The sequence below is a fragment of the Pteronotus mesoamericanus genome, unplaced genomic scaffold (assembly GCF_021234165.1).
Source record: "Pteronotus mesoamericanus isolate MK-2021 breed Mesoamerican mustached bat unplaced genomic scaffold, CSHL_Meso_final contig_639, whole genome shotgun sequence".
NCBI lineage: Eukaryota > Metazoa > Chordata > Mammalia > Chiroptera > Mormoopidae > Pteronotus > Pteronotus mesoamericanus.
This window is the reverse complement of record NW_026555223.1, coordinates 1,435,200-1,576,054: the sequence shown is the minus strand read 5'-3', so window position 1 is coordinate 1,576,054 and position 140,855 is coordinate 1,435,200. Positions and strand designations below refer to the sequence as shown.

The window sequence follows — 140,855 nt, the reverse complement described above, 5'->3', positions numbered from 1 at the left end:
GTGTGGGCTGCAGAGCCACACTGAGGATGCATGGGGTCGCAGGCAAGGATTTTTTGTGGAGTCCCTGTCTATAGAAATGATTTGATTTAAAAATGTGTTACAAGATTCATGGACCCAAGTGAGATATAAAGATGATCCAATGAAGATTTAGAATAGTGGTTAGAGAAGAAGTATTACGTATTTGCTTATCATTCAAAGTGTCCAAGAACCATCTCTTTATGTTCTTTATATTGCCAGTTGTGTCATTTCTGGCTAATTGAATAGCACTCATCATGAGAAAGAGGCTGCAGTACTGTTATTCCTCATGTTCTTCTTGCCTCTGCTGATCTTTCATGTCATTTATTTAGCTCTGGTTATGTCATTACTCATGACACCATCTCATCCATCATGCCATTTTGAACAGTGGCTTCCAGTGACTCTCTCAAGGTTGGGCTTCATTGATGGTGGCCACAAATGCAAGTCTTTTATCTTTAATTGTTTATACTATTACAGATGTCCCATTTCCCCCTCTGCTCTGCTTACAAATGCAATTCTTAATCAGAGGATGCAGGAAAAACGTGAGCAAGAATTTTTCTGCTCATGTTAAATGATCGTGTTTGGAATTTCCTAGTGTAAATGAAGAATACATCTTCTGACCAAGAGTTTCTTATCTTACATTTTTTAGACCATGATCCCTGCAGTCCTAGGTCTTTCAACCTTGACCGTGCCCTTGCCACCCCCACATCGCCCCAGTGAGGATAAAAGATGCAAAAGGATTGGTCTCCTGTCCTCTCCCCCTCTAGCAGCTTAAGACTGACATGGGGGAGCATATTGTTGCCCATCACCTGGAGGGGCCCGTGGGGTTGTGGAGTCATGGTCTCGACACCCCTCGGAGGAAAGAGGTCTTACCAATTGCTGAGTATGGAGAAGACACTGGCCAGTCCTTTAAGAGCCTGACATCTTTTCCTGGCAGCAGGAGTTACAGGCCATGAATAATAGTTTCTGTGATAGAAATACAAGGGTTGTCACAGGTAGGCAGCGGAGAAAGAAGTTGGTAAATGCATTCTGAAGGGACATGGTCTTATTGTAAATTCAAATTTACTAAATAATTGCCTCTGCATTGAAAATTGGGGAAAGCATAATTCTCAGATAATAGGCCATTTAGATTAGAAGAACATGCTGAGCATTTATAATCTGTATTTTGATCAGAAAGCATATGGTGAATTTTGATGATGCTCTATTTAGATTTGTAAAAGATAAAAACCAGATTTTTCCTTTCTTCTCAGGGAAAAACCCTGTTTTTTCTTCTGTGTGTTTCTCCTTTGAGTCTCCTTTACCTGTCACACAGAACACTTCACTTTTGATACCTTTGGTCATGAAATGTATGGATGTTTTCCCCACAGCAAGCAATTGTCTGCTGATACTGTCTATCTGGAAATAGTGTCAGATCCCACAGGTTAATGGCTCAGTCCCATGAGACTGTCTTCCCACACCTCCCTCAAGAAACACCCTTTAGACTCACCAGTTACAGGCTCAGTTTGTCTTCTGTGCTTCTGACCACCAGGCTCCACAACCCCTCCTCAGGTTGATTAAATTGCTAGAGTGGCTCACAGAACTCAAGGAAACATGTGTACCAGTTTATTAAAGGATACAGATGAACAACCAGATGAAGGGGTATAGAGGGTGAGGTCTGGGCAGGTCCTGAGAGCAGAGTTTTGTCTCCATCGTCCCAGGGTGTGTCACCCTCCCGGTGTCAATTTGTTTGCCTACCTGTAAACTCTCCAAACCTGGTACTATAGTATGGAGGCTTCTTCAAGTAGGCATGATCAGTATTACTGGTAACTCTATTTCCAGCTACCTCTCCTCTCTGGAGAAGGAAGGAGGGGATGAAAAAATTCCAGGCTTCTAAGTATGGTTTGGTCTTTCTGGTGACCAGCCTCCATCCAGGAGCCCACCTGAGTCACCTCATTAGAACAAAAGGGACTTCCCGTGTTCTTATCACTTAGGAATTTATGAGGGATTAGGAGCCCTGTGTGGGGATGGGGTCAGAGACTACCTATTAGAACAAGAGATGCTCTTAGTGTTCTTATCACATAGGAAGATACAAGGGTTTCAAGAGCTCTATGCCAGGCCCCAGGGGCAGAGACCAATATGTATCTTTTCTACTGTCTCACAGACGATGTTATTATATTTTAAATAATAAAATTTCTTCCTCCTTTATGTGGTTGAAAAAAGAAAAGCTTGTGTGTGCAGGGAGGCTACCTGACCTTTGGCCTGGTACCATGGGAGGGGTAGCGAGACTTGGGCAGAAAAAGACACATGTGTTACCCACACCCTGCCTTGGGTGCTGTGGATTGGAGGCAGCAGGGTGGTGAGAACTGGTGGTCGGACCCACCTCCTTGGCTCTAGCCCAACAGATGGTGGCAGACAGCTGATGTCCCAGAGCCCCGAACTTCTCCTGTATTTCCGACTGAGGCATCTAAAACCAGCATGCCAGCACTGTTTTGGCAGCCAGACAGTGGGAGCCATCAGCTTGCCAGGCTGCTCATCTGGAACTGGGGTCCAGCTGCAGGGTCCTGGGACAACCCCATTAGGACAAAAGTCTTAGAATTCCTCAGGGCTTCTAGAGAACCCCATGTAAAAGTTGGGGTAAAGGGGTGGGGTAGAGCCTTGGAGACCACCTTAAGAGGAAAAACAGGATGGACCCCACACAAGTCTCGGTCTAAATTTGGGGTGACCTGCCCAGGCAGCGTGGCAGCCCTGGCTTGGAGAATGTAGAGGAAAGTGCTACAGAGCGCAGGGTCCCCACTTCCTGGTCTAAGGATGCTCCTGGTCGGGTGTGAGAGACACAGAAAATTCCTGGTCAACTCCAAGGTTTCTGGTCCAAGAATGGAAGAGATTGTGCTGCCATTGACTAAGCCAGGAAGTTTGAGGAAGAAGCAGGTGAGGAAAGGTGGAGAAATTAGGATTCAATTTTGGGGAAACCAAGGCTCAGAAAGGTTAAGCTTAAAGGTGTAGCAGGGGAAGAATGGGAACCCATTGTGTCTCATCACCCCCAGACCACACTACCTGCCCAGCCCCACATGGAGTACCACTTACAGCACTGATGATACACCAGGCCCAGTGCTGTGCATGTTTCATACGTGATCTCAGTTTGTCTTCTCAACAATGGGCATTCTGATCCCTTTTCAGTGGGGAAAAAAAAGGAGGCTCAGAAAAGCTCTTGGGCAAAGCTTCAGACTAAGGATGGGGCAGGGATCGGTGGGCCTTGAATCCAGGCCCACATGTGCCTCACATAACCATTTCTCTCTCCCCTTCTGTCCTGGGCCAGGTTTTCCCGAGGTCCCCTCCGTTCCCTCCAGTGCTCCCTGTGGGAACCAGGAAGCTGAGGACACTCATCTTTGCCTCCCTGGGAGCCACAGGGTCTCATTCCTGTTATTTTATCTGCATTGCTTGGACCCAGCTGGTCCCAATCCCATGTGGCCCAGGTGTCACCAGCCCTGTAAGGGCCCCATGCAAAGGTCATGGGAGAGGCACTCAAAGAAGGGCACCACTCCACCTGGGACACTGGGAAACGGCCACTATGGGCCTGCCCACACTTCCAGGACCAAGGCGCACCCAGAAGCTGGCATGAGGAACCTCACCGTGGACTATGCCCCAGGCCTGCCAGGTGCCCAGGTTAAGCACTCAACTCTTCTCATGCCCGCATCAACCTCTCAGCCAACCCTGCCGGTTCCAACTTCACAAATCCATCCAGAACTTGTCCCTCCTTGTCTCACCATGGGGGCACCCTGGGCCTATTCACCCTCACCTCCTGCCTGGACAGTTGAAATAGCTCCTTTACAGTCTTCCTGCTGCCTCTCCCTTGCCCTCATTCTGTCCCCACACCCAGAGGGTCCCTGGGAACACCTGCATCACATCAGTCTCCTCTTCTCAGAGCCTTCTGGTTGTGCTCTCCCACACCGGGTAAAGGTCAGAGTCCTCACCGTGGCCGTGGAGGCGCCACAGGGTCTGCCCCCATCAACTCTTTGCCCCCATGGCTTCCCACTTGCTCCTTTGACTACTTTGCTCCAGCCATTTGGGCCTCCTTGCTATTCCATGACCACATTAGTCATGTTCCACCTCAGGGCCTTTGCACTGGTTGTTTCCTCCTGGTAGAACATTCTTCCCCAGCTATCTCCATCCCCCACCCTTCTCCTTTGTGTCTTTTGCCACCTTCTCAGCCAGACTGTCCCTGACTATCATGTTAATATTACCAGCCACCTTTTCTCTGTTCTGGGTCCTGTTCTGTTTTGCTCAGAAGCCATCCATAGGTTTTTCTACACAATGCCCTTCATGGTCTCACTCATCCAGCTACTGGGAATGTCCACTTTCCCAGACTTCCCTGTGCAGTGTGACTTGCCCACTGTGCCAGTCCTCCAGAGTGACTGGTCAACTTGGTGACTTAAAACAGAAATTCACTGTCTCACTGTTTTGTTGGCCAGAAGTCCAAAGCAGCTTCACTGGGCTCAAGCCAAGGTAGCATCATGGCTGCATTCTTTCCAGAGGCTCTAAGGAAAGTTCCTTCCTTGACCCAGTTTCTGGGGGCAGCCAGCATTCCTTTGGCTTGTGGCTGCATCACTTTATCTCTTTACCTCCAAAGTCACATTACCTTCTTCTCTTCTGCATGTAACCTCCCTCTGCCTCTCATTTATAAGGACGCTGACACTGGTGCTGGCATTTAGGGCCAATGGGGATTATCCAGGGTAATCTCCCCATCTCAAGATCCTACTTCATCACTTCTGTGGAGACCTTTTTCCATATGTAGGGGAAAAAAGATATCATTTTCTCTTTACCCTTCTGAGTTCTTTCCTGAGACCCCTTGTAATAAAAGGCAGATCAATAGGAGAAAAACAAACAGAAGCTTATTAACATGTATACCTCACTCATATATGAGAGATACCCAGGGGAACTGAGTAACTCCCCAGGTGGCCCAAGCCACCCCCTTAAATGGGGTAAAGCCACCACCTTCAGCTAAAGACAAAAAGAAGGGTGCATAGTGGGGGCAGATCTGGGGCAGTTACCAAGAAAAGAAGGGCAAACAAAGGGTAAGGTTGTAGATTTAAGTAGGTGCCTTTTCCATTGATAAGATTTTATGGTGATTTACAGTCTTCTTTCTCTTCTCAGAACAGAGAGGGACCACCCTTACCAAGGGAGATTTCCTTTAAATATAAATGTCCCTTACAAAAGGGTAATTTCTATTCTGGTTTCAGAGTTTTTCCAGTGTCTGCAATTTCTCAAAATGATCACCTCAAAAGAATCCCCATGCCAAAGAGGTATATTTTTGCAGTGGAGCATTTTGCTACCTTTCACATGTAAGACAACATTCATAGGTCCCATGTTTTGGGACCTGGATATATTTAGACCCTGACTGGTCTAAACATGGAAACAGGGAACCAGATAGTTACCGGTGCTGAAAGTGGTTCTAGGAGAACAGATCTTTAGGGACAGAGATCTGGAATTGATTGATCTGTTGGACTAAAAGCATTACCAATCTTATTGCCATGGCGAAGGGGGCACACATAATTCATAACAGGTAGAGGGGAAAAAGTTACTTAAATTGTCACCTGTGGTCCAGTCCACACTGGTCTCCTTATTGACCAAGGAAAAAGGCCATTGTCAATCAGGACTGCCTGCTTCCTTGCTCTTATTTCTATTTTCTTCCTGAAGCTCCTTTGAAGTGCAAGGGCCTCTTAAGTGCAGAGCAAACTCTCTTGGTCTCTCACAGGCTATATGGTACAGTGGATACTGGGCAGCCCAGCACATGTCCACCTGAGTGGGTACCTGGCATAACAGAGTGGCATGTGGGAAATAACAAGAGAGGACACCTCAAGTTGGATGACTATCACACTCCCATTCCTTGGGAGGTGTAGATTGACAGCCACAAAGGAGAGAAGAAAAAGATACTGCATTTTTTTTAGGACCATAAATCATGGAGCCAGCTGGTCTGTTAAAATCTTACAATGTTGGGAAATAGGATGGGCTGTTGACTTGGCAACCAAGACATAGATTAGCCACCATTTATAGAGCTACCTGCAAAGGTTCTGATGACACCCTCTTGAGGTCCAAGGTGAGGAAACAGGAATCTATTATATGGATTGAGATCTTAGATTTTCTCTAAATGGCAGCCTGCACAACACATGGATCTGTCTACCAAGGTTGCTGATCTCTTCTTTGACATGTCTTTTGAGAGGCACCAGAATATGCCACCCCAAAGTATGTCTCTTTGGCATATAGATTTTTTGGAGCTAAAGGCCATTGAGAACCAGCAGACACAAGAAAGGCTCTAAAAACAGGGCACAGGTTTTCCTTTTGTAAAGTATAAAATGTAATAAAGGAAAGCCTTGTTAAAATGGAGTTGGGAGGCCAGAACAGAGAGCTCTCATGCCCTACCACCCTTGGGCACTTACACCAAACAGGAAAACACTTACCTTGCATATGCAACAGGAAGATGTTTTACACTTTACTACCCAAGCAGGAGGGAGATTTTCTCCTTGCCAGGCAATACCTGACCCAGTGAGAGACTGTCAGAACTCAGCCAAGGAAAAGCCACTACCCTTAAAACTCCCAGTTTCCTCTAATGGACTCAGTTTGAACAGCCCTTTCCATCTCTCTCCTTTCCTCTATAAAATAACATTACTCTCTTTTGTTCTCCAGACTTGCCTATGGTTTTGCCATTGCTTGCATGTCCAAAATTGCAATTCTTTTCTGTCCTTGAATAAACCCATTTTTTTCTGGTAAAGTAACTGTTTTTATAGGCCAACAAAAAGAAATTGACATTTATAAAGGAAGTTTTCATTTGTAGAGTGGTCTCCCTCTCCTTACCAGGAACAGCAGGACTTTTAACAGCTCTCATCAATGGAAAAGGCAGGACCTCAATTTCTGTAACAAATGTTATTAAACAACTTTTTATTTTTTTGCCAGACATTTCCCAGTCAGCTTCCCTTAACTTGCCTTCCCCATTGCCCAAAGCCCCAAACTTCTTTTCCTTTGTTTTAGCATAACATGATATATAAACCTGAGTTGTAACCACTCCTTTGGCTGAGTGCCATCACTGAGTGCGTCCATGTTACGATGCACGTGTACACTTTCGTTCATTTTTCTCTTGTTAATCTGTCTTTGGCCATTGTAATTTACAGGGCCCCAGCTAGAGAACCTCAGATGGATAAAGGAAAATACTTTCTTTTCTTCCCTACACTTCACAAGGTAACACTCATCATGTTACCAAAAAAGGGAGATGTTTTCATTCTTCTTACCGGGAGGGAGAAGCTGAGGAAGAACAGCTCCAGTTTGTTTTTGCCCTTCATAATTCTACCAGGAAGAGGAAGGATGGTTTATTGGAACTCATCCTTGTGCTTCTGTTAGCAGAGGTAGCTAGATACTAATAGAGGAAGGAAGCAAAGGGAAGCAGACATTAAGAAGCCTGGTGGACTGGAGAGTTGGATGGGACGGTAAACCTGCTTCATTAGGAAAAGGATCAGATTAGATAAGGGACACAAAACCCCCAGAAGATCTAGGAAATGGATTGGTTAAGGGAAGGACCCATCAGAGGCCCAGGAAGGACTGGGAAGCTGATTGGCTAGTTTGAAAGAGCTCCTGGTCTTTCCCAAACTGGAGATAATATAACCCAAATCTCTCTCTCTCTCTCTCTCTCTCTTTCTCTCTTTTTCTTTGTCACCTGGTAACACATGCTCACCCTGCCCCATTTATTCATGCGTTCTCTCTCCATAGCAGCTCTAGCAGCTGCGTGGACTCCAAGAGCGGGCTCCAAGCATGAGCCTAGGTACAGTGATATAGCACCAGCCAAAGTGCAGTCTGGAAAAGACTAAGCTTGATGGGACAGAGACTAAACTGGACTAAGCCTTAGCCTGGCACAGCATGTCTGGACATTGATCCTATTTCTGGGCCTGATGAAGACACTTTTTGAACAGTGGGACAGATGGAGATGAGACATTGGGAACCTGGGGGCCACTCTCTATTTCTATCCCAATTAACCACCACCACAACTCAACTTCCCATGCATGAGTCCCTGGTAATGTTTTTCTTGTGACTCCATGAAAGGACCCATTTCCTCTGACAACACTTCCAATCCTCCCAGAGAGAAGTGTACGTTTTGGAGAGTAAGTTTAATTTGAGGGTGTTGGGAAGCCTGCTTGCCCACCCATTTATTTAAACCTTACCAACAAGCATATCTTTGAATCTGTCAGTTTGATTCCTGGATTGACTTCTCAAATGGCTTAATGGGAATCAGGGAGGCAGATGTGAATAGATTGGAACTAGTCCTCTGCAGCCTGGGTTCAAAGTCCACCTCTACCTCTTTCTAGCTGGGACCAGTTCATGCTAGCCAGTCTCTGTGACCTCAGTTTCCCCATGGATAAAATAGGGAAGATGATGCTACCTACCTCATAAGGTTCATTGATCTAAGGGATTGGGATAGGTGTTAAAATAGGTGGTCTGTTGTGGTTTAGCTAGCTGTGTTTTTTCTACGATTCCTCTTATAAGCAAGGTATGTTAGAGCTGATGAAATAGGGTACATGGAACAGCTAAGGACAGTACCAATAGCACAGAAAGTGCCAGATAAGTGTTAATCTGTGATATGACTAATTGCTCCTTCTGAACACCCCAATAGGATCTTTCTCACCCTTGAGGGAGAGTCCCTGAGGAAGACAAGGTTCTCCCTCTACCTCTGTCACTATGTCTGTCTCTCCCCACCCCGGCCACCGCTGAACTCAGGCAAGGAGGGAGGCATGTTGTATTGGTGTTGGCAGCCTTGCTGCAATGTTAGGCTGAAGCTGAAGCCAGAGACCACAGGATAGAGAGATAGGAACCTGGGGTACAAATGACATTGCTGAGCATCTGGACAGTCCATTGAATCTCAGTATGTTTATTTGCAGCCCAAAGCATTCATCCATGGAGGCTGTGTTTGTGTGGGTGTACAAGTGTGTGTGAGTGTATATGTGTATAAACATTCTCCCTGAAACACTGGTAGGTTCTGAGAGTTCTGAACATGAGCTGTTTTTCTCTTGCCCTCTGAATCACTTAAGTGAGTATTCTCTCAGACAGGCCCCTTTCGCCAACCCATGTTACAAAACTCTGGGAAGCCCAGGCCAGCAGTCTGATTGATGGGTAGCAAGGATGCTGTTGTTCAAAGGTGCTCAGAGGCACCTGGTACCCCATCTCCCGAACACCATTAACACAGCAGCAAACTCTTCTGTCTCCAACCCTGAGGGGTTCTAATCTTGTTATGTCCCCTCAGATACCCAGCCAATTATTCCTGTCTTCTCTTCTACAGCTCTGGGCTAGCTTCCCACCTTTGACAAAACAATCTCTCTGGAAATTGTCACCTATTTCCTTCCAGAACAGCATCTCCCAAAAAGTGAAACATGCTAGTGAAATCTTAGGTGGTACAAAAAAATGAATATTTTTTTATGTAAATAGGCCATATTGTCTTTGAAAAAATGTAAGTAGTGATATAAAGTTATCTTTTAAACTAAATTAAGTCTCAAATTGATTTAAAGAAGAAGAATAATACATACAGTGAAATACTATTCAATCTTTAAAAAGTAGGAAATTCTGTAACACTGACAACATGGATAAGCTCTGAGGACATTATGCTCTGTGCAATAAACCAGCCACGGGGGGCAGGGGAACCCTGCATGGTTCCACTTATATGAAGTCATAGAAGTTCAGTAAAATTCATAAAATCAAAGAACAGAATGGCAGTTTCCAGAGCACAAGAGGAAATGGGGAGTTACTAATCAGCAGGCATAAAGTGTCAATCAAACAAGATAAATAAGCTCCAGGCACCTGCCAAACAACATTGTCCCTATAATCAATAATAGGTGTTGTACACATTAAATTTTTCTTAAGCAGACAGATTGCATGTTAACTGTTCTTACTACAATAAAATATCTTAAAAAGGAAGAATAGTAAGTAAATAATAGTTAACATAGTCCTCAAATATGGCTATAAATCTGAAATGGTACATCAACTACTGAGGTATGAGAAACGTGCTTTTAGAGAAACTTTGTGCTATATTTTCCCCAGATGATGGTACCAGTTTGTGTGGCTTGGGTATGGATTCACCCTTTTTCTTTATTGGGTCTTCTCTTCAAATGCATGGGTGCCTAACACCTAGCTGGCCGAAGTGAGGGTTGATGGTGGTCAACAAGCAGCCAGATGTCTCTGTGAGAAGCATCAGAGAGATTACATTTACATGATTCAAAGTCAGCTGAAACTTAGGAAACTTCTGCTAAAATAGCCCTTGCAAGTAATGCTCACATTCATGTTTCTTAATGCCCCTGATAAATGGGGGTGGGGGTAGTGGCTATGGAGTATTGGGTTAAGCTGTAGAATGCAAGAGACCAGAGTTCAAGTTCAGGCTTTACCACTGACTAGTTATGTCATATGGACAAGCTACGTAATCTCTCTGACCTCAGTTTCCTCATCTGTAAAGTGGAAATGACTAATAATGAAACCTACTTCCTGTGCTGTGGGCACTAAATGAGATAAGAGATAGAAAATGCTTTGAGTGCTTGAAATCAATAAGCTAGAACAGATAGAGAGACAGGTTAGGTGACTCCATGAGAAAATAATCAGACAAATCCAGAATGTGGGACACTGTAAAGAGCAACCACCCAGACTGTTACAAAAAGTCACTGTCATAGGAAATAAAAGAATGCGTATGTGGGAAACTGTTTTAAACTCAGAGCTACTAAAGGTGCATAACAACCAAATGTTAGGTATGAATTTTTTTAAAAAGATTTTATTTATTTATTTTTAGAGAGAGGGGAAGAGAGAGAGAAAGAAATGGAGAGAAACATAGATGTGTGAGAAAAAAATCGATCAGTTGCCTCTTGTACACGCCCTGACTGGGGGCCTTACCACCACCCAGGCATGTGCCCTGACTGGGAATTGAACCGGCAAACTTACAGTTTGTGGTACAACACTCAACCCACTGAACCACCTGGTCAGGGCTAAAACACAACATTTGAGACCATTAGAGAAATTTGAGATGGACCAAGTAGAAGTTAATATGGACTTAGGTGGGATAATGGCAGTACAATTGAGCAGGAGAATGACCTGATTCTTAGATGTGTGCTTAAGGATTTAGGGTGAATGGACATCATGAGCACCTTACTTTCAAATGACCAGAAAAAACTAAGAACAATGCAAACAGGGCAAATTTTTAGTAATTATTAGATATGGATGGAGGTAATTTGTGGTGTTTATTATACTATTCTCTCAATTTTTGGCAAAAACCAAAAACACCCATCAGACAAGGGATTCTACTAACCAAAGGCAGGGCTGGAAACTCATAGGGGGTGATCAGAAGAGATAGAGACCCACTTGATGCTCCAAGTTTCTGTAGGTGGTAGACCTCATTGCTGAGCTAATGGATATGTTGCCCACCCCACAGCCCAGCCCCTTCATCCTAGCTTAGGGAACCCCAATTTTGTTCAGTTACAAGTCAGCAATATTCTCAGGGAATTGGTTTCATCTGAGGTGGGGATGTCCAGGCCTGTGGGAAGAATGATGGGAGGTGGGGGCTTTGGGGAGTTTATCCTGCTTGATAAAAACTGTGAGGCATATACACTCCCTTGAGTTGGAGAGGGTCTGTGATTGGGAGGAAGCATGATGAGGGGGACTTTGGGGTGAGACAATGTATTTCTTGGTGGTTACATGGCTGTTTGTGGGATAATAATTCATTTATGCTGTATATTTATGGACTTGTCAATGTGCATGTGATAGAGTACATGTGTGTGTAAAGTGTTTTCTTTCCTTTCTGTGGCAGAGGTTGAGTGAAGGTACAATCGTGTAGGAAGCACTGGAGGTCATCTTGGGACAATGAGGTGACTATGCCCAGGATAGATGCCAACATACTGAGGATAATGGACAAGAAAAATGGACAGAGATGTCCCTTACTGCCTGTCATCACTGAGCTATTGCATTAGCCCAGGTGCAGCTCTGCCTCAACCCGCCTAGTTATGAGGGACATAAGTGTTCTCATCTTCAGAGCCTTTTGGAATTAGATTTCTTTTGCTAGAACCCAAAGTGTCTTGGGCACTGTGTTAGGGCTCTCCAAGACTACCCTTAGGTTCGGTCATTCATTAGGTGCACTCACAGGACTCAAAAGTTGTAATCTTCACAGTTATGGTTTGTTATAGTAAAAAGGTCCAAAGCAAAATCAGCAAGGGAAAAGGTAGATGGGGAGAAATTCAAAGGAAACCAGAAGCAAGCTTCTAAGAGTTCTTTCCCAGTGCAACCACACAGGACATGCCTAAGTCTCCAGCAATGATATGTGACAACACATGCAGAGTCATGTACCTGGGAACCAGAGTTTTACTGTGGGTCAGTGACTTAGGCACACAGTGCTCGAATGATGGGCCACAGCAACCGAAGCTCCACAGATCCACAGAAGGAAAGCAGGTGTTCAACCACTAATGACCTTGTTTGTACAAACCAACTAGACAAACTGGTGATGTGGTTTAAGGCTCCAAGTGAAAAAAAAAAACACTCTTATCAGAAGATTCAAAGAGCCCAATTCCCAGGTGCTGGCCAAAGACCAGTCATGACAACAGGCCTTTCTCGGGAATGTGCAAGGTTTGAGCAACTCAGGCCTGCTGAGTTAACTCTTTTCTGTACAGGTATGATCATCCACATTAAAAAATAATTTATTTATTGACTTTAGAGTGAGAGACAAAGTAGGGAGGAAGGAGAGAGAAACATTGATTTGTTGTTCCACTTATTTATGCATTCATTGGCTGATTCTTGTAAGGGGATTAAACCTACAACTTTGGAGTATGGGGAAGATACTCTAGCCAACTGAACTACCCTGCCAGGGCCATTCTCAATTTTTAAAAAAAATTCTCACCTGATGATATGTTTATTGATTGTAGAGGGGTGGAGGGAGAGAGAAAGAAACATGGATGTGAGAGAGAAGCATTGATTGGTTGCCTCCTGTACATGCCCTGACCAGCGATCAAAACTGCAACCTGGGTATGTGCCCTGATCAGGGACTGACACTCCAACCAACCAAGCCACTAGCCAGGGCCATCATCATTTTTTAACTTGAGGCAGTGGAGGTCCAGGAGGGTTAAGAGATGTGCCCAAAGGCACCCAGCTAATAAGTGGTGGACCACTTAAGACCTTGGCATTTCTGCTTCATATGTCCCCTCTCAAGTTGGCCACACCACTAGGGCCCACTCTCTGGGACAGAGAAAACATGACTGTGGGCTGAACTGGCTCAAAGGCCTGAAGCCTGCATGCTTGAGACATCTGGAGATTTCACTGAAATGCCTGTAAAGGAATAAAAGAGGGCAAATCCCCAGTGGGAAAGGAAAGGAATTGGGAAGACAACCAGGCAAAGAGATAGACATGTCAACAAAATTCGTGAAGCATTCCATATTTTTTACAGACATTTCAAAAATTTATATGGAACCATAAATGACCCCAAATAGCCACAAGAATTTTGAGAAAGAAAAACAAAGTAGGAAGGATCACAATACTGGACATCAAACTATATTACAAAGCCACTATACTCAAAACAATCTGATCCTGGCACAAGAACAGACCCATAGACCAGTGGAACAGAAAAGAAAGCCCAGAAATAAGCCCATGTCTATATGGGCAACTAATATTTGACAAAGGGGGCAGAAGCATAAAGTGGAGTAAAAATAGCCTCTTCAACAAATAGTGTTGGGAGAGCTGGACAGCTACATACAAAAAATTGAAATTTGATCATCATCTGACACCATAGACAAAAATAAACTCAAGATGGATAAAAGACTTAAATATAAGTTGCAACACCATAAAAGTCCTAGAGGAGAACATTGGCAGGAAACTCTCAGATATCCCACACAGCAATATTTTCACCGATGTGTCTCCTAAAGCAAGGGATATAAAGGAAAGAATAAACAAGTGGGACCTCATCAAAATAAGAAGCTTCTGCATGGCCAAAGAAAACATCAGCAAAATGAAAAGGGAGCCAACCATATGGGAAAATATATTTGCCAATGATACATCAGATAGAGGTTTGATCTCCAACATGTATAAAGAACTCACATGACTCCACTCCAAGAAGACAAATGATCCAATCAAAAAATGGACAAAAGACCTGGGCAGACGCTTTTCCAAGGAAGAGCTACAGAGGGCCCAGAGACATTTGAAAGGATGCTCAGCATTACTAGCCATCAGAGAAATGCAGATCAAAACCACAATGAGATACCACATCACACCAGTCAGAAGGGCCATCATAAACAGATCAACAAACAACAGGTGCTGGCGAGGCTGTGGAGAAAAGAGAACCCTAGTACACTGTTGGTGGGAATACAGACTGGTGCAGCCACTGTGGAAAGCAGTCTGGAATTTCCTCAAAAAGCTAAAAATGGAACTGCCTTTTGATCCACTGATTCCCCTGCTGGAACTGTACCCTAAGAATACCAAAACGCCAATTCAAAAGAACCTATGCACCCCAATGTTCATAGCAGCACAATTTACAATAGCCAAGTGTTGGAAGCAGCCTAAATGCCCATCAGTAGATGATTGGATCAAAAAATTATGGTACATTTACACAATGGAATACTACGCAGCAGAAAGAAAAAAAGAACTACTGAACTTCGCGACAGCACAGATGGAACTAGAGAGCATTATGCTAAGCGAAATAAGCCAGGGGGCGAAAGACAAATATCATATGATCTCATCTGTAAGTGGAACCTAACCAACAATACAAAGATGCAAGGAAAATAAGACCAGCAACACTGAAGAAAAAAAAGAAAGAGAAAAGAAACCAACAGAGACAAGAGGGAAGGAGGGAGGGGTGGGCGGGGAAAAGGAAGGGGAGGGGCAAGTTAAGGAACATATAAGCAAGGACTCATAAACAAACCCAAAGTGAGGAAGGATTGAGGGAGGGAGAGGGGTGTGGGGGGTAGGGGAAAGTTGTGGGGGTAGGCAGAGACAAATGTATTTGAAAAAAATAAATTAATTAAAAAAATTTTCCAGAATGCATATACTGGGTAAAACAGAGGAGATTTTCTCATTGTTCATCATTTTGTTCTTTGGCCAATACAGTGTGACTAACTGTTTTCACGTGTGGTAGTTCAGACAGCGTTCTTGAAGATTCTGCCCCTGTTACAGACCCATAAACCCCATCATTATGTCTTGCAGTGTAATCAGACCTGAATCTTTCACAATTGTATTACAAATAACTTACTTCTTATTCTTCCCTTATATTACAGTAAGAACATTATCTTGATTAAAAATTTTTTGTATGTGGGTATGTTATATTATCTATAAATTTTATTTCAAGGTAGTAAAAGGAGCCTATAAAATATTTATTATAACAATAATCTGTGGTGATAAATATCAGAATAGCAGTTATCCCATGGGGTTGGTGGTGAGAGGATTGACTGCAAAGAGGCACAAAGGAACTTTCTGGAGTGATGGAAATGTCCCTTACCTTGACTAGGGTGGTATACTATTGTCAAAACTCATCGAACCACACATATAAAGTGAGTGCATTTCATTGTCACTTGAATGTAAAGTATACCTCACTCAAGCTGAAGAAAACATGAACTTAAAAATATCTGAAAAGAAAAATTAAAGAATACATACAATCAGAGCTCGGTTCTTGAACAATTTGGTTCTCAACCAAGTTGTTCATGAAAAAAATGTCTTGGTTGTCTAACAAAACTTTGGGCGTTGATTCTCTACCCAACGACCCTTTCATGCTGATAAGTATGTGATCAGTCACGCATCTCTCCGTTGACAAATGACAGAAATTCAGTTTTTAAACAAATCGCTTCTGGAACAGCCTTCCAGGACAAACTAAGTTCAAGAACCGAGATTCCACTGTGTATGTTATAGAAACAAGACATTGGACCTCCTAAGATCTCAGCCAGTGCTGCCTGTGGACAGTGCTGCAGTGTGAATCCTACGCAAGGTATACAAAACTTTCAAATAAGTAACAGATGCACAGCTCCTCTGGATTAGGTGTTGTCCTCAAACCAAAGGATTGCTGGTTCAATCCCCAGTCAGGGTACACGCCTGGGTTGTGGATTTGGTCCCCGTTGGGACATGTACGAGAAACAACAGATTGAAATTTCTCTCTCACATTGATGTCTCTCCCTCTCCTTCTTCCCTCCCTTCCCGTCTCCCTCTAAAACAAACAAACAAACAAATAAATAACAGATGCACAGACATGTGAGTGTACTGGGTTGTGATGTGAATACTTCTGGTTCTGAATTATAGGCAAGAAAGTTTGAAAACCACATTCTAAAATAGGAGTCACTGGATGTTCAAAATTATCAACTGTCTTTTGGCATAATATCCACTCAGGACAAAGGTTTCAAATGATGGTGTCTGTCACATAGTTTTCTTGATAACCTCTGATTCTTTTACAGCAATGTTATTGAATGTGATCACGTCACCTGTCTTTACCTGAGAAACCTGCCAGTCAGGAGCTTGTGTTTGCAAGAGGATTAAATGTGGTAGCTTTAGTCCTCATAATGGGAATCACAGGGAAGGGAGAAAAAGGATGGTGGGCTAAGAAATCTAAATCTTCGCTTCTCATATGGAATGTCTATATGTGATCAATCCAGAATTAACACTAACAAAATGAGAAAAATACAATTTGTATCACATATTAAGGGCCAATTTTCTTAATATGTATATAAATTTCCCACAAATCAAGAATAAAAAGGACAATCTCATAGGGAAAAATGCTCACAGAATATGAACAGAGAGTTCTTAGACAAAGAAATAAATGTGGCCCTTCAATATATGAAAAAATAGAAGACATGACTTGAAGTAAAACAAATACAGATTGAAACAACATTGAGATATCCTTGTTTAATAAAGCAAATCAGTAAACACAAAAAGATTGGCAACACCTTGTATTGGCAAGACCCCAGGGGGAAGGACATAGATTGTTGTTGGGAGAATCAATGGGTGCAATCTCTCTGGTGGACAGTCTGTGACATCCGACAGCAGTAGAAATGCACCTACTTTCTGAACCAGAAATTCATGTGTAGGAGAGTGGCACATGCACAATACAAAAAGATGTGTGTATGAGGTTCTTCACTGTGATACTCTGAAATAGCAAAATGTAGGGACCAACCAAAATGTCCCTCAGTAGGGAATTGGGTAAATAGTCATGGTACTCCCAAAACAGCATAATGTGCATCATGAAAAGCAAATCTATCAATAGTTTGTCACTGTCAGCAATGACCTCTGTGTTGCTAAATTCAGAGTTCAATTTTTTTAATAAGCTTGATCCACCAGCAGCATTTGGCATGGTTAAGCAACTCATCCTTCCTTTTTAATTTGGCTTTCAGGATAGTATGCCTGTTGGTTGTTCCTTCTCAGTCTCTCAAGCCTTGGTTCTTAGTCCTGACCTTTTCCCATTGGTGTTCACAGCTAGTCTCATGGCCTTAAATACTGCTAATAAACCATTGGTTCTCAAATCTCTCTCCCTAGCCTGATCTCTCACTTGAACTCCAGACTCTTCATCCAACTGCCTATTTGACATCTCCATTTGAATGACTAATAGGCATCTCCAAATGAATACATTGAAAACTGAATTCTTGATTTCCTTACCCAAGTCTTTCCCTCTGCCTTATCTCAGTGAAAAGTGACCCATCCTTCTGGTTGTTCAAGCCAAAAACATTGGGATTGTCCTATATTCTTCTTTCTCTATCATTCTCTACCTAATTTGACAACAAATTCTGTCAACTCCACCTTAAAAATCTATTCAAAACATGATCACATCTCAGCACCTCCTGTCCCCCCAAGTCCTGTCCACTTGTCTCCTGCTTGGGACCATCTCAGCAGCCTCCTCACTAATCATTCTAGTTTTATCGGTCTTCTCCTTGTATCCACCAGAGTTGATAAAAAATAGACCTTCCCAGGATATGTTACTATAAAACTTCAAAACTCTGGGGAAAAAAGATTTAACAAGCTTTGGGATGGGTGGGTAGTGACAAATTATAATCATTATCATCAACTACAACAACAACAACAGCAAAGGAACAAGAAACAGAAAGGGTTTAGATCTTTCAAGAACAATACAACCAACAAGAAGATAAGGCAGCAATGCCTTCAAAATTCTGAAGGAAATTACTTTCTGTCCCTGAATTTTATAGTCAGCCAAACTATCAGTCAAGGAAGTTGAAGACATTTTCTGATATGCACACTTTCAAAAATTGACCTCCTGAGAAAGCTTTCTTAAGAAACTACAGGATGTGTTGCCCCCAAATAGGAGCCTCACCAAGAAAGAGGAAGAATTGGGGGACCTGACAAAGGAGAGAAGTTTGGGGAATCCCCAGGGTGATGAAAATTCCAGTGTGCCAGCTGAGTATCAAGGTTAGAGGTCAACCAGCCCAGATAGGACCATGTGACTCAAGGGACAGTAATGCTGAGGGCTGTCATCACCTGCAAGCCTATTGCCATTATACTGTTTTGTTTTGTGTTGATTTTTAACCTGAGAAGTTAATGGCTGGGGGAACGTGAGCCACATTCTTGTCTGTGCTTGATTTGTTTTGACCATGATGAAGATCCTGTTCTCCCTTCATGACCAGTTGCTGGATCCGCCGAGTATGCTCACTTCTCCTTCAGTAAATGTGCTGCTTGGCTCCCACTTGGAGGAGCTTTTGGGAGGCTGGGGCATTCTCAGAAGTGGAAAACGCAGAGCTGATCACATTCCTGCTGGCCATGCAGAACATCACCCATATTTCTGCCCTGACAGCTACTCTCATTTGTGGTTAGCCACGTGCTTTCCAGGATTCTCTCATGCCCTCACCCACTCAATTCACCAGAAGGGGTTTGCATAGACTCTCTGATCAGCTTATACCAAATTGTGACCTGGAAACAGTTCTCCTGGGGCTTCTGCTTAAGATAGATGGCTCTGGTTCTCTAATCAGGTTTTAAAGACTCAACCATATAGTGGAAAACAGATAAAATCCAAATAAAATCTGTAGTCTAATTAATAGTATTGTGCCAATGTAAATTTCTTAGTTTTGCCAAATGCACCATGGTTTTGTAAGATGCTAATATGAGGGGAAAACTGGGTAAGGGTTATACTGGAACTTTCTGTACCACATTTGCAGCTTTGCTGTAAATCTAAAATAATTCCAAAATAAAAATATTAGAAAGAAAACTCAATCATTACATATAAAGGTTACAGGAAACTTGGGTGGGACACACAGGCAGGGCTAAGGTACTGGTAATGATTGTGTTCTTCACCTAGGTGATAAATGTACAGGTTTTTAAGTTGTTATTCTTTAAGCTGCACATACGGTTTTATACTCTGCCCTATCTTGTATGAAACATAATACAACATTTGGATAATGTCTTACACAATGCCTAGTTGTAATCTACTACCACTAACGATACTCCCAGCCAGTGTGAACACACACATCACAGGCATTTAGTTCTGTGTTCTCAGGGGAAAATCCTCCGCTCCAAAACAAAACCAGCTCCCTAACGGCTCTCTCATTTCTTGAGCGTGTGTTTCATGTTTTTGCTGTTCCTTCTTATAGTATGAACAAATTTCTCATGGTAACTGCGGTCCTGGATATAATAATATGTATTTTTAAGGATCCTAAATGCAAGCTAACCATATTCAGTGGCTTTCTTTGTTCTCAGATTTTAACCTCAACTTAAGCTCTATCCAAACCACTGTTGAGTGATCAACTCCAAAACTTTAAGAAAAACAAGTCGTTTGTGTGGTGGCTTGCCCAGACACAGAAACTTTATGCTTGACTTTCTTCATCCATGAAATGGGTATAATAAAATCTCTACCTCATAGTCTTGTTACAGACATGCGTAAAGCACTAAGAATGGCACCTGGCACACACTGACTGCACAAGAAGTGTTTTTTATTAAAAAAATGACATTTGAAGAGTTTTTTAAAGGTAATTTTACATAACTCCTGCTTTTAACAAATATTGACTTAAACTCCTCCCCCACTCCTCAACGTGACTTCAACAAAAATGTAACCAAACAACAAATAGCTGGGCAAATACTGATGGCTCGCATTTGTTGAGGGTCTACTCTGTCCCAAGCCTCAGCCCTGGATCTTACAGAGCCTCACTCCCATCCTATGGCTGGATGGTGTTAAAGATGTTGCTGGACTTGAGGCCTGAAATCTAGGATATGATTGTAGATGTCTCTGGGTGGAGGGATGAATTGGAGACAGTGGAGCTTAGTGGTTAAGGCTAGAGGCAGAGGGCCCTTAGGATGAATCCCAGCTCTTCTGCTTGCTAAGTGTGATCTCAGGTACATGACCTTACTTCTCTGAGCCCCAGTTTCCTCTTCTAGAAAGTGAGGAAATGAGGGGGTTTGTATGGAATCCACACAATCACACTCATGCTACTTGACACATAGTGAGCATCCAACTGGTCGTGGCTGTGATTATGAGGATGAGGCCTCAGGTGGGCGGGAGACTGAGTGTTCAGGGGGCTGCCCTGGGTCTGTCATAGGAAGCTTCCATATGCAAGATGGTGAGTCGCCTTTCCTTCCTGCCATAATTTGAGGCAGGGTGGAATCATCCAGGAGGTGAACTGTACCCTGGGCCTGCCCCTCACCTTTGGTGGCTCACAAGTCCCCTGACATGTGACACCATAGTCAGGATGAAATCATGGCACCCAAATGTTGGGATAAGAGGAAATGGATCTCTGCTTGCCTCTTCCTCCCAATCTCAAATTCTTGGATCCAGCACTTAGCCGGGTTCCTTCTGAAGCAACAGGGCCCCTGAGGGTGGGCACTGGCCATGTAACCCTCAGTCATGAAGGTTGTATAGAAGCCGAGAGTGGGTTCATGCTTTCAATAGTCAGTAGGGCCCTGGCTGGTGTGGCTCAGTGGACTGAACACCGGCCTGTGAACTGAAAGGTTGCTGGCTCGATTCCCATCAGGGCACATTCCTGGGTTGTGGGCCAGGTACCTGCTTGGGGGTGTGCAAGAGGCAACCAATCTGAGATCACATCGATGTTTTTCTCACACATCAATGTTTCTCTCCCTCTCTTACTCCCTCCCTCCTCCTTCCTCTAAAAATAAATAAAACAAATCTTGAAAAAAAAGGACTCATTCACGTGTGCAATCATTTAACAAATCTTTATTGTGCACCTACATGTGCCAGACAGGCAAGCTCCCTGCCTCCCTGAAGGTGACAGTCATGTGGGAAGTTAGACAATAAACATAACGCATAAGCAAATACTATGGTCTGTTAGGAGGTGATGAATGCCATGTGAAAATACTGGGCAGGGTAAGCTCAGGGCAGCAGTTGGCAAACTGCCTGCAGGTCAAGTCCAGGCCATTATTCCTTCCTGTATAGCTCCCAAGCAGAGGTTTTTACATTTTTAATATTTGGGAAATCAAGAGAAAAAGATTTTGTGATGCATAAACTTTACACGAAATTCACATTTCAGTGTCCATAAATAAAGTTTTATTGGAACACAGCCAGGCTTACTGGATTACATATTGTCTGTGGCTGCTTTTGTGTTATAACCACAGAGTTCAGTAACTGTGACAGACACCATATATAGCCCACAAAGCCTAAACTATTTAACATCTTGTCCTTCACAGAAAAAGTCTGCAGACCTCTCTCTGGCTTGGGGATTGGGAGTGATATGTGAAGGTGGATTGCAATTTTGTTTATATTAGAAAGTCAAGAACAGCCTCTCTGAGAAAGTGACGTTTGGGTAAAGGCTAAAGGAGAGAGAGAGGGAACCTAGTTGGCATCGGGGGAAGAATATTCCAGGTAGTGGAACAGCCTGTGAAAGGGCCCCTGAGATAAGTATGTGTCTGCTCTGTTCAAAGCCCCTGTTCCTGCAACAGAGTAAGCAAGGGGGTGAGTAGTGGGAGATGAGGGCAGAATGGTGACAGGGACAGATCATGTGGGATGGGCCATGGGCAGGACTTTGTCTTTTACCCTGAGTGAGATGGAGCCACTGAGGTCTCTGGGGAGGACAGGATCTAACTCAGGCATTAACAGAGCCCACTGGGGCATGTAGGGAACAGACTGCAGGGGCAGGACTAGATCAGGCAGACCAGGGACAGGCTGCTGAGATTGTTCAGAGGGAGATGATGGTAGAGGCTGGGGAGAAGTGGGAAGTGGGCACACTCTGGATAGATCTGAAGGTGGAACTGACAGTCTTTCTTTACAGATAACATCCAAACTGGGGAAAAGTCTCTCCTAAAAGTGTTCCTATCACAGGCTTTTAAATTAGACGCATCAGGGTTCTCATCCCAGCTTGGCAACATACCAGCTGTGTGATCTTAGCAAAGTTGCTCAATCTCTGTTAGCCTCAGTTTCCCCATCTATAAAATGGGGTTAATAACTGGGATGTAATATCAGTGAGATTATTCATGCAAAGCACTTAGTACGGGACCTGGCACACGGGGAGTGGTCCCTACAAGGCAGCTGTGAAAATGAGGGTCATTCCCCAGGAAAGACTTTAAGACCTGCATGCCACCCTCCCTCCCCTGCTCCCCTCCTCTGGCTCCCATACCCCTTCTCTGCCCCTTGCAAAGTCAGGGATCTGAAGGCGGCACAATGAGGTCCTAAGTCCTGTTGAGCCTCAGATTCTTCATCTGTAAAATGGGTTTTGCAAAGTTTGCAGTATAGATCATCAGGGCCATTAGATGAACCATTTCACCCCTAGGGTGCCTGGCACACACCAAGTTCTCAGGAATCAGTAGCTGTTCTGTTTTCACCATGACCATCAATAACAATAGCTACGTGGATCTCCTTAAAGATTTCTCCCATTTTATTATGAAAATTTTCAAACACACAGGAAAACTGAAAGAATTTCAAAGACCACACATATATATCTACCACCTGGACCCTACCATTAAATACTTAACTACTTTTGCTTTCTCCACACATTGGTTCATTCTGCTACCCATCCGTCAGTCCATTTTATGTTATGATGAATTTCAAAATCCTGAAATATTTTTGTGAAGATTTTGAGGAATCGGTTTACAGAAAACACCATTTTTAGCACTGTTCTTAGTTCATTACATATACTCACTCATCTAATTCTCATAGTGACTCCTTAAAACACATCAGGTGTGCAGTGTGGTATATTATCTCCCTTTTACAGATGAGGAAACTGAGGCAAAGAGAAGCAAAGGACTTATATCAAAGGACTTTAGCCACTAATGCCATCTCTTTTCTTCTCAGAATGGGTGAAGTATGCCACACAATGGAATATCATGCAGATATTTCAGTGTATGAGAATGTTTAGAAGAATCTAGTAAAAATAGCACTGGGCTATGGTATGATCCTGATACAACCCAGATCCTGTGTCTAAGAAAAAAAAAAATGCTTCAAGGAGGAGCATCCACTGTTACTAAAGGTAGCTTAGGGGTAAATGGACACTGGGTGATTGAATAAAATCCTTTGTTAATAATTGCAGCTACTACTAATTGAGCTCTTTCTCTGCATCTCACCCTGTATTTACAGGCTTTACATGCTGTATCTTCCAAGCACTTGTGAGGTAGGCACTGCCTTACCCATTTTAGAGATTAAGATACTGAGGCTAACAGAAGGGCAAGACTTGCCCAAGGTTCCCCAGCCAAGAGGTGGCAGAACCAGGACCCAAATCCAGGCTTGTCAGTCCCCTGAACCATTAATCTCTATTTCTACCTTCTTATTTTTCAGTAATAAGGCAATATTACTTTCATAGTGGAAAATACTTTTTAAAAAGAATTTTGTTTAAAAAAGCAGACTCATTTATCTTTATTTTACTAGCCATGTGTGTTCCTTTGATGAAATTGAAAACCCTACCTCACACCATACACAAAAACCAGTTCCAGATTGACTGCCAACTTAAACGTAATGCAAAATGATACTTGGAAAAATAAGATGTAAGGAAAAGATTGAGAAATTGGACTACACTAAAGTTAAGACCTTCTGTGCACTAAAAAGTGCCATTAAGAGAGTGAAAAGGCAAGCCTTCGAGGAGAAGATGTGTATAGTACATACAACTAACAAACTGGTGGTGTCCAGAATACATAAGGACAAGTCCATTTAAAAAAAAACACACAACAACAACGCTGCCCTGGCTGATGTAACTCAGTGGATTGAGCACCGGCCTGCGAACTGAAAGGTTGTTGGTTCAATTTTCAGTCAGGGCACATGCCTGAGTTGCGGGTCAGGTTCCCAGTTGGAGGCATGTGAAAGGCAACAGGTTGACATATTTCTCACACATTGATGTTTCTCTCCCACTCTTTCTCTCTCCCTTCCCCTCTCTCTAAAATTAAATAAATAAAATCTTTAAAAAAGGGGCAACTCAATAGAAAATTGGTCAAGACACTTGAACAAGTATGTACTGAAAAAGAATATCCAAAAGGCCAACATGCAAATGAAAAGGTGTTCAATTCTATTATTCATCAAGGAAATGCAAATTGAAACTACAATGAGCTACCACTACACATCCAGTGTGATGGTTAAAATTAAAACACCTGACATGGCCAAGTGTTGGCAAGGATGTGAAGCAATGGAAACGCCCCAACATGGCTGGAGGGAGGAGAAGAAATGATTACAACTGCTTTGGAAAGCTTTTTGGTAATATCTAGTAAACATAAATACACACACACATACTCTATGACCCAACCATTCTACTCCTGCCTTCATATCCAAGAGAAATGTGTATATATGTTCACATTATGTTGTGAATGTACTAGGACAAAATATGTACTAGAACGATAAGTGCAGTATTATTTGCAAGAGACAAAAATTGAAACAATTCAAATTCCCAGTTGGTATATAAATAAATTATAGTGTACTCCTACAGTGTAATACTACTCAGCAATGGGAAGGAATGGACTGCATTTCTACACCCATCCGAGATGAATTTCACAATCATAGTGTTGAGAGAAAGAAGCCAGGCACAAAAGTTCATACTATATAATTCTGTTTACATCATGTGGAAAGTAGGCAAAATGAAACCTCTGTACACAGGGAGGCATACTTAAACCCAAACCAGGTAAAAATCAGTAATGTGGGGACCTTCGCAGGGAGAAAGGAGAGCCTGGCAGGAGGCAGCAGGGGCCTGTGGGAAGTTGGTAAGATTTGTTTCTTCACCTGGGTGGTGGTGACACAAGTGTGTTCCCTTCGTCATAATTCATTAAGTGGAACATATATGTTTCAGGCACTTTTCTGTATGTGTGTCACACTTTACCATAATAAAGATTTGAAAAATGTAAAAATGACTTTGAAAAGTAGATTAACCATAGCCTTATCTCACAAACTAAACAGACCAGATGTCTTAGGTACAATAAATAATTAAGAAACCCTTTTCATGAAGATGGCGCTGAAAGCTAAGAAGGAAGCCACTGCCCCTCCCAAAGCCGAAGCCAAGGCAAAGGCTTTGGAAGCAAAGCAAGCAGTGCTAAAAGGCGTCCACAGCCTCAAAAAAAAGAAGATCCGCACGTCTCCCACCTTCCAGAGGCCTAAGACACTGCAGCTCCGAAGGCAGCCTAAATATCCTCGGAAGACCGCTCCCAGGAGAAACAAGCTTGACCACTATGCCATCATCAAGTTCCCCCTGACTACGGAGTCAGCCATGAAGAAGATAGAAGACAATAATACACTTGTGTTCGTTGTGGATGTCAAGGCCAACAAGCACCAGATCAAACAGGCTGTGAAGAAGCTGTATGACATTGATGTGGCCAAGGTCAACACCCTGATCAGGCCTGATGGGGAGAAGAAGGCCTATGTTCAACTGGCTCCAGATTATGATGCTTTGGATGTTGCCAACAAAATTGGGATCATCTAAACTGAGTCCAGCTGGCTAATTCTAAATATAAAAATTTTATACAAATAAATAAATAAATAAATAATTAATTAAAAGGGGTATGTGTGGTATTTGCTCTGTTTAGACACTGTTCTAAGAGGTTTATAGCTCTTACCTTATTTAATCTCCACAATAACCCTTTGATGTTGTTACTCTTGTTATCTGCATTTAATAATGGGGACACTGAGGCACAGTGAGGTATGCTCATGCTAGATCTAAACACAGGCTATCTAGTCCCAGAGTATATGTTCTGCTCAGCGCAACAGGAGTCTTCGCTCTAAAGAGTGGAATAAAAAATAGGGAAGTGGAAGTCTATCTCTCAAAACACAAAGGTATTTAAAGAGAGAAATTAGGAATAGCTCTATGGCCATTCTGAGAGTAAGGGAGGGGCCATAAGTGAGCAATGAGCTCTCATCCACCATGATTCCAGTTGGGCCTTTGAACCTGAGTGGTGGAATTCAGCGACTGTGTGAACTTAGATGGGAAAAACAATGACCTCTTTGCCTTTACTATTCTTTAATTTAGCAGTCCTCAAAATGTAGTTTGGGAACCATTGTGAGTACTCAAGATCTTTTTCAGGGGGTTAATGAGGTCATAACTATTTCATGACAATACTAGGATGTGTTTGTTTTTTTCACCCTCCAAAACCTATCTAACCTGTGATGACATCATTGCTCTGCTGGCTAATGGAAAATATGCATGTATATTGTTGTGTTTTAAAACTTCTCAGTTTTCTTCATTTATATTTATTTTTAAATTATAGTTGACATACAATAATATATTAATTTCAGGTGTACAACTTAGTTCAGTTGGTCAATGCTAATATTAGAACCCACATATACTGCTTTTTGGGGTCCTCAATGATTTTTAAGAAGGCCAAATTTGGCTGCTCTACCTGTGAATTAGCCTTCTCTTTGTCCCACTGCTTCACAAATAAATTCTCTTTCACTGTGAACTGAAAAAAAAAAAGAAGGTAGAGTTCAAGAACTGCTGATGTAATTGAAATTTAGCATGTCTTCGTGTCATGGGATGGGGAAAGTGCGCGGGGAGGAGGTTGGGGGTGGGACAGGTGGGGAACAGACCATGGAACTATTAGCAGTGCCTGGCTTTGTCATGAGAAGAAAACACAGATGTTTTCAAATCCCATTGCAGTCATTGCTGGACTCTCAAACATCTACACACTCATCAAAACTTCTAAATTACTATAATTTTGTGACCTGCCACTAAATCTTAAAGTTTCTTTGTTTATATTTATTTATTTATTTAAATCCTCACCTGAAGATATGCTTATTGATTTTAGGGAGAGTGGAGGGGAGGGAGAGAGAAAGAAAGAGAAACATCGATGTGAGAGAGAAACACCAATCTTGTGGGTACTGATCCTGCAACCTAGGCCTGTGCCCTGATCAGAATGAAACTGGAGATACGCTCCAACCAATTGAGCCATACTGGCCAGGGCTAGATCTTGAAGTTTAATGCATTAAGAAAGAAACATGTAGTATGCTGTACACATGAAACTAATACAAAATTATATTGAATATAAACTGTAATTGAAAGTAAAATAAAAAAGAAGCATGCAATTCAACTATAGTAGTGTTTTAAAAGCTAATTGAAGGATAAACTCAAATATAAGAGATCAGGTGGGGGTGGGAGGGGCAGGGGAAAGTGGTGGCGGGTAAATGGAGACAAATGTATTTGAACAATAAAAAAAAAAGAAATCAAAAAAGAAAAGAGCACATATACTACTGTATCACATATTTGTTTTAAAAACATTTGTATGTCTGTAAGCAGACTTTTCCTTCTGCTCCAGAAACTCCCAGGCATACTTTGTGGCAAGCCTTCCAACAGATCACAAGAGACACTGAAATTAAGAACAAACTGACAGTAACCAGAGGGGTGGGAGGAGGGGCACAATGGGGGGAAAGAAGGGGAAGGGTCCTGAGGAAACAGGTATAAAGGACCCATGGACAAAGCCAAAGAGGGGTTGGATTGAGGGTGGGATGTGGGGGTGGGTGGGGCAGGGGAAAGTGGTGGCAGGAAGATGTAAACAACTGTATTTGAATAACAACAACAACAAAAAAGCTGCATTAAAAGCAGCATAGTTTCCCTGCGCCCCGCCCCCCCGCCCGCGCTCCCCAACCCCCCAGAAAAGAGGAACAAATTCTCACTTGCTTCTTCCTGGGCCCCAGGGCAATTTCTGGAGTTCGCGTTAATAGTAGAAATAACAGCTGATTCTTATCCATCTTTTACTCTGGGCCAGGCTCATTCTCTGCATGAAATTTCATGCGTCAACTACTTTAATCTTCACGACAGTCCTTAGAATACGTACCATTATCACCTTCATTTTATAGGTTAAGAATCCGAGGCCCTGTGAGGTCGAGTAACCGGCCTAGGGCGCACAGCTCAGAAGCATCGCTGTCATTCCTGGATTTTGATTTTGTGTTTCAGCGTGCTGGGGCAGTCTGGGGAGGAATCGGTGGGTTTAGCTTGCTGACGGAGGAAGGTGGAAGGAACTGAGAGGAAGATGAAGCCGGCACGACGGGATGGGGGAATCCCCCGGGTCGCAGGGGTCGCTACCAGCACACCTGGGTACCGCGGGATCCGGCCGGGCCAGGGCTGGGGGCCGACGTCCGTACACTGGGGGCTTCGCAGCTGCCGGGAGGGACTCCTGGGGGCAAGGGCCGCCTTACCCATCCAGGAACTCACCTGGTGACCGACTTGGAGGTGGCGGCGGCGTACCAAAGTTTTCTGGGTCCTCCTTCTCACGCCCCGCCCTAGGGGAGAGGGGCGGGTGGGCGTGGGGCTCTCAGGACCGGCCGGACCTGTGGGACCCGGGAACCCGGCTGTCTGCGGAGCCTGTCACCTGGAGAAGCCAAGCTCTTCCGGGGCTGGGACGGCTGTGGGCGGCGGGGTGCCTCGGCACTGCAAACTCATAAATACCGCAGCCGCACTGGTGGCCGGAGACGTGTGTGCGGGCAGTTGGCGCTCTCGAGGGTGAGCTGGGCACAGGGAGGGCACCCCCCACCCCCATCTCAACTCCTGGCTTCCGGGCCTGGCAGGTCCTGGGGAGCTGGAGACCTAACTGGAGCTGGCAGGGCAGAGATGCGGAGAAGGGAGGTGGGTATACAGCTGGAGATGGGGTGGGAAGGGGATGCTGGAAGGAGGATAGTAGAGGGGATGGGGCCGCCCCAGGTAGGATGGACTTCCGAGGGATCTGGGGACAGCATGGAGGATTGAGGCCACTAAGACCAAAACAGAAGGCTGGAGGATGGAGCTCAGTGATGAGGTGGAATGCTAAGGATCTAGGGAATCAGGTACAAGACACTGAGGTTACTAAGAGCAGGATGGAATGCTGGGGTGGGGTTGCCAAAGGTAATTTCTTGCAGGACCCCCATCCCACTCCCAAATCTGAGAGCAAGCTGTGGTTAAGAGCCAGGACTCATGGGTTCCAAACTTGGCTCCATCACATCTGAGCTGTGCAACTGAATCACTGGGTTGCCCATTTTCCTAATCTGTGATATGGAGCTGCTTATCACAGTGGCCTCCACACAGAGGGATGCTGTGAGGCTTCCATGAATTAATCTATGCAGTGTGCTCAGCACCCAGTGAGTCTCAGAGAGCGCTGGCCACAGGGTAGTGATCATTATTTTTGTTTGCTCTCCAGCATCCGGATAACCAGTCCCTTGAAGACCTCCCTACCATCCTGCCTCCCTCCCAGGGACATTGCCTGGTCTCCCTCCATTCTCCTTTCTCCCAGCCACTCCTGCTGTCCCTGACCAAATCTGATCTACCCCGGCTCAGCCCCCACCCCTTCTCCTCTCTGCACCCCACCCCCCCTCCACCATGTGCCCCTTTCTTCCCTGCTTGTCCTGTTGCTGTCTGCTCCTGTTTTTCTCCCTGGGAATCCAGGGAGTCCCAAAGGATCCCAAAGCTGCCCCTGAGCAAGTCCACCTGTCCTATCCAGGTAAGTGTCTGTGACCCTCCCAGGGCATTTCCCAGGGAGGCCCGTTGGGTTGTGGTCTCAGGAGTCCCACACTGATTGCTGTGGGGCCCTAGGCTGGTGGCTGACTCTTCCTGAGCCTCAGTTGTCTGCGTCTGTTAAATGGAGATCACAAACAGTAGTGCATCTGGCTGTGCGGGAGTTGATTCTGGTGCCCAGCCTATGGTAAGCACTCTCCAAAGGGAGCTGCTGTCACTCTTGCTCGTTTTGTCCTTGCTCATTGTGTCCCCACCAGGCTGCCTCCTGATCCTTGATCACCAGGTGGTGGTGCACTGAGTAGTAAGAACTTGGACTCTGAATCCTTTGCACCCGGACTCCCTGGGTTTGAATCTCAACTTTGCTGTAGCCTTGGGCAAATGACTTAACTTCTCCGGTCTTAGCCTCCTCCATATATCCAGATGAGGACAATGCGATGATAGTAGCATGACCTCATAGTGAGGAATAAATGATGCATTACCTATGTAACAAGACGTCTCATGTGCATTTGTCTCTGGACCCCTTGGCACAGCTAAAATTATTGAGACCCTCAAAGAGCTTTAGTTTATGAGAGTTCTGTCCATAGTATTTGCCATATTAGAAACCAAAACTGAGGCATTTAGAAATATTTATTGCCATTTTAAAAAAAGAATTTATCTTTATTTTTAGAGAGAGAGGAAGGAGGGGAGAAAGAGAGGGAGAGAAACATCAATGCGTGGTTGCCTCTTGCGCACCCCCAACTGAGGATCTGGAGGGCAACCCAGGCATGTGCCCTGACTGGGAATCGAACTGACAACCTTTTGGTTTGTAGGCCAGCACCCAATCCACTGGGCCACACCAGCCAGGGCAATTGTAATTTAAAATCAACAACAATAAACTCATTCTGTATTAAGGTAAATGATATTTTTCATGAAAAATAACTATACAAAGGAAAAAAGCTGGTCAGAAGAGTGGCATTGAGTTACATCTTTTTAAGTCTCTTTAATGTCTGGAGACAGCCAGATCCCTCCTTACATCTGCTTCTGCTTCAGTCTGTTTCAATATGCTACTTTGGATAATATGTATGAAGAAAATTTGATCTCATGCTGACATGTGGTTGAAATAGAGAGGAAGATTTTAAAAGGAGTTTCAAATAATTGTGGCTATTTCCTTTTCACCAAAAAACAACTCTTTTCCTCCCTCCCTTCCTTCTTTCCCTCATCCTTCCTCCCTCCCTTCTTAATTATTTTAGCTTTTTTATTTTGAAATGATTTTAAACCTACAGAAGAGCCGCAAAGATAATACAGTTCCTGTATCCACTTCACTCAGCTTCCCTTAATGTTAATCTCTCTATTTTTTTAAAGATTTTTAAAATTTATTTTTAGAGAGAGTAGAAGGGAGGGAGAAAGACAGGGAAACATCACTGTGTGGTTGCTTCTCGAGCACCCCCTACCGGAGACCTGGCCTGCAACCCAGGCATGCGCCCTGACTGGGAATTGATCCAGCAGCCCTTTGGTTTGCAGGCCAGCACTCAATCCACTGAGCCACACCAGCCAGGGCTCTTAATGTTAATCTCTTATGTGTCCATGGTACCATTGTCAAAACTAAGAAATTAACATTGGCATCACATTACTAACTAAAACATGGATTTTTTTTTTTTTAATTTCACCAGTTTTTCTACTAATGTCTTAATTCTAATCCAGGATCTGCTGCGGGATCCCATGTCTCTGGTCCCTAGCTGCCATGTCTCTGGTCCCTTCCTATCTGTGACACATTATCAATTTTTCTTTATTGTTTGTGTTCTTGACACTTTTACAGAAGATAATTTCTTAAAGATTAGTTGCAATGTGGGATCTGAAACTGCATGAATAAACTGGCTTTGGCATTTGCTAACCTGCTGACCTTGGACAAGACACTTTGCCTGGAGACCTCTGTAAAAGAAACAACAATAAAATCTATTTCACAGGCCTGCGGTGAAAATCTTGCGAGATCACAGCTGTCCTTTGGCCCACAAAATTATAGTAGCAAATATACTCTTTGACTAGTGCTTCAGTTGGATAACTCAGTGAACCTCATTTTGGGCCTTAAACTGTAGGTACTATTGTTACACCCATTATACAAAAGGGTAAACTGAGGTTCACAGAGATGAAGAGTCTGACCCTAAGTCACAGTCTGGAATTTGAACCTAAGCAATTCAAGAGCCATGGTATTTGTTTTAGAACTTTAAATTTTGTACTAATTTTAGATTTAACAAAAATTTTGCAAAAATATTAGAGTTTCTGTATCCCCTTCACTCAGCCTCTCCTGACGTATCTTACCTAACCACGACACTATTATTAATGCCATTTTTATTGGTGCAATACTATTAACTCAACTACAAAACTTATTAGAATTTCACCAATTTTTTCACTGATTTAGTCACAGTTAGTTGTCTCCTCCAATCTGTCAATTTCTCAGTCTTTCCTTACCTTTCATGATTTTTCCATTTTTGAGTACTGAGTAGTTATTTTGTAGGATATCCCTCATTTTGGGTTTGCCTGATATTTTCTCATTATGGAACTAAGTTATGTGTTTTTCTGGCAAGACGGCAATAGATGCGATGCTGTATCTTTCCTAATTTGTGATATCATGGCTTATTGCTGTTACTGGTGATGTTAACCGTCATTGCTTAGTTCCTAGGTTTCTCCACTGTAACATTTTTATTCTTTCCTTTGTTGTTAATAAATATCTTGGGGAAAATTCCTTGAGAATACAAAAATCATGTTTCTTTTGAAAAATTTACCCGTTAATTTTAGTATCCATCAGTGAATCCTGTATGCAACAATTACTAGTGTGGTGTTTGCCTAGTTGTGGTTTTGTAATCTTCTAATTCTCTCTTTCTGTCTTATTGAAATTTTACTCTAAGGAAAGGCTGTTCTTTCCCCCTCCATTTATTTATTTATTCAGTTATTTATTTATATCAATATGGAGTCATGGATATTTATTTTATTCCATGGGTTAAAATCCTGTATTATCATTATTTATTTTGTGGCTCAAATTGTCCCTGCTTTGGTCTTTGGAATTTCTTCGGATTGGTTTCTGTGTTCTTTTAATAAAACCACATCTTTTTTTTGAGCACTTCCTCACTTTCTGCCACCACAAATTATTCCAGGCTCATCTTGTATATTTCCTCCCCCATCTCTGGAATCAACGACTTCTCCAAAGCTCTCTGACTCCTTCCATTGAGTATTTAGAAACCAAAATCTGAGCAGTAGGTGTGCTCATTGCTAGTGAGGCATCATTGTTTCTAGGCCTTCTCACCAATGGAGCTAGGCCATACATGTGTGTATGTTTATAAGCAAATGCTGCATCTATATTTCTGTATCTATCTGCATATATATTAAATACCAAAGGATCATACTGATACCTTGATTTCAGGCCAACATCAAATGTTTGTTTAATTATTTAATTTATTTTTTCCTCCTTATCCAAGGACATGCTTATTGATTTTAGAGAGAGGGGAAGGAACTGGGAGAGAGAGAGGGAAAGAGAGAGAAACATAGATGCAAGAGAGAAACATCGATTGGGTGCTTCCCATGGGCACCCGAGACTGGGGTTCAGACTTGCAACCTAGGTATGTGCCCTGATCAAAAATTGAATTGGTGACTTTTTGGTATACAGGACCATGCTCCAACCAACTGAACCACACCATTCAGGGCTCAAATGTTAATTTTTTTAAAAAGTTTATTTTTGCCTTCTTTTCTTGTTTATAACTTTTTTCTTTAACGTTGAGAAACCTAGCTTCCACAATCTACAATATACTTACTTGTAGTAGAGGGATAAAGTAGTTTCAGAATTGTTTGCTGTATCCCTGGGAGAACACTTATTGGATGACGGCACTTATGTGCAGCCCCTTTCCTATGCCACCTTACAGTGCCCAGCCAAGATTATTTCCCATGGTTACTTTTCTTCCCCACCCCTTCAGTGTGGTTACTTTATTCATTTTTAAATATAGTTTCAACCATTTGTTAGTGTTTATATTCCATACTAGCCTCTCCTCACATCCTGGGTAGTTTGGTTAGTTTGTTTTTGGGGTGTATGAAGTAAATGTGAAACATGACTATAGTTCTAGGAGTCCGAATTTTTATACAAAAAAGATAGACTCAGAGAGTTGTCCTCCCTCCTCATTTCTACTACACTATTTCTCCTTATTTTATACCCTTTCCTTCCCCATCCACCCTATATAAGTAATCCATCTCTTTAATTTCAGGTATAGCCTCCCTGTATTTCTTTTTTTGTACTAATAAGCATATCCTTGTGTGTTTTTTCTTATATTCTCTTCCATGAAGAGTAGCTGACTACATATACTCACATATACTTTGCTTTTTAAATTTTATGTCTTGGACTTCATTCTGTATCTTAGAGTTCCTAGAGCTTGTCCTCTTTCTTTTTGACAGCTGCATAGTGCTCCACTGTATGCATGTTGTAGTTTATTCAGCCACTCTTCTACATTTGGGCCTTTCAGTTGTTCTGGTATTTTGCGATTACATACAGTGCTGCAATGTGTAATCTTTTGCATGTGCATTTTCATGTTGCTGGAGGAAGAACTCATGCTCTTAACATTACACTATACCTCATGATATTTTTAAAACCTTGATTTGGTTGCTAACTTTTAAGAATTTGGAGTAATCACTTAAAAGTCTGCTTTTGTATATCTATCTATATATGCTCCTGGACATAAAAAAACAATGTATAAAGACTGACTCTAGCAACTGACAGACTGGGTGGCACTGGGCCTGCTTCCTGCATGGCAGGTATCACCAGAGCTGAGCGATGGCTGCCCCTTTCACAGCAGGCAGGGCCTGCAGTTTGCCACACACCCCAGAGCTCTCACTGCCTTACTCCTTACAGCTGGACCTCTCCCCACTTTATATTATCTAGTTGGCCTCTAGACATCTGAGTTTATAACCCCTAAATGATATCATGTATGCAAAATGTTTGGCACAAGGCCTGCACATAGTAAATAATAATATCCATTCACTCATATAACCCTAACTGTGCTAGCCACTGTTTCAAGTGCTTTACTTATTATTTATTAATCTATGCCTCATAACAACCCTATAGAGTAGATACTATTATTATTCCATTTGACAGATAAGGAAACTGAGGCAAAAAGAGGTAGTGACTTGCCAAAGAAAGGCACAGTTTGGAAATGGCAAGCTGGAATTGAACTTGGGAAGTTCTACAACCTGTGTCCTTAACTAATGAGTCTTCAGGAGCTGTCAATCATTGCCTCTCATTCTCTCTGCACATCCCTCCCTGCTCTGCCCAGACGTCACTGCTCAGCCCCACTCTCTTCCTTTCTGTCCAGATGAGCCAGGATCCATGACTGTAACCTGGACCACATGGGTCCCAACCCCCTCTGAAGTGCAGTTTGGGCTACAGTTATCAGGGCCCCTGCCCTTCCGGGCCCATGGCGCCGTCAGCCCCTTTGTGGATGGAGGCTTTCTCCGACGGAAGCTCTACATACACCGTGTCACACTGCGGGGACTGCTGCCGGGAGTCCAGTATGGTGAGAGGGGCCCAGGGCACAGGTGTTGAGGGGTGAATGGAAGAGGAGTGGGATAGGGATTAGAAGCTGCCGCTGGCAGGTGGCTCAGGCTAGGTTCCTGATTCCTCTGCTTATGCAAGCCTATCGTCTGAGACCCTGGGATAAAAATGGAAGGTTCTGGAGACCTGGAATGAGGTGGACAGAAGGCGCTCTGGTCAAACCTATTCAACCCACTACCTCTTTCCCTTACCAACTGAAGATGAGTGTGGGGGGGGGAGGGGACATCTGGGGGCTCCCAGCTGATTGTGACCTTTCCCTTCCCCTCAGTTTACCGCTGTGGCAGTACTCGGGGCTGGAGCCGGCGGTTCCGCTTCAAGGCCCTAAAGAATGGGCCCCACTGGAGCCCCCGTCTGGCTGTGTTTGGGGACCTGGGGGCTGACAACCCGAGGGCCCTACCCCGGCTGCGCAGGGACACTCAGCAGGGCATGTACGATGCTGTTCTCCATGTGGGTGAGGCATTGGGAAGGGTGTGCCTGGAGGTATGGGGGGAGGGAGGCCTGCATGGGAGGCAACACCAGGCTTGTGGAGGGGACTGGGGCCAGGGCTAGTGTGGTTCAGAAGGGACTGGGGATTAGACTGGCCATGGAGATCATGTCCATGGTGGCCGGACTGCCCGGTTTAAACTCCCAAGTCACATCCTTATAGCTATGTATGTTGGTTTTCTCCTCTGTGTTTTTATTATTAGAGGTAAGACAAGTTCAGAATCTGTAGGACTGTTGTGATGACTAAATAAGTTGACATTGTCTGGTATGTTGTAAGTGTTAGTTATTATAATTGCTGTTGTGATTTGAGGGGATAGGGAACCAATGGGAGGTGAAGACTGGGGCTGATATGGTTCAAAACCACAGACTCTGGAACTGGACTCCTAGGGTTTGCTTCCTGGATTTTTACTGACCAGCTCTGTGACCTTGGGCAAGCACTTAATCTCTTTCAGCCTCAGTTTTTCCACATGAAATGGGGATAATAATAACAACACCCACCTCAGAGGGTGTTTTAAAGATTCAAATGATTAAGCATGTAAAGCATTTGGAACTGTGCCTGGTATAAAACCAGTACCAGACTATGCCAGTCTTAATGTTGTTCTCCTGGGAGGGCACGGGATGGCAGGCAGAGATGTGATCAGAGCACAGGAGGCTAGCATGGTCCTATGAGGGTCTCAGGGACCAGAGGCTCAGGAAACACTTCCAAATGCACACATCGGTGGGTGTGAGGTAGGGATCAGAGAACTGGGATGGTTCTGAGGCCAGAGTTGCCCAGCCCACACCTGAGCAACCAGGGCTCTCAATTCTGGCAAAAGCAGAACTAGATCTGGGTCCTCACTGTCTACCACCACCCCTACCATGTCCACCCTCCAGGAGACTTTGCCTACAACATGGATCAGGACAATGCTCGCGTCGGTGATGAGTTCATGCGGCTCATCGAACCCGTGGCTGCCAGCCTACCATACATGACATGCCCTGGGAATCATGAGGAGCGCTAGTGAGAGCCAGGGGCCTCAGGGTGGGCATGGGCCTGGCCAGTGAGAACAGATGTGTCCTTCTTGGTGTCTCACCTTAGTCCCTCATACTGCAGCAGCTCATTTGTGCTAGTGAGAGGAGAGGAGGGAGGAGCTGGCAGCCAGACTTGACTTCACAGTCCCAGGAAATGGGGTGGATAGGGCACCTAGACCCTCCCCTAAAACTTTTACTTCTTTTTATCCAGCAACTTCTCTAACTACAAGGCTCGCTTCAGTATGCCAGGGAACACTGAGGGCCTGTGGTACAGGTAACCTGAGGGAGCGGCTAGGGGGCCGGCCTCCTTCCCATGAAGGATGGGAGATGCAGTGCAGACCCCATCTCTGACCCCTGCCCTTTAACCCCTTAGCTGGGATGTGGGCCCTGCACACATCATCTCCTTCTCCACGGAAGTATATTTCTACCTCCATTATGGTCGCCACCTGGTAGAGAGACAGTTTCATTGGCTGGAGAGAGACCTCCAGGTAACCTGGGTGGAGGTCGCCTGTCATCTATTGGATTTGCCTCCCCTCTTTTCCCCCCAACCCCACCTCTCACTCTGGTCTTTCTCTCTAGAAAGCCAATGAGAACCGGGCAGCCCGGCCATGGATCATCACCATGGGTCACCGGCCCATGTACTGTTCCAACGCTGACTTGGATGACTGTACATGGCATGAAAGCAAGGTGAGGAACCCCTTCCTGGGGGCAGGGTGCTGAGAGCCAGGTGGGAGTTGGCCTGAGTCACCCCTCACTCCTTGCTCCTCCTGCCCAGGTTCGAAAGGGCCTCTTTGGCAAGTTATTTGGACTAGAGGATCTTTTCTACAAATATGGTAAGTGGCTGGGGGGAGGGCTCTGCTGCCCCAGGTCCCAACTTCTACCTCTCCTGGATTCAGGGACCTGACCCCCACTTGCTCTGTCTCAGGGGTTGACCTGCAGCTGTGGGCTCATGAGCACTCATACGAACGGCTGTGGCCTATATACAACTACCAGGTGAGGCTCAGCGAGGGCTGAGGGCTGGTGTCTATGGGCCCCTAGTCAGACTCTCTGGCATGGTGTGGTATGACTCGCCCCTCTCCCTTGTCCCTTCCTCCAGGTATTTAATGGCAGTCAAGAGATGCCCTACACCAACCCTCGAGGCCCAGTCCACATCATCACAGGATCTGCTGTGAGCAGGGCAGGGGAGGGTGCTTCTGGCTTCTCTCTTGTTATTTATTGAGGGTCAAACTTGGAGCAGCTCAGGTGCTGTGTGTTTCATACAGTCACTATCACTAACTCAGCCCTAGAGCTAAGGTACACCTAGAAACATGCTCATCATACAGATGTGAAAACAAAGGCTCAGACAGTAAAATTTGCATTCAAAGTCATAAATTCAAAAGATTTCAGGGGTTGGGGGCTTGCTCAGGTGGGCTGAATGGATCCACTGGCAGAGGGCTTATTATTATTATTGTAACTAAACTCCAGACTTTATTCACACTCCAGCTCCTTTCTCACTAATGACCTTTTTCTGTTCCAGAATTCCACAGTGTATTTAGTTGTTGTGACTTCTTAGGCTCCTCCAATCTGTGACAGTTTCTCAGTCTTTCTTTGTCTTTTGTCCTTCACATATTTGCAGACCCTCACGTTTTGCAGAATGCCCTCAGTCTGGGTTTATTCGACATTTTCTCATGCTGAGATTCTGGTTGTGCATTTTGGGCAAGACAGTCAGAGAAGTGATGTCTTGGCCTCTCAGCGTATCACACAAGAGAGTGCGTGATGTCAATGTGTCTCTGTCCTGGAGGTGTTTCTATGAATCACCAGCTGACGGAGGTGTCTGCTGGGCTCCTTCTCCATGGATTTATTGTATCTCCCCTTTTAATTAATAAATATCCTGGGGGAGATTCTTTCAGATTGTGCAAATGTTCTGTTTCTACTCAAACTTTCACCCACTAATTTTTGACTGTCAGTGGGCTTTGTCTGCCACAATTAATACCGTGGTGTTCTACTGGAATTTTCTATTTCTCTCATTCCTCCTAGACTTATTAGAATCCTCTTGTGAGGAAGAGCTGTCCCACTGCCTCATTTATTTGGTTAGTTATTGATTTATACTAATATGGATTCTTGGGTAATTATTTTATTCTGTGGGCTATGATCCGATACTATTGCCTGTGTTACTGCTTAGGTGGCTCCAGCTCTGGCCATTGGGAACTCTCTAGGTTGGTCCCCTGTCCCTTTGACATGAGCACTTCTTTACTTTTTGGCATTGCAAAGTGCTCCAGGGTCATCTTGTGGTGTCTCCCTGCCCCTACCTTGGAATCAATCACTTCTGCAAAGAGAGAAATCTTCTGTGCTTATTTATTTAAATCCTCACTCAAGGATATGCTTATTGATTTTATAGAGGGAGGGGGGTGGGTGGATGATGGGAGAGGGAGGGGGAAGTGGATGGGGGAAGGAGTGGGAAGGGAGAGAGAGAGAGTGAGATACATCAATCTGTTGCCTTCCCTACATGAGATTGAACCTGAAACCTAGGTATATGCCCTGACCAGGGATTGAACCCACAACCTTTTGATGTAAGGGACAATGCTCCAACCAACCAAGCCACCTGGCCAGGACAGAGAAGGCTTATTTTTTAAGCCAATACTTACAAATAAGTAAGAGCCTCTCATGATAAAAATTCAAGCAGTAGAGAGGGCAGGCGGTGAACACTAGCCATCCACACCCCTTCTTCCTTTCACTCTCAGTTGTTCCCTCTCTTGGTGGCATTTTAGAATGTTCTCTGTGCATGTGCAAATGAGTAATTGTCTACATAGAAATGTGTTTCTGCATCACCCTTTTTTCAAAACAACTTGGATTCTGCTCTATAGCCTTGCAGTTCTCAACCTTGGTGCCTGTTAGAATTACCTGGAATGGTTTTGAAACACAGAAGCCTTGGGCCCTACCTCAGACCAAACACCAGAACCTCTGAGGGTGGCATGCTGGCAGTGCACATGCTGTGTAGTCACATCCAGAGCCCCAAACAGAACACTATCGGCACCAGAGGCTCCTCAGGCCCATAGATGATCGCTGTTCTGACCTATATTAGCACAGATTAGCTTTTTTTCCTTTAATATAAAATTTTGAAATGATTTCAGACTTAAAGGAAAGTTGCAAAAATACTATGAAAACTTCCCATATCCCATATCCTCTTTATGAAGATTTTCCAAAAGTGAACATTTAACCATACCTGTTTTAATCTCTCTTTTTATGTATATGCATATACCTATGTGCATATATACATTTTATTATGATTTTCAGATCCAGTGAAGAATGAGTTGCAGAAATGATGCCCCTTCACCCTTCTGTCTGTATTTCCTAAAAAACAAGGACATTATGTTATCTGTTATCACTACAGTATAATAATCAAATTCAAGTAGTTAACTTTGATAATATACTATTATTATCTAATCTACAAGATAATTTGAGTATTATGTTACTCAAATTTAGCCAATTGTCCCATTTGTGTGCTTTAAATCAAAGCAAAGAGTTTTTCTTTTGACCCAGCATCTAGTCTAAGATCATATGTGCTATTCCGGTGTCTTGTCTCTTTAACATCGTTTAGTTAGAAACATTTCCTCACTTTCCATTCTTCATGACCTTGAAAAATTTGAAGAGTACAGCAAAATCGTTTTGTAGAATATCCCTCAGTTTGGGTCCATTTACTCATGATTAGGTGAGAGTTACACCTTTTTGGTAAGAACACACAAAAGTGACATGTTTTCAGGGCACACTACTAGGAGGCCCATGGTATCTCTGTAAACCCTCTAAGCCTCAGTCTCTAGTCACATAGATGTGGTAGGGATCTGTCTCACTACTGATGATGTTCACTCTGATCGCTTGGTTAAGGTGGTGTCTGCCAGCCACTCCATGGTTACTCTCTCCCCCTTTATAATTAACAAGCGTCTCCTGGAGATACTCTAAGACTGTGCAAGTATCTTGTTATTCTCCAAACTTCCACCACCAGTTTTACCATCTATTGATGATTCTTGCTTCAATCAGTTGTTATCATGATGGCTGCAAAATGGTGATTTTTTTTTGAGGTCCCTCATTCGTCTGGCATTCTACTGTAAGGACAAGTACTTCTTCTGCCCTAGGCATTGGTGATTTTAAATACCTTTCTTGGAGGGTTTACTGTGCAGTGAGGGTTGAGACTCTGATTTCTTCTATTCTGCAATTGTGCTTTCCCTTTAATGACACATCCTGGCCATGTTTCTGTATTAGCCTGCTTTGCGATGGTTAGGCTATAATTTACTTAACTGACCCCACTGATGGGCATTTGGGTGGCTTCCAGCTCAGGGCTTTTACAGAAAATGCTGCAGTGCACAGTCTTGTACGGCTATGCACTTTCTAGACCTGCACACCGGAAGCCTGGCTGGGTCAAAACACTCAATTGTGAGCATTATTGAGGTCAAGTCTTAACTGACTTTGCCTTTGTTGCGGGGGCAGGGCCCTGGCCTGGCAGGTGGTTTCTGCACCTCTGCGGGTCCTCCACCTGCCCCGGACCCAGGTCTGAACGACTGTCTCCCGCAGGGCTGCGAGGAGCGGCTGACTAGCTTCACCCTCTTTCCACGGCCCTGGAGCGCCGTGCGGGTGAAGGAGTATGGGTACACACGGTTACACATCCTCAATGGGACCCACGTCCACATCCAGCAGGTGTCCGATGACCAGGTCAGTGAGGGGTGCCTGAGTCACCAACCCGAGTAGCCAGACTCAGTGTGCTCTGAAGCCAAGGACTCTAGAGCCAGAAATCCTGGGTTCAAATCCAGCCTGTGCTACACCCCAGCTAGAAGACCTGAAGCAACTTACTTAACTTTGAGCCATAGTTTTCCCATCTGCAAATTGGAGATATTTAATAGTTTCTACCTCCCAGGATTATATGGGAGTTAAGTGTCTTATAAAATGCTTAGAACAGCTTCTAAAATATGGTAAATTCTATAGCTATTTATCAACTTGAAGCAGGGGGAAGAGAAAGATAGGTGGTGGGAGGTGGGTAAAGGAAGCCATGTGTATGGTCCTGATGGTATAAGGTTAGATGGACCCAAATAATCATGGCTCGCATTCTTTATTGCTGTCATTGTAATTTTAAAATACTGGTAATCACTATGATTTGTTGAGCACCTATTGTGTACCAGATGCTGAGCTAGATGCTTTATATTTAGTAGCACTTGAATTACAAAAGTCCCATAGAGGGGACTGTTTTTTCATTTTAGAGATGATAGAACTGAGGCTCAGAGGGAGGAAGCAATTTTCCCAGGGTCACACAGCCAGAGGGGGCAAAACCGGGATCTGACCCCAAAGAACATGCTCTTTTCATTATAAATAACTCCCGTTTATTGAGTGGCACATGCACCGGGGCAGGCTTTTGTGTGTGTTATCTTTTTCAGTTCTCCCCAGTTTACAGAAGATGAAAGTTAGGCTCAGAGTCAGGTCATGTGCTTAAGGCCACACAGAGAGTGGCTGAGCTGGGATTAAAGCAAGGTTGTTTTTTTTGTCTGACTCCAGAGTTTGTGCTCTAATAACAATAACCTACACTTACACATTTCTTTCAAGTACCCTTTCCCAATTTCTCATTTAATCCCCACAACATCTATGAGGTAGGTACTATTACTATTGTCTCCACCTTGCAGATAAGGAAAGTTGAGGCTCAAAGATATCAAGCAACTCGTCCAAGATCACACAGCCCATCCGCGGCAAAGCTGGGATTTGAACTCATGATATCTGGCCCCCGAGTCTGGGCTTGCAGCCCTTATATTGTTTCTGTGTTTGTTCCTCACAGGATGGGAAGATTGTGGATGATGTATGGGTGGTGAGACCCCTGCTCCACCGGATGATGTACCTCTAGGGATGGAGCAGCTCTCTTCAGCAACCACGGGCCTTGCTGCCTTGGCTGGTGTAACAGGACACTACCCAGGGCCGGCTGGGGAGTCAGGGCGGGCCTTGACTCCTCTGCCTTCCTGAGGCCCCATGTGGGTGAATGCAGCATGAGAGGGCTGGGCAGCTCTCCCCTCCTGGAGAGGTGAGGGTCCTGGCAGCTGTGCTGGAGGACAGGTGTGGACACAAACACAGACAGATACAGGTGGGCGGCACAGCCTTGCCCTGTTGCATAGCACTGACTGGGCGAGGTACCCACAGGCCTGGGGAATAAAGAGGCTTATGGCTGTGGCTCCGTGGACTCTGCACTTCTGCTGGGGATGCCCACTGGTGCCCCTTTCCTGCCTGCAGGGGCGAGAGGCATCACCAGCCCCAAGTCACAAGGTGAGCATGGCCATCATGACACCACTGTCCAGCAGTTGGTGATGGTGACTTTCTCCCCCTTAGCTGGCCCTCAGTGGGCCAATGGCCAGAAAGTGCTAAGGAATGTCCCTTTGTGCCACAGTTTCCCAGCCCGGCACTGACTTACCCTAGAAGCCAAGAGGTGTTAACATTGCCTCCAAGCTGGGGTGGCTGACAAGTCTTAGGCTTTCACAGATTTGCTGTTTTTCTCCCTTTTTCCTCCTTCTCCCTCTTCCCCTTCTTCCTTTCACTTATTCAACCGTTATTTATTGAGCACCCATAATGTACCAGACTCTGTCTTCAGTACTGGGAGACAGCCATGAACAGGACAGATCTCTGGCCTAGGGGCCCTGACATTCTATCCAGGTGACAGACAGCGAACCCAATAAATAAGTAAAATACATTACAGCGTCGCTATTTAGTGATAAATGCTCAGAAAAAGCAGGGAAGGGGAGGGAGATTATGGGAGGGAGTCTGAGGGAGGAGCCATGTGGGCTGTGTTCCAGGCAGAGAAAAAGCCAGTGCAAAGGCCCTGAGAGAGAAACATGCCTGACCTGTAAGGGGATCAGTGGGGAGGCCAGTGTGTCTGGAGCAGAGAGAATGAGGGGGAGGGAGATGGAGGCAGGGAGGTGATGGGGCAGATTGTCTGGAGCCATGTAGACCACAGGGAGGACTTTGTCCTTTATCCTGAGTGAGATGGGGCCACAGGAGGGCTCTGAGCTGGTTGACAAACATGATTTGACTCCAGTAGTTCTAGGCAAAGGCTGAGAGCTCCCTTGAGGGAAGCTGTGAGTTCCAGCCCTGCAGGCTGACGTCACGTCTGTTCTTCCACTGTGCTGCCGCTGACAGCCTCCTTACATCTTATTCCCACCCACAACCACTTGGCCCAAGGCAGCATGGCTGCTGGCAGTTTCTGGGACACACCAAGCTCTTTCTCACCATAGGGCCTGTGCACTGGCTCTTCCTCCTCTGAGTGCCCTCTCCCCAGCTCACCCCAGGCTGGTACCTTCTCAGCCTCAGGCCTCAGCCTTCCCCACAGCCGCAGCTAAAATAACCACAGTCGCTCCCTGTCCCAGCCTGTTTACTTTGTTTCTAGCTCCTAGCACTCTGCAATTCTCTCATTGATTTGTTAACTGTTCATTGTCAATGGACCCTGCTAGGCTGGGTAGAGAGGGTAGAGACCAAGGCCATCTTGTTCATTCCAGGGTCTGTCTCCTCCACCAGCCCCTCCCAGCCCCTTCTCAGACTGGGTTAGGCCCCTGGGCCCCCCCATTTCAGTCTCACCCTTTCTGGGTCGTCACTGTCTGGGGGTGGGTCTGTCTCCATCACTGGACTGTCAACCCAAGAGGGCGGTGTTCAGGGCTTGATCCAGCCCAGCCCAGCCCAGGACAAGACAGATGCTTAATAAATATTTGTTACCTTAATGAAGGCTGCCACATGCCGGGCTCCAGGCAACACCAGGGACAGCAATGAATCAGAGCTGGCAGGCCCTGTGGGAGGTCACAGGCAGGCAAGGAAACACGGTTACCCAACATGGGTGATAAGCAATGAGAACATGCCATGGAGGGGTGCACCAAGCCCGTGAAGCTGGGGAGTCATCATTGCGCAGTACGGCCAGACTGAGCAGGTGTCCATGTGGGCCTGGCACATTCTGTGAGGCTGTGAGCATGCCCAGGCAATAGGGACCGGAGAGCAAAGGCCAGGCACGGAGCCAGACACAAACTGGGTTCACATCTCAGCTCTGCCTCTTCCTATGGGGTGTGGAGTCACCAGCCTCTCTGAACCTCTGTTTCTTCATCTGTAACAAAAGAACGGTCATACTTTGTGGGGTTGCCTTGGGCATAAATGAGTTTGGAAGCTTTGGTGTTGTCCTTAAATCCCCTCTTTTCATGTCCCATATTCAATTACCTAGAAAATTCTGTTAGCTTTGTCTTTCAAAATCTATCTAGAATTTGTCACCTTCCCCCACTTGCAAGGCCCCCACCCTGGTCCTGTCCATCTTATCTCTTACCTCCTGCCTGGTCTCCCTGGCCCTGCTCCCGCCCACATAGTCTGTTACTCACATGCAGCACAGGGACCTGTGGACACCTGTGTCAGGTCTTGTCCTTCCCTGGCCTCAGCCTTCTTGTGGCTCCATCTCACTCACGGTAAAAGCCAGAGTTCTCATTGTGGTCCATCCCACTTGACCTGCCCCGAACACCTTCCTGACCTCATCTCCCACTAGTTGCCCTTGCCCCCTCTGCTCCAGCCGCAGAGGCCTCAAATCTATCAGGTCGCCCTCCTTGGTTTGCACTGGCTGTTCCCTGGGCCTGGGACTCTGTCCCCACATATTCGCATGGCTCCCTCCCATCCTTCAGGCCTCTGATCAAATCTCACCTCTTCAATGAAGCCTTCCCTGACTACCTGTTTAAAATAGCGTTCCATCCCCCACCTTCCATTCATCCCCCACTCCCCATCCCCTTTTCCCTCTTTATTTTCCTTCAGGCCATTTAGACTTTGTGTACTCTTTATTTCCTTCATCAGAAAGTGAGCCAGGGGGCAGGGGTTTCTGCAGCCCTGTACCCAACACATAGTAGTTGCTCATTGCAGTTGTTTGAATGCATAGTAGTTGGTCGGATGAAGGAAGGAAGGAGAAATACAGGTAAAATGCTTAATGCAGCACCTGGCGCTGAGGGAGCACATAACAAATAGTAGGAATGACAATGATTTAGGTGAATCAGATAAAGGCCCAACCCTTGGAGCTCCCACTGCTGGGTGCGCAGGAGACAAGCACGTATGGCTGATTGCAACACTTGTGACATGTGACACACATTGGAAGTGACAGGTGGCAGGGCTGGAGACCCTGAGGCTTCTGGGAGACAAAGCTGAGCAAGGCTTTTGGAGGCTACACAGAGACCTCCTTAGTGGGATTGGGATAAGTGCTCCCAGATGCAGCAGCAGGGCCCAGGGGAGAGCTCGTGAGGTGCCCAGGGGTCTCTGCAGAGACAAGGAGAGAGATGCTGCAGGTCTCTGGATTCATTCATGAACAAATTTTATTTACTAAAGCACTTCATTTCTCAGATCAGTCAGAAATGGTTTCTGTTGATTATAACTAAGAACCATGAGCCCTGGCCAGTGTGGTTGAGGTGCCATTCCATAACTGAAATGTTGCGAGTTCGATTCCTGGTCAGGGCACAGAACTAGGTTGCTGGTTTGGTCCCCAGTCCTGGTGTGTGTGATCCCTGGCCTGGGCGCTCATGGGAGACAACCAACCAACCAACCAACTGACGTTTTTCTCTTGCATCATTGTTTCTCTCTCCCATCCTCTTTTTCTATAAAGCAATGAAAAAAAGTCCTTGGGTGAGAATTTTAAAAAAAGAAGTCAAGTTGCTTTAGATACGGTATCCAGGGAAGTCCTCCCAAGGAGGTGACATTTGAACCTAAAGATAGGGAGTTGGTCAAAGCAAAGACCTAGAAGAGTGATCAAGCAGAGAGACCAGCAGGTGTGAAGGCCCTGAGGCAGGACTGAGCCTGTGTGTTTGAGAAACAGCCATGAGGCCAGGGTGGCTGGTGTGGACAGAGTAGAATTGCCAGGTAAAATACTGGCAAATTTAACTGGATGCCCAATTAAATGTGAATTTCAGATAAACAATGAATACGTTTTTAGTATATCACAAATATTGCATGAGATATACTTATCCTAAAAAATGACTTGGAGTGTGTCTGAAATTCAATTTTAATTGAACATCCTGTATTTTTACTGACTCTATTTTTACTGCAATCCTACATGTGAGCAAGAGAGAAAGCGGAGGGAGCTGCGGACAGCGGACAGAGAGGGCAAACTCTTCTCCCCGGGCAGCGGCCCCACCTCCCACCCCTCTTCCCTTCCAAGACCTCCTTCCAGATCTTTGCTGCTGCATTTCAACAAATTTTAAAAAATGATACTATCTTTATTTTTCTTCAGGAGAGAAAATAACACTCTCATTGTTGAAACAAGCAAGTTCAAACCATGCAAACATAAATAAATAAAATAGAACCAGAAATTTCCCAACTGTCCCATTACTTACGGCTTCTTTCAACATTTTAATATTTTTCCTTATAACCCTTGATTTTTAAAAAATGTAGGTACTCTCATGCTCATGTCGGCAGCACATGTACTAAAATTGGAATGGTATACAGAAGAGAGTAGCATGGCCCCACATGAGGATGACATGCAAACTCACGAAGTGGTCCATATGGCAATATATACAAATATTGACTGAATATGTTGTACACCTGACAGTGACATAATGTCATATATCAATTATATCTCAATAAAAAAAGAAAATGCTATCATATGATATGGGTGAGTTTGTAACCTGTTTTTCTTTCCAACATAAATTAACATGGGCATAATATCATTTCCATTCTGGTTTTTCTTTTTTTCATTTTTAAGCATGAATGTTATTTTTCAAACAGTTTTAGATTCACAGAAAAATTTCAAAGATAGTGCAGAGTTCTCATACCCAGTTTCCCCTATTATTAAAATCTTTACCTTAGTAGAATACGTTTGTTACAATTAAGGAACCACTATTGATACATTATTATTAACTGGAGTCCATACTTCACTGCATTTTAAAAATGTTTCAATATAACTTCATGAAGATGTAATTTAGTACAATTAAAGTTACCCTTTGAAAGAATACAACTTGAGTTTTGACGGATGTACATTCCTATGAAAGAACCACTCCAATCAAGATTCAGAATATTTTCATCACCCCATTTTCCCTCCTGTCCCTTTCCTGTTAATCCTTCCCTTGGTCCCCCAGCCTCAGGCAATAACCAATCTGTTCTCTGTCACTAGAGATTTACCTTTTCCAGAATGATAACAGTGGAATCAGATAAATAGAACCTTTGAAGCCCTTTGAGATTGGCTGCTTTCACCCAGCCTAATACATTTGTACTCCATCCTTTGTCCTGGTTATCAATAGTTCCTTTTTACTGCTGAGTAGTGTCCCATAGCATGAATTTACTGCAATGCATTTATATGTTAACCAGGTGAAGGACATTTGGGGTTGTATCCAATTTGGACTGACCATGAAAACAACTGCTATCAATGTTCCTGTACAGTGATGTGTGTGTGTGTGTGTGTGTGTATTTTTTCATTTCTCTTGGGTAAATACTTTGGAGTGGGATTGGTGGGTCCTGTGTCTTCCGCATTCTGTGGCTGCATGGATATATTCCATGACTTGAGCTCTGCCATCACCTTATTTTATGGTATATTATTTATTTGTTCATGTGTTTATTATCTATTTCTCAAGCATTTGTTCTCTGAAAAAGAAATATTCAAGAGTTGGGAGCCTAGATCCTGAAGACAGGCTGCCTGTGGTTGTTTGCACATTTGTTGAATGAAGATAACATTAGTGCATTGGGTTGTTGCTTAGATTAAATGAAGTAGTAAAGGGCCTGCTATATACAAAATGCTCAGTAAATGTTTGTAGTTGTCATTATGCAACATGTTTGGCACACAGATTGTGTTCAATGAACATATTTATTGAATGAATTTGAGCAGTCTTTAAGAGTGTTAGACTTCCTGGTTAAAATTCCAGCAAAGCTGCTTAGAGGTGGTGGGACTTTGCTCCACTTCCTACCGTACTCCCATGTCTGTTTCCTCACCTGTTAAATGAGGTTAGGGATCCCATCTTACAGATAATTGATGAGAATTAGATAAGATCACATAGTGTTTAGAGAGGGTCTGGCATAGAGACCAGTGAAAAAAAATGGAAACAACTTAAATGTGCAAGGTTAGGGGAAATGTTAAGTACAATATAATACTCCAAAAAATGGTGATTTAAACAATTTTTAAAATTATAATTTATTGATTATGCTATTACAGTTGCTTTGATTTTTCCCTCTTTGCCCTCCTCCACCCAGCATCCTCACTCCCCCTCGGGCAATACTCCCACCATTGTTCATGGCCGTGGGTCATGGGTATAAGTATCTTGGCTACTCCATTTCCCATACTGTACTTTACATCCCCATGGTTATTCTGTAACTATCTATTTGTACTTCCTAATCCCCTTACCTCTTCACCCATTCTTCCCCACTCTCCTCCCACCTGATATCCTCCATCAAAACATTTTCCCTATCCATGATTCTGTCTCTGTCCTTGTTTGCTTAGTTTGTTTTTTAGATTTAGTTGTTGATGGATATGTATTTATTGGCATTTTCTTGTTCATAGTTTTGATCTTCATCTTTTTTTAAAATAAGTCCCTTTAACATTTCATACAGTAATGATTTGGTGATGATGAACTTTAGCTTTTCTTGTCTGGGAAGCTCTTTATCTGCTCTTCAATTAGAAAGGATAGCTTTGCTGGGTAGAGAAATTTTGGCTGTAGGTCCTTGCTTTTCATGACTTTGAATATTTCTTGCCAATCCCTTCTAGCCTGCAAAGTTTCTTTTGAGAAATCAGCTGACGGTCTTATGGGAACTCCCCTATAGGCAACTTTTTTTCTTTTGCTGCTTTTAAGATTCTCTCTTTATCTTTAACCTTTGGCCTTTTAGTTATGATGTGTCTTGGAGTGGGCCTCTTTGCATTCATCTTGTTTGGGACTGTCTGTGCTTGCTGGACTTGCATGTCTATTACCTTCAGCAAATTAGGGAATTTTTCTTTCACTATTTTTTCAAATAGATTTCCAATTTTTGCTTTTTCCCTTCATTCTGGCACTCTTATGATGCGAATGTTGGACCTCTTGAGAATGTTCTAGAGGTGGTTTATGCTATCTTCATTTTTTTCTTCTTCTTCTTGTTTTGATTGGTTGGTTTTTGCTTCCTTATGTTCCAAATCACTGATTTGATTCTCGGCTTCATCCACTCCACTTTTGATCTTCTGCAAATTGTTCTTTATCTCAATTAGTGTATCCTTCATTTCTCACTGTATCTTTTTTATGCTGTTGAGGTCCTCGATCAGCTCCTTGAGCATCCTTATAACCAGTGTTTTGAACTCTGCATCTGATGGATTGCTTCTCTTCATTTCATTTAGCTCTTTTTCTAGAGCTTTGACCTGTTCTTTCATTAGGGCAATGTTTCTTTGTCTCCTCATTTTGGCAGCCTCCCTGTATTTGTTTCCATGTATTAGGTAGACCTGTTTTGACTCTGTGTCTTGGTAGTGTGGCCTAATGTAGTAGATGTCCTATAGGGTCCAGTGGTACAGCCTCCCCTATCACCCAAGCTGGGTACTCAAGGCATGCCCTTTGTGTGAGTTGAGTACACCCTCCTCTTGTAGTTGAGCCTTGGTTGCTGTTGGCAGATCAAGGGGAGGGATTTATCCAGGCCAATCAGCTGCAAGGGTTGGCTGTGACCACTGACCATCAACTTCAGCCTTCTGTGTAGGATCAGCTGTGCTGGGGCAGGATGGTTGTGCTCTGACATGGTCTGTAACTGTCCACTTAGGTGCACTGGCCTGGGGTTTCCTGGGTGGTGCAGGCCAAGGTCAGCTGCCACCTTTGTTTTGCTTGGGGCACCCTGCTTGAGCTGTAAAGTAATCTGAGGTGGCTGCTACTTGTGTCGGGCTTGGAGATTCCCAGGCAAAGCCAAGCTGTGAATTTAATCGGACTGCTACTAGTGCCAGGCCTGGGGCTCACTGAGGCCAGCTGTTGCTTATTTGATAGGATTTAAGAAGTTGTGAAGCATGAGCCAAGACCAGCAATTCATATAGAAAAGCAGCTTGGATAGGTACATAAATTGGATAGGGTAGAGTCTCTGGGGGTCTTCAGGGTGGGTCAAACAATGTTAACCAGGTTGATGGAGTCTCAGATATGGCACCAGCTTACTGGCTCTGTGGGGGGAGGGTTTAGAAAGGGGACAATGGCCTCTGCTCACCTTGATGCCAGACACTTCAGTTTCTCCTATATACCACTGGTGGCTTTCAAGCTGTTCCCCAGTGCTGGAGCTCAGAGGGAGTGAGTCTGGGTAGGAGAGTCCATGTGTGGGTTCTTTAAAAGGAACTGTTTGGGGCTCCAGCTGTTTCTTCCACCAACTCAATCCCCTCTGGATTTTTCAGCCAGAAGTTGTAGGGGCTTATCTTCCTGACACTGGAACTCTGGGCTGGGGGACCTGGTGTGGGTGTGGGACTTGATCCTGAGCTATCCCTCCTGAATTTTTATTCATGACACGTGGGTGTGAGACCAGCCTGTTCCACATCTGTGCCCCGCCTACCAGTGTGGATGATTGTAGTTTCTTTAATTTGGTAGTTGTCAGAATTCCATTCAATTCAATTTCTGACAGTTCTGAGTGATGGTTGTTCTATATTTTAGTTGTAATTTGATCTCGTTGTGCAAAGAGGTGAGCCATGTCTGCCTATGCCACCAGCTTGACTGGAAGTACCCCCAAAATTTTTTATAAGTATTTTATTTATTTACTTTTAGAGAGAGGGAAAGGGGTATAGAGAAACATCCTTGTGCAAGTGATCAGCTGCCTCACACAGGTCCCCAGCTAGGGACCTGGCCTGCAACCCAGGCATGTAACCTGACTGGGAATCGAACAGGTAGCCTTTCAGTGCACTCAATCCACTGAGCCATACCAACCAGGGCAAAAAATGGTGATTTTAAAAATTCTTACTAAAAAAAAACTAATGATAAAAAGCTGCACGTTTACATCTTTGTCTGTATCTCTCTTTTCCTTTAAGAACAATTCCTAGAAGTAAGAAGGATGGACAGCATTGTTGAGTCTTTTGATGGATATTGCCAAAAGCCTGCCCTAGATCAGTGATACAAGTGGAGTATGGGAGTGGCTGGTATCTAGTATTTCATTAGCACTGATTATAATATTTAAAAATATTTTTCTAAGAGATGAAAAGAGGGGATCTGTTTAATAACATTAAAGAACAAAATTCAACCAAATAAATTTGAGGAACTAATTGGCTTTATTAAGCGACTCATAAATCAGGCAGCATTTTATCTGGCAACTAGAAGGGAGCTCCAAGGAGTTGTATAAAGTGGCGAGTTTTAATAGACAGAAAAAGGGTGGAAATAAGAAAAGAGTGATTTTTTTCAGGCAAGGTCACCTTCCTGTAGGGGAAGGCAGGGGGATTCTTAGCAAGCAGATTACCTACCAGTGTTCATCAAGAAATTCCTGACTGATAGGTTTAAAACTCCACTCATGGGAGAGGCTGGAACTGCAATTAGGTTAGTTATTAAGTTTTGGTTTGGTGACTGGTTTAGCAAAAGTGACTCCATTTTGGCTCTTTCTTTTTTTCTTTTAAACAATAGCCATTTTATTAACTTCCTGTTCACCTACTCCATTTGTTCTTTTTTATTGTTTGTATTTTAAATTTTTGTTCTTGTCCTTTGCTTATTTTTCTATTGTATGTTCACCTTTCATATTGATTTCTAAATATTTTTTACATATGATGGACAGAACACTTTTTTTGCCATTCATAGATTGCCATTTATCTCTTTCCTTGATGTACTGAAATGTGTCATTTTTATTCAGCCAATCCATTTCACTCTCCTTTCCTGTTTCCATCCTTTGGGGGTCATCTCCTCACCACCACCTCCAAGAAGCCTTCTCGGTAGAAGGTTGATTGGGGCTGATTTCTCTCTCCCAGGACCCCAAAGTAAGAGGGCCTGATCACTCATCCTTAGGAAGCCCTTGGACCAAATGTGTAGCTAGGCTTGTTCCAAGCGTCTGATCTCTGACTGAGATCCCCAGCTAAGTTACAAGGGTGCTTTCTTAAACATGGATTCTAGAGCCTAATGCCTTGCAATTTGCAGGGAAATGCTGCCCCTGGCCCTCCTCCCATCACTGTGACCTGAACAAAGTGCTGTCATCTGAGTTCCTAGCCTTGCTTTTTTTTTTTTAATGGAAACTCTGTAAGGCATAAAGACTTCAAAAGTGTACAAAACCAAGAATGTTTACTGCTGGCGAGGAAGGGTAAATTCCCTCTTAATGCTGGTGGGAGTGCGAATTGGAGTCCTGTAACACAATTTAGCAATGTGCGTCTCAGGCCGTGGGGAGGCGGCAGAGTGCAGTTAGTGAACGCCTGGGAGTCAAAGCTGAGCCAGAGCTCATCCCCATTAGCTTGTGTGACTTTGAGCAAATGAAATTACTTCTGTAAGCCTCAGATAGTCGTAGCCTCTGTTGATAAAATACATGGCTTAGTACCATGCATAGAAACGCTGAAAACATGGAAACTGCTACTATTATTAAATCTTAAAGATGTATATTTCTTTGGACCCAGACATTCCATTTGTGGTAATCTATTCAAAGGAAATCATTATTGATGTTCAGAAATATTTGGCTCCTTGGGTTTTGTTTTGTTTTTTCCTGTGGGGAGAGATTGTTTAATGGTAAAATATTTATTACAGGTTAGATGTTCAACAAGAAAAAGTGGTTAAATAAATTAGAGTTCATAGATAGGATGGCATCTTATGCAGCCATTAAAACTAATGGTCTTGAAAAATACTTAATAGCATGAGGAGACACTGGTGATACTTATAATCTTGTTTTAAAAAGATACAAAACTCATTTCTTTTAAAATATATTTAATTTTTAAATTATAGTTGACATTCATTATTATATTAATTTCAGGATATAGTTTCAGGTTACAGTATAGTGGTTAGACATTTATATAACTCACCAAGTGATCCCTTTAATAAGTTTAGCACCCACCTGGCACCATACATAGTTATTATAATATTATTGACTATATTCCATATGCTGCAATTTACATCCCCGTAACTATTTTCTGATTACCAATATGTGCTTTTTAATCCCTCCACATTTTCCACCTAGTCCCTCAACCCCATCCCTATCTGGCAACTATCAGTTGTTCTTTGTAAAAACATACAAAGTTATTTTGGTTTTTTCTTTTTATTTTTTATTGTAGTATTTTCCCATTACCATTTACTTCCCTATACCCTTTCCACTTCCCTCACTCCCTCCCCCAAAATTCTATATGAATGTGTTTTTCCGGTTCCGTTTAAAACTATAGGTAAAAGTACATAAAAGTGACTCACCATGCAATTATTTATTAATTCGTTGCTTCTGCAGACATTAATTAAATGCCTATTATGGGCTGGACACTGCTCTGGGGCAGGGGAACTGTACTAAACATTTAAGAGTATTTCTAAGGAGATGGAATTACGATTCATCGAACCATACACTCAACATGCCAATAATGCCAGGGCACTGGGCATGCACAGAGAACGAAAAAATCTATGCTTTCATGGATCTGACATTCCAGTAAGGGAGACAACCAAAAAACAGTAACTACAAATAGCTAATTAAGTAGTATGTTAAAAGGTGATTTGAGCAACAGAAAATGAGAAAAAGCAGACAAAGTAAGGGATTTACTAGCGTGTTAGAGGGATGTTTGCTGCTGTAGTTAGGGTGGAGAGGAACTGTCCTGCTAATAAGGTGACATTGAAGAGGGGAGGGAAGGAGCCATAAGGATACCTAAGAGAAGGGTGTATTCCAGAAAAAAGGAAGAGTCAACGCAAAGACCTTGAAGTGGGACAGCACCAGATACTTTTCTGGAAGAGCAAAGTGGCTGGAGCTCAGTGAGTGAAATCTTAGAAGAGGTTGTCCGAGTTTAGTTTCTGATTTCTGGTGTGAGGGGTTTTATTTATATATATCTATAGATATGCACACACATATACACACATACACATACATATATATGTATATACACCTATATACAAACTAATTACTTCTTAAAATTTATTTAAAAGATTAAGATCAAATAGTGTCTTGGTTCCAGGTGGAGTTTCCGGACTCTGACAGACAGATGTCCGTAACTCCTGTGATCCTAAACCATCTAGCCAGCCCCTCTGAGCCTTAGTTTCTTTATCTGCAAAAAAGGTTATCAATAATACAGTCGGGTTGTACTGAGTACTCAGTGAAACAACGCAAGTTAAGCACCTGGCTGAGTGTCTGGCAGATAGTAAACGCGTAAGAACTGTTTCTGGTCATTATTGCCCAATACTGCCCTCCACCTCCTAACTCCCTTCGGAGGAAGCTGGGAATGACTGTTAGCAGAGAATAATCATTTCCCCTTTAAGAACTCGAGTAGGCTGGGAGCCAGCCTTCCCTCACCCTTTCCAAATTTTCCAATCCCGGCCTGGTATTTTCCTCTCGTAGGTCTCCTATTGGACAATCTTCACCAATCAGAGGCTGGAGCGGGCGCTGCCAGGAGCCCAGCTCCTCCCCCGAGTGGGCCCTGCCCCCAACCCGGTCAGCCCCGTTGCTATGGGGACTGGTGGGCGGTGATGGGGGGGAAAAAGCCCCGGATGTTCGTTGGGGATTCAACATGGCGGTGGCAGTGGCCGCCGTGGCGGCGGCGCAGGATAGCTGAGGGCGAATCTAGGACGCGGGATTCCGGTCCGAGCAGTTAAGCCGCGAGCGACTGCAGCACCGAGCCGGTAGGATGAGCAGTGTAGCTAGGGGATTGAGGTGGGCTGGGTGATTGCTGTGAGAGAAGGTTAACGCATGTAGGGGGCGGGGCCACTGGGGTCAAAGTTCACTCGTGGTGGGAAGGGTCGCGTCGAGAGGGCGTCCTGGGTCGACGCTGACGTGGGGTGAAAAGGTGTGGTGGAAGTCAAAGGTCAAACTAAGAAAGGGGGCGTGGCCAATGGGAGCGCAGTGTTCGAAAATTTGAAGTGGGGACGCGTTAGGGGAGGTTGGGGCGAATGTCAAAAAAGGGGGGGGTCAAAGTTAATAATTTGAGGTGCTACTCAGGTGGTCAGAGGTCACAACCATGGGGACGGTGGGTCGGAAGATTAAGGCAGCAGCCAGCGGAGCAGATGAATGAGATACAGATTGGGGGGCATCTTTTATGGGATCAAAGGTGAGGAGTGGCCAAAGGGGACAGAGGTCAGAATCTGATGGCGGGACAGATAATGTTCCTACGGGCCAAAAGTTAAAACCCAAGTGAGTCATATCGCTGGGGAAGAGGGACCAGACATCCAAGAGAGAGCTCATAGGTGCTTTCTGGTGGGGGAGAGGGGAGCCCCCTTCTACAAATATTGAAAATAATAACACTCAAGAAGCACTGTGTGTCAGGCCTCGTTCTAAAAGCTTTACATATTGAATCCTGACTACAACCTTATGGGGTTGGTGCGATTACTTAGAGGCTAAGTGACTTGCCCAGGATTACCTGATGAGGAAGTTGTGCACTGGGATTTGAACTCTGGAGTTCTGGGCCCCAAGTTCTCTTAAATAATCATAGTATTGGTTAATATTTAATGAGGCCTAACACTGTCCTCAGAGCTATGAATGCCTGGACTTACTATACCCGAATCTTGTGAAGTGAGTACTAGGTACACTTTACAGACAGAAAAAGTGAGGTTCAGAGAGCTTCTACTAAGTGACAGGGACAGATTCCAGGCTGAGTCTGAATTCCAGAGCTCCTTTTCCTGGTCACTGCATTGCAGACTACCGAAGGTCTGTTTCTGGAAGCAGGGTACTGGGCAGGGCTAGGGCTGGGCCGCTCCTGAGCAGGAAAGGGTTGTCTGTTTGGCCTCCATGGAAGGGTGTGATCTGGGAGGAGAGGTTCCTCAGGGCCTGTGGGATGGAGTGTTTGTGGGTGGCCCAGAGTTCAAGTGTGTCTCATGGGCTTCTGGTTGGAGATGTTCTTGGGTGGTACCCTGTTCAAAGTTGGGTGTTCTCTGTACTTAAAACCACAAGCTCTCATCATGGTCCTCAGTCCCTCCCACCTCATTTCCTACTGCTCTCCCCTTGCCTTGGTCCAGCTAACCCTGGCCTCTTTGCTGTTCTTCAACTCTGTAGGCTTACGCCTCCCTCTAGGTCTTTGACCTTCCTGTTCTCTTCCCCCGCCCTCCCCCCCGCCCCCCGCCCCCCCCCCCCCCGCGATTCCTTCCCCTACCCTGTCCCCTCTCACTCATTTGTCACTTACAGTCCTACCAGGACCACCCAGCTCTCCCTCCCATCAGATACTCTTTCTTTCATAGTTGTTTTCTTCCCAGCCTTTACTCTGTCCTTACCTTGTTGGTTGTCATCCTCTCCCACTAGAATGTGAGCCCCTCATTGGGCAGGAATTGCTCCATGTTGCTCCTTCCCTGAATCCCCACCTGAAGCGCTGCCAGGCAGAGGAGGCTCAGTTGGTGGTGGTTGAATGTTGGGCACTGTGCTGGGTGCTGGGACTACAGCAGTGGATAAGTCACAAGGAGTCCCTGTCCTCCAAGGGCTCTCAAGTGTCCCTGGGTGGGAGCAGACCCCCAGCTGGTGATACATGGCTACATATCTACCAATGGTGACATAATCTGTGAGGATGTGTTCAGGGAGCCAGAAGAGTACCCAGATCCTGGGTCCCCATCTGGGCTGGAGACTGTGTCCCTGGGCAAATCCTCTGGATGAGTTCTGAAGGATGAGTAGGAGGGGTGGGAATCAGCAAACCAGGCAGAAGGAAAAGTCCTGTTTGTGAGGGGAAGACAGGGGATGGGTACAGGGTTGGGGGCTTGTAGGTCACATGTAGCCTGTGTGAGACCACTAAGATGCCTGGCCTTGGAGAGGGATGGAGCAGGGGCAGATGAGTAGCTTCGTGTGTCTACGGAGCTGTGAAGCAGTACTGGGGAGTGGTTCTGATCCATCACTCACAGGTTGTGTAACCATGGGCAGGTTGCTTAACTTTTCTGGGCCACACTTTCCTCCTCTATGAAGTGGGCATAAGGATAGTGGCCACCTCACAGAATTGCTATGAGGATGCACAATGTACAGGGCTTGGCCCAAGGCCTGGCATACAGTAGGTGCTATGTATGTATTAGTCTTGATGCTGCTGCTCCTGCCGCTGCCTAGGGAGGGCCTCAGAGATGGTGAAGGGGCCTCGCATTACCTGCCTCCCGGCTTTCTCTTGCAGCTACCCCACCCCTGGCTCTGGCAGGGTCATTGAGTGGGTGGCAGACCCTGTCTTGGGCCTTTGCGGTGCAGTCTCACTCAGCATCTCAGGGCTCAGCACAGGGAAGGAGTGGTGGGGTTCCTGCCCTGCCACTTACCAGCTGTGGGACCTTGGGCAAGAGATTTCTTTTTTTAAATTTGTATTATTTTTTAATCTATACCTGAGTATATGTTTTTATTGATTTTTTTATTGATTTTGGAGAGAGAGAGGTAGAGAGAGAGAAAGAGAGAGAGAAACATTGATATGGGAGAAATATTGATTGGTTGCACTTCCCTTGTTCCCTGTGCCCCCAACAGTCTGGGTACGTGTCCTGACTGGGGATCAGGCCCGCAACTTTCTGGTGTATGGGATGACACTCCAACCAACTGAACCACCTGGCCAGGGTGGGCAAGAAATTTCTTACGTGCCAGTGTTGTTTCTTATGATATATTTTAGACTATCAAAGAAAGTAGTAGAGCTTTCAGTATACCCAAATACCTCTGTCTTCAGCATCCGGCCTGGGACGGAACACATAGTGGATACAGTTAAAGGCTCCACCGCTCTGCCCACCCCTCCTGGCCATCTCTGTCCGTGGCTGCTTCTGTACTGGAATTTGGTGTACAGTGTTTCTCTGCAGGCTTTCACACTTCTGCTGTCCTTGACTGTGTTCAAAAATGCTAGAGCTTCAACCCCTGCTGCACATTGCTACATATTGCAGTTACCTAGACAGTGTTCAAAACTGTTGTTGCCCAGGCCTGCCATAGATGAGATTCTGAAGTGGGTTCTTGGTCTGGGGTGGAGCCAGCCAGGGTTGACCACCACTGTTTTAGTTTATAGATTATGTAAATGGGATCACGGTAAACACACCTCTTCTGCTGCTCAACATTAGGGTTAGGGTATGTCTCTGTTTGGATGTGTAGGCCTAGGGCAGGCCATTCGTTTTCCTTGCTGTCAAGTGTTTTTTTGGTGATTTTGCCGCATAGGAGTTCCGTTCATCTTTTGGTGGCCATTTAGGTGGTTTCCCATTGGGACTGTAACAAATAGTGCTGCAGTGAACCTTCTGGAACGTGTTTCCTTGTGCACTATGGCCAGAGTCTCTCTTGGGCAGATGTCTCACCGGACCTCCCAAATTGCTTTCCTAAGTGCTTGTACCAATGTGCTTCCCAACTGGACTTGAGGGGTCCCTTCACTCTGCATCCTGCTTTGGGCAAGTTTGTGGTCCTTGCTGAAATGATTTACTCAGCCATGAGATGGTAGGTTTTATGACCTCCCAGGCTGGTGGGGAACATTTGGGGAGACGGTTCATGTGACCAACTTAGCCAGGGTGCGATATACACCATTGAGTCCCAGAGGGCTTTGACCTTTGCCTTCTAGGGCATCCAGGACAGTGACTGTAACTTAGACCGAAGTCTCCTTGGGGGGCTTCTCCCAGGGCTGACAGTTGGGGAGAGAAACTATACTGACTTGAACCTCCTCGGGAAGGAGGCAGGGAGGCTGGCAGTGAAGCTTGGAAAGGGAAGGGCAAAGCCTTCTTACACTCTTGTGGGTCTCACCGTTGGTCTCAGTGGTGACCAACATAGCCACTGGCCCTGCCCCCGCTTCCCTGACCCATTGTACTATACAGTACAATGAGCGTGACAGACTTGTCCTCAGACGGTGACAGCCCAAGACTGGTCAGGGCTGGGATAGGGGAGGCACAGGGACTGTAGGAATCCAGAGAAGGTGCCTGACCCAGCCAACCTGGGGAGTCACTGAGGACTTTCTGGAGGAGAGTGAGAGTGAGCCAGGCCTAGAAAGAAGATGGAGAGAAAAGGACAGGTAGTGCAAAAGTACAAAGTACAAAGTACAAAGGCCCGGAGGTCCAAATTAGTTTGGGATGGTCAGGTACCATGAAGGAGGCCAGTATGATGAGTTGGCAATGAGACTGGGAGGTGGGGAGAATGTGGCAGGTAGAACAGGGGCTTTCAAGCTGAGGAGAGGAGTGGATTTCACTTTGTGCGTGATGGGGGAGTCATTGGAGGGCTTTAAGCAATGTCTGGTTTCCTATTATAAAGACTGCCCAGGCTGCCGTGTGGGGAACAGATCATGAGGGGCAGCGTCAGGGAGACCTGAGGGAAGGCCACTGTGATAGTCCAACTGAAGAGGGTGGCAGTGACGGAGGAGGGTCCTATGTGCTGGCCAAGATTACGAGTACTTTACCCACATTAACTCCTTTGATTTTCATAACCTACAGGGTAGGTACTATTATCATCCCCATTTTAGAGATGAGGAAACAGAGATCCAGAGAGGTAAGTGACTTGTTTAAGGTCACTCAGCAGCCAAGTGGCAGAGGCAGGACTTGAACTTCACACCTTAAGACTCCAGAGTCACTGCATATTACAGTTACCGCCAGTGATTTGGAAGTGGTTTTGATAAGACAGGGTCACTTCCTGTTCAGTAGATTCTTACACAGGCTGCTTTTTAGGTGGAAGCTCCTTAGGGGCCTGTTCAACCAAAGTAGTTTCTGAACACTGGGTCCCTACCTCCCTCAGGGCCCCCCACTACCCCTTCCCTTTTTTGTCTATTGCCTCACCCCCCCTTGTCCTGCTGGCTCACAGTGAACCAGACTTCCTGGCCAGACGCTGCTCAGGGTGTCCCCAGCAGCTGTTTCTCCCATCAGCCGAGCCGGGTGGCCACAGATGCAGCCAGCAGGAAGCAGTCTCCTTCCGAGGCACAGTTAGGGAAATGGGACCCTTCCCGCTCCAGCCACCCATCCGGGGGCTGGGACTTATTGTCTGCCAGCTGCCTTGGCCCACAGGAAGGGTAGTGGGGGGTGGTTAAGAGGGTCAGAAAGGGAGGTTTCCTAAGTCCCTGGGGAGCCAACAGTGGCAGATGTGACAGAAGCCACCACTCACTGCAGCCTGTCTCATGGGGCCCTCTGGCCCTGCCCTGCCCTTCACTAGGGTGCAAGGTGCTCTGCTGCCATCCTCAGGGGCAATGGCAACTTCCCCTGCCAGGGCCACACAGGCCACACACATCCCTCAGCCTGACCCCCCTTTCCCCACCTGGGGACCCCCGAGGAAGGGACGTTCATAACTTGCTGGGAGGATTGAAGATCAGGCTGTGAAGTGCTTAGCACATTGCCTGGCACGCAGGCAGTAAGCTGGTGAAAAGTGTCCTCCTCTGGGTTGCAGCCTCCTCCTCACCTGCTCCCAGCCTCTAGTGACACTGAACTAACCCAGCTTCCTGCTCTCCAGGCGCTGGATGTGTGCTTTATAGCCATCATCGCGGGGATACCACCCACAGACCCTGAGGAGGAAGTGTTATTAACCTCATTTCTCTTTTCCTGCATTTTAATTTTAAGGCACATATTTGCTCCATATGCATGTATTACCTATTCTGAATAATCAGTGAAACACTGAGTATAGCACAGTAGAGTATACAGTGACAAGGACATATCTTGCCTACTGTGGCTGGCGGTCCCGTTCCCAGAGGCAGCCCTTGTTCTCTTTCTTGTAATATCTGTTCCTGCACATGTTCTCCCCGCTTTGTTTTTACTTTAATGGAGCTGACTTCCCATGTTTGTATTCTGTCCTGCCCCTTGCATTTTTCACTCTTTAGTTCTGTGTCAGGGCAGAGTGCTTCCTTATGCTGCTGTGGTTGTGTCACGTTCTGTGGCATGCACATGCCCCCACAGATGGCCATTCAGGCCCTTCGGGGCTTTCCCTCCACCGAACTGGGCTGCGTGTGCCTGTGAGCACAGCTGAGGACTCACCCCGGGAGTTGGGCTGGGGGTCTGAGATGTGTGCTCCCAGAGCTCACTGGTGGTGTTCCGGCCTGCCCGAGTGTGCGTGCCCGTTTATATCCTCCCCACCCCCAAGGGCTGATGGCGCCATGGTTTCCTCACGTGCTGGCCATGTGGACAGGGTATTATCTGATGCTTTAGACTTTGCCTGTCAGATAGGTTCCAAATGGCCCTCGTTGAGGCTCTGATTTTAATATGAGTAAAGTGGAGCATCTTTGTGTTTGTTGAAAGCCATCTGGGCATCCTTTTCAGGGAGCTGTCTATTCATGACAATTTTGTTTTTCCTAAGAAGTGGAAACTGAGGCATAGACTGGAAACCCCACAGCAAGTAACTGGCAGATCCAGGACTCAAACCCGGGCTTACCTGGATCCAATTTGGAATTCTTAACCTGTCTCATAACAGCAGAGTACATGGACTCTGGAGCCAGCTCTGCCACTACTGGCTGTGTGGTTCCAGACAAGTCACTTCACCTCTCTGTGCCTTGGTGTCCTCATCTGTAAAATGGGATGTTAACGGTCCCTCTTCATAGGGTTGTCTTGATGTTATAAATGCATAATCATCAGGCAGAATGCATAGCAAGTGCTCAAAGCCTGTTACCTGCTAGCATTAGTATCAGTATTACTCTATAGTGTTAGTATTCACAGAAAGCATTCAGTAAACTAAGTTGTTGGATCTTCCCAGCACCCCCAAGCTGTATGTGTTACCATTCCCCTTTTATAGGGGAGGAAATTGAGAACGTGGGCAATTTGCCTGGGGTCACAGAGCCAGCGGGGCTGGGATTTGGCCGTGGGCTGCTGGTTGACCACTCTCGCTCCAGCCACTATGGCACACCCCCTCTGCCCCGCTTAGCCAAGCCTGAGGGATTAGGAAGCTCATCCTCCCCAAACCCTCCGTCGTGTCTTCAATCCAGGCAGGCTACAGCAGAGCTTTGAGGGAGGACACCTTGACAGGTGGGGTGACCTGGTAGAATCCCCACATGCCTTTCTCTTCTTGGGCCCTCCCTGCTTCCTCCCCAGGTGCCCCAGCTTGGAAACTCCTGATAAAGGGTTTGGAAACTCCTGATAAAGCGGCATTGTGCTGTGGTTTCGGCTGGCTTCCCCAGTCTGGTTTCAGCCACTCCCACACCAGGGAAGTGGCCTGCTGTCCTGGGTCTCCTCCCCTCCCTCCTCTCCCTCTGCCTTTCCCTCCTCAGTCAGTGCTGGGAATGGGGGGAAAGTAGGACAGTGCAGGAGGGCAGGGCTCTTCTGTATATCAGCCCCCCGGTGAGGATCCCCCCAGGGAGTTCTGCCCCTTCTCTTCCTTGGGCCCCTCTGCTGCCAGTAGGGGCTCCACAGCCCCGTTCCTCCATCCCCCACGCTTCCACAGCCCCAGGTGGTTTGACTCTTTAATGCCGTGTATATATGTACACACACACAGAAAAGTGTCTTAAGTGCATGTGTCAGTTTGAAAGGTAGTAAAGTGAACAAACACTTCCCCATACCAGGGTGAAGACAGAGAGCTCAGTATCCTAGAAGCCCCCATCACCCTCTTGATCACAACCAGCAGTGCTCACTTTTCTGATTTTGGGGGTCACCATGCCTCTGCTTTTCCTGGTAGCTTTTACCAGGAATTTTAGAGTGCCACCTTGGCTGCTTTTGAAGTTCACATTAATGGGGCCCTTTGCACGTCCTTGTTTGTGTCTGCCTTCTTTCACCCTCTGTCCCCATGGTCGCACATCTTGGCAGTTTGTTCACCCTCATTATTGTGTAGTATTATATGGTGTGAACGAACCATAAGTTAGTTCTCTATCTCCTGCTGTGCACGTGTGAATATCCTCTTTGAATGTGCACACTGGTGCGTGTGTGCACGCATTTCTCCAGGGAATATGTGCAGGGCACATTGCTTGGGTTAGAGGGTAGGGTATACTCACCTTTACTGAACACTGCCCGCATCTTTCCAGGATGCTTGTACCTGTGTACATGTCCAGCCGATGCTCCACATCTTCACCAACACTTGGTTTGGGAGGTTTTTTAAAATTGACTTTGAAACATTTTATGTTCTGTTCTTCTGCAAAAGTAACATGTGCTTGTTATCATTGAGATGAGTCCCTTGTGTTACTTTTTCCTGCCTACTCTTACCCATCCTACCAATAGGAGTCAAGTGCTTATTCCTTGATAAGCCCTGTGCTGGGGCCATGGGACCCAGAATTGAACAAACACAACAGGCTCTCTTATTGAGCTCAGTCCTGGCACAGGACACAGACTTTGACAAAAGAGCAACACAGAGACAGGTAAAAAAAAACAAACAAAAAAAACAACAACCCTTCCCTCAGTGACCCTGTCTGGGAAACAGGCACCCCATCCATTCTTTTGATTGGGCCAAGAAACTGGTATTATCCTGACTCTTGTCCTGTTCCCCCACATTCACTAGATCAGGAAAGCCTGTCACTCTACCGTCAGACTAAAACTTGGTACCTTTCACTGTTTTTCATTGCCACCCCCAATACAAGCCATCCTCGTCTCCAGCCAGTCTCTTCACTCCTCCCTTCTCCACTGCTCCCATAGTCTGTCCCCACAGAAGCCAGAGGGAGCCGGAGTCAGATGATGACCCTTTCCTGCTGGGGACCCTCCATGGCTTCATCTGTCTTGGGAAAAGCCTCTTAAGGCCCCACCAGACTCTGGCCGAGCTTTTCTGCTCACCACTGCTGCACCATTCCTAGGATATCCCAGGCTGGGTCCTACCTCCAGACCTTTGTTCTCGCTGCTCTCTCTGTGACCTGTCCCTCTCCCCTGCCTCTCTACCACCTTCCCCTGCTTGATTTTCTTTGTAGCACTTCTTATAGCCACTTTTATTACATTATGATTTGTGGTTCTGTTGCTTTATTATCCCCACTGCCCATAACTTAGCTTACTGTGTCTCTTTGCTGTATCCTCAGAGCATGACGTGTAGTAGTCACTCAGTAGACGCTGGTGGACTGAATGTGAATGAATGAGTGAATGAATGAATGAATGAGTAAGCTGTAATAAGCAGTGAGTGTCATTGCCAGAACGTAGGATTGGGGACTGTCCCTAGATGAGGAGTACAGGGCAGGCTTCCTGAGGAGGAAATGGCACTTGCAGTTAGCTTAAAGAGGAGGAGGGTACGGGCACCTGAGACTGAGGGAGCTGCCTTTGCCAGCGTCCAGGCAGGAGGGTGCAAGGGCACTTGAGGAACTGGAGGAAGACTAGCATCAGTGTCAAGTCTCCAGAGGGTCTGAATTTGAATCAGCCTCTCCATGTCTGTTTCTTTCTTTCTTTTTTAATTTTTTTTTTTTTTTTTTGAGGGTGCATTTGTTAAAGCTGGAGATAGCAAATCAAGGAAAGGCTTAGCATTGAAGGAGCAACAGGAGAGTCCAGGCTGGGCTGCTGTCAGCTCCCTGGAGAGTCAGAGACAAGGGGGCCTTGGGGAGGGGTTCAGGGGGTTGGCCTGGGACGAGCTGCCGCTGCCTATTGCTCCCCTGGTTGCAAGCCTCCTGGGGGTACTTAGGGTTTAGGAGATGCAGGCCTGGGAATGGCATGGGTGTGCTCCAAATTTGGCAGCAACTTCAGACATGCCAGGTCCACCATTCTTTCTCCTTCTTGGGGCTTCACTTGGGAGTCCAACTGGGATGGCCAGAGTGAAAACACATGCAGTCACACCTCTGGACACTCATCCCAGAAAAATGAACCAGTAGCGTAACATTTTCTAGCCTTTTCTTTTCTCAGTTTCTTTCTCTCTGGAAGTCTGGGTGTCCTGAGGCATCCCTGAAGTTCTGCTCCTAACATACTTCCCCAGGGCCTGGCATGTTGTTGTGAATGGGATTGTTTTCTTTTTCTTCCCACAGATACTCTCGAGTGCCTGGCCCATCGTGGCCTCCAGGGACACAGTGGTGGGTAAACAGACCCAGCTGCCACCCATTTTGGTGCCTGTCTCTGGGACTGTTAGCCTTCTGAGGCACCCCTGCCTAGAGGCAGGAAAAGACCTGAAATAATCTTGGGCTTGGGGAGACCTTATTCCTTAGGCTGATTGATTAATAGGGAGAACTAATTGAGGGTTTGTGTGCGTGCCAGGCATAGTGACCCACACAGTGCTCCCACACTTCCACGCAGTGCTCAGTCCTTCCTGGAATCCCAGAAGTGGCTATGACCATTGGACCTGTTTTGCAGATGAGGAGAGTGAGGAGGGTGGGGTGACACCCTCAGGCGTGCTTGGTCCATCCTACAAGCCACTCCTGAGCAGATGTGGTGGCATCTCCTCCTGGTGCTAACTTCCATTTCCCTGGTGGTTGGTCAGGTGGAACAGCAGTCCACATGTTCCTCGAACATCTGGAGTGCCTCTGCTGTAAAGTGCCTCTTCACACGGTGCGCCTGTTTTTCCCTTGGGCAGACTGCGTGTTTATTTTTTATCCCTTTGAGTTAAATCCTAAACTCTGGGGAAGAGCCTTTGTTTCTAAAGTGTTACACTATCTTCTCCCAGTCTGAGGCTTACCTTTTCACTTTTTAAAAATTGTCTTTTGATGAGCAGAAATGCTTAATTTTAGTGGAGTTAAATTTGTCACTCATTTCCTTTATAGTTTTATGGTTCTGCTTTTCACATTTAGTTGATCTGTTCCGGAATTGGGGTGTATGAGCATGTAATGAGGTGGGCATCCAGTGTCATAGTTTCCACCTGGATCCCTGTGTATTAAAAATGGACTACTTTTCTCCATTGCGGTCCTGATGGTAAATCATGTCTCTGTGTAAGTGGGCCTGTTTCTAGGAGTTCTCTTCCTTTCTCTTGCTCTGTTTTGTATTCCCGCAGCAATAGCACACTGTTGTAATTTCTGTTGTTATAGTAAGTCTTGATCATTGGAGAGCAAGCCCTCCCACTTGTCTTGGCCATGCTTGGCTTTTTGTAATTTTGCTTAAATTTGACACAAGCATATATCACCTACAGAGACATGACATTGAATGTGGTCGCTCTCTCTCCATTTATTTATGTCTTTTCTGATGTCTCTCAGAAAACTGTCATAGTTTTCCATCACAGTCCGTGCCCACCTCTGGTTGGATTTATTCCCAGCTACTTCATGACGTGGCAGGGGGAGCCTGTGCCCTCCTCTCCCACGAGGCACCTTGCCCCCTCAGTTGGGCCTTGCTGGGTGAGGCTCACGGCAACGCAGGGCCCACCTCCCCCATCCCCTGCTTCCTCCCTGGCACCACCCTGGGCCCTGGCAGAAGGCAGGCATGGCGCCCGCAGAGGAGGTTGTAATTTTCCTGAATAATTTCAAGGGCTAATTAAAGGTTTTTCTTGACTAATGAGCTTACAGTTTAATTACCTGGGAACAGACTCAGGGATGCGGGAAGCAGCTGTGGTGGGGTCTTACAGTGTGGCCAGAAGAAGCCAGGCAGGACTGGGAATAGCCTGGCACCCTGACGTGGACTAGCCGGGCTTCACCATGCCTGTGAGAGAAGGGGAGGTGCCGTGGAGGTTAGAGTGTGTCCCTTCCTGCTTAGAATGAATCCTTCCATAGCTCCTGCTGCCCAGGGAGGAGGCCAGGGCCCAGGCCCTCCTCTGGTGCACAAGGCTCGGCCCGCTTCTGCTTGCTGGCTGCACTGCGCCTGGCTGGCCTCTGTTTAGGGCACTCACTTTAATTATCCTCTAGGTCTTGGCAGGGAGGTCACTAGCTCTGGGACGCCATCTCAGGCTGCCCCACTGGCCAGAGCAGGTCCAGAGCAGGTAATAAGCTCTGCCCTCCCCTTGCCTGCTGTCCAGGTTCCTCATTCCACCACTGAGAAGTGCTTTGTGAAGGGGGTGCCTCGGCTGAGCCCTGTGGTCCGGCATTTGTGTTGCGGGGGACCCAAGAGTAGAAGCATTTCAGGACTGGTGCTCCCGCGCGAGAGCTGGGAGTGAGTGAGTGTGCAGGCTGGGAGGACTGGCTTTCTCAGGGGCGGCAGCCGTCTGGACTGGACTGGACTGAGGATGGGCTCCTGGGAGTTTGTTGAAGGGGGAGGGGACCCGGAGATGGCTGTGCCAGGCCTGGCTTCATTCCTTGCATTCCTTAGCAGGCCCCAGACTCCTGGTGGCCCAAGGTGGGGGAGGGTGAGCAGGCAGAGAGGGGCCTCCTGGGCACTGACCCTGTCCCTCCCCTCCCCTCCCCTCCCCCTGCCTACCTCATCAGTCTGTCTCACTTTACATCCACCCCCTCCAGGGGCTCAGGGCTGGGACTGCTTGTCCAGCGCCCCCACTCCCCCAATCCCAGGCTCACCCTCGGCTACACATTAGAGTCACCTGGTGGGGCCTCTGTATAAGGGCTTAAGCCCAGACCATTTGAATCCAGATCTCTGGCTGTGGGGCCCGAGTGATGGTTTTTTTTCCTTAAAACTCTCTGGGCCACTCGAGTGTGACTCTGAGCTGGGATGAGAGCCACTTGGATGAGAACCACTGGCCTACAGAAATGACAGCAAACATATACTTGCTTTTGTCATGTTTGGGACACTTTTCTAGGTTTCTGATGGGCGTGATTCAGTCATGTCACCCCACAACCATACTGTAGAAAGACATGACTATTATTCCCACGTTATGGACTGAGGCTTTTTTTCCCTGGCAATGCAGCTTCTGTCACTGTCCTACCCACCCCGCAACCTGGGCTGCATCTCTGTTTCACTACCCCCCTTCTCTGTTTCTCGCTGTCTCTCTCCCTCTTTTGCGCCCTCAATTTCCATTTCCTTCACTTCCCCTCCTCGCCCCCCACCCAGAAGCTTTTTCAGGCCTCCCTGTTTTCAGCCAAGTTCCCACTGAAGCCACAGAAAGGGAGATGGTGTCTGCAGGCCCAGGACAAGGATGGGAAGGATGCTGATGTCATTTTGTGCCAGCCTCCCTCACTGCACCTGGGGTGGGGGGAGTCGGGGAAGAGCACCCCTCCCACTAAGGTTGGGGGTGCTGGGGCTGGTTCTGCAACCTTTCTGGGAGGACTGTCCAGGCCAATGAACCCTGACAGATTACCCCTCCGTGGGCCCAAAATCTGGTGTCATCTGTTGCCATTAGCATTTCAAGCTTCTGTGGAGTGGCTGATGGTTTAACTTCAGCAAAAGTTTATGCTAAGATATGATAATTGCATTGCAGGAGCCTTTATTATTTGATGGGAAAGAGAGCCCAGCGCCCCCATGCTTGGGCAAGGGCCCCTGGCTTCGCTTCCCGCCTCGCCCAGCTCCCGGAGGACTTCCTCTGTGTCCTCAGGTCAGGCCCTGAGCCCCAGAAGTCTCTGCGTCGGTTCCCACATCTGGAGCAGGAGAAGGCTTCTTGCTGCCTCCCAGGGTAGCTGGGTCAGTTGAGTCAGCGAGCCTGTGTGTGACGCTCAGCAGAGGGCCGCCCTCATTATGTCATTATGGTCACTGTCGCCTCGATCGCTGTTACAGTTGTTAGAGGCAGGGTACATGTTTGGATTTAATAGGATTCACAGGGTGAGTGATTCATAATTCTTTGCTGTTACGACTTGGTCACATTTCCTTTTGTAAAATGTTTAAAACCTTTGTGTCATGGAAATGTTAGCATATACTCAGAAGGGTGGTCTGATGTTTTTCCCACATCCCATCACCACCCTCAGCAGTTACCAGTCATGACCAGGGTTGTTCGTCTGCACCTCACCCCCACCTCCCTCATCATTTCGAAGCAATTTGCAAATATCATTTACTTTAGCTATTTATGTTTCAGATTTTCCTCCTATAAGAGGTAAGGAATCTTAAAAAAAAAAAAAAAAGCCACAGTGCCATTGTCACAGGAATAAACAAACAAAATAATTCCTTTATATTCTGATAGTTCCCCAATTGTCTAGCATCCGTTTTTCAATTTGTCTCTTTGAGTTGGAGTGCAAACAAGGGCTATGGTTTTGAATTTGGTTGGTAGCCCCCTATGTCTTCTGTAATCCATAAGATTTCCTCTTTTGTGTGCTTGCTGTTTGGATAGTTTATCGACCAAAGACCCTGTCCTTTCGTCTAGATGTGGTTGAAGCTTCTTTGTGGTGTCATCTGACATGTTCTTCTGTCCCATGTGCTTCCTGTAAACTGGGGCTTAGGTCTAGAAGCTTGGTTCTGTTCAGGTTGTGTTTCTTTCCTAAGTGGTGGTATATATGAACAGTAGTGCCTGAGTGATTTTTAAAATAAATTTAATTAAGTTTTATAAAACATGAGTAGATTGAAAAAAAATCTTCAGTTGCTCCTCCTAGGGGTAGTACCCAGATACAGCAGAGTGGGAGGTGGGACCTGAAGGACTGAGGTGTGGGAACTTCTGGGAACAGAGGGTTCAGCGTTAGCGCCCACTTCCCATGAACTGCTGTCGTAAACGCACAGCTTTGGGCTCCTGCTTTGCTAGGACCATAGGCTCCCAGCTGAGAATTGTCCCCAACTCATACTCCCTTCAGCCTGGCCTATGGTTAAGGCTTAGGGACAGAGCTAGACTCCTGCCCCGGCTCTGCCCTTGGCCAGCTGGGCCACCCTGGAACCTTTCCCATCCCTCGCCTGCTTCTTCCTCCATAACATCATGGGGACTATACCTTCTTGGAGGTCTGTGGTCGGGACTCGGTGACCATGCAGAAAAGGGCATGGCGCATGGCATGTGCTCTGGAACTGCTGTTCTGCATTTAGTGTGGATCTCTTTGACTTCAACGGCACTGCTGTCCCCTCCCACTCTCTCACCCTGCCATGTGGCCTCCTGACACATCTGGAATGTACCAGGCAGGCTCCAGTGCTCAGGCCTTTGTAGTGACCATTCCCTCGACCGTCAGTGCTCTCCCCCAGGTCCCCAAATGGCTCCCTCACTTCCTCTGGTCTTGCTCACATGCCACCCGCCAGACCTCCTTGACTGTACTCTCTGGACCCTCTTCTACTTGTTACATACATTTTTGTTTACCTGTGTATTGTTTATCTCTTACACTGGATTATTAGTTCCAAGAAAGAGACTGTTTCACTCACTGCAGTATCTCCAGTGTCTAAAACAGTGCCTGGCAACTAAGTGTGTAATAAAGAACTGCTTAGTGCGTGAATGAATGAGAGAATGAACATGGTTAAGTGAGTGGACTTTGGCCTGGGTCACACCTGCCATGGAATCCTGACTCTAATATATACCACATGACCTTGGGCCAGCCCCCTCTCCTCTCTGAGCCTCACTTCCTTCCTCTGCAACACGGGCATTAGCAGCGCCCCGCTCACCGCCTTGTTTTGCACTGGCATGCGGCCCACATGTGATGCTTTGTAGCTGTCCTCACTGTTGTCCTGTCTCCAGCACAGGGCTCAGATGAGCCAGCCAGGGCTGTCCCTGCCATGGGGACACTTTATCAAATCTTAAATAACACCTTCTAGTCTGTGTGACCAGCTGTGGTGCCCCAGGGCAGGCCAGGGACTCGTTCAGTGGCCAGAAAGAGCTCCCTGGGGAATGTGACTAACAGGACATGAGAGTGCCGGGATGCGGAGAGGACCTGTGTGCTGTGGCCGAGCCTGAGAGCCCTGGGGCTGGCTGCTTCCAGGCCTTTGTCTTCCTTGCAGGAAGCAGACAAAGAGCTGCAAGGGGCCAAGGAGAACTGCCGCTGTGATTACAGTAGCAGTTAAAATCCTGGGTGTGTGTGAGAGAGACACAGACAGAGACAGACTGAGAAAGAGAAAGAGCCAGTGTACACATGCATGTGTAGATGAAGCTTCCAGCTTCAGAATTGCTATCACTGGTGTTTCCTGTGTGGGTGTGTAAAATATGACATGCACTGTGTAAAAGTGTATAAAACTTCCTTGTTCAGTTTAATGAATAATTATAAAGCAAACACCCATCTATCAACAACCAAATCAAGACAAGCATCACCAGTGCTCTAAAAGCCTCCTCCTTCATGTGCTCTTTCTAGCATTATCAAATAAATTAAACAGTCTTTCTTTTTTTAATTATTACCTCTTTTTGTGAATTATGAAAGATTTCAGATGTTCCAAGAGAATAGAGAATCACCTGATGAACCCTCTTGGGCCCAATGTACAGCCAAGAGAGAAGACACCCTTGCCATGATTAAAGCCCCCCAGATGCCCTCCCCCAGGTACCCAGAGCCTTGCTGTGGTCCCTCCTGGGCTTCCCTAAATAGTGCACTGGATGGTTCTGCAGGTTTTAGAACTGTGTGTAAATGGTCCCAGGCCGCCAGCACTTGACTGCAGCTTGCTCTTAATGTTTTGCTCTTGAGGTTTCTATGGGAGGGTAAATGAAGTCCCGTGCCAATAGGGACGCTCCCATGGGCGTGGGTCAGAGTCCCCCCACACCGGCCAGATGAAAGCAGCCTGCCCTGCTGGAGCCTAAGGGGGGTGCTCTGAGGCTCTGCCCCAGCCTGGTCTGAAACCATTGCCTTCAGATTCTTGGTATGTGAGGGGCTTTCCCTGAGCCACCACCTGTAAGATAGGAATGGGACTCTGATAGCATCCCAGGACTGTCTGGAGAAAGACGAGAGCCTCCCTTCCTCCATTTGGGAATGGACTGGGGGCGGGAGTGAGAGGGTCTCTTCTCTTCTCCTGTCTCCTGTGCCCCTCTGCTTCCCCTGAGGGCCCTGTTTAGTGATTGTATCTAGCCTTTCATGGAGAGGCCCTTTGGGTTGGAGATTATCAAAGGCTCTGGATCTGGAGGCTGGGTTTGCCACCTGGCTCTGCCACTTACTAGCTAGGTGACCTTGGGTATGGGGCACCTTCCACCCTTCAGCCTGTTTCCCCATTTATAAGATGGGGCTGTGTAAAGGTTCTTTCATCAATCTAAGGCTCTCAAAAGAGGCACATAGAAACCTCTTAATGAGTCCTACCTATCAGTATTATTGTCATTATTGCCATTCACTCATTCATTTTGTAGATATTCACTGTGTACCTCTTCTGAGCCTAGTTCTGTGCTGGCTGATGCCTGGGACAGGCTGGTAACCTGATAGCCCAAGGTCCTACTCTATTGGAGCTGGAGGCAGTGCTTGGGGAAAGCACAGTCCAAAGTGCCCTGGCTGGGGTGGCAGAACTCCAGAGGACCGTGGGAGGCACTGGCTCCAGCCTAGGAAATCAGGAAAGACTTCGTGGAGGAGGAGACATCTGAGCCAATGGCTGGAAAAGGAACAGAAGTTAGCGTGTGGAAGGGTGTTTTAAGGAGTGTGAACAGCATGTTCTAAAGCTAAAAGGTGGGAAAGGGTCCAGCATTTTAAATAAATAATTATTTTAATTAAAAATTTTGAAATAATTGTAGAGCACATGCAGTTGTAAGAAGTAATTCAGAGTAATTTACCCAGTTTCCCCAGTGGTAACATCTTGCAAATCTATAGTTAGTACAAGACCACAACCTGCATATTGACACAGATATGGTCAAGATACAGAATAATTTTTCACAAGGATCCTTCCTGATGCCTTTTTATAGCCATGTGACCTCCCTGGCCCATCCCTCACTCCTGGCAACCACTTATCTATTTTCCATTTTTATAATTCTGTCATTTCAAGAAAGTTATATAAATGGAGTCATACTGTATGTAACCTTTTGGGGTTGACTTATTTTCACTTGGCATATTCCCTGGAGATTCATCCAATTTGTTGCCTGTCTCAATATTCATTCCTTTTTGTCTCTGAGTTGTAGTCCATGGTATAGATGTACCAGTTTGTGTAACCATTCACCCATTGAAGGACATCTGCGTTATTTCCAGTTTGGGGCTATTACAAATAAAGCTGCCATAAAAACCCACATAAAGGGTTTTGTGTGAATGTAAATTTCAGTTCCTCCGGGACAGATACTCAGGCGTGCAGTTGCTGGGCAGTATGGTAGCTGCATGTGTAAAGAAACTGCCACACTTTTTTCCAGAGGGGCTGCTCCATCTTACACCACCACCGGCATGGGTGACCCAGTTTCTCTGCATCCTCACCAGCATTTGTTGTTGTAACTATTTTTTACTTTAGCTGGTCTAATAAGTGTGTAATGATAACTAATTGTGGCTTTAATTTACATTCCTCTAATGGCTAATGATGTTGAACACCCTTTCAGGTGATTATCTGCCATCTGTGCATCCTCTTTAAACTAAGTTTTGAGAGTTCTTTGTCTCTTCTAGATACTGCTCCTTTGCCAGATGTGGAGTTTGTAAATATATTTTCTCCCAGTCTGTAGCTTTTTTAATTGTCTTCACATGGGCTTTTGGAGAACAAACGTTTTTAATTTTGATGAGGTGTACTTTATTAAATTTTCCTTTTATGGATTGTGCTTTTGGTGTCATGTTTAAGGACTCTGTGCCTAGCCCTAGATCCTAAAAATTTGCTTGTTTGTTGTCTAAAAGTTTTACAGTTTTAATGTTTACATTTAGGTCTATGATCCATAATGAGTTAATATTTGTACAAAGTGTGAGATTTGGATCGTGGTTCTTTCTTTTTTTTTTTTTGCTTATAGATGTCCAGTTGTTCTAGCACCATTTGTTGAAAATACTGTCTTTCCTCCATTGAATTGCAATGCTTCTTTGTCAGAAATAAGTTACCACAGTAAGATATCACTTCACACCAACCAGGATGGCTATTATTTAAAAAAAGAAAAAAGGAAAATAACAAGTATTGATGAGGATGTAGGAAAATTGGAATTCCTACTCATGCATTGCTGGTAGGAATATAAAATGGTACAGCCACTATGGAAAACAGTTCAGTAGTTTCTCAAAAGGTTAAATATAGAACTACCATATGACCCAGTATTTCCAAGCCTATGTATACATATGTGCAAAAGAATTGAAGGTAGAAACTTGGGAAGATATTTATACAACAGTGTTCATAGTTGCATTATTCATAGCAGCTAAAATATAGAAACATAGTAGCTCAAATGTTTATTAATACATAAATGGATAAATAAAATGTGATATATATAGATATACACACAATGGAATATTATTCAGTCATTAAGAAGGAAGGAGATTTTGATATATGCTACCATATAATTGGACCTTGAAAACATTATAGTAACTGAAATTAGCCAAACATAGGAGAAATATTGTAAGATTCCACTTATATGAACTCACTAGAATAGGTAAATTCATAGAGACAGAAAATGGAATAGAAGTTACCAGGGGCTGGGGGGAAGGAGGGAGTGGGGACCTGTTGTTTAATATGTACAGGATTTGTGTCAGGGATGATGAAAAAGTTTTGGGTATAGACAGTGAGGATGGTTATACAACATTATGAAGGTATTTAATGCCACTGTATTATATGCTTTACAAATGGCTAGAATGATAAGCATTATGTATGTTTTACCACAATGAAAAAAATCAGTGTTTTAAAAATGTTAGGTATATTTGTGTAGCTTGGTTTCTGGGTTCTCTCTCTGGTCACTGGTCTATGTGTTTATCCTGATTACTGTAGCTATCGATTAGGCTTTTATATTGGGGACAGTGAGTCCTCCCACTTTATTCATTTCTTTTCAGAATTGAGCTATTCTAAGACCTGGGGCCTGGCACTTTCAGAGCTCCTCTTGATCTCCCTTGTGTGGAAGATGGCACTGTGGTTTACTCAACCTCAAAGTCACCCTTGGCACCTGCCTTGTCCTCAGCCTGCTCATCAATAAGCATTGCTGTTTCTGGGTGGACATGGCTCCAGCCTGTCCCCCGCTCTTCATGTCCAGCTGTCCTGGCTACCTTCATCAGTTGCCTGGAGCAGTTGTGTGTTCTTGTCACTTGTCCCCATACCTCCTCAGGCCCCCTTGGTCCCACCTTCCACAGATAAGGCAGCCAGAGTTACATCTTCCAGATGCAGGACCCCTGGCTCACCTGTGGCCTGGCTCCACCACACCCTCATCCATCCATCTGGCAAGTCTTGGCTGAATTTCACATTTCATTTGTGTAATCCTTGACTCTAAGGCCCACAGGGAAAGGACCATGCTGTACCGCTGCGCCAAGCTGGGCAGTGCATGGTAGGCATGCGTTGGACTTCTGTTGGTAGAATCTATGGATATGGGAAGGAAGTTGCATGGCACTGGAGCCCATGACTAGGGGAGGAGAGCGTGGAGAAATGAGGCTGAGAGGTGGCAAGAGCCTGGTGAACCTGGGGAAGAAGTAGGTTTAGCTGTGCTGGTCTCAGTTGGCTTTCAGCAGCTGAGGGACATTGGGGTTACAAAGGTCTCCCTGACCTCACAGAAAAATAGGCAATGACTTTGAAGAGATACTTAGCAGAAAAGGAATTCTGATTGCTTTTATAACTGAAAGGATGTGCATCCTGCTAAATGGAAAAATGCAGATGACAACTAGACTGAGAGGGGCCAAACCTCACCTATCTGACTGGCAAGGATCAGAGTTTGACAACACCCTGGGCTGTGAAGCCCTCACATGGGACAGATTTGCCCCGCAGTTCCAGTTCTAGGCCCACAGGCACACCTATGTCTGGCACACCTATGAAATGACATGTGAACTCAGTCACCATTGCTGCACTGTTTGTAAGAGCACAAGGCTGCAAACCACCAATGTGGCCTCAAGGGGACGGGCCCAAGGCACCTCAGTCCTTCCACACAGAGCACACTTTGCGGAGATCAGGGCATGAAAGATCACTAAGACATACGAAGTCTGTCCAGAAGGTATCCAGCCATGTACTATGAAAAATAGAGGCATTTACTGAAGAAGATACAGGACATAAGAAACATTGTAGATAGGGCAATGATGCCTCATCCCCTTCCAAGTAGGCACCTTGGGACCTCACACAGTTCTCCCAATCGCCATCAGCTGCCCCATCGTATTTTCCTGAATCTCATCTGAAATCTCTTCCCTTTCAAAGGTGATTTTAGTTTTGGGAAAAGCCAGAAGTCATAGGGCACCAAATCTGGGCTGTAGGAGGACTGAGTCACCTGGGTGATTTGATGTTTTGCCAAAAAACTCTGCATGAGATGTGATGCATGAGCAGGCGTGTTGTCGTGATGAAGCTGCCAATCACCAGTTGCCCGTAGCTGCGACCTTCTGAACATTCAGTGGAGGAATGTTCACACTTAATGCAAAATTTGATGTAGATTTGTTGCTCTGTTCACTCCATCTTTTTTTTTTTTTTTTTTTGAAGATTTTCATTTATTTATTTTTAGAGAGAGAGGGAGGGAGAAAAAGAGGGAAACATCAATGGGTTGTTGCCTCTCATGTGCCCCCTATAGGGACCTGGCCTGCAACCCAGGCATGTACCCTGACTGGAAAATGAACTGGTGACCCTTTGGTTTGCAAGCTGGCATTCAGTCCACTGGGCCACACCAGCTAGGGCTCGCTCAGTCATTTTGAATGTGACAGCCACACAATACACATGTTCACTCAACAACATTGACTGCCCTCACTATTACAGTGAAGTTGTCATTGTTCATGCATGTGCAGTCCAGTCCACTCTCCTTGGCTGCCAGGTTCCATTCATGTCACACAAACCATTCTCCTTATATTAACAGTAGCTGAACTTTTTCCAGATAGACATCGTATACTGTGCATATTTTTTCCTTAAAATTATAATAAGGTTCTATTAATAAGTAAACATAAAATAAGTAAAACTAAAACAATAAACCATAAGTAGATATACAAATAAATATAATAACACTTTAAAATAATGCAAATTGTTAGTATATGTGCTGGAAAGTACATAAAGCATAAATGTATAGCATAACCAGTTATTATAAAGGGAAGACCCACGTAGTCCCCCACCCCCAGTGAAGAAACAGATGGTGCCAGCCACCAGAAGCCCCTCCAGGCCCTCCCCTCCCCCGCGGAAGCCCCTTCCCTGATTTTGCAGGCAGTCCTGCCTTGCTTTCTTTTTGGTTTCACCACTTCTGCATGCTTTCCTAAACAGTGTTTTCCATTTTGTCTGGTTTTGAACTTTTTCTGAACAAAATCTTAGGATGTGTTTTATGTTCCACTTCTTTTGTTTATCATTGTTTTGGTATTCGTGCACATGTAGCTGTAGTCATTCATTGTCACTGCTGTGTATTATTCCACGGAGCCAGTAGATCACAATTATCCATTTCCCGTGGATGAGCATTTGCATTGTTTCCAGTCTTCTGGCAGATTCAGACTGTGCTTCGCGAACCTTTCCACATGTGTCCCTGGCGCATTTGCTTGGTAGGTACCCAGGAGAGCACTTCCAGATCCCAAGTGTGTGTCTTCGCCTTTGCTGGGTGCTGCCAAGCTCCCCCTGGTGCCAGCAGCACAGGAGAGCCAAGGAATATTCTTGAGAAATAGAAGGTGCAGATTAGTCTGCGTGGTGTGTTGCCATTTATGTTTTTTTAATGAGTGTGTAAGCATGTGTGTGCACCTGCACATACACATGCATTTGTAGGCTCTCTCAGAAAGGAGAAAAAGACTAGCAGAGGTTGCTTCCAGGGCTGAGCTGGGACAGGGCAGAAGGGGCCATCTTATGAGTGTTTACCCTCTGGTGCCACATGCCTGTATTATAAAGAGACAGACACTGAGACGGAGGGAAGGACTGGAAAGAAAGGGGGGAGAAGAAGCCCAAATGGGCAGAATGGTAATAGTTAGGAATCTGAGTAGTGGGTTTTATGGGGGTTCACTGGTGTAGTCTCTATTGTGGGGTATTTTTTAAAAGTTTTATAATAAGGATCTGTTTTGGTGTGAGAGGATCTTGGGCTGCCTCTTCTGGCCCCTGAGACCTTGGGGCCAGATCACCAGGGGAAGCCGTTGTTTCCAGTGAGACTTCTGGGGGCAGGGTGGTGCCTCCTTCCTCCCTTCCCCTTGTCTCCCCTGTCCTTCTGCTTGGGACCTGGTTCCCCTTGGCTGGCCAGAACTGCCCCATCCCTGACTACCTCCCCCACCAGAGCCCAAACCAGCCTGTCTGGTTTGGGGAGGTTAGGGGAGCCGCCCCACTTGGCTCCTATCTGGGTAGCTGCTTGACAGGTGCTCCACCCTGGTGGGGGAAGGGGTGGCCTGGGAACTGGGACTTCTGGGGTCCTTTTCCTGCCCTGCTGTGGCCCCAGGCCCTGCAGGGAGCCTCTGGATTTCTGAGCAGATGATGGACAGGATGGGGGTTGAGCGATTTCCAGGCCCTCCTGGTCTGAGGGATGAAGTCCTGTGGGAGTTGGCAACTGGGGGGGAATGGGAAGGACACAGGTGTCTGTTCCCCTGCCTGCCTGGGTCACTCACTGTTCACACTGAGCTCACCAGCAACTGGGCACCTGTCCTGTGCCCAACTACCGGCTTGAACCCAGTCCCTGTCACTCATAGGACCCCTCAGTGGGAGAGCAGTCCTACTCGATGTCAGCCCCCAGGGCAGCGAGTTTTGTCTAGTTTGTTCGTTGCTGAGTTCTCAGGGCCTCCAACAGGCCTGCCTGATATGTACTAGGAGCTGGGAAGATATGTGAACCAATGGGGCAACAGACAGTGTTGTCAGAGACAGTGACAGCCTGGAGGGGCAGCACTGGGGGAGGCACGTGGCCCTGGCATGTCAGGGAGGGCTGGGGAGCAGCCTGACCTCTGCCCCCGCCCCCCAAGTCCTCCATGGTGTGTGAGACTGACAGGAGGAAACGAACTTCACACCAGGAGCTCTGGCCTGAACCAGCGAAGCTTCTGCAGAGGAAGGGAGATCTGACGGGCGCAGGGTGTGAGGCAGGGCCAGCATGGCCCCTTCCTAATTCCCCCTCTCTGAGTGTCCTTTTCTCCTGTTCTGGAATGAGGGTTCTGAACAAGTTATCCTGCTGCTCAGAAAAGCTGGTTTAGGACACAGGCACTGGGACATATGGCAGGCACCTAACTTCCCTGCCATGCCCCTTGAGCATGTCACTCAACCTCTCCAGGCCTCAGTTTCCTCCGTTGTAAATGGGCCAGATAAAGTACCTGTCCACTGAGGGCAGTGGCGAGGTAAGATGACTGACTTAATGTGTGTCAATGCTGAGAGTAGGGCCTGGCCCAAAGTAAGTTCTCCATAAAGGTGGGCCACTTATTTTCGGAAGGGTCAGAGCCAGCATGGCACGGCCCTCCCTGCATCTTTCTCTCCCCGTTCCTGCCATCCATATCTCCCAGCCCCATTCTCACACCTCCAGATAGTGGTGTTGGGGCTTCACCATGAACTTGATCTTTCTCTCCTGGTTAGGCCACAAGTCTCAGGGTCATCCTTGTGAGTGCATGGGTGCGTGAGTGCATGGGGCAGAGCTGAAGAGGCCACCTTCATTTTGCCTTCTGAGTTCTTGCTGGATTGACAGTCTGGAAGCGGGGTGGGGGGGCAGGGAATACAGCAAGTCCCAGATCTCTAACCACCCCTCCATATCAGATTCCACTCAGCCCCCATCCCTCTGACCTGCGTCCCAGCCCAGAACATTGTTTCAAACCGAGCTGGGCCAGCTGCTCTCAGGCGCTGCGCAGCCACTGCTTCCCTGGCCCCTGGCCCCTGGCCTGCCTTGAGGAGTGAAGCGGGTGTGGGCGTGCTAGGGGGAGACTGGCCCCACTGAAGGAAGGGCTGTGCTTGGAGTCCCCTCTTCCTGTGTCCCGGCCTAGCCCCTCCCTCTGCCGGGACAGTTGTGGGTGATGTGGCCCAGGCTCTCCAGGCTCACCCCGCCTCCCTCCGTCCCTCCCTCCCACTCTTCCTCCTCCCCTCTCTCACGGGCTGGAGCCACACTGAGCTCAACTGCCAGGGCAGGGCCAGGGCCAGGGCACCGCCTGCTGCCGGGGAAGCTGGGGCGCGGAAGCCCCGCCAGCCCTCCTTGTGGGTGCCCCTTGATACCTGCTGCCTGCTCTCCCAACTGGAAGCCTCTGTCTGCTGGCTAACCCCACTGAGGGTGGTCCAGGACCAAAGGAAGAGGATGGTGAAGGTGAGCTGCCCTGGCCTCAGGCAGGAGGGGAGGAGTGGGGAGGGCTGCCCTGTGTGTGAGGAGGGCAGTCCTGCTGCCTGGTCACCTGAGCCAGCGTGAGCATGTGATCAAGGGGCCACGCCTTTACTGGGACCAGGGGCAGGGTCATGGTGTTTCCGTGTGTTGGTGGTGGCAGGTGTCTTTGCTGGGCCTTACCACAGGTCTCAGCGGAGGTCCTTGGGCACGTCAGTGGGAGCGTGTTCCTAGGGGCTGGTTTGCATGGGGGTGGTTCTGAGGCTGTGCCCACCCAGGTCACTCCGGGTGACTGACCCTGGAGTCAGCCGTGGGTGTGCCTGGGTCTGCTGTGGGGGCCCATTACCTACGGGGTATGGATCTAGGCTTGTGTGGGTCTTGTGATCTAACTGTGACTTCAGTGTTCCTCGGTATGTGTATGGGTCCTTCTTTCTAGGGAAGTCCAGCATTTATGAAGCATCTGTGGAACTGTGTGTGTGCATGCATGTGCCTGTGTTTCTGGGTGGTGGCCCAGGTCAGTATCATACATGTTGTTGGTATGTGTCTGTGGGTTTCTTTCAGGAGGGCCTGCATCTCTGGGATGGGTGTGGGACCTAACAGTGTTTTTGGAAGGGGCCCTGCCTCCATGGGGACTTCAGGGACCTAGCTGTGGCTGCCCTAGTGTCCTAACCCCTCCATGCTGAGATCTCCCTCTGCGCCAGGCCCCTCTTTAAGGCCACATCCCCACCTTCTCCCTCTGATGTCTCACATTTCCCTTGAGCTTGCTCTGCAGGGGCCCACATCTGAGAGGCAGGAGCCTAGGCTCAGGGTGCGATGTCCCTTCCCACACCCAGGGTCCTGTACAGCCACTGCCTGTGTGAAGTTGGGATGGCTGCTGCTGTCTCTGGCTGCTCAGGGAGTTTTCTGTGTGACCACTGTGTGTGTTCCTGTGTGTCTGTGCTTGTGTGGCTGGATGTTTATGCTGCATCCGTGTCATGGTCTGTGTGGATGGCCTGTGCACTGTGGAGCATCTTCATGTGCTTCTGTGTCGAGGTGGGGGGGGGGCAGAGAGAGAGAGAGTGAGGGAGCAGAACTGCAGGGGAGGGCTTGGGTTCTGGGGGCCTGGGAGGGCTCCAGAGCCTCTTTTCTACCTGTGCCCTCTCCCTCCTTCCTGGCCTGCCTTAGGGAAGAATGAATGAGGTCTAATCTGATTCCCCCCTCCCTGTGGGCTCACCCACACTCAGGTTTGTGGCATTTATACCCACCCTGGGTGCCTCTGGAGGATGAGGGATGCTAACAGGGCCCTTTGTGTCTATGCCCTGTTGTGCCTGGCCAGAAGGGAAGGGGGTATTCAAGCCTGGGGCTGTCAGAGGAGCCGACTGGCCTCCCTCGGGGCTCTTAGCACTGGCCTGGGCCCAGCTGGGTAAAGGAAGTAGCATCTTTTCATTCAGCCGCACTCTGAGCTGTGGCCCCTCTTTGCTGGGCAGGGCTGGGAATACAGGGTGGCTGAGATGGCTCCAGGCCCTGTCCTCTTGGAGACTCCCAGTCCAACCGAAGAGACAGACAGTGGCAGCCCACTGCACTCCCACCTCCCAGCCCTGGAGAAAGTAAGACTTAACAGAGATAGTAAGACTGGCACATTAGCTCTGGCCAGGAGAGGACCTTGTCCAGCATCCTCGTTTATTTATTTGTTCTTTTATTCATTCATTCAGCAACAGCAAGAACAACAGTGCAATAATAATATAGCAGCTAACATATAGTAAGGACCCACCAGGCACCTTTTATAAATGCTTTGCACATGTTGTCTCATTTGATCATCCATATATTCCCAGGACATAGGGACTATTCCTAGGAGATAGGAGAGAGGCCCTGTCTCTCCCCTGCTTAGAACCTTCCTGTGGCTCCATCTCACTCAGGCAAAAGCCAGCGTCCTCCCTGTGGCCCACAAGGCCCTGTTCAGTCTGCCCTCACTGCCTGTCTGCCTCCTGTTTCATCACTTGCCCCCTCGCTCCCCAGGCCCCAGCCACTCGGCCTCCCTTCTGCTCTTTGACTGCATTGAGCATGTTCCCACCTGAGGACATTTGCCCTGGCTTTTCTTGCTGCCCTGTGCTCTTCCAGCAGGTACCCACATGGCTCCCTTTCCCCTCAGTTTGCAGATGAGGACACTAAGGCCCAGAGAGGCGAGTCCCTTGCTCAGAGGCACATAGCGTGGCAGTAGTGGAGCTGGTACCTGAGCCTGGGCATTCTGCTCTTAGCCACCAACTGCCTGCTGAGCCCTTGTACAGCACAGTGTGTCTGAAGGCCTGGCAGTCAGCATGGTACTGCATCTGACCAGAATTCAGACAGCAGAGCTGCTCCTCACTCCCTGAACTGCTGGCTCCAGGCCAGGGTGAACCTAGATCTGTGTTTTTATGGGAGTTTACCCACTGGGGAGACTCATTGATTTTCTGCAGCACCCCCCCCCCCACTATACATACAGACCACATGGCTAGGGTGGGCCTTCCTGTGGTGGGGAGGGCCTGGAATGGACTCCCAATGGGGTACTTCTTGTGTGTGGGACACACACCTGGTTATTTACTAAATAGCCAGGTTCACCCTCTAAAGACTTTGGCCCCAGTTCCTTCTCAGGCATTAAGGTCAAACTTCCAGGCAGTGTGGAATGGGCCTTGGGGATTTCTATCTGCCTCTCCTCTGGGTCCCAGCTCATCACACTGTCAAGGGCATCACTCCTTTCTTCTACCGATATTTACTGAGTGCCTACTGTATGCCCAGGCCCTGCTCTAGGTGCCAGGGATACAGTAAGAATAAAACAAAGGCCCTTGTTCTCCAGGAGCTAACATTCTACTGCAGGGAGAGGTGGGAGAGGGGACAACAGTCAACAGATATATGATGCCAGGTAGTAATAAATGCCGTGGAGAAATATAAAGCAAGGGTGCAAATTGTGTCAGGGAAGGCCTCCCTGAGACGGGTTTATTTGCACTAAGACCTGAATATCAAGAAAGGGTAAGCCATGCAGCTCTGGGCAGAGGAAATAGTGGGTGCAAAGGCTCTGAGCCTGGAACAAGGGTCCTGTGTCCAAAACTAAAGAAGAGGCCACCAGTATGATGGGTATGAAGTGAGGGGAGGAGACAAGGCCTTGAGGTTAGCAGGGCCCACTGGGCAGTGCCATATTAAGTCACAGTTTGAGCCAAGGGGTTCTTCCTTAGAGAGTTTTGTTTGTTTAACATTTTTTCAGATTTCCTCCTAACCAAAGCAGCTTTTTTGATCCTGATTCTGGTCATCGCTAGAGGAGTTGTCTCTGTCCTGATTCTTGTCCCATAAACCTCTGGAGTTTGTCGTCTGGAGTGGAGGCCTTGGCTGGGGCCAGGGCCTCTGGGAAGCGGGAGCCTGAGGGGGTGTCAACAAGGCCTCTCTGGGTCAGAGTGGGCGCTTCTGTGACTTGGTGCTGGGCAGCCCTGGGCAGCGACTTCTCTTCTCTCGGCCTGTTTCCTGGTTTGGAAAACAGGAAGGAAGAGGACTCCATACCCACCCACCCACTCATCAAGAACTGTTTGAAGGGTTCAACGTGGCCCGATCTGTCTGTCTGCCACCGGCCCAGGCCAGAGTCAGCACTGAAGCATGTGTGTGTCCCCTCCATCCACTCAGCTGCCTTGAAGGGGGCGGCCTATTCTAGGTGCTGGGATCCGGCCATAGCCAACAGAAATGTGGTTCCTCCCTGCGTCGAGCCACCAACCTAGTTAGGACATATCAATAGACATGCTTGTAACCATATAACATTATTAGATGTTGCTAAGGGCTGAGAGAGTGGACTGGTGCCAGAATGTGTCGGACGCTGGAGGATGCAGTGATGGGCAAGACCAGACCATACCCCTGCCCCTGGGGAGCTCCCACTCCAGGCTATGACTAAAGTGGTGTCGGTACTTAGCGAGTCCTATCAACTTGACCTTTGTAGTCATCCCTCCTTCCCTGCCCACTTCTTCCCCTTCCACCACCCCCACATGGTCCACCCTTGTCTCCTGCTGGACCATCACATCTTACCTTTCCCTGGTCCCCCTGCTTCTGTCCCAACCCCAGAGTCTGTGGTCTCCCTGCAGCCAGAGGGGACCCGTGCACATCTGCATCAGGCCCTGTCTCTCCCCTGCTTAGAACCTTCCTGTGGCTCCATCTCACTCAGGTAAAAGCCAGCGTCCTCCCTGTGGCCCACAAGGCCCTGTTCAGTCTGCCCTCACTGCCTGTCTGCCTCCTGTCTCATCACTTGCCCCCTCGCTCCCCAGGCCCCAGCCACTCGGCCTCCCTTCTGCTCTTTGACCGCATTGAGCATGTTCCCACCTGAGGACATTTGCCCTGGCTTTTCTTGCTGCCCTGTGCTCTTCCTCCAGGCTCCCTTTCCCCACCCCCCTCAGGTCCTTGCTCAAGTGTCACCTTCTCAGCGAGCCCCTCCCAGACCTCCTCATTGAAAATTCTGGCCTCCCCTTATCCTCCTGATCCCTGCTTCATTTTTCTTCCCATCATTTATCAGCTGACTCATTAGCTGTTTTTCTGATTTATCTCATCTATTGACAGTCTCCTTCCCCCTGGAACGTGAGCTCTGTAAAGGCAGGGGTGTTTTTGACTGTTCAGGCCACTGCCGTCAGCCTAGCCCGAGCCTGGTAGATATCAGTCCTTGGTAGACAGTGATGTTTAGATGGTGGTGCATGAGTATCATCGGGTCATTTTGGGTAGAGTAGGTGTTTGCCAAGGAGGGGGACATGTGTCAGTCCCACAGTTTGAGGCCAGGTGTGTGAGGGTTCCTTGGTTCACGGCGGGGAGGCTGAAGATTTGGATGGGGGTGGTGCAGGTGGGCAGCAAGAGCTGAGGAAGGGTGGCAGGTGGGAATGGCATGGGATGTCAGTAGGGGAGCAGCGAGGAGCCTGCTGTCGGCCAGAAGCGGGACTGGATTTCCCCATCCATTGTCAGAGCACGGTCCAGAGAGTTAGGAGGTAAACAGAGGCAGGCAGCCAGCTGGCTTCCCGGAGCTGTTAGGTAAAGATCATGGCAGAAGAGTGAGCAGGAGCCAGTGGTGGAAGCCCCGGGTGCAGGCTGGGGACGGTGAGCGTTTCTTGGTCCCCTTCTCGGTTTAGGGGTGTCAGTTTAGTGAAGATGAAAGGATGGCTGTGACCTGAGTCATATCCCCTGCTCTACCCCTGGGCCCTGGGCTGCAGCTGGGTCAGCTCCCTTCACTGCCTGGGGGAGGCAGGAGGTAAGAGTTTTACGCACATGCACACGTGTGCGCACACCCGCACCCAGACAGCTTTGTCACACAGTGGCTCTTGCTCTTCCGCCTGGGCTGACTTTCTTGGTGGGGGTGTTGGATTGGGCGGGGACCATTTTCTTCTATGAAAGGTCAGAGGGTAGGACAACCCAGTGCAAGGTGACTGGAAAATCTGAAGCTTTTGTTAGGGCAGGTTGAAATCTGCTGTTCTGCATGATAAATAATTAGAAATTTTTTTAGAATTGAAACAAACATTTTAGAGTAGGATGCAAAATGCGCCTGCATTCCTGGGATCAAACACCGGACTTCAGAGGTGTCTGTGTCCCAGCTGGTGGCTGCAGGCTTCACGCTGTCCTTCTCCATTCATGCTCCACCTCTGAGTTCCAGGGCTTTCTCTGCCAGTTTCACAAGACTGCCTGGGCAGAGACTGAGGCATAGTGTACTGGGTACAGACGGAGCAGTGCCAACTGTGAGCCCAGCCACGTTGCAGGCATTGGGGTACAGTGGGGAGCAATCTGGATGTCCCTGCTCTCGTGGAGCTGGCAGTCTAGTGGGTGAGGCAGACACCAAAGAATTACACACACATACCGTGCATGGTAAGTGCAATGAGGAAGACTGAAGCAGAGAGAGGCAGCAGTATAGAGAATGATAGGACAGGAATAGGGAAGTTTGAGCACAGGTGTGGGTGGGCAGAGAGCCATGTGCAAATCAGTGAGAAGAAAGTTCCAGGGGGTACCAGACCCCAGTGCAAAGGCCCTGAGGTTGGGCACTTCTGGGGTTTGGAGAATACTGAGGAAGCCCATGTAGCTGGGACAGAGTGAGCGAGGGGGAGTAAGGAAAGACAGGAGGGCAGAGGTGGTGAGCCCAGTGGGCCACGGGGCAGAGTCTAGGGGGTCAGCACAGGGTTTAAGGATGTTGACTCTGGAGTGGATCAGACTGTTTTCCAGGCCCAGCTCTGCTCGGTGACCTTAGTGAAGAATTTTACTTTGTGAGCCTCAGTTTCCACATCTGCAAAATGAGGATGAAAAGAACCACTTCACTGAGGTCGCAGGGAGTCAGTGAGCTCAGTATGAGCATCTGCGCATGGTTGTAGGGTCCCCTTGAGGTGATGGCAGTGTAAATACTGGGGCTGAGCCTCAGTGAGCCACATTTGGTGGCAGGGACTGGCTTTCCGACATGTTTTCTGCTGAAGACTGTCATGCCAAAGGCCTGTGGAAAAGGTGGATAAGGAACCATGGGGGAGGGGGTCAAGAACCCTACTTTGTGCTGCCTCTTGCTACACCTGGGGGCCTGGGACAGTCAGGTAGGAAGTAGGGACCCTCGCCCACAGTAGGGTTCAGGGCAGGAGAGGAAGGGCAAGGTCTGGGCATGGGCGTAGGGGGAGGCCAGGACCAGCCTTGGAGATGATAACGATGATGATGACAGTAGCGTCTCGCTGCAGCTCTCAGGGGCAGGGCAGGCAGACAAGAGCCTGGACTTCAGTGTCCAGCTCCCCAGGCTCAAATCCCAGGTGCCTTGGACAAGGGCCTCTGCTCTCTGGGCCTCGGGGGCCCCTGTCTGTGAATTGGAGATGATGAGAGTGCCTAGCTCACAGGTTATTGTGAGGATGGAATGGGATTAGGCACAGAGAGTACCAAGCAGGGCCCGGTGCATGTAATCTCCCAAGAGGCACATGCTGCTAATTCCAAGAACTTTGGGGCCCCAGGCTCTGGGCTGGACAGGCCTGGAATCTCACAGCCACACTGCTACCAAGCTGTGTGAATGGGCAAGTGGTGTGTCTTCTGTGCCTTGTGGCTTTTGTCTGACTTTTTTTTTTTTTTTTTTTTTTTTGGTCTTTAACAAGGGGCTTGTAAGTGGCCCCTTCCTACTGGGTTAGGTGCGCAGAGTAAATGAGGGACTCTGGGTTGAGTACTCAGAAGAGGGGCCAGAGCCCAGTAGGTGCTCAGTCAGTGTTGGTTCTTGCTCTAAAGGTGACGCACTTCCTCACTGTGTGCAGTTGCCTAGCAGCCCAGCCACCGGTGCCTGTGTCCTCAGTGTCTCCCTATAACTCTGGGAAGCTCATACTGTCATAGCTCTCTTTTAACAGAGAGGGAAACTAAGGCACAGAGTGGCTGAGCTGCAGGCCCAGGGCCGCACAGTGAGGTCCAAGGTAGGTTGGCTCATGCCACTTCACGGACACAGAAAATGAGGTGGCACAATGTGTAGCAGTAGAGCTCAAGTTTGGACCCTGGGCTCTCCAACTCCTAAGTTACAAGCTTGCCTTGGGAACTTCAGCACCCGCTCTTTGCCCAACACCCACCCCCATTCCTGGTGCAGGCCCCTGTAAGTAGCAGCTCCTCTCCCTTTTCTTCTGAAGCCCCCATAAATAAGGTTAGAAGCTTGGAGACTTGGTAGGAAGGTGGTGCCTGGTGTAAGAGCTGGCTGTGCTGGGAGCTGCCCCGGGGTGCGGCTCCTGCCTGATCGTTATAAACATGGTCAGTTCCTCTGTTTGTCCTGCCTTCCATGCGGTGCCCAGAGGGAAGGGGTGGCCCCCGGCAAATATCCGGAGGTGTGCCCTTTCACCCCCTTCCCCTGTGGGGTCACATTTGGCTGGGGCTGGGACTGGCTGCAGTATGCAGAGATGGCTTCTGTGTTGTCTGCCCTGCATTCCAAGCTACCTCCTGCCTACCCCACCTGAATCTTGGGCTTTTCCTTCTCCAGGGTTTAATAAGGGGTCACCCCATCCTGCAGAGGCCTCAGGCTGAGGAATGGAGGATGGGCAGGGCAAAGCATGAGAAAGTCCAAGGGGAGGAGTGAGGCTATGCCTGGGGCCAAAGGAGGTTAGTTACTTGTGGACAGGAGGTGATAGGACACAGGGTGAAGATCTGGCGTGACAGAGCAGGGAAAATGGCAGAGGGTCAGGTATAGGGACAAAGCAAGGAACTAGAACTAGAATGACAGAGCTGAGGACAGAGAAGCTGAGAGAGAGAGAGAACAAGAGAGGCCACCAATGGAAATCTGGGAGGGAGGGCTGGGCAGTGTTCAAAGGGTTGGAACAGGGTTGCGGGGGACACTGAAAGGGCTCCTGGCTTGGTGGGGATTTAGGAGTTGAGGCAGAGGCAAAGGGGCTCCTTCTTCCTGACCAGGGTTGTCCCACCCCACATGTAGGCAGCTGGGGTCCCTGGAGCATGCAAGAAACTGGGCTGGCTGGGGGAGCCTTGGCCAGACCTAGTTCTGGCCACCTGCTGGCCAACAGGCCCGGACCAGTTGAGACAGGTTGACTGGTAGGTCCCTACCCACCTCCCTCCCACTACCAAACCGGTTCTCCCGGAGGCTGCCCATTGATGGTCCTTCCTCTGAACAAGGGGTGGCAGCCTATTTGGCCTCACCTCATAGAGCTGCTCCCACAGGAAAGGAGCAGCTTTGCCATGGGAGGAGAGCTTGGGGCTGACCCTGTGCCGGGCACTCTGCCAGGTGCTGGGAAGCCAGCCATGAACCAGACAAAATCCCCACCCAGGGTGTCTTCCCTCATCCTTTGGGTCTGTGCTCACGTGGCACCTCTCCTGGGAATCCTCCCCTCATTTCCACCATGCCATCCCTCCAGGCTGGGTCTGGTGCTCCCTGACCCCAGCCTCAGCCACTCTGGGCTGTCAGAAGCGGTCTCCATTACACTATGTCCCTAACATTGACTAGCACAGGCTGGGCACAAAGGAATGAGTTATTACTGAATGAGTGACTGAATAAATTAGTGAATGTATAGGTGAGTGATGTTTTCTTCCCATTTTACAGATGAATAACCCGAAGCCCCAAGAGGAGACATCACCTGCCCAAGGGCACTTCTAGCACAGCCAGTGACAAACCAGGTCTGTGGATTCCAGGGCCTGTGTGCCTGTGTGTGGGACAGGGGATCCGGACCTGAGCCCCCTCCTCCCTTAGACACTGTGAAGAATAATCCTCGCCATCAGGATAGCAAACGAGGACAGGGCCCACTCTCTGCGCCTAGCTCTGCGCCCAGCTCTGCTTGTTTAATTCTTACAGCAGCTCTATGGAGGTTGATCCAAAGCACAGAGAAGTTAAGTCACTTGTTCAAGGTCACGCAGACTAAGTGGCAGAGACTTACTCTGTTCATCTCGCTCCCCTTCCCATTGTTTCTCTGGTCTCCCGGTGGGACGCCACCATCAGCGTGTCTTCCCTTTGGCCCCTTTGGTTTTTAAGCCAGCTTTCATTAAGCATTTACATTGTACCTGGTATTATTCTGAGGGCCTGACCGGAGACCCCAGACCCTAAAAACAGACTGTTTTGTCTGTTAGTATCTGTTATGAAGTAGGTCTCCCCACTGTGTGATCTTGGTGAGGAACTTCCCTCTTGTGAGCCTGAGGCTCCTGCGAGGCGCACATATTGCAATGAGGCTGCCTGGGCATCACACAGAGAACGGAGCCTCGGTAGCCATTTGTTGAACAAGTGACCAAAGGGGTGTGGTATTCCTGGCCCGGAATCCAGGCTGGGAAAGCAGGATGGTGATGGCCAGGCTGTTTGGAACCTGTCACTGAGCACACTGTGTGCTAGACACTGCTAGGCATGGGGTGGCACACGGGGAACTGAGCAGATGAGACCTAGACTGTGGCATTGATATTCTAGTGTTGGGGCTGTAGGAACTAAATTAGTAAACACAAGAATGAACAGCAGAATTTCTAGAAGTTAAATTTGCTATGAAGTGATATGGGGGAAGGATAGTGGGGCATGGGGACTCTTTTATTTGGAATAGTCAGGAAAGGATTCACCAAGGAGCCTGAGACCTGAAGGGACAGAGCCATGTGTGGATACGGGGGGGAGAGTATTTCATAAAGGGAACAGCCAGGGCAAAGGCCCGGAGGTTTGAAAGCCAGTGTGAGTGAGGGGGAGATGCAAGTAGAGAGGAGATGGGAACAGGTCATGTGGGGTGGGCCACAGGGAGGACTTGGCTTTTCCCCTGAGTGAGATGGAGCCACAGGATGACACTCAGCAGAGGAGAGATGTGACTTGACGCAGGTGCTCATGGAGTCCCTCAGGTTATATATGAAGGACAGACTGTGGAGGTGGAGGGAAGAGTGGGAGACCAGGAAGGGGACAAGAATGGGCAGGGCCAGGACAGGGCTAGAGGAGCAGGGAGAAATGGGTGGTTTCTAGTGAGTGGCCCCTCCTGCAGGCCTGCTGTGGAGCCCAAGTCTGCGCCACCCTGGTACTAAGAGCTTTGGTGCCATGTTTGGGAAGAAGAAGAAGCGGGTAGAGATCTCAGCGCCATCCAACTTCGAGCACCGTGTGCACACGGGCTTTGACCAGCATGAGCAGAAGTTCACGGGGCTGCCTCGCCAGTGGCAGAGCCTGATCGAGGAGTCGGCTCGCCGGCCCAAGCCCCTTATCGACCCTGCCTGCATCACCTCCATTCAGCATGAGGCCCCCAAGGTATGCCAGCACCCACCGCCGCCTCTCCTGACCCACACCAGCCCCTACAGAGGGACCCCGGCCCCTAACCCTGCACTTGACCCTATGGCCAACATCTCCTCACTAACCCCCATTTCTTGTGACCTCCAACACACACCTCAGTCCTTCACCCTCACCCCCAACAGTGGCCTTTCACCCACCTCTCCACCCCCTGACCCCTTACCTTGCCTCTCAACACTGACCCCACCCCTGGGAACTTCACACCTTGTCCCTCCAACAGTCCCTCCACCAGCTTCTAAGTTGTGCCCTCCTGGAGCCTCACACCTAGAGCTCTGTGTTCCTGACCCCAGTGCCACAAACTTGTCCTTGGGCCCTTACAGAGTGCCCATGGCAGTGGTATGGCACAGGCCTGTTCCCAGATGCTGACTACCCCAAGTGCTCAGGGCTGGGCTGGGGAAACCCAGAGGAGGCGTCTGGGGTTGAGACCCACTTCTTGGAGTAGGGGCACCTTAACTGAGCCCTGAAGCAGAAGGTGGGGCGACAGGGCTCTTAGTGGAAGAAGAGGCCCACATGGGCATTGGGGGCTTTTTGTTTTTGGGGGGATTATTTTTTTCCGTACCATCCTGAACAAAAGGACAGAGCTGGGATTTGAACCAAGGTCTGTTTAAAAGGCTCATGCTCTTAAACGCTTTTCCTGTCTTCAGGGTTCAGGGGCCCAGGCATGGCCTGCAGTTAGCCCAGCCTGTCGGGGGTAAGGCCACACCTGCCTGGGATCATGGACTTTATCTCAAAGGCAGTGGGAATGGGAATGGCCTCAGCCCAGGGAATGAAGCCAGGTTTGTTCCAGGGGTGGAGGCGGGTGTAGCAGACTCTGTGCCTGAGGCCAGGCCTGCGGCTGACTCATCCTCTCCAGCTGGGTTAGGGTTAGGGTTAGGGTTGCTCAGCCCAGCCTGGGCGGGGCGGGGTGGGGAGGGAAGCCCTGGGGTCGGGGAGGTGGGCATAGACACAAGTGGGGGCACTCTCCCACCAGGGTCTCAGTCTGGTGGCCCACTGGGATGTTCCTGTGTCCCATGCAGGGTGCTTTTGAATGTTTTGAAGTGTTTGTCATTGCTTAAAAAGGCGAGAGATTTCATGTCCAAACCTCTATTTCTGGCTTCTGATGGATCAGCTGGAGCTGAGAGGCAGCTGCCTCCACCGTCAGGGCACGGACTCCTCTGAGCCACAGGCCCCACCTGGGCCACCTCAGTTCTGTCCCCTGCCCAGCCCTGTAACTGCTTGGGTGCTGTTTATGCCCTCACTAGGACACCACCTAAATCTGGGCTCTGCTTGACCTGCCAGCCGCAGGTCTTGCTTGGGGCTGTGTCCACCAGGAGGAAGGGGCACCTTGTCTTAATTCACACAAAGGTGTCACATAGGCTAGCACTGTCCTGGGTCCCCTGTGGCACTTGTGTTTGCTGCCCAGTCCTCCTGGGCCCTCCCCCAACCCCCAGGCACTTTTAATACTAAAGCCTGACCAGCTCTCTGTTTTGATTCACAGGGTCCCTGGGCAAAGGCAGGCTTCCAGGCTGGTAGCCAAGGCCCAGGAGAGGCAGGGGCAGGCCCCATAGGGGCACTGTGGCCAGTAGGTGGGTTTTGTGGGATTAGTGTCTTCTGCACAGTAGAGGCGATCCTGACTTCAGGGTGTCTGACAGCTCTGGGCCCATGTTCCTTTGTATCAGTGATTGACAGCACAGGGCTGGGGGGCCACATTCTCTGCTTCTCACAGCCTCCACCCAGCTCCCCTCACTCACTGGTTCAGCAGATGTTTACCGAGCACCTTCTGCCTACCAGACACTGTTCTAGGTACTCAGATTTAGCAAGAGCAGAAGCAGGAGGACCCAGTCGCTGCCCTCACACACATTGCACCAGGGGAACTGTGGGTGTGCTGATGTCCACTGGTTTTAAGTGCTCTAAAGAAAAAGCAGGGAGGGGGATAAGAAGTGTTAGGGTCTAGCATTTTAGATGGCTGGTCAACAAAAACCTCGCTCTGAGAAGCTGAGTTTCCAGCAGAGACCTGAAGGAAGGGAGGGAGGGAGCCATGGCATACTAGGGGCAAGATGCTACAGTACAGGCTGAGTGAACTGGCAGCACAAAGGCCCTGAGGTAGGAGCTGCCTGTGTGTTTGAGGAGCAATGAGGTCCATGTGCCTGGAGCTAAGTGGGGGCGGGGAACCCTGGAGGCCATGACGTGGAGAGGTGGCCATGACCTGGATCAGGGTGGTGGGCGTGGAGGGCAAGCACTGGGTGGATTTGGGATACACTTTCCACTATGTCCGGCCCCCGTAGGCATTCCCATTGCCACCCCCTCTTCTGGGCACTCTTGCCCACTACACCGGGCCCAGTCCTTTCTGACTCTCCCTGTACCCCACCCTTGGCATCCAGGGTGAACAACACTGGCAGACTGTAGGGGAGGAAGTACCAGGCTGTATCCGGGCCCCAGAATCCTGTCATTTGTAGCTCTCCAGGGCTGATGATGCAGTGGCATGGCCTCTGCCCTCCTTCCCCATCACCCCCCACGGCAGGAACCTCCCCCGGGCCAGGAGAGCAGGAGAAAGACAGGAGGGTGCCTCTCAGGGCATCCGGTCTCCAGGTGGGGGGTGGGGAGGTGACAGCCTGACTGAGGGTAGGTTACTCCTTCAGCTCCCTTCCTGCTGCTGACTTCTCTGTGCTGGGGGAGGGGCTGCGGGGCCTCTGGTGCTGCACCCCCGCCCCCCGCCCAGCCCCATCATCACCCCATGGCATTTCTTCATTTGTCTCTGTCTTGTCTCTGTGTGTGTTGTGTTGTCCTGTCTTTGTGTGTTGGTTACATGTCCCTTGTCCCCCGCCTCCTTCCCCGGCCCCTACCCCACCATTGCCCTGGACCCCGGACCCCAGACCATCGTGCGGGGCAGCAAAGGTGCCAAGGATGGGGCCCTCACCCTGCTACTGGACGAGTTTGAGAACATGTCGGTGACACGCTCCAATTCCCTGAGGAGAGACAGCCCACCGCCGCCACCCACCCGTGCCCGCCAGGAAAATGGGATGCCCTCGGAGCAGGCCGCCATGGCCAGAGGGGGCCCAGAGAAGGCAGGCGGCCAAGGCCGGGTTGCTGGTCGCAGCGAGGGGAGTGGCAACAGTGGTGACCGGCGGCGGGTGGGGCCAGAGAAGAAGCCCAAGTCTTCCAGGGAGGGCTCAGGGGGCCCCCAGGAGTCCTCCCGGGACAAGCGCCCCCTCTCGGGCCCTGATGTCAGCACCCCCCAGCCTACTGGTGTGGCCAGTGGGGCGAAAGTGGCAGCTGGCCGGCCCTTTAACACGTACCCGCGGGCTGATACGGATCACCCATCCCGGGGCACCCAGGTAACTGATCCCCCTGCCCCAAGACCCCCATTGTCCCCTTGCCCAAAGCTTTCCCTGTCCGCACCCACCAACTCCAGCCTGTGCCCAGCCCACTGTCCATCTCCATCCTGACCGCCATGTGTCTGTGCCACAGCCGGGCCCCTGTCCTGTTAGGAGAGCAGAGCTGGCCCCTGGCCCCTCCACTGACAGCCTCCTCTCTTTTCTGTTTCAGGGGGAGCCTCACGGCATGGCCCCCAACGGGCCATCAGTGGGGGGCCTGGCTGTCCCCCAGTCTTCCTCTTCCCGGCCTCCCACACGAGCCCGTGTTCCCCCCAGCCCTGGAGTGCTGGGCCCCCATGCCTCTGAGCCCCAGCTGGCCCTTCCAGCCCGAACCCTTGCTGTCCCCGCCGGCGTCCCCGCCCCTGGGCCTCCTGGACCCCGTTCTCCACAGCGGGAACCCCAGCGTGTGTCTCATGAGCAGTTCCGGGCTGCTCTGCAGTTGGTGGTGGACCCTGGTGACCCCCGCTCCTACCTGGACAACTTCATCAAGATCGGTGAGGGCTCCACAGGGGTTGTGTGTATCGCCACCGTGCGCAGCTCGGGTCGTCTGGTGGCCGTCAAGAAGATGGACCTGCGCAAGCAGCAGAGGCGCGAGCTGCTCTTCAATGAGGTGGGCCGCCTGGTCTCCGTGTGCTGCCCTCTTCCTCTTCCTGGTGCCCCTCCCTCAATGGGGTGGTGGCCCTAAGGCCATGAGGATGGAAGAAGGCGCTTCAAGGCTGGGCTTCCCAGAGTTGGGCCCTCTTCCTCACTCCTCACTCCTCCTCCTCTGTCCCCACAATACCCACAACCATGCCTCTGTCCCTCTCCTGGTCCTTGCCCGAGCCCCAGCTCTGGGACCCTTAGGCCCACGGAACTCAGCCCTCTAAGTGTCTTTCAGGCCCCTCATACCCAATGAGTCCCAAGTTGACCCCAAAGTATCTCCCCAAACCTTTGTCTGTTCTCTGGTCGCCAGTCTCAGAGAAGCCCCACCAACCCTGTTCTCAGGCCAGAGCGCTGGACCTCGCTGGCTCCAGTACCCACCCCCTGCCCCAGGCCCCAGGCCCCATAGCCCCCTCTTTACTCACTGGGCCCTGCCTTGGCCTCCTTCAGTTCCCCCTTGGCATTTCCCACACAGCAGCCAAAGGGCTCTTTATGATGGCAGGCCCACCATGCCACCACCTCCCCCCCAGGCCTTACTAACCCTTGCAAGGTCCCCAGTGCTCTCAGGATAAAGGCCTAGCCCTTTGCTTAGTGTTCAAAACCCACCCCCATCTAGGTCCTTGGCTCTGTCTAGCCTTGAACTTCAGCTCTTTTTTGGTGACCTCTCTGCCAGGAAGCTAGTTACAAAGGCAGACATCGGACTTTTTCCAGAGAGGGCTCTGTGTGGGGGCAGCCCCTGGACCCCGATGCAGGATCACTCAGCATTCAACTGTGCCCATAATCCCCTCAGCTCCCTCCCCGCCCCCCCCCCAAGTATTACAGTGTTCCAGTTGCACCATGGGCTTTTGTTGAATGTGGTCCTATAAACGTCTGTTCCCCACCTCCCCCAGGTTTTGCCTGGCTAGGCCTTCTTGCCATGAAATCCTCCACCCAATGCCTTTTCTCACCTGGGCTACTACCTGCTTGTCCTGATCTCAACCCTGTGCTTAGACACTCTCTTCCCACCTTCCTCTCCCACCACCAACCTGGCCTTCAGGGCCACTCAGAGACCACCAGCTCAGGACTAGTCACAGGTAGGGATCAGAAAGGTGTGGGCATGGGTTAGGGAGGACCCTCAGAATGGAGGCTTCTGGCCTTAAGCTGCCTTTGTGGTCTGTTGACCTTGGAAGTGGCGGAGGAGGGGCAGTTCCAGGGTAATCCTGATGAGCAAGGGTGAGAGAGAGGTAGGATCAGGCCTGCAATGTGGCAGCGCCCAAGCCTTGGCCCAAGAGGGAGGCAGGAGGGCGCCTGATGGCTGGGTCCGAAGGTAGGGGGTAGCGGCCCTCCCCTGCCACGCTGACCCGGTCTCCCGCACCAGGTGGTGATCATGCGGGACTACCAGCACGAGAACGTGGTGGAGATGTACAACAGCTACCTGGTGGGGGATGAGCTCTGGGTGGTGATGGAGTTCCTGGAGGGAGGCGCCCTCACCGACATCGTCACCCACACCAGGTACTGCCAGGCAGTTGGACCCTGGCTGACACCTGGCCTGCTATCTCCTCAGGCCCCCCCAAAGTGGAGCCGGGTCCCCTCAGACCTCTCCCATGACAGGACAAAGTCCCCTTCAGACCCCTTGGGGTAGCAGAGCTAGCAGGGCTGTGTCCCCCTCAGGCTCCCAGGGCAAGGCTGGGTTCCCCTCAGGTCCCCAGAGCAGAGATCCCCCTCAGGCCCCTGGGGCGGTGCCGTTTGTCCCACTGCTTACTCCTCCCCACGCAGAATGAACGAGGAGCAGATTGCCTCAGTGTGCCTAGCTGTGCTGCAGGCCTTGTCTGTGCTCCATGCCCAGGGCGTCATCCACCGGGACATCAAGAGCGACTCCATCCTGCTGACCCACGATGGCAGGGTGAGGATTTGGGTGACTTGGGCTTCCGCCGCCCTCCCTAGCTCCCCTTCTGTCATCACAGTAGGCTGTGGCCCCAGTTCAGTCGCGTGAGGATCAGTTTGTTCCTCGTGCACCACTCCAGGGTCAGGGCAGTGAGGGCTCTGTTAATGAAGTCATTGGGAGCCCAGGCTGGCAGGGGCTCTGCCATCAGCTCAGGATGCTGGCAACTGCAGTCTTTCCCTAGGCTCAGAGAGGGGAGAACGTGTTTGGGTGGCCACCACAGTTCGGCCACATGCTTCTCCCACCACTGAGACCAAGGACCTGGGGTGGGCAGTGGACCCAGGTCCTGTCTCCTGTCTTCTAGACTGAAGTTCTGAATCTCAGATCTGTGGATAAGCCTCAAAGTACCCAGAATCTGCATTCATGCTCCATAAATGGACTTTCTGAGGGAGCGTCCCTGGACTTTCACCCAGTTCTTGGTGATTCGCCCACCCTCCTTCAGGAAAGTTAATTCAGGCAACGGAGGTGGCAGCATGGAGCTCATTTTCATGGAGAGTTTCAGTGTAGGGTCTGTGAACACCTAAAGATGTCTACAGATGTGTTTTAGGGACATTTGGGAGCCACTTGAACTTGTACATACTCTGGGCATGCTTTCTCGGGGTGAGAAGATCCATAGATACCTTCAAGTGTCTGAAAGGGGCCTATGGTTCCACAAAGGATGTAGATCCTTGTTTCTATGGACCAGATTGTTGCAGAGGAAGGCCGGGTGTCCTCATACTCCAGGGAAGCAGAGGTTCAGGGCGTGAGCTTTGGGAGCCAGCCCTGGTCTCAGCCCTTGCACCAGCCTTGGTACCTGTAGGACTCAGACTACTTCCCCCAACAGCCCCAGGGCAGACCTTGCCTAGAGGCAGATGGTGTGATCTTGGGGCAGTGACACCCGAGGGCCCCCTCCCAGAGTGTCGGAGCTACCCATGGTCTGGCTCTAACTTCTGGGCTACACAGTAGCGACCCAGCATGTCGGAGGCCAAGGAATTAAATAGGTGGATGCTTCTGCTCATCCTCCCCCTGCCAGCCCCTCTGACCCGCTGCCTGCGCCCTGTCCCAGGTAAAGCTGTCAGACTTCGGATTCTGTGCCCAGGTGAGCAAGGAGGTGCCACGGAGGAAGTCATTGGTTGGCACGCCTTATTGGATGGCCCCGGAGCTCATCTCCCGCCTTCCCTACGGGCCAGAGGTGAGCCAGAGGCAGCTGGTTGTTCCACTGTCAGCACCAGTTCATGCTGTGACAGTTCAGAGCAGCCAGAGTGTTGGGGTGAAGTGGGTCTCAGTCTGGGGAATGGGTCTCCGGGGACAACTCTGTGGGAGAAAATGTAGGCATCTGTGTTCATTCATTCATTCCTTCCCGATTGAGTAGGAGTTCTGAGCCAGGCCTAGTGCCTGGCAATGAGAACAGAATGCTGAGCAGAAGTGGTCATGGCCCTGCCTTGATTGACAGCTGGTGCAGAGGCCAAAAGATGGCCAGTTCCTTGCTGGTTGGCCAGAAGATGCTTTTGCAAGCATTTTAATAACAGAAGTCTCATAAAAATCCAAATTTCCATTCTCTGTCGGAAAACCAAGGTGTTTGGCCGCACATTGGCCAAATTCTCATACAGCAATGATGGGCAGCACAGATGGGCTGCTGTGCTGTAGAAAGCACAGCACCTTCATCTCGGCTGTAATCCCCACCCATTCCTGTTGCCTGCGCTGACCTGCTCCCCTCACTGCCATCACCTACCTGTTCCAGAGGCCTTTGAGCTGGTGCTTGTGGCCTTGAGGACCCTTCCACAGTCAGTCAGCAGGATCCAACTAACCCAGTGCCTGGCCATGAGACAAGCACCCTGGGAAGCACATCAATGGGGGTCCTCAGGCTGGAGTGGGGTCACAATGGGAGGGGAGACTAGTTTGAGATTCTGAGGGGACATCCCAGTCAGGATAGCCTATGAGTGACAAACCCAGCTTAAATGGATTTAGCAAAACCTGAAAGCTGTGGGTCCCCAAAACTGTGATAATAGTGGGTAGCAGGTTTCAGGCCTGGCTGTCCACATGCTCTCTACCTTCGGGCCCTGGCTGTCCGTGGTATTTACTCAGGCAGGCACTCCCCTTGTGGCCGCAGAGATGAGCCCGGCAGCCGGGAGATGTCTTCCCGCCTCTGGCACCATAGGATAGTCTCAGGGTTGGCTCTGATTGGTTCAGCTTATATCATATGCCCGTCCCTGGCCCAGTTACTGTGTCCAAGCCAACCTGGTCATGCCCCCTGTCTGCCACCCGTCCTTGGCTGAGAGCAAAGCAGGGGATCCACCAGAGGAAACCAGGGGTGCCTGGCAAAGAGAAGGGGGGCAAAGACTGGATGGGCAGAACCCTTCAGAGAGCTCCCTGGGTGAGGAGTGCTGGGCATCAGAGCGGGTGTTCGGGTCCAGGGGCTCAGGCTGCAGAGAGGGAAAAGCAGAGCTGGGGGCTGTCCCTCCCCAAGGCTTCCCCCAAGCCCTGTCCCGCCCAGCACAGCTCCACCTGTTGTCCATTCCTCCGCTGCAGGTGGACATCTGGTCACTGGGGGTGATGGTGATCGAGATGGTGGATGGAGAGCCGCCCTACTTCAATGAGCCACCCCTCAAAGCCATGAAGATGATTCGGGACAACCTGCCACCCCGACTGAAAAATCTGCACAAGGTGGGCCCTGCCAGCAGACAGGCGGTATGAGGAAGGTGGCACACAGCACTGCAGGGTGGCTGGGGGCCTCCTGGCCTCACACCCAAGCTGAGCACTGGGCGTGGACAGGATTCGGCGTCGATGTCTCCTGGGACGGCATTTTACTGGGTGCTGGGCTCCTCCTCCCCCTCCCAGGTCTCGAGTGTCCATTTAAATATAGGTCCCCTGTGCCCTCCTCATCCCACAGAGGTGCGCAGGCTGGCCTGGCTGAAGGCGCACAACATAGCCAGGTCCAGGAGCAGGGACCTTCCCGGTGGAGGGATTACCTGGTGAGAAGAGGGTGCCTCCAGGTCCCTGCTGCTGCCAGCTTCTCACCCAACCTTGAAAATGGGGAGGAGATGAGCCCCTGGGGCCAAGCTCTAGACACCTGGCATCTCCTTCTTCCTGGCCTGAGCAGTAGATGTCTGCCCATGTGACAGAGGAGGAGACCGAGGCCCTCACGGCAAGTGAGCAGTGGAGCTGGCACTCAGACCACAGCAGGGACCCTCTCCCCTGCCTCCCTCACAGGTGTCGCCGTCCCTGAAGGGCTTCCTGGACCGCCTGTTGGTGCGAGACCCAGCTCAGCGGGCCACGGCGGCTGAGTTGCTGAAGCACCCGTTCCTGGCCAAAGCGGGCCCGCCTTCCAGCATCGTGCCCCTCATGCGGCAGAACCGCACCAGATGAGGCTTGCCACCCTGTCCCTGAACCAAAGATCCCCTTGGGTCACTACTGCCCTGCCGGAGGCTTGTAGGGGGCCGGCCCCTGCTCCTCCTGGCCTGGGAGACACTCCATGTGCCACCGCCTTCCTTACTAGGGGTGGTGTGTGGGACCCTACTACTGAACCCTGGTTTTGATTTTGTGACTTAAAAACATGGGGACTTGTGGGAACATGTGAGACTCCCAGGACCACCCCCTACCCCCACCCTCTGGGACAGGCCCTCGCTGTGTTTTCCTGTCTCCGGGAAGGACAGGCGGCCCTCCCGTCACTGGAAATCTGCAGTGGGGGGTGCTGAGGGTGGAGAGAACACTACAAAAGAGGTGTGTGCCTGCACGCGCGTACGTGTGGGTGTACATGAAGCGGAAGGTCCAGCTCCTCTGTCCTCCAGCCTGTGAGTGGGTGTCTCTGAGACCTTGCCTAACATACAGCCCCCTCTCCCACTGAGCCATGGCGGGGGTTGATCATGAATGTCTGAAGAGTGGCCTTTTCCCTTCGCCCTGCACCCCCGTTCTGTGGCCGGATGGGGAGACAGGTCAGGGCTTCCCTCCCACCCCCAACCTCTGCAGAAAATGACTACTGCACCTGGACAGTCTCTTTTCTAGAAGTCTATTTATATTGTCATTTTATAACACTCTAGCCTCTGCCCCCAGCTGGGGACAGATGGTCCCTGTCCTGCACGGTGGCACCAGGGGCAGAACCACTACTTGAAGAATCAGGTTCCTGCTCCCTCAGCGCAGCCCCGTCCTCCGTTTCCTCAAGTTAGTTTTACAATTAAAACATTTTCTTGATTTGTGTGTGTTGTGTGTATGGAGGCCCCTCCCTGCCCAGGCCATGCTAGGGGAGGGGCTCGGGTCAGGAGGGGGCGTCCTGCGTAACCCCCGTCCAGCCCAGCTTAGGGCAAGGGCCATGTCTGTGGGAGGGTGGGGAGTTCCAGGTCAAAGGGCAGCCACTAAAGCTCCTGCTCAGGGGAGCGGCATTGACACCCGCACATCCTTCCCATGCCTGGAAACGGTTGAGTAGTCCATTTGCCATGATGGCCAATTTACTAAATCTGTGATTTCTGGCAACTGGTTTTAAAAGGTGGTCTTGAGTCTGTTCAGTGGGGAGGAACTGATACATGGTGAGCTGATGTTAGGTAATAGATCAAGGGGCAGATGGACTTTGGGGTTTGGCTAAGACGGGTGGACCTGGGCCTGCCAGCTTCAGAGAGCCTCCTGGGGGCTGGGCCTGGGTCCCAGCAAGGGGAGGAGGAACCCAGCCGGCACTGAGGTGACAGTGCAGCTTCCGCGCTGTGGGCACTGAGCACTCCTCCAGGCTAGCGCTGGACTGTATGTGTCCTCCCCAGCAGGCTGAGAGGTGTCGGGCAGGAGCAGGGGGACAGCTGGGGACAGCTGGGAACGCAAGAGGGAGCCCCTCTCCAGAGCCTTCCAGGCATCACTGGCCCCAGCCACCTCTGCCTGGTTTGTGAGCCGAAGCAGGCGATGAGGACAGAGAGATTCCGGCTTGGTCCACACCTCCCACTGTCCTCCACTGTCATATGACTGTCCCCACAGCCCCCCTCCCTGAGCTCCCCGACCCTGAGCTCCCCCAAGAATTGGGGCGCTTTTTCTGTGACAGCCTGCCTAAGTCCATACATGGTCTAGGTAATCACTGATTTAAACATATCAGCTCGAGCAACAACTGCTGTATGCGAATGTGTCTAGAAAAGGTATGCCAAAATTGGCATAAGGAGAAATAGAAAACAAAAACAAAAGAGAACACAAAATAACCCCACACATGCATATTTTTGAAAAAATACTTTGAGCTTGAATGCTTCCACAAATGAGTTTTAGCACACTTTGAAGGATCCGGTAATTCCCACATTGTACAAATTGTTCCGGAAAACAAAAAGAGGACCGTTGCCGGACTCATTCAGGAGGCTGGAGTGCCCAAGATCCCCAAACCAGATAAGGGCAGTGCAGAACAGAATGTCACGGGCAGTTGCACTGCCCGGGTACACTGATCTCACTGGGCGCCCGGAGGCAGAGCCCCAGACAACTCAGCTGTTACTGTGTATTCAGTCACTTCCCTGCGGTTTTAAGAAATGGCTTTGGGAGCTCCCCCTCCAGGCCCCTGCCTCCTGCTGCTGGTGCTCATGCTGGCGGGGTTCCCACAGCATTAGTCAGAAACCCCCCTAGGTTCAAACAGGATTTAATACAGGAGGTCAATTACCAAGGCACTGGGGATGCTGAAGGAGCCACAGGGGGCCAGTGGCATGTGGGGCTGGAGGGACAAAATGGGTCAGTGCATGACCAGAATCCACTGGTGTCTGCTGTGCTGAGCAGAACGACTGTCCAGCTTCCCACCCTCTACTCCCACAGGAAGCGTCCTCTTGGCGGTACCTTACCAATCCCAGCTGGCAAGGGAGTCATACAAGGGAGCTTTACAGGCTTCCAGCCAACAAGGCTTCTGGTGAACGAGGAAGCTCTCAGAAGGACAGGTGCGGTTGGAGCAACAGACGTCATCTCCCTCAACCGGGATGTGGCACAGGGGTCTCGCTTTGTCCAGGTGTTAGTGTCCAGACATAGTGCTTCACAAGGAGTAAATGTTCTCTCAGCCACAGCAAAGGTCCACAAGAGGGAGTCAGGGATGTGTGAAGGTCAGATTTAAACTAGTCAGACCAGTGGTTGTCAAAGTGTGGTTCCTGGACTGGCAGCATCCCTGGGAACTTAATGGGAATGCAAGTTCCTGGACCTCACTCGCTCCAGGCTAAATCACACTCTGGGAGGGGCCTGGCAATCTGTATTGTAACAAGGCCACCAGGGAGTCTGAGGCCCAATCAAGTTTGAGCCACAGAGACCTACGATTGGCCAAGGAGTGTGGGATTCAGCCCTGCTTAGTCAGTAGGGTCCCAGCCTCCTTCCATCTCACGCTCCTCCACCCTGGGACTGTGGCCTCTCCCACATGGTCCAAGGGCACTTGGCTCCACCAGAAGGAAGGACTGGTAGAGGGCATTCCTCTTCTAAGGGCAGGACCCCTGTGGTTGCACCGTGGCCTCATTGCTCGGAGCTTAGTCATGTGATTACATTCAGAACAATGGAGGCTGGGAAATGTAGTCTATTATGTCTTGCTAAAAATTGTGCTCCTTTCTTCCTGCTAGTAAAGTACAAAGTTGACAGAAGAAAACATTCGATCACCTAGAGGCAGAGAAGGACTTCTTAAAACTTCAAAGGAACAAATTATTAAGAAAAAATACATTTGATTATATCAGAAATTTGTTCAAGGAGGGACGTGAGCAAATGTAACAGGTTCACAATAGGAGAAAATATTTGCAGTCTAACACCAATAAGGTTTTTTAACAAGAAAAGGAATAACCTTAATAGAAAAATGGGCACAAGAGTGTACATAGGTGCTCAGACTCATCAGTAATCAGAGAAATCAAATTTCATCACTAAGCTGGCCCTTGAACAACACAGGTTCAAACTGAATGTGTTCTCTTACTTATACACAGACTTTTTTCCTGTACTGGTTTTGTGTGTGTGTGTGTGTGTGTGTGTGTGTGTGTGTGTGTGTGTGTTTATTTCTTTTTAATTTATTTTTTCAAATACATTGGTCTCCGCCTCCCCCCCACAACTTCCCCTGACCCCCTCCCCCCTCTCCTTCCCTCAATCCTTCCCCACTTTGGATTTGTCCATGAGTCCTTGCTATATGTTCCTTGACTTGCGCCTTCCCTTCCTTTTCCCCACCCACCCCTCCCTCCTTCCCTCTTGTCTCTGTTGGTTTCTTTTTCTTATTTTTCTTTTTTTTCAGTGTGGCTGGTCTTATTTTCCTTGCATCTTTGTATTGTTGGTTAGGTTCTGCTTACAGGTGAGATCATATGGTATTTGTCTTTCGCCCCCTGGCTTATTTCGCTTAGCATAATGCTCTCCAGTTCCATCCATGCTGTCACGAAGTGTAGTAGTTCTCTTTTTCTTTCTGCTGCGTAGTATTCCATCGTGTAAATGTACCATAATTTTTTGATCCAATCATCTACTGATGGGCATTTAGGCTGCTTCCAACACTTGGCTATTGTAAATCGGGCTGCTATGAACGTTGGGGTGCATAGGTTCTTTTGAATTGGCATTTCGGGATTCTTAGGGTATAGTCTCAGCAGGGGAATCACTGGATCAAAAGGCAGTTCCATTTTCAGCTTTTTGAGGAAATTCCACACTGCTTTCCACAGTGGCTGCACCAGTCTGCATTCCCACCAACAGCGTACTAGTGCTCTCTTTTCTCCACAGCTTCACCAGCACCTGTTGTTTGTTGATCTGTTTATGATGGCCACTCTGACTGATGTGAAGTCGTATCTCATTGTGGTTTTTGATCCCTGGTTGCGAGTCCGAGAATGCAGAGGGCCAAATGTATGCGTGAACCTAAGTCATTTTATGTAAGGAACTTGAGTACCTCTGGATTTTGGTGTTTTCCAGGGGTCCTGGAACCAGTTCCCTGTGGATACCAAGGGACAAGTTAAGTTTTGGGAAAGTCACGGATTGTCAACTGCAGGAATGAGGAGGTTGACACTCCTGACCCCACATTGTTCAAGGGTCAACTGTATTGCCCTTGAACAATGGTAGTATTTTCCAGGAATTCAGCTCCTGAATGACTTACTAAAGGAAATCTCCCTCAGGACCATGTGAGAGGGTGCCTGAGGGTGTTCCCTGCAGCAGGGTTTATGGGATGGGAGCTGGAGGCAGCCTGGGTGTCCACGCCAAGGGAGCAGGTGATGCATCAAAGGGGCACACGCTGAGGAAGGGCCCCTGGGCAGCCGGTAGGAGCCAGGGACCAAGGATGCCCATGGGAAGTGGGAGCTAAACCAGTGATGGAAAAGTAAAATTGAGAGCTGTAATACCAGGCTGGGTGAATAAAATACAAATTGTGGACATCAAATAGTCATTTTGCAAGACCAACAAAAAGAGACCTATTTACATATTAGAATGGCTCCCAGTGGGAAGAGATGGAGAAGGCTAAAGGGAGAGAATGAATAAACAAGGGATGGGCCTTGGGAGGAGTAAAGGCCTCAAAGGCCATGTTGCAGGTCTGTTCTATAAGCAAAGGACAACCCCCTTCAGTGTGGACTGGGGCCTAGGCACAGGTATTTAATATGAAAATTATCCAGGAGATTGTAACAGGCTGCTAAGCCTGAGAACGAGAGAATGGCAGCTTGTCATCATCGACCTCAAAACTCATGCCTGCCTCCTGCCAACACCCTATAACTTCTCAAGAAGGGCCCAGGTAATCATCTCACACTTTCCTCCGTTTCATTCTGGAGACTGAGGTCGACGCAGGGTAAGGGCCTGACCTGGGTGACAGGGCCTAGGAGCGCCAGGCCTGAAGTCATCTGTCCCTTGGAGGCTTCCTGTGCCAGGCCTTGAGCTGGGTGGCGGGCTGCAGCAGTGAGCAGGATGGACAGTCCAGGAGGCTCAAACTCTGATGCTCCCAGGGCCAGGCAGGAGACAAGGAGTGGAGAAGTGGCCGCACAAGTGCCTTTTTGAAGGGCAGTCGCTTCTCAGGCCACTGTGGCCTTGTGGGAATTTGGCCCCACAATCCTAAATGTTCTGATTTTTCTCCAGAAATCATCATTTTCATGGGAAAGCTCTTGAGTCTTAAAGATAGGCAATTCACTCAAAACATTTAACAATATCATGTAGGCCAAGCAAAATCAAGCTCATAGTTAGCATTCATCAAGACCTTACTGTGTCCCAGGCCAGGTAGCTCAGTTTGGTTAGAGCATCATCTGGATACTCCAAGGTTGTGGGTTTGAAACCAGGTCAGGGCACATACAACAATCAACCAATGAATGCATAAATAAGTGGAACAAAAAAATTGATGCTTCTCCCTGCCCCCCAGCTTTCTAATAAAGCAATAAATAAGAATTTTTTAAAAAAAGATCTTACCATGTGCAGACCTTTGCTGAGCTCCTAGTTTAACCTCACTTAACCTGTAGTGAATTGAATGGTGCCTCCCACCACCAAAAGATATCCCCCTGCAGATTCTGTAAATGGACTTTATGTGGAAAAGGGGTCTTTGCAGATGTGACTAAGTTAAAGATCTTGAGATGAGATCATTCTGGTTTATCTGGGTGGGACCTAAAAATATCTTTTATAAGAGAAAAGCAGAGGGAAATCTGAGACACACAGAGGAGACAGCATGTGAAGATGAGGCAAAGACTGGAGTGAGGAGACATGAGCCACGAGCCACACACCCCAGCACCACCAGAAGCTGAGCGACACAAAGAAGCTTCTCCCCCAGGCTTCAGGGTGAGCGCAGCCCTGCTGACACTTTGATCTCAGACTTTGGCTTCCAGAACTGTGATAAAATACATTCTTGCTCTTCTAACCATCCAAGTTTGTGGCGACTTCTTACCCAGCCACAGGAAATGAGTACAACCCCCACCCACAACAGCCCTTTGAGAAGACACCTCCATCATCCCTTTTTATAGCTGGAAGACTGAGGAACAGAGGTACACACTCCCAACCAGGTCACACAACAAGAGAGGGGTAGACGCTGAGTTTGAACCTGGGCACTTGGCCTGGGAGTTCTGCATATGAGCACCATGCCACAGCCTCCTGAAGAATGAGGTAGGTGAATGAGCCTCCACTTCTGTGCCTCAGGGACCACACGTCTGAACTGAACAGAAGTCAACCTCTGTCTTCCTGAGTGGTCAGTCAACTTGACCAGGTTCATGCCCCTAAAAGGGAATTCTGGAAGAGAGATGGTTGCTTGAGGAGAAAACGGGGCTGAGAGGTGACGAGGCTGGAGCATGAGATTAGGCAGCAAATAGGGTCCTGACCTCTGGCTTAGGGAGGTGGGGACAGCTCAGAAAAGAGGCATCAGAAGTTTGGAGCCTCCTGGATTAAACTCTCCCTTTCTTCCTCCCTCTCTTCCTTATTCCTTGTTTTTTTTTTTACTTTCTCTGTATCTCTCTTTTATTCTATAGTTTAATCTTATTTAGCATTTGAATCCAAGCACATGGCACAAAATGTACAAAATTCCAAGGGGGAAATTGCCAAGTTCACCTCCTACCCTCCCTCCCTATTCTGGCCTCTTCACTCCCTCCCTAGAGGCAGACACCAAGACAAGCTTCTGTATTTCCTTCCAGAAATGCATGCATATACCAGGCAACACCCACAGGCATATACAGATATATGCCCTACTTTGCACAACTCTTAGCACAATATACCTCCTTCTGTGCCTTGCTTTATTTTACTTAACCTTGCGTCTTGGTAGTTGGTCCTGGCTGTTGCATAAAAAGCAACCTGTTCATGACTGGGTACTATTCCATGCAACATATGAAACATGATCTATTATTACTGTGATTTACTGAATGTCCCAGCTGATGACCGTTCAGGAAGCTGGCAGTGGTCCGCTATTCCAATCAGTGCCACTCAGAGATCTGCACAAACTTTGTATTTGGTACATGGGCACATTTCTCTGGTATGCGTATGCTTTGTTTCCTTCCCTGACTGTTATAGGACTCCCACCCGCCCTCTGCCCCAGGTAATACTTTCTGGGTATCTCTGACCCTCTGGATCCTTCCCTGGCTCTTGTCTGTAAGTTTTTCTCTCTTTCTGTCTCTATGCTTCAGCCTCTCTAGACCTCCACCTCTCCTCTCTTTTTATCTTTGTCTCTCTGTTGGTCTCTTAGACTCCCTCTCTTCCACCCTCTTCCTCCTCTCCCTCTGTCCCTTCTCATTTCCTTCCTTCTACCCTACTCATTTCTGCCTCTTTGTTGTCCCCTGCAGGGCGAAGCTGGCTCACTACACTCCCACTCCCCACCCCTGTGGTTTATATTGTGAGAGACCGTTCTTGACACAGCCCATCTTTCTCCCACCCTCAGCCCCCTCCTGACCTGGCTGGGTTTTCCCTTCACCCCCAGTCCTGGCTTCTCTAAGCTCCTGCGCCTGCCCTCCAGGACTCCCCCTCCCCCCACTTTTTCCTCTATCAGTGGGCTTAGGCTTTGGGATGCACTGATATTCCTGGGCACGATACTGGCTTTGCAATGAGAACTGTGAGATCTAGACTCAGGTGCACTGGACGTCGTTTCCTGCCTGGGGCCGGGCCTTCTTGCCATCACTGTCAGCAAAGACATCAATCAGTCTGTGTCAGCTGTGACCTGGGAACAAATAATAAACAAACCTGCCCAAGGCCCTGCCCTGGTGAGGCTGACGTTCTCATGGGGTGACACAGTTCATGACCAAGAGAACATAATCATATACTCATAGATATTTACAAATCATACCAAGTTCAAGAAAGAAAGAACAGGGTGTGGCAATAGGGGATAGCAAGGGAAGGCCCAGATTGCTGTTGATGTACCAATAGGGAACAATAACCAAGGTATATTGTTAGGTAGAAAAAAGGCAGATGGGTATGTGTGTTATGAAGAGCTGACATATCAATAGAGATGAAAGGAGCCATGGAAGGATGGAGTGTAAAGCCTTGCAGGCAGATGGTGCAGCATGTGCAAAGGCCCTGAGGTGAAAGGAATTTGTAGGTCAAGGACCAGCAAAACTCTGGGGGCACCATGAGAATGGTGGAGAGTGGAAAGGGAAGCCCTTTGCCCAAGGACACACAAGGTCAGGGTGGGAACTGTTGCTGAGGCAGCCTATGCTCTTAACCATGAGGACAGTGGTTCTAGTGAGGGATCCCAGACCAGCAGCATCAGCATCACCTCCCGGACCCCACCCCAGAGCTACCGAGTCATAAACTAGGGATGGGAGCTGGGGCAAAGAGCCTGGCTGTCTGCGTTTAACAAGGCTTTCAGAAGATTCTGACTTGTGGTCAAATATGAGAACCAATCAGCCAGGCTCTCTGGCATCCCCAAGCTTTGCTCCTGCCCTCTGAAGAGAATCCCTGTTCACTGTGGGTTGAACGGTGCTCCTCAAAAAGGCAAGTCCGCATCCTAATTCTCAGAACCTGTGAATGGTACCTCATATAGAAAAAGGGTCTCTATAGATATAATTAGTTGGGGACATTGAGGTGAAGAGGTCATCCTGGATTACCTGAGTGGGCCCTAAATTCAATGACAAGTGTCCTTATAAGAGTGAGGCAGAGGTAAATTTGAGAGCAAAGAGGAGGCAATGTGATCACAGAAGCAGAGATTGGTGTGATGTGGCCTCAAGCCAAGGAGTGCTGGCAGCCTCCAGAAGCTGGGGCTGGAGAGGAAGGATTCCCCCCTAGGGCCTTTGGAGAGAATGTGTCCCTGCCAACACCTTGATTTCAGACTTCTGGCCTCCAGAACTGTGAGAGAATAAACTGTTATTTTATGCCACCAAGTCTGTGCTAATTTATTGTGGCAGCCACAGGAAACGAATACACTGTCTGATGCAGCAGACAAAGCAACAGACCCCAGCATGACTTCCCACCTGCAACAGGAGATGGAGCCTACCATCTTCCCTGTCACAGAGCCTGGCAGGAGCTCTGAATCTTCTCATGAGTGGAATTTGGAGCTGATGGGATGTAAAGATAGGGGCAGGGAAATGTTGAGGGGTATTGGGACCAACTCAATGACTTAGAAAGTGAACTGCAAACTAGAATATGATCTGAGGCCACTGAGGAGCCAGGAGGGGTTTAAGGAGAAGATGCCTGGTGGGAAGTCTTATCCTGAAAGTCAGATTCTAGCAAAAGGAGCTTGGATTTTAACCTTGGCCACCCTCCCTGCTGATGCACACTCTGGGGCCAAACTGTCAGGGTTAAGATCCCAGCTCTGTCACTTCCTGGCTGTGTGGCCTTGAGCAAGTCATTTCACTTCTCTGTGCCTCAGTTTCCTCATCGGTAAAGTGAGTTTAATAATACCTCCCTTAGAAGGTACATTTGGTTCACATACACAGAGCATATAGAACAGTCCCTGGCACACACTAAGCATTCCATAATTGTTGTTACAAGCATACCATGTTTTATTGTACTCCGCTTTTTAGTGCCTTACAGATGTTGTGTTTTTTATAAACTGAAGGCAAGACACTCCATTGGCAAAAAAAATTGAGACTCACTGTATTGTGATACTTGCTTTGTTGTGATGGATTGAAATGGAACCTGCAGATTCTCTGAGGTATGCCTGTATTGTTGATTTTATTACCTTCCTCAGCTATGTGGGGATGCCTCCATATTTATTTCTCAGCCCTGACCCCGCCTGCCCCCTCCTCCAGCATCGCCCCTTTGGATGTCCAGGACTTAACACATCTGCGATGGAATGCTTGATTTCCTGCCCCTCCCTACTTGTCCTGGCCTCCTTCTTCCCTCTGGCAAATGGTGCCACCTTCAGTCTATTGCTCAAACCCTCAAGCCTTTCCTGTCTGTCTTCAGAAGAGATCCTGAATCTGTCCTCTGCCAGCCACTCCATGGCCCCTCCACGGTCCTGTCCACCCCATATCTCCCTTCTTGCTATCTCCCTGCTCCCTTCCTGCCCTCGCTCAGCCAGAGATCAGTTGTGTCTCCTCATTTCCCAGCTGAAACCTTCCCCATAATTCACTTAGAAATTACTACCCTTAGAAAAATGCTGCAGAGTTACTCCAATCCTCTCTTTGACGTCAGCTCCCCTTCCTTCCTTCCTTCCCAGACACACTGGCCTCCCTAAAGTTCCCCCAACACACCAAGCCTAGTCCCACCTCAGGGCCTTTGCACATGCTGTTCCTCTGCTTGGACATGTTCCTCCCCTAGCCCTTTGCACAGCTAGCTCCTTTTGGCCTTCTTCAGGTCTCTGTTCAAATGTCATCTCCTCCAAGAAGCCCTCCATGACCACCCCACTTAAAAGCTGATTCCCACCAGTTCCTCTTCTCTGCCTTCACAGCCTGGTCTTCACCTCAGAAGCACTTAGTCCCGCTTGTAAATTAAGTAGTTATTTGTTGACTTGTGGGGCCCATACTTACCCCCATTGATACTTAATAAGTATTGGTTGGAAGAACAGGAGGTTATTGATTGAAAAAACCTGCCTATAAGTGGACCCACACAGTTCAAACCCATGCTGTTCAAGGATCAACTGGATTTTGAAAAAAACATTGTGTGTGGGTCTTTCTGGGGACATATCCTTTCATTTCTTGAGGCTAAATCCTAGGAGTGGGATCACGTAGTTGTAGGGTGGATAGTCAGTTTTACAAGAAACTGTCAACTTGTGTCCCAAAGTGGTTGCAGCATCACTATGTTCTTTAATGTTCCATGGCACATGAAGGGTGGTTTATGGGGAAGGGTGCCATGTTGGTAAACCAGACCTTGGCCTGTTTGGAGAAGGGTCATTTGAGATTTAATGTTGAGAGCCACTGGGCTTTGCTGGGCCCTGGTTGTGCTCCTGGATCCCCCAGATTTAGGTATAAATATTTCTTATAGTAGAAATGCGGGAGTACAGTGCTTCTTAAATTTTAGATTGTAGGGGTAGAGGGACTGAATCAGACTCCCGGGAAGAGGGCTTGGAAATGCACATTTTAAATAAGGCCCCTGGGTGAACGTGATATGCCTTAATGTTTGGGAACATCTGAGCATGAGGATGTGGAAGAGAGGGCAGGGCATGCCAGGTGGAAAGAACTTCATGGGAGAGAACAGGTCACAGAGGTAGGGAGCAGGAATCCGGGGCCTCAAATGCCGGACAGAGATCTGGGACTTGCTGAGAGCACTGGGGAGCCACGGTGGTTTTAAGTGGGGGGAGTGAGTGGTTGGGTTTGGGCTTTCGTAGGACCCCCGTGGCTGCCACCGTGTGTGTGTGTGTGTGTGTGTGTGTGTGTGTGTGTAAAACCACTCTCAGGGAGGGGATGATGTGGAAACCATGGTAGGTGGGGGACAGGCAGAGGAGGGGTGTTGATTTCCTCTGTAGACTCTCCCCTGCCTCTATTTTCAGGTGCCTGGCTCCTGGCCACACCTTGCTCTGGATTCTGACCTGGGACATCTCTGACTCCACTCGCCACACTCTTCTTCTGGCTCTGCCCCTTCCTCCTTCTCCTCCAATGAAAACAGGTGGGCAGGCTGCCCAATACGGGTGTGGGTTTGTGTGCTTCTGGTGGTGAGGAGTGTTTCTGGTTGTTCGGGTTGTCTTGAGCTCTTCGAGTGTTGGTCTGGGACTCTCGTGGGAACCCCCAGGTGCAGTGGGACTAGGCTCTGGTATGCATTAGTTGGTTTGCCTCCTCCCATGAGTCCTCCCCACCCACCAGGTCCCTGGCTAATTCCCAACTTTCCCAGGACAGGTCACGTCACCTCTCTGCCTGTGATCTGTGAATGGAGGTACTATTATCAGTTTCCGCCTCCTGGGGTTGTTGAGAGGTTCAGTGAGTTAAAGACAGACAGTAAATATGACCATTATCTCCTGTCTGCTTCTGTGTGAGCTGTGTTTTTCCCTGGGTGTGATCTGATATGTGTCCCTGTGTATCTTACCTGAGGCTCTGTATATCCAACTCGACACAGACCAGCTGTGCAAATCTTGCGTGAGTTACTAGTGCCTCACTACTGTGCCTCGGTTTCCTCATCTGCAAAATGGGTTTAACAATAGAATCTATTTCCCAGGGAGAATGTGGAGATTGAATTCATTACCCAACCTAAAGAGCTTAGAACAATGCCTGACACACAGCCGCCCCTCAGCGGCACGAGCATCATCATTAGGGTGTGGGCTCAACTCCTAAAGTCTGCACCATGGGTCTCTCCTCAAATCTGGAGCAGGAAGCACCCATGGAAGCATGTGGTTACCCGGGGCAATAAGGGACCAAGCCTATGAGGGTGACCTCTGTTTCCCTGACTGAAACAGGGTATGGGGATAACAACAGTACCCCACATAGGGTCAGTGCACAGGCGAGGTGGGGGCTGAAACGCATCCGCGGCATATAGTGACACACACAGACACACACACACGGTTGCCGTTATCTTTCCTTTATAATAGCAGTGCCTCCCTCCTGTGGTGTTAGAGGATGAAATGAACTTGCAAGCACTTAGACCAGTGCCTAGCAAGCGGCAAGCACTTGCTGGTGGCCGTTCCTGGTAATCTGTGTGGACCTCTGCGTCTGTGCTCACCCAGTGTGGGATGTGGCCCGGGCAGGACTTGGCCATGGGCATCTGGCCCTACAGGTTTCTCCGCCACCCTGTTTCCTCCACCCCCCAACCTCCTGCCCCCACCATTGCCCCATTCCTCACCCCAAACTTCCGGTGAACTCTGAGGGAGGAGGCTTTGGCAGTCTGTGTTCCCTGCCCCAGCCCCAGGAAGGGGTGCAGGTACCCCGAAAACCCAGGTGGGGTTCCTGCTTCCTTCTCTGCTGCTCAGTGTCTCCTCGGGGTCCCCCATTCTGGTGACTCCCTATCACTGGCTCCAGGTCTCTTTCTGCCCTCCAAGCCCCCTTGGTTTCCAGAACAGGAAATGTCAGGGTCCCAAGAGTGTGTCCCAGGTGAGGATAGAAGAGGAAGTGGCAGAAGCAGGCTATCCCCACTCTCCCTCCCCTTTTCTGAGAGGAGGGCAGAAAGGGGGTCTTTATTAAATAACCTCCTGCCATGTCAGATCTTAATGAGGGCAACGGGCCTCATTAGAGAGCGCAGAGCCCTGGTAGTAGCTCATTTGTCACACCCCAGTCGCAGGGCCAGTGCCTGGGTCTCCAGCTAGCCCCAGGGAAACTGGAGCAGGAGGCTTGAGAAACTGAGGAGGGCCTGGGATCTGGCCTGCTGCCTTCTGAGACTAGGAGGGGCTGGAAGCCTGGATACTGGGTTTGAGGGAAGAGGCGACTGGGGGCCTGGACTCCTGGGTCTGATGGGGGTGGGCCTGGGAGCCCGAGCCTTCCCCCAACACACCCCTCTCTTAAATACCAGCTGGAGAGCCCCACCCCCTCCTGCCCCAGTTAACCCCAGCCCTGCAGAGGAGCCAGGACAGTCGCCCAGACCCGACGACGGATGGAGAAGGTGCAGGGCAGACGTGAGCTCGGCGGCGGGATGGAGGCCGAGGAGCCCGCAAGCCCCCACGAGCCGCTGTCGCCACCGTCGCCACAGTCGCCGCCTCCACCGCCGAAGCTGCTGTCACCTGCGGCTCCCCAGAGTCCCGAGCTGTCCCCACCGGAGGAGCCGTCAGAGGCCCACGCGCGGCAGCTGCTGCTTGAGGAGTGGAAGCCGCCGGGCGGGAGCCTGGAGCTGCCGCCGGGCCTTACCTGGAAGCTGCTCTTTCTGCGGCGGCCGCTCTACCGCAACCTGCTGCGCTCACCCAACCCCGAAGGTGCGCACACAGCGCGCCCCGGACGGAGCTGGGAGAGACCGGATGCTACCGGCTGTAGCTTCTTCCCCCGAGCGGCTTACTCAGACCGCCTGTCTCTTCTTTCCGTCTGTTTTCCTGACTCTCTGTTTCTGTCTCTATTTCTGTCATCTGTGCCTCTCTCTCTCTCCCTGAGGCTCTCTGTCCCCACCTTGCATCTGTCTCTCTCTCCCTGAGTCTCTTTTTCACCCTCAGTCAGTCCTCCCCTCCTGCTCTTTCTCTCCTTCCCTCCCTCTGCCTATATTCTAAGTCTTTTTTCTTGGTGCCTCTCTGTCCCTCTGTCTGTCTCACCGCAAGGCACATCGTCCCTCTCCCTCAGCACATCCTCAGCGCTCTCCCTGGGCCCTGACTCACTCCTCCCTGCCAGGCTGGTCTGGCCTGGTGGGTGGGGCACAACTTCCTGCCCTTCCAGAGCAGCCCTGGGGCAGGGGGCCCTGGAGGAGAGTGGGGAGGGACAGCCTCAGCAGGCCTGAGGCTCTCTCACTACTCATTTCAGGCATCAACATTTATGAGCCAGCACCCCCTACTGGGCCCACACAGCAGCCCCTGGAGACTCTGGGTGAGTGCCTGGTGGCTGGGCCCCGGGGGGAGGGCCCGGTCTGCAGACCAGGCACGTTCTAACCCTTCGCTCCTCCACGTGGCAGGCAACTTCCGCGGGTGGCACATTAGGACTGAGAAGGTCCAGCGTAACTGCAGGTGAGTGGCCAGGAGCCGGTGGCCTGCGCTTCACTGCCTCCTCCAGCCTTCCTTGCTGTGGGGCCTGGAGAAAATGATTTTGCCTCTCTGGGCCTCAGTTTCTTGCTCTGTGAACACAGGCAGTCACCAGAGAAAACTCTCGTAAAACTCACAACACAGGCTCTGGCCAGGTCTGCCTTACGCGTAGTAGGTGTTCAATAAGTAGCAGCTATTATTGCTCCTCTGCTGAGCCTCTTTTGCTGGGAGGGGGAGAGCCCCCCAGGCCTCCATCTCTCCACGTGAAACCGAGCCCTGCTTCTGGACGTTGGGCGAGAAGGTGTAACTGAGGGGCTCACAGATGCCCAGGGTTGGGATCCCGGCTCTGCACTTCTTTGCTGCTTGACCCTGGGCAAGTCATGTCCCTTCTTGAGCCTCGGTTTCCCCGTCTCTAACATAGAGTTCAGAGCGCATCACCCACTGAGGAAATGATGGGAAGTGAGGCTGTAAGGGGCCGAGTGAGCACTCAGCGCCCACACACGAGCACCCTCAATATGAGGGTGCGATGATCAGGGTTTCCTGCTCCCTGGGGTCAGGCCCAGCTGGGCCCAAGAGTGCCAGCGGGCCCCAGAGCCGGCCTCCCTGTGCCCCCTCTCACAGCTGGACGGTGAAGCAGCAGTGTGTGGATCTGCTGGCCGAGGGGCTGTGGGAGGAGCTGCTCGACGACGAGCAGCCGGACATCACGGTCATGGACTGGTACGTGCCCCTGCGCTGCCGGGTTGCACCCGGGGGCTCCCGCAGTGCAAGCCTCGCCCCCTCGCGCCCTCTGGCCGAGCCCCCCCACCAGAACCCTTCTGCCCCTTCAGGATCCAGCCCTGCCCACGGCCCCTTCTCTCTGACACTTTCAGTTCTTGAAATGTGCCAGGCCCAAGGCTGTGCCTTCCTCCGTAGACGCTTATCTTTCTCAAGGCAAATTCCTCCTTATCCTTGAGGAGTCAGTTTAACACGGCGCCACCAGGAAGCCTCCCTGGCCGGCCCGTCCTGGCCCTGGTCATTCTTGCTTGTCGCTGCCTGGTGACGGGTCTGGTCGGCCGCCCCCACTGAGCTGTGAATCCCACGGGGGCAGGGGCGTGGGGCTGCCTTGGTCACTGCTGCGCTGCCAGCACCACCCAGCCTCGGTGCGCACAGCGGGTGCCAGTGAGTGTGTGTTAAATGACGACTGGGGCCAGAGGTGGGGGTCAGGGTGTCGGGGCTGCGGTGGCAGCTGAAGGCCTGGACCCCACCCCCAGGTATGAGGACAGCCGGCTGGACGTGTGTGTCTACGAGCTGCACGTCTGGCTGCTGGCAGCTGACCGCCACACCACCATTGCGCAGCACCACGTGGCCCCCCGGACCTCTGGGAGGGGCCCTCCTGGCTGCTGGGTCCAGGTGAGACGCCCTGCCCCAGGTGCCACCCACTCGTGTCCCAAGGCCTCACGGAGGGAGGCGGGAGGAGAGCAGGGCTTGTGGGTCGCTAATGAGGACTTCTTTCCGACCCCGGTGCTGCCACAGGTGTCGCACGTGTTCCGCCAGTACGGCCCTGGTGTGCGCTTTGTCCATTTCCTGCACAAGACAAAGAACCGGCTGGAGCCTGGTGGGCTGCGGCGGACAAGGGTGACTGACTCCTCCGTGTCTGTGCAGTTCAGGGAGTGACCGGCTGGTTCTGGGCCCGCTCTGCCCCCTTGTCTCATCCATCTACCCCATGACACCTCCCTGCCGCTGTAGCATCGCCCTGTTCTCTTAGCACCGCCCTGATGCTGATCCCTTAACACCTTCGGGACTCTGCGCTTCCCCCTGACCACTTACCGCTCCCTAGGCTCCTGGCTACTGCCGGGTCTTTGGCTTCTCATCCCTCCTCTCCCCGCATCCCTGAATGTCTGGCTCTTTGGCATTTCCCCTGCACTCTCTGGGCTCCATGAGGGCAGGGCCCCTTCTTCCTGAGTCGGTGCTTGACAGACAGCAGGTGCCCAATAAGTCCTTGGTGACTAAATGAATAAATACACGTGCCCAAGGGTGCTGAGTATGTCCCCAATCTTTGCTCCTTAGAACTTCACGGAGTTCCTTTCCCACTCCCACATCCTCCAATCCGTGATCCTCCAGCACCTCACAACTCCTCTCCCTTCTGCACCTGCCTTCACCTCTGATCTTGTCACATATCCCCAATTTATGGGCTCTTAGCCTCTCCACCTACCGCTTTCCCCGTATTTCTTAACTCTCAGAATCTCCCTGTATTTCCCTTCTCCGTCCAAACCCAAGTTGTCATCCCCCAGAGCTGTCCCCATACCTTTCCTTACCCCAAGATTTCAGTTCTTTCCTTTAGTTTCTCTTAAGGGCCCCCAGACCCAGGTACTCATCAAGCACCCTTATCCCTGGGGGTGGAGGTGGGAATAGGTTGCAAACTCAAATTTGCAGAAAATACGGAAATTTGAACTAAAGTGTCCTCCGTGTGTTAGGGAGAGGAGGGTTGAACATATTTAACAACCCGTAAGTCCTAGGCTCTGGCCAGACCCCACAACAGACCCTGGCCCTCGCCTGGGGCAGGCCCTTGAAGGCTGCCTGCTGCCTTCCTTCTCACACATGAATGCTGAGTCTGGAGGTCCCTGACAGGCCAGACAGCTGGGGGGGCACTCAGGGAAGGGGTGTCTACCAATAGAGTGGGAAGCATATCAGTGTTTAACCCTCGGCCGGCGGTACTGCTGCGTGCGTACATGTGTCCTGTGGCTGTGTCTTCGTGCGCACCTAAATCCATGTGGGACTCTCTGGGTGCACCCCCACCCACAGCATTGTTGCAGGTATGGGCTGATCCTGGCATGACCACCCTGCTGCCTCCCATCCCACCCCCGTCCTGTGTGGGCTCGGGTCCCAAGCACAAGCAGATGGCAGACAGGGACAACTTCATAAGGGCTGTATTGCAGGGAAGGCAGGGTCCGGGAGCAGGCAGGAAGCTCTGTCCGTTTGGGGCTTGGGACCTTCAGCGGGCCCCAGCAACAAGGCCAGGTGAAGGGCTCAGCGCTCTGTGGGGGCTGGAGATGAGGAACTTCTAAGGCTTCAGTAACACCTGCAACAGAATACAAAAAATATCTTCAGGGAGTGCCAGGGCCTCCGAGATCCAGGGCGTGGGGAGTTCTGGAGGCCTGACAAGAGGTGGGCAGCTGGGGCTGGGCTCCGACTCCAAGAGCTCGGTGTCCTGGCCTGGGAAGCAGGGGCTGGGAGCTCCTGGAGCTCTTGGGGTGGTGGGGCAGGCGGGTGGTTCTGGAGGGTGCTATGGCTAGAATAAGGGTCCCAGAGCCTGGGAGTTTGGATATACGAGTGCGGGGTGGGCTTGGGGGGGCCTCCAAACTGGGTCTGGGTTCCAGAGCCTTATCAGGCGCTCTGGCACTGGCGCCTGTGGTTGAAGCTGTCCTAGAGGGTCTAGATGGGTGGGGAGCATAAGGGCTAGGTAAGGTGCTCCTAGCATTGGGTCTGGGGTCCTGAGGTCTGGGTCAGACACTGAGTCTGGGAGACCCCAGGAAGCTCTGGGACCTGATGATTCGGGGAGAGGACTGGATTTGGTCGGGGGTGGGGGGGGGGGGAGAGGGGGCCAAGGTGAGGGGGTTGGCAACTCCCCATTCCCAAGCTAGGTTTGGCCGCCCCAGAGTGAGTGGCCTTCCCTGGAGAGTGCAGGTGTGGTGGGAATGCAGGTGGGGGTTCAGGAAGATCAGAGGGGGCGTTGGGTCAGCTTCTGAGCCTGGGAACTCCAGGACAGGGTCTGAGAGATCCAAAAGGCATGGGCTTCGGGGAGGGCGTGCGAGCGAGAAGGGGGCCGTGCACGACTGGGTCTAGGGACTCCCAGTTTGGGTCAGGGCCTCAGGCGTCTGGACAAGGCCGCGAGCCGAGCCGAGCCGCGGTGGTGGGGCATGGCCTGGGTGCTGGGTCCGGAGCTGCGGGCGCGGAGGTGCGCACCGGGCGCGGGCAGGGCCGCACCTGCAGTAGATGGAGGAGATGGCGTTGGACCAGTGGCCGAAGATGCCCCGGCGGTACTCTTCAAGGCGCGGGTAGGCGCCGGCGGTGAACCTGTGAGACTTGCCGCCCTTGCCGCGGCGGGACCACACGGTGAGCTCGCAGCGCGGGGCCACCACGAGTGAGGAGACGACGTTCCTCCAGTCCGAAGGCAGGAAGGGCAGGTCGGTGCCCGGCTCTATGGCCAGCTCGGCGCCTCCGCAGCAGTTCTCGTAGTAAGGGTCGCTCTTGTCGTAGAGCTTGGCGCACGTCCGCGTCCCATCGGGGTTCTTGAGGTCGGCAGCCACTGGGCAGGCGCCTCGGACGCCGGGGACGGCCACCAGGGCGAGGACCAGCAGCAGTGGGCCCAGCGGGGACATGGTGACACTGCGGGGCGCGTCCCCTGCTGGCTTTTATGCTCCGACCCGACCCGTGGGAAGGGAGAAGCTGCGAGATTAGGACTCCGGGAGGGGAGGGAAGCGGGGGGCGGGGTCGGGGGGCGCCGCTCGCCCCAGGAGCCGGAGGCCTCCCTAACCCAGGTCGCAAACCCACATCCGAGAAATCCAAGATGGTCGTGTTTGTATGAAAGAAGCAGCTTTAGATTTTCTGTGGCGAACGGCATCGTAAAGGGAGTCAATAAACAGGACTTGAGGACCGGTGACTTACAACAGAGAGGGTCACGGGGTTAGTAAGTATAGGCCGGAAGAACTCTTAAAACTCGGCAAAGAACGGAGCGCCCCTCTCCGGGCGCCCCCCTTCCACAGGGGGAGAGGCTGGGGGAGGGGAAGAGGAGGCGCCTGGGCCGTCCGGCTGGGCAGGTCCCGAGATCTTGGGAAAGTGGAAGCTGCAGATAAGGAGGCCGAGGCCCCGGAGGGGGCAAGGGGGGGTGGGCAGCGGGCCCGGAGGGGAGAGAGGAGGAGCTCCTTCTGCCCAGGAGCGGGAGGTCTCCCCACTCACGATCCAAACCAGAACCTGTGAAATTTGAGATGGACCATTGGCGACCCACTTAAAAACCATTGCATGGCAATGGGCAAAGGCTGCGGGAAAGAGCTGTAAAAACAGAGGGCGGACAACCTGACAAGAAGGTATCACAAGCCCCCAACCCCTAGAAGGCTAAGCAGAGGAGGGGGAGAGGGAGGGAGGAGGCAGCTGCGGCCCGTGCTGCCCCTCCTAGGAGCCAGATTTTCCCTGAGGTTGGAGATCTTGATCTAAAAAATAAACAGGATCAATTGAAATGCGTAAAACTTTAAAACTTTTGTATAGCAAAACGCAATCTAATAACAACCCAAGCCAAAACCCAATCTGGGGCACATGGGACAATTCTTGTGACACACGAGGAGTGACAGCAGGCAGAACTGACAGAAACCGAAGGAAACTTGGGGAGCAGGATGGGCAGGGGAGGAGCCTGAAATCCTGAAAGCCAGGGTGGGACAGGGCCCTGGGCATCTGGGAGCCTGGCCAAGGGCCCCCGCACAGCCTCTTTGGCGTTCCTGGTCTCCTGGGGGTCATGAACAGGGTCAAGAGGGGGTGAGCTGCTCAGACAGACAGTATAGTTGAAGTCTGTGGTCCTGTGGTGAGTCCAAGCCTGGGCCTCAGCTTCCTCATCTGTCAAATGGGTGCTATTTCTTCCTACGCTATAGGATTGCTGTGAAGATGATAAGGGATAATAGAGAGTTTGAGGGTGCGAGGGACACCAGATGCCAGCTCCTCCGTGAGCTTTCCAACGCGCTTCCACCTCCAGGCCTCATGCAGACAGAGGCGGCACCCGCCTCAGAGCGCTGGGGTGAGGGGTAAAAGGGTCAGTCCACGCATGACCGCTCGCAGCAGGACCCTCGCCAAGTGTCCCAGGACCATGCGCCATCGTTATTGTTATGAGAGCCCTTAGCTTTGTGCCTGGCACACAGCAGGGCTCCACAAATGTCCACCAGCACAGCTGTTACCTAGTCACTCAGCTCGCCCGCTCCCTACTTGTCCCCTCAGACGCTCTCTGCCGCTTTGGCCGGGGTAATGCGGTGATGAGGAGCCAAAGGCTGGAAACACGGAAGTGGGTTCAAATTTTGACTCTGTCACCTTGCCCAGTGACCTTGCTTGCTGTGTGACCTTGGGCAAGTGGACTCACCTCTCCGAGCTTCAGTTTCCTCCTACGTTCAATGGGATAACAGAACACAATGATAGAAATAGAATATCATATAAAATCACTTCATATTAGAAAGTATTTTCTAACTAATATAATGAAATATTCATAAACATGAATACTCCACGTACTTGTTATTTACAAATGTAACATAAGTACTTTGTATGTAATATTGAATAAGACAACGGCATAAGTATAAGCATATAAAGCATGAAGTATAGTGCCCGGCACATGGTAGGTGCTCAAAAAATAGGAACCAGGGTTCAGGTCTCACCTATAAGTAGAACCTAATGAACAAAACAAACAAGCAAGAAAATATAAGACATTGACCAGAGACATTGAAATAAAGAGAAAACTGACAGTAACCAGAAAGGAGGGGTTGGGGGAGAGGGATAACGGGGTGGGGGAAGAAGGGGAAGGGTCGTCAAGGAACATGTATGAGGGATGATTGGACAAACCAAAGAGGGGGTAGGATTGAGGGTGGGAGGTGGCGGTCGGTGGGGTGGGCCAGAGCGGTGGAGGGATAATGGAGACAACTGTACTTGAAAAACAATGAAAAAAAAATAGGAACTATTGCGACTATCCCTGTAATGATCCTGAGACGCCGGGCCTCAGCCTGGCGCTGCTCCAGACCAGACCGGGATCCTTCTCCCCGCTTTCCTTCCATGACCACCTGAAATCTAATCTCCAGCCGCTGACTTCCCAGGGGGGCCTCTGTGACCTCGAGGGAATGGAACCTCCCCCGCACCCACAGCTGGGCAAGGGCCCGGACTCAGGAATGGAGACGCGGTAAGGGTAGCAGGCCTGGATGCAGTCACCTGGAGCTCCGCCTGCCCAGTTGGGCCATGAGCTTCACGCACACATGGCGACATGAGAGAGCAAGGAGACCCGGAGAGGGAGGCAGATCCCAGGGACAGGAACACAGGATCTGTTGTGCCGTAGCGCGCAGTCAGCATCACAGAGACCCCACAGAGATCACAGCATCCCTAATCCAAGACACACACATGGGCACCGGGCGAAGGACAATCCTTCACTCAGTCTGCCACAGGTGGTCACTGAATCTCACTGCTGTCTATACACACTGGGTGTAGACATATGCTTGACACACAGCCCCAGCAAAACACAGCTGCCGGCAATGTCCCTCCAGCAGAAGCACACACCCGCCATCACCGACAAGCCCTCCACCCAACCCCTCACACACTGTACCCCACAAAATCTCAAACTCGAGAACACCCTGACATGCCCATGTGAGGACATACATAGCATCTTCATCCAGGAACCATTTCCTTGCTGTTTATTAACACAAACTAGACAATAGTAGAAAATAAACACTTCCTTATCACACATTTTTTTCTTCAAACAGAAGAATGCCTGCCTTTGAGGAACCCATGAGCCCTTGAGAAAGTCAGGTGGTAGATCAATTTGAACATAGTACAAGAAGAGTTATAGGTAGGGGGTAGGCAGAGACAAATGTATTTGAAAAATAAATTATATTTAAAAAGAAGAGTTATAAAAGAGGTATTGCAAAGGACTCTGGGAATGCAGTGGGAAGAATAGCAGAGGTTTTCTTTTAAAGTATATTTCATTGATTATGCTATTACGGTTGTCCCATTTTTTCCCCCTTTATTTCCCTCTGTCCTGCATCCCCCCTTCCACCAATATTCCCCTCCCGCTTCTTAGTTCCTGTCCATGGGTTGTACATATAAGTTCTTTGGCTTCTCCATTTCCTATGCTATTCTTAACCTCTCCCTGCCTATTTTGTGCCTACCAATTATGCTTCGTATTCCCTATATTTTTTGCCTATTTCCCTAGGAATGCAGTGGGAAGAATAGCAGGGTTTCAGGTTTGTTTTTTTTTTTTCAATCCACTGATATATTTTGATTTGTATAATAAGAAAAAAAATCCTCTTTTCAGATCTCACAACCTTGATTTGACACTTTTCAACAGACCATAAAAGAGGGAATTGGTATATATATGCAATTACCTCTAGAAGAAAAAAAAGTATTAATCTCAATCAGAGTAGTACCTCAACATAAACAACATTATAGGTGGCACAGGATTTAAAAGAAAGTGTTGTCAGTTGCATAAGTACAGAAAATATTCAGATCAGTACTTAAGTTCACACTGGTTCTTCAAACCTCACTAGATATAAATACTTCTGTAATGATGTCACTGAATGGGATTATTTCTTAAGTGCTCTCATCACTCTCCAAAGCAGCCATAACTATGTGGTTTGGAAACAGCGTTCCTCAAAATGAGGCCACTGAACCAGCAGCATCAGCCTCCCCTGGGGTCTCCTTAGAAATGCAGATTTCCCACCCCACTCCAGTCCTGCTGAATCAGAAATTTTGGGGGTAAAAACCCACAACACCCAGGGTAAAAAGGGGACCCCGGTCATCATCAAAAATGTCCTCTGAAAGTATTTCATCTATTTATTAAAAAATATCTACTGAATCCCTACTCAGTGCCAGGCCCTGAACTGGGTGGCAGTGGGACACAGTGTGACCAAGAGAGCTCAGTTCCTGCGGAGCTCTCAGTCCAGTTGCTCTTAAATGTGAACACTTGCTATTTTCAATCTTTGTTCTTCTTTCTTCTTCTTTCTTCTTCTCATCCCTTTTGCACCTCAAGGATTTTCTAAGAACAGCTCAAATAAAGGCATGGTCTGCCACTTAAAGCAAGGAGGCCTGCAATTCTGAAAGTCACCCAAGTTCACCCAATGAGAAGCAGAGAGCCAGCAGCTACAATGGGCCCTTGCTTATACCCAACTCCGGTTCTGGGTCCACAGGGTGATCTGGGGTGGGCTTCTTGGGAATCCTGCCAACTATGCCAACTAAACGACAGTGTAAGAAACATCCAACCTGGGGAGAATCAAGATGGCGGAGGAGTGAGTGGAAGTCACACTGACTTCCTCCCAGGACCAACTTGGAATTACAACTAAATTGGGGAGAAATCACCTGGAACAAACAACTAAACAATAGTGAGAGAGGAGCCTTGTAACCTCGGACACAGAAGAATTGGCTTTAGCGCAATCTAACTGGTAAGGAGTGCAGTACAGACCTGAGAAGGCGGGTGGGGCGCCTACAGGCGGCAGCACCAGAAGGATATTGAAACAGCCAGTTGGATCCCCCTGAGAAGAATGGGGTCTAAACCAAATGCAGGGATCTCTAGCCCACAGCACCAGAGCCCAAAAAGTACACAGAGAACAGCCAGCTGCGAAAAGAGGCAGGGTTGCTCTCTGCCAGAAACAGGCGGCTGGAGACACAAAGAGCCTCCTAAAGGGCCAATGCAAAATTTTTATTTGCAGGCACTTACCCTGGTCTCCAGCAAAGGCAGGGGCAGAGCAGGCTAGAGACACCTGAGGAGAGACTGGGGAAGGAAGCTTTGGGGAGAGAACTGAAAGAGTAGTTGGTAGGATCTCGGTGCTGACTCATCCCCCACGTGGCAGCACCCATCTTGCTGAGGTAGAGACCACTCCCCCTGAGGGCACCAGCGTCAATGGACCCAACAACCCCACCCCTAGGTGAGATTCCACCCCACCCAGTGCTGTCTAAGCTGCGGGCTGAGTACAGAGTGGCAGCCACAGACAGTAGAACCCTGGCTAAAGAGGGCACAGAGAGGTCTGGAGACATTTGAGGAGAGCCTGGTGACGGAGGCTTTGGAGAGAGAACGGAGAGAGTAGCTGGCAGGATCCCAGTGCGGACTCCTCCCCCATATGGCAGCAGCATGAGAGGAACCAATAATCCCCCCCCAGGAGGGACTCGGCCCCTCCCTGAGCTGTCTAAGGCACCCTGCTGAGTGCAGAGTGAATAGATTAACAGCTGAAGGACACAGCCACAAAGAGTAGATTACTGGACCTCTCGAACAGACTGCCTAAGGTCAGACAGGGTCAACATCTGACATCATCAGAGGCAGATCCAGAAAGTAAAAGCAGCAGTCTCCAACCATAGAAGTTCACACCACAAAGTCAGGAAATCAAGACACATCAACTTAAGAAGCAAAAGCAAAAGAGAAGAGTCTCACAAATAATAGGAAGACAACAAAACACCCCCCAGTCAAAGGAAAAGGAGGAATCCCCAGAGAGAGAACTAAATGAAATAGAGGCAAGTAAACTGTCAGATATTGAGTTCCAAACAACGGTTCTAAGGAAACTCAATGAGCTCAGTGAGCTCAGAGAAAATTACAAAAAACTACGGGGAAACTACGAGGAACTTACTCAAACTATATCAGCATGAACAAGGACATAGAAACTATCAATAAGAGACAAGAGGAAATGAAGCATACAATTTCTGAATTGAAGAACACAGTAGAAGGAATCAAAAGCAGGCAAGATGAAGCCGAGGACCGAATCGGCGAGCTGGAGGGCAAGGTAGAAAAAGCTCCCAAAAAGGGCAAAAAAATAAAAAAGACTCAAAGAGAATGAAGAGGCATTTAGGGACATGCAGGACAACCTGAAACATAATAATATCCATATAATAAGGGTACCAGAAGGAGAAGAGGATGAGGAAGGGATAGAGAACCTGTTTTAAAAAGTCATGATGGAAAACTTCCCTAATTGGAGGAGAGAAAGTCACACAAGTCCAGGAGGCACAGAGGGTCCCATTCAAGAGGAACCCAATGAGGCCCACTCCAAGACACATCATCATTAAAATGGCAAATATCAAAGACAAACAGAGAATCCTAAAGGCAGCAAGGGAGAAAGAGGTAGTAACATATAAGGGAGCCCCAGTACGGCTAGCAGCTGACTTCTCAGCAGAAACACTGCAAGCCAGAAGGGAGTGGCGAGAAATATTCCAAGTCGTGAAAAGCAAAGGCCTGCAACCAAGACTGCTCTACCCAGCAAGGCTCTCAATTAAAATGGAAGGTGAAATGAGGAGTTTCCCCGACAAAAAAAGGCTAAAAGAATACACCTCCCCCAAAACAGCACTGCATGATATGCTAAAGGGACTGCTTTAAGATGAAGAAAAAGTTTCTATGAATACCCAGTTCCTTTCAGAGTTGCCAATACTTGATATTACCAATATTTTTCATACTCATTAATCCGATTGTGACAATGATGTTATTTTAATTGTTCCTTTACTATTTGGTGAAACTAAACCTGTTTTTATGTATTTCTTGCCTATTTCTATTATTTTTTAAAAACAGCTTTAAATGACTTTTTGGTATTCTTTATCCATTTATTGATTAAAGGTTTGTAGAACTTTTTTTACCCCCCAAAAAATAAAAACAGAACCTATTAACAATGTTTTAGATGTGTTGCAAATACTTTTCTATTCTATTCCTTGTCCTTTAACTTTTTTATATGTATATTACTATATAGTTAAATGTTTAGTATAGTCATATTGTCAATATTTTACTTTATAGTGTCTGGGTTTGAATATTTTACTTCAGGTCATGAAAAATATTAGTTTATTTTCTTGTAAAACTCCTTTGATTCTACATATTGATTTTTAACTCACCTGAATATTTCTTGTATAATGTGTGAAATAGGGCTCTATATTTGTTTTATATCAAGTAATAGTGGCCAATGCACCTTATTTGTTGCATAAGCCTTATTTTATCCATTGATTTGAAATATCAACTTAATCATATATCGTTAGATATATACATTTGCCTCTAGAATGCTCATTATATTTCATTGATCTACTTGATTATTTCTGTGCTGGTGTCATGTTGGTTTATTGCTGAGACTTTATAATGGTTTTAAATTTTTTAATATTTTATAATTAACTTTAACATTTAAATAAATAAAATCAATCTGCATTTAAGAAAGAAAGAAAGAGAGAGAACTCCTACCTTTTGTGACAACATGAATGGAAGTGGAGAATATTATGCTAAGTGAAATAAGCCAGTTGATGAAAGACAATTACCATATGATCTCACCTATAAGTGGATTCTATTCAACAAAATAAACTAATGAACAGAATAAACCACAGGCACGGAAACATGGAGCAGACTGAAAGTGACCAGAGGGGTTGGGGAAAGAGGACAATGGTGGAAAGAAGGGGAAGGGACTAGACAGAGAACATGTATGAATGACCCATGGACATGGACAACAGAGTGGGAATTGACTGTGGGAGTGGGGGTGGGGGTGGGATGGGTGGTGGGGAGTAAAGGGGGAAAAATTGAGACAACTGTAATAGGATAAACATGACTTATAAATTTAAAAAATAAATAAAAACACATATGCCAAAAAAAAACCCCCATCCAAACCTGTAGAAAAATTTTATGAGTTTCTTTGACCCAAACTGGTGACATACGCCAGGGCACAAGATCTCAAATGCTCCCTCAATCTTACCAATGATAGCCATTCACCACAAGTATACAGGTCTTACAACAACAGGGACACATAAGTAACAGGATCCCAAAATGATCACAATACAGTCATGAGTGGCATGACGATCTTTCAGTTAACAGCAGACCACATATGCAATGGTGGTCCCATCAGGTGATAATGGAGCTGGAAAATTTCTACCGCCTAGTGACACTGTAGCTGTTGTGACCTCCTAACTCAATACATTGCTCACATGTTTGTGGTAATACTATTGTAAACAACCGAATGGGTTCCCAGTCATATAAAAGTATACCACATACAGTAGTGTATAGTATATAATACTTGATAATAAACGACTACATTACTGTTTTATATATTTACCATACATTTCATCATTATTTTAGAGTGCATTCTTTCCATTTCTATAAAAAAGTTTGCTGTGAGACAGTATGTGTATTAACGCCAGCAGCAGCCTCATACATCTTGTGTTTACTGTGTCTCTTGATTGTGCTATTTCCTCTTGTGTTTGATGTAATATTGTGTTGTTTTATAAATTTAGTGTAGCCTAAATATACAGAGTTTATAAAGTCCATAGTAGTGAACAATAATATCTTGGGCCTTCACATTCACTTACCATTCACTTGCTGACTCACCCAGAGCAGCTTCCAGTTCAGCAAGTTCCATTCATGGTAAGTGCCCTATACAGGGGTATCATCTTTTATCTTTTTAAAAAATATTTTATTTATTTATTTATTTTTAGAGAGAGGGGAAGGCAGGGAGAGAGGGAGGGAAGCATCAATGCGTGGTTGCCTCTCACATGCCCTCAACTGAGATCTGGCCCACAAACCAGGCAGGTACCATGACTGGGAATCACCAGCAACACTTCGGTTTGCAGGCTGGCACTCAAGCCACTGAGCCACATCAGCCAGAGCCATTTTTAACCTTTTATACCACATTTTTACCACATCTTTTCTATGTTTAGATACACAAATACTTATCATTGTGTTATAATTGCCTATGGTATTTAATATAGTTAAACCTGCTATATAGCTTTGTAGTTGAGGAGCAATAGGCTATACCATATAGCCTATGTGTGTAGTGAGCTGTACCATCTAGGTTAGTGTAAGTGCACTTTATGATGTTCACACAAACACAAATTCACCCAATGATTCATTTCTCAGAACATATCCCACTGGTTTAGTGGCAAGGGACTGTAAGTGAGAACTTTAACATTGGTGTTCCTCAAATCTCTGAGAAATTGGACCTTCTTAGGTGGGGAGATCAAAAACTCACAGATTAACAGAATGTTGAAGGAGGCATTCAGGGAAAATAAGGATGGTCGATGGTCTACGGGGTCAGCACCAGAGTGGAGGCAAGATTCAGATCTCTTCCAAACCAACCCTAGAAAATCAAATCCACACAAAACACACACATCCCACAGCACAAGCACCATCGTTTCCTCAAAGTGTTTTTGCACAGTGTTTAGAAAAAGTAGAAAAATAAACAATTTATTGGCCGTGAGTTTGACAATTCACACAGATAAATACATAAATAGAGGGTGGCTGGCAATATATCCAAAAAAAGGGGCACGTGCATAAATAAAATCTAATGATCGGGCAGGTTGCGGGTGGGCGTCGGGCTCAGACACACAGGTCTCCCCTGGAGACACATCGCAGGTCACGGGTGAGGAGGCGGAAGAGGTTGAATGTGACAGAGGCTTCGAGGCAGCCAGCGGACTCCTGGGGGGAAGGCGGGACAGGTCGGTGGCTGCCCGCCATGCGGGCTCCCAGCTGACCCCAGACGCTGGTCACTCCCTGGTCACTCACCTTCTCCGGAGCCTCCTGGAGGCGGCGCAGCCAGTGGCGGAGGAGGCCCCGGGGCCGGGGGCCTGCTGGGGCCTGAGCTGGGGCCTGCGGGCAGAGGAGGGCGGTGTGTGAGGCAGGGCCTGGGACAGAGGGGGACACACAGGGGGTCCGCGCCCGCAGACACGGCCTGGGAGCCCAGAGCACTCACGCAGGCCTGAAGCTTGGCGTGGATGTGGCGCAGCGTGTGAAGGGGCTGGTCCAGGATGTCCCCCAGCGTCGAGTTAGCCATGGGCCCCAGGGCCTTCAGGGTCAGGGCCAGCTCAGCCTCCAAGGCCACGGGGCGCTCCCACACCTGAGGACGGGAGACAGACAGGTGCGGGCTGCACGTGAGGGAGGAACAGGTGAGGAGGACGGAGGAAGCAACAGTACAGGTAAAAGGTCAGGGCAGGGGAGGTGAGAAAGCCAATGTGGGTATGTGAGAAGAAGAGGTTGGGGGGCGGCTGGGCAGGAGGGCAAGGAGATGGGGACACGTGGGAGGAAGAGGTGAAGACCCAAGGAGCCAGAGGAGCAGAGCCCTCTGGGGAGGGCGGGGCTCGGCCTGACTCTCCCAACTCACCTGCAGCTGCCTCAGGTCCCGGGTCCTGGGGAATGGGCGGGAGCGGCAGCTGCGGTTCTTCAGCAAGAGCGACTCCTCCTGGAGAGCAAAGACACAGGTCAGCCCACGGCTGCAGGGCTGAGGTTAGACCCCTGCCGTGGGACAGGCAGACTGACGACGGGACGGAGGGCGGTTAACTTCCAGAAGGATGGTGGAGGCATCTCCACCGCGGAAGAACACGAGTCAGCCCAGCGCAGCAAGAGCAGGAGTCTGCCCACTCTGCAAAAGTGGAGGCTCGCCCAGGGAAGGGGCGGCACCGGCCCGCCCCGAGCCAAATGGAGCGTGGTAGCCCACAGAGGCAGGGCGGCGGTGAGCCCACAGCAGGTGGGGCAGTGGGGAGGCTCACCAACGCGTCCTTGGCCCTCCTGAAGGCCTTCATGTCTTGCGGGGACAGCGACGTGAACGGGGCCATGGCGCAGCCCCTCGCACCCGGGAGGGCACTGAGGGGCGTGGGGGCAGGAGCCGCTCCCGTCCTGGTCAGCGCCGTGGTCATCAGCATCAGCACCAGCATGCAACCCACAGCCGAGTCTGTGTTCCGGAAGGAGAGACCGAGAGGGCCCCGACAGCGTCAGGGGCTGCGGAGGGGGGGGCTGCCGGGCGGCGGGGGGCGTGGGCACTGATGTGGGGGCTCACCCAGCTTCATCCTCGTCTCTGGCCTCTGGTCTCTGTCTGAAGGGGGATCCAAATGTCCGCTGAGAGGCTGTCGCCAGGGTCTCTCCCTCAGCCTTGCTGTGTGTCGGTGACCTCAGCCTCCTCTTCTGGGCCTCAGCCCGCTGCTCTGTCTGTGCCTCTGAACTTCCAGCTCTGCTGCGGTGGAGCGCCTGCCTGAGCTCCATCCATGGTACAGCTTTTAGCCTGGACACACGGGCAACCCCAGCTGATGTAGGAAAAGTGAAAACGCACCTGCCACTAGGGGAGGCCCCAGGCTGGGGAAGCCCGCGCAGGGCGGGGCCTTGAGCCAGGTGAGTAGCAGGAGCGAAAGAGAAACTGACACAGGTTCGGGTTCACCTACAGGAAGGTGGTGAGTTCCTAAGATGAGTCTCACAGGGGCGGCCCCAGCCCCACAAAGGGTGCTCACGGTGCTCTGACGGGGAAGGGAACAGAGGGATTTGTCTTTCTGCAGGGTACCCCAGTCCAAAGAGAGGAGGGGAAAGGCACCTTTAAGGGTGTTGCCACCAAGAACCTTGATCTTCCAAGAGAGGTTACTCCGGGAATGGGAGAAGAGGGAGAAGAGGAAGGGAGAAGGCTGCGGGGGATGGGTTAGGGGTGTGGGAGGGCCCGAGGGTGTCAGAAAGGGGAAGCAGCCAAAAGTAAAGCAAGGAGACCAGCTCCTCCTTCCCTTTCACAGCTGGTGTGGTAGGGAGAGAAAAAGAACGGGGAGGGGAGGAGGGGTGCCTCGCTAACATCTTTAACTGTCCAGCTGCTGAAGGGCTTAGGAATAGGAGGGTCTCTAGTGAGCTGGGGTGTGGCCAAAGACTTCAGGGAACCAGCTCAGTTTGTGACAAACACCTTCATATATTTGTCAAGTATTGTTCAGCCCCCACTTTGTGTCAGGTGTGGCTCAAAGTATCTGATGTAGGGCACTGAAAAAGAAAAAAACTACAAAGCAACCCTCTGAGGAACATTTTACTAGAGGGGAGTGACAGAAAGTAGAGGGTGGGATGAAGCACATGGTGTACATCACATCAAGGAACAGAAAATGAAAGAACTAAAGCAGGGTGAAGGCAGAGTGTAAGAACAGTTGCAGTAAATGAGGTGGCCCGAGAAATCACATTTGAGGAAAAACTGAAAGCAGTGAAGGAGGGAGCTGTGTGGAAATTAAGGGAGGAGCAGTCAGTGCAAAGGAAAAACAAAGATGTCCCTGTTTTGTTGAGTACTTTCTGTCTCACTCCATCACAAAGGCTCTGCCACCTGCAGTATTAAATCCATGATAACATCAAGGGCACACTGGACTTCCCCTACATTTTAAATATGGAGTAGCATTGGCAGAAGGGACAGAATTTTAGTGTTGTGACCTGTTCTAAATATAAAGCATCTTGAAATAATTAAAATAAAAATAAATAAATAAATAAATACTGAATAAAATGTAAGGGACTCAGAGATGTTAAGAGATCTGCCCGATGTCACAAAAGAATTAAGTGGTGAGGGCAGGATTTTAAACAAGTTTTTCCTGACCCCCCAGATAGTAACTACTACACTTGTCCAGCAACTGTGTAGCTAGATCTCCTTAATGTAGAGACAATGAATTTCAGGACTGGAGGTGCCAAGTGCTTTTTGACAATTGACTACCCCCAGAAATTCTTTTTCCATTATTCATAATTCCAGAGAGAGAGTGGACAGAATCCTCATTTGGGACTATTGAGCTCTGATACATAAAAATGTTTATGCCAAGAACAGAAATGTGTCCCAGTCACCTTCCAGTGCATTGGTCAGCTTGCGTCCATTGCAGGGGCCTTCACCCAGGGGAGGAGACATTGCATCAACAAAACTCTGAAAGACGACAAAGGGTCTCAAAACCCCTAGACTTCCTACTTTGTTTTTCGTAGAGCGAAGGTCACTGAGGTGATTAAGGGCACAGGCTATGGAGCCAAAGGGCCTGCGGTGCCAACCGGGCCCTGACCCTCACAGCTGTGTGACCTTGGCAAAGAGGCCTGCAGTTAGCAGCAAAGATCGCCAGCCCGCAGGCTTGGGCACAGAACAAGTGCAATTGCCTGTGCATTTCCGCGCCTGCTTATTTGGCAGAGACCGTTTATTAAGACCACCCCGTGGCCTCAGCTGGAAGCTTGAGAAACGCTGTTTCAATGTACGCCCCTCATTTGCAAGAAAGGGATAAGAACGCCTTGTATGGAGGAGGAAACTGAGGCTCAGAGAGAAGTAGTTGGCCCCGTGAGAGCGCAGTTGAGTGGCAGGGTCAGAATTGAAACTCATGTCACCTGATTTCCCTGGCTCAGCAGTTTTGACTGAAGAGTGCCCCTCAGAATGATCACAGGGGAACAACCAATGAAAATACAAGAATATTTAATAATAGCAGTAAATTGCTACCGCAAGACGGAATAGCAAATTGCATGGGGATTGCACAAATACACAAGTCACGTGGGTAACAGAATCCGAGATGCAGCAGTAACCTAAGGACTTCGGGCCCTTTCACCGCCAAGTCCCTTATTGGATGAGGCCTCCCCAGTGGGGAGATCCGAGTCACAGATTCATAGAATCTCAAAGCGGATACCGAAGGCTCAGATCTGGGCGCGGGACCCGTCATGGGAGACGGGGCTCTGGGCTTCCGGTAGGCAGAGCAGTAGAAACTGGCCCGCGGCTCCGGGCGCCGGAGACCCATAGGCATCGCGGACTCAAGTCTCTTGGTGACAGACGCGACCCCTGGAAGATCTTAGGGGAAGGCTTCTGATCGAAACGTTCTTGCTTCCAGGCGAGACACGTTCTGGTCCTTGGAAAAGCACCTGCGCCTGCTGGAGCACCCATCGCAGACCACCCAGGCCAGGCCAGCAGCGCCCCCGGCGGGAGGCCGGCCTCCAGGAAAGGGCAGCACAGCGGAGCTTGCAGCCATCCGCCTGCAGACCCGCGGGTCCCCGCGGAGGCTTTGCAGGTTCAGAGACAAAGTCCCGTGTGCGCCACCAGCCTCAGGTCCCACGTGAACAGGTGCAGGAGGTTGATGATGACACTGGCTTCGTGGCATCAAGGCGAGTCCTAGCACCGAGAAGAAGGAAGGCGAGGCTGAGGCAGGAATTTCCTCCCGAGAAACCCCTCGCCATCCATCAGCAATCCATCCTGTTCTCCAGGCGGGTCTCCACCTCACCTTCCCCCTGCTCCCCTACCCATGCCCCCGCCCCCCCGCCCTCCCGGACGTGCAGTCCAGCTGCTTAACCACCGGCTCCACTCTTAGCTCTTCGAGTTTTGGGACGCCTCCTGGGTGGCCAGAGGGACTTCTCGAGGCACACCAGCTTGAGCTGAAAGGGGACAGGAGGTAAACAAAGGAGGCGAAGTACGGCGTTTCCCTCTGTGAGCCCCCCAGCTGCGGACCAAAGCGCAGATCTGGAGGCGCAGGGAGCGCTCGAATCGTGTGTGGACGGGTTTGGGGCTCAGACGGACAGATCGCAAATCCAGATCCTAGCGGCTGGGCCATAGAGCGCAGAGAAAGGTGGTGGGGCGCGGAGGGACGGGGCGGGAGATATTCCTGCAGGCCGCCACGTCCACGTCCCTCGTCCCTCGTCCCTCCCCTCGGCGAGTCTGGCAGTAGCTCCAAGGTCTGGGCGACTCCAGACAACTGGGGACTGGGCAGAAATAGAAATTCTAAGATCTCTCTGACGTCAGAGCTTACGTTTTTAACCACCACAAACATACTGCCTCCTTATGGTTCCTAAGATATTTCCGCATGTCAGGTGAGATGTTAATTGCTTTGCATATATTGTATCTATTCCATAAAAGATATAATTAATATCACTCTCGTCCCTGCCTCACTGAGGTCGAACTCACCATCATCTCACACCTAGACTCCCTCACCGACTCTTGGGCAGACCAGTCCACGCTCTTCTAGGGCCTGAATTTCTAGAGTTGCACATCGCAGCAGTTGCTCCCTTGCTTAAAACCCTGCAAGGACTCCCTGTGTCTCCTCCAGGAAGATCCAGCAATGCTTTAAAGATCTTACAGACACCATTCAACCTGGCTGCTGTCCACCTGTCTAGCCTCACTCCCAGGCACCTCTTTGGGCGCTCTGGATCCAGCACATTGCCCCCTTTCTGTGCTTCAGACTTCAATGTCTGCTTCCCTCTCCATTCTGAGGCTCCCAGATGACAGGGGCTGTGGCTCAGTATTCTCAACACCTGGCCAGTAATAGGCAACTAGCCACTACCACCCATGGAAAATAAATGAATGATTGAATGGGTTCATGGATGAATAAACAAACTTTTCAAAGCCTCTCTGCTGGCCTCTGTGTGTATTCTTGTCTTGAGTGGGGAGAGACCCTACGTGACAGCATAATGACTGAGTCTGAAGGAAGGATGGCAAACTGGGACCACGGATACTTGGAGACAATTTCTTACCCTCTGAGAGACTTAGAGGTGGGAAATAATAATAAAATGATAATAGCTAACATTTAGTGAGTGCTTACTATGTGCCAAGGGCTTAAGTCATTTAATCCTCACAACAACCCTAGAACATATTACAGTTATCCCGCTTTACAGATGAGGAAATTGATACCGAGAAACGTGAAGTAACATGCCCAAGGTCGCATAATCAGAAGGTGTCAAAAGTGGGATTTGAAAAGGCAGGCAGCCTGACCTCTGAATCTGTCCTCTTAACCACAGAACTCTGCCACTGAGCAGTCAGTGAATGCTCACTCCACACACCGGCGTTGTGCGAAGCCCAGCTCATCTCTCTGAGGTCGGGCAACTGTCCACGGTAGGTATCTTTGGTTCCATTTTACAGGCAGAAATCTGAACCAGGGAAAAGCGAATGAAGTCACTTGCCCGAAGATCCCCAGTGAAGAAACCGTGGAGCTGGCAGTTTGATCTCAGTGTCTATCTGTTCCTTACCACTATACTATGTTGCATCTGGAGGTTGGGGAATGGCCCCGAAGACCTCAGGCTGATCATGAGTACCCAAAGCCAGCCTGGGGAGGGAGGAGATGAGGGAACGAGCTCACTGGTTTCTCTGTCTGGAATAGGAGGGATCATAAGTGGAGGAGGGATTTGCTGGGGCACAGAGGATGGTGTGGGGAGCGGAGTTTCAGGTAAGGTAGTGACGGGAGAAGGAAAATTGACTGAGGGGTACCCCAACCCTTGTTGGGGGGCCCTGCAGTGAAAATGTCCTGATCCTGGAGAAGAAGGAAGAGGCTTCATGCCAGCCAGAGGCCCCCTAAGGCCTGGGGAGGAGGAGAGAAGGACAGAAATAGAAACAGAGCAGGAAGGAGGCGGATGATCTGGGCAAACAGGGTGGGAGGCAGCAAGGACAGAGGCACCAGAGAATCACAGGCCAAGAGGCTCCCTCACCCAGTGACCCAGCGGCACTTATCTGTCTCAGTCATCACGACTCCTGGGCACGGAGGGCTTCCCACACGCCAGGCACTGTGCTCGCAAACCCTCCCTGATGCATGAAAAGATGACATGCAACCCAGCACTGGGCACATAACGCTCACAAAATGAAGTTACTCAGCGTGAACGCATTTATACTCTGCAGCTGACACGTAGTGTGTGCACCCACCTTTTCTAGGTGAGGAAACAGTTCAGAGGTTAAGGAGCGTGCCCAAGATCATACAGCCGGTAAACGGCAGAGCCGTGGCTAGAAAGTTTATTGCCTCCAAATTCTGCACACCTAATCGTCTAACTATATTGTCTCTTGAGTCGCCTGATAGAGCTTTATTGAGCATGTTCTACGTAGTCCTGTGCAGGGGATACAGCCCTGAACAAAATAGACAAAACAGGGAACCCCTGCCTCTTGCGGGGAGACAGTAAACAAGCCAGTAAACGTGTAATGAATGTCTGGTGGTAAGTAAGTGTCATGAAATGAATGAAGGAATGAAAACAGGTTGATGGGACAGAATGACTGAGAGGCCTACTTTAGATTAGTGGTGGGGGTGGGTCAGAAAAGGTGATGTTGAAGCTGAAGAAATCCACTGGGGGAAGAACCCGGGAAAGGCATTCCTGGTAGTGGAAACAGCATGGGCAAAGGCCCTGAGACAGGACTGTGCTTGGTGCGTTGGAGGTAAGTGTGTCTGGACTGGAGTGAGGGGAGATTGGGAGGAGAGCAGGTGGGAGAGGCAAGCAAGGAGCAGATTCTGCAGAACCTCGTGGTCTGTGACCAAGGGTCAAGATTTTCTTCTCAGGCCTGTGGAAAGCCAATGAAGGGTTGTCAGCAGAGATTGCATATGGTCTGATTTCTGTGGAGACCCCAGCTTTGGAGTGGGGTGCACCTGCCTTCAAAACAAGATCGGGAACTGCCATCTCAGAACGTGACGCCCATCCATCGACATGTTTGGGGCACACATGGTCCCTGGCTTAGCCCTTTAGAGGACACCCACCACCTTCCTTCTCTTGTAACCCCAGGCCCTTCATTTAATAGAGAACCAATGCCAATGATATGCTCGTTCTTTCAAAATTAAAGCTCTAAACCCAAGGAACAGGTACACCAGTGAGAGAGGGCTGGTGTCTTCCAGGAGGAGTGTTTGAGCATCGGGTCTGTGCCTGGCACTGTAGATGCAGCACTGACCAAGAGGGACCCAGTCCCAGCCCTCCTGGGCAGACAGATGACAATTCAGCGGTGATGGGAGCAGAAAAGGAGGCTGCGTGAGCCCAGAGGAGCTGCCCGACCCTGCCTGCAGGTTCCGGGATGTGCATTAGTCAGAGTCTTTTGGTAGCAAGTGACAGAACATAACTTAATGGGAGAGGCATAAAAAGCAGGCGTTCGTTGCCTCATGTAGGTAGGAAGGAGACAATTTAGGGTAAAGCTACAAGGAACTTGGCCTTAGACACCGGACCTCAGACTCAGCCCCACCAAGACACTCTCCTACTCATTTGTGTTCGTCTCAGCTCATATTATCCGTTCAACTGCATGTGCTGGGGAGAATGGACATTTATTCGCAGATACAGATGCAATCCTTCCAGCACCATAGCCCAGTGGGAAAATGGCAAAATCTCCAGTCTAAATGAAGAAAAAAAAAAATCCCAGGGAAAAGCTCAGATTGGACTGATTGGGGTCACAGGTCCCCCTTGCACTGGTTGTAGCATCCAAGGGAAGGGAATGCTTTGATTGGCCAGGAAGGGGTTGGCTTAGCCCTTAGTATTCAGGTGTCTGGGTCGGGTGGCCTGGGAGAAGGGGTGGTTAAAAAAAGTTGTTTGAACCATATGAAATTGCCAGTTTTGTAGGTCAGAAAGAACAGAATATTGGCGATTTCGTATGGTCGATCCTAAAAACTCACCAATGAAGTCACATGGGAAAGCTTATTAGGCTTGTAAATTTCATAGAAATCCCAGTAGACCACTCTGAAGGGTGTTTGGAAGAGGGGGTGATATTAGCTGAGACATAGGGGATGAGTGGAAATCACCAGGTAAAGACATGGTAATGGTGGGGGAGTAGCAGGGCATGTTTCAAGCAGAGGAAAGATCTTATGCAAAGGCCGTCACGAGGAAGGACCGGGGCAGGCTTGCCACCGTGACCTGGCCATGGAGTGTTCTGACTGCGCAAACCGGAGCCTGTGTCCAACCAAACGAAGGATTGGGAGAGCAGGAGAAATGGATGCTGGGCGGGAAAACCCAAAATATATGCAGTTCAGAATTTCTTTGTTAGGCCTTTACTTCTCCACTTGGAGGTCTGCAATCTCATTTCTATTACAGCACTTATGTTGAAGAGGGTCATTTGCCCAAACTCAGACATGTCCTATATGGGTCAAATTTTTGGGGGGTCACGTATTAACTGACCACCTTCCCTGGATTCTGTGCTGGGCATATGAAGATGGATTTGTGAGGATTCACCTGGCTGCAAATAGAAAATGCATGACTGAAGACATTTGGTTATCTTATTAAGAATTCTGGAGTTAGGGGTTTGGAGGTTTGGTGTAATGGCTTATTGACATCACCAAGGGCCCATTTCCTACCCTTCTGTTTTACCTTCCTGAGAAGGGCAGATTCAGATTTTAGGCTTGTTGCCTCATGGTCATAAAATGGCCACCAGAGCTCCGGGCCTCCCTCACATCCTCACACCAATGAACTAAGTAGGAAGGAAGGGAGCAAATGGAAGTTTTCTTTGTGTCAAGGAAGAAAAACTTTCTAAAATAATAAGAGTAACAGCAATGCACACATGTGAGGTTCAACCTATTTCAAAAATTGTTAAAATTTTTGCATACATTAACTCATTTAAGAAGCCCTTTAGTCCTATGACCTCTCCAAACTTCAAGGGAGTCTGGGGAAGCGGGTGTCAAAGGAGAAGGAAAAATTTATGCCCTGGGCTGGGCACCTTGCTGCCCCCATCCAAACGGGGGGTTCTGATGTCACAAACCATATAATGCAGTGAGAGTGGCTGTGGGATTATATGTAATTTCTAGTGCGTGGCTGTGCTCCAACCTTTATCTCCTAATTGAGAAAATACAAGAATGCAAAGGAATGACAGGGATAGAATTATTGGAATGATTCTGAAACCCCTAGAATGCAAGAAAACGCAACTGTTCAGAAACTTTGGTGGGTTACTCTTGGCAATACATTTCTTGTGATATGCCTCATGAGGGATTGTGATGGGCTGGTGGCTGTCACACTTTTGCAATTATCTATTGCCTCATAAACCCAAACCAAGTGGCGTGAAACAAAAATTACTTTATTATGCTCCCAGATTCTGTGGGTCAGGAGCTTGATCGTGGTGCAGTAGAGATGGCTGAAATCATCTGGACACTTCTTCACTCATGTGTTCAGTTACTGAGCCGGGAGGACTGCAAAGCTGAGTTCAGCTGTGATTGTCAACCAGAGTGTGTTCACGTGGGCTCTCTATGTGGTCTGGGTTTCTTGCGGCATGTAGGTTGAGTTCCAAGTTGGACAGTCTGAGAATGCGTGTTCTGAGAGTGCAAGGTGGACTTGATGTTGGAAGTCACACGACTTAACCTCCAATGCACTCTATTGAATGAAGATGTCACAGGTTCAGGTTCAATGAGAGGAGAACATTGACTCTACGTCTTGAAGGAAGGAATGTCAAAGACTTGGTGGCCAGTTTTCAAAAACCACAACACATACCATGCATGAGCTGGCGATGCCAGCAAGCTATTTAACAACTACCCCGTCGTTAGAATGCACACTGGCCGCGCATTGGAGCAGATCATGGAACACCTCCCCCACCCCCGTATCAGGTAATGATTCTCTCACTTCTGAATCATGGGGAGTGTAGGGGTTTCCAGAGAAGGGTGGATTTGCTTAGGGGGATTGGGGAAATAGCTATTTGACAACTGTTGTGAAAGTATTTCTGTATTTTAACAACAGAAACAGTTCTCGAGTTGGAGGCCCACTGGATTCACTCCCACAGGAGATTCATAAACTTGGAACCTCCATTTGCCATTTTTGGATGCTTCCTAGGCCCATCTCTCACCTTTTCCCTGCTGATAGAACTCTAAATTTGTTTTGGTATTCACTCTCCCTGGGACATATTTCCCTTAGCCTGAGAGGGAGATTTGATTAGTCTAACATCCTCTTTGTAATTACCTCTTCCTTGCCATGATTGGGTTAGGCTTGGGCATATGGCTAAGTTATAGCCAATGAGACAAGCACATACACCCAAGAGGGAGTTTCTCTGAAATGTTTGCCTCTAAGAACTGTGGAAGAATCAAGGCCCCAAACTTTGTGAAGCAGAAGCCAGCTGTGCACACTGGGCCTTGCCCAAATTCGTGACTGACAAAATCAGAGGGCATAAAAGATGGTTATTGTTTTACTCCACTGTTTGGGGTATTTTGTTATGACTTGGAGGATTTTTTGAAGTATATATTTTATTGATTATGCTATTACTGTTGTCCCATTTTTCCTCCCCTTTCTTCCCTCTACCTTGCAGCACCCCTCCCCGCAGCATCCCCCACCTTCTGTCATGTCCATGGGTC

General features: G+C 49.0%; 6 protein-coding genes and 1 non-coding gene across 10 annotated transcripts; 5 read left to right on the top strand and 2 right to left on the bottom strand.

The window, feature by feature from the left end:
• The first annotated feature begins 25,319 nt into the window (after positions 1-25,319).
• On the top strand, positions 25,320-25,847 carry LOC129076711 (60S ribosomal protein L23a-like). Its single transcript, XM_054580864.1, has one exon. It carries the CDS (start codon positions 25,320-25,322, stop codon positions 25,794-25,796), a length of 477 nt encoding a protein of 158 aa, XP_054436839.1. The 3' UTR covers positions 25,797-25,847.
• Positions 25,848-29,654: 3,807 nt separating this feature from the next.
• ACP7 (acid phosphatase 7, tartrate resistant (putative)) lies at positions 29,655-42,703 on the top strand. Its single transcript, XM_054580863.1, has 12 exons — positions 29,655-29,775; positions 35,117-35,317; positions 35,624-35,806; positions 36,712-36,835; positions 37,058-37,120; positions 37,220-37,334; positions 37,426-37,533; positions 37,622-37,679; positions 37,772-37,839; positions 37,943-38,014; positions 41,392-41,529; positions 42,638-42,703. The coding sequence occupies exons 1-12, from the start codon at positions 29,655-29,657 to the stop codon at positions 42,701-42,703; spliced, it is 1,317 nt and encodes a 438-aa protein (XP_054436838.1).
• A 4,543-nt stretch (positions 42,704-47,246) lies between these two features.
• Positions 47,247-47,354, top strand: LOC129076718 (U6 spliceosomal RNA). The gene has a single exon (XR_008529756.1). It is a non-coding gene; the product is annotated as a U6 spliceosomal RNA (small nuclear RNA).
• An 8,032-nt stretch (positions 47,355-55,386) lies between these two features.
• On the top strand, positions 55,387-101,266 carry PAK4 (p21 (RAC1) activated kinase 4). Of its 4 annotated transcripts, none has more exons than XM_054580804.1 (10): positions 55,387-55,514; positions 89,528-89,601; positions 90,924-91,180; positions 94,072-94,533; positions 94,745-95,182; positions 96,569-96,702; positions 96,967-97,093; positions 98,178-98,303; positions 99,641-99,775; positions 100,322-101,266. In XM_054580804.1, the coding sequence occupies exons 3-10, from the start codon at positions 90,977-90,979 to the stop codon at positions 100,475-100,477; spliced, it is 1,782 nt and encodes a 593-aa protein (XP_054436779.1). In that variant the 5' UTR covers positions 55,387-55,514; positions 89,528-89,601; positions 90,924-90,976; the 3' UTR covers positions 100,478-101,266. The 4 variants fall into 4 exon arrangements, with proteins under 4 accessions (XP_054436779.1, XP_054436782.1, XP_054436781.1 ...); XM_054580805.1 differs by lacking the exon at positions 55,387-55,514 and adding an exon at positions 80,397-80,517; XM_054580807.1 differs by lacking the exon at positions 94,072-94,533.
• Positions 101,267-114,373: 13,107 nt separating this feature from the next.
• Positions 114,374-117,089, top strand: NCCRP1 (NCCRP1, F-box associated domain containing). Its single transcript, XM_054580862.1, has 6 exons — positions 114,374-114,689; positions 115,222-115,284; positions 115,370-115,421; positions 116,058-116,153; positions 116,687-116,825; positions 116,949-117,089. The coding sequence occupies exons 1-6, from the start codon at positions 114,374-114,376 to the stop codon at positions 117,087-117,089; spliced, it is 807 nt and encodes a 268-aa protein (XP_054436837.1).
• A 1,356-nt stretch (positions 117,090-118,445) lies between these two features.
• SYCN (syncollin) lies at positions 118,446-119,794 on the bottom strand. Its single transcript, XM_054580861.1, has 2 exons — positions 119,400-119,794; positions 118,446-118,494 (listed from the first exon to the last, which is right to left on the bottom strand). Exons 1-2 carry the CDS (start codon positions 119,792-119,794, stop codon positions 118,485-118,487), a joined length of 405 nt encoding a protein of 134 aa, XP_054436836.1. The 3' UTR covers positions 118,446-118,484.
• A 9,645-nt stretch (positions 119,795-129,439) lies between these two features.
• On the bottom strand, positions 129,440-130,922 carry LOC129076706 (interferon lambda-3-like). Its single transcript, XM_054580860.1, has 6 exons — positions 130,913-130,922; positions 130,626-130,807; positions 130,241-130,318; positions 129,833-129,976; positions 129,646-129,729; positions 129,440-129,558 (listed from the first exon to the last, which is right to left on the bottom strand). The coding sequence occupies exons 1-6, from the start codon at positions 130,920-130,922 to the stop codon at positions 129,460-129,462; spliced, it is 597 nt and encodes a 198-aa protein (XP_054436835.1). The 3' UTR covers positions 129,440-129,459.
• Between the last annotated feature and the right edge of the window lie 9,933 nt (positions 130,923-140,855).

Excerpts from the sequence above, each read along its gene's own strand:
- SYCN (XM_054580861.1), bottom strand. The coding sequence starts at position 119,794 with ATGTCCCCGCTGGGCCCACTGCTGCTGGTCCTCGCCCTGGTGGCCGTC.
- PAK4 (XM_054580804.1), top strand. The coding sequence starts at position 90,977 with ATGTTTGGGAAGAAGAAGAAGCGGGTAGAGATCTCAGCGCCATCCAAC. Across the intron at positions 94,534-94,744 it reads ACCCATCCCGGGGCACCCAG|GGGGAGCCTCACGGCATGGC; the intron begins GTAACTGATCCC and ends TTTCTGTTTCAG. Across the intron at positions 98,304-99,640 it reads GCCTTCCCTACGGGCCAGAG|GTGGACATCTGGTCACTGGG; the intron begins GTGAGCCAGAGG and ends CCTCCGCTGCAG.
- LOC129076706 (XM_054580860.1), bottom strand. Across the intron at positions 130,319-130,625 it reads GGAGGGCCAAGGACGCGTTG|GAGGAGTCGCTCTTGCTGAA; the intron begins GTGAGCCTCCCC and ends TTTGCTCTCCAG. Across the intron at positions 129,977-130,240 it reads GGGACCTGAGGCAGCTGCAG|GTGTGGGAGCGCCCCGTGGC; the intron begins GTGAGTTGGGAG and ends TCCCGTCCTCAG.
- NCCRP1 (XM_054580862.1), top strand. The coding sequence starts at position 114,374 with ATGGAGAAGGTGCAGGGCAGACGTGAGCTCGGCGGCGGGATGGAGGCC. Across the intron at positions 114,690-115,221 it reads GCGCTCACCCAACCCCGAAG|GCATCAACATTTATGAGCCA; the intron begins GTGCGCACACAG and ends TACTCATTTCAG. Across the intron at positions 115,422-116,057 it reads AAGGTCCAGCGTAACTGCAG|CTGGACGGTGAAGCAGCAGT; the intron begins GTGAGTGGCCAG and ends CCCCTCTCACAG.
- LOC129076711 (XM_054580864.1), top strand. The coding sequence starts at position 25,320 with ATGAAGATGGCGCTGAAAGCTAAGAAGGAAGCCACTGCCCCTCCCAAA.
- ACP7 (XM_054580863.1), top strand. The coding sequence starts at position 29,655 with ATGTGCCCCTTTCTTCCCTGCTTGTCCTGTTGCTGTCTGCTCCTGTTT. Across the intron at positions 37,335-37,425 it reads GGCTGGAGAGAGACCTCCAG|AAAGCCAATGAGAACCGGGC; the intron begins GTAACCTGGGTG and ends CTTTCTCTCTAG. Across the intron at positions 37,534-37,621 it reads GTACATGGCATGAAAGCAAG|GTTCGAAAGGGCCTCTTTGG; the intron begins GTGAGGAACCCC and ends CCTCCTGCCCAG.